The sequence below is a fragment of the Mesoplodon densirostris genome, chromosome 18 (assembly GCF_025265405.1).
Source record: "Mesoplodon densirostris isolate mMesDen1 chromosome 18, mMesDen1 primary haplotype, whole genome shotgun sequence".
Taxonomy (NCBI): Eukaryota; Metazoa; Chordata; class Mammalia; order Artiodactyla; family Ziphiidae; genus Mesoplodon; species Mesoplodon densirostris.
The window spans coordinates 18,311,503-18,424,576 of record NC_082678.1 but is presented as its reverse complement, the minus strand read 5'-3'; the positions used below and the strand labels follow the sequence as shown (position 1 = coordinate 18,424,576).

The following is a 113,074-nucleotide window of genomic DNA, read 5'->3' as shown; positions in this document are numbered from 1 at the left end:
AGTGACACTGACCACATTTTACAGACCAGGAAGTAAGCCTGAGGTATGAGCGCTACCATGTGCTGGCACCATGCTGAGCCTTTAAAATGGTCACCTCCGAGTTCTCACAACCACCTGTGTGTACTGCGGGGGGAGGTGAGTATTTTTGTTTTAATGGCAGGGGGAACGAAGGTGCACAGAAGTGTCTGGAAGATGCCAGAGCCAGGAAGCAGATGCTCCATTTTTATCCTTCATCATGTGGCAGGCTGGCTCACACAGATACATCAGAATGACCCTCCTGGGACTAGCTGGAACACTTCAGGCCCACAGCCACCGTCCCACCTGGGGAGACCCTGAAGAACTCAGCCTTTCGGGTCCCAAAGAGAGAGAATGGGTCAAGGAGGCACCCAGCTACTTCCCTGCTGCTGGAGTCTGTGTGTCACAGCCCTGCTGCTGTCCCTGGGCCTGGTGAGCCTTTGCTCAGGGACCCTGGTCGCCAGGCAAGAGGCTCTCCACTGTCTGGATTTGGAGGGGGACCGACACTTGAGGGAACATTTCCCATTCGCTTTTTAAACTCTCGTCAGTGGGGCTTGGAGGACGGCAGGGATTTGCTTCTGATGCCAGGGTTAAGGCCTGGCAGAAGGGCAGCTGGGGAGGCCCAGTCCACCAAGGCCAGATGATTCCTCGTGGCTACTGCTCCCTCCCTGTCCCTTTACTCCTGGCTCAATTCCCCCACCTCTGCCCCTGTCCCAAAACACACACGTTTCCCTCCATTTCAAACTGCAGACTTCCCAGCACATCCCTGTGCTAACTCTATGGAAAAATGGGTGAAGAATTTTGAGACTTTTCTGAACTTATTTACAAAACAGAAACAGACTCACAGACAAACTTATGGTTACCAAAGGGGAAATGTGGGGCGGGGAGGGATAAATTAGGAGTTTGGGATTAACAAATACACTACTGTACATAAAGTAGATAATCAACAAGGACCTCCTGTAGAGCACAGGGAACTCTACTCAATAATCTGTAATAAGCTACATGGGAAAAGAATTTGAAAAAGAATGGATATATGTATATGTATAAAGGAGTCACTTTGCTGTACACCTGAAACTAACACAACATTGTAAATCAAATATACTCTAATATCAAATAAAATTTTAAAAATTAAAAAAAAAGCAAAACAACAATTTAAAAAAAAAATTGAGACTTTACTCTTCCTTCTACCTTACCTAGCAGCAACATCTGCCTCTTCCCCAGCCTGCTTATCTTCAGTCTCAAGGTGCCTTTTTCTGGAGGCCGCTTTCCACTTTCCAGAACCCGGAGAGTGGGTTTTGAGGATGTGGCTGTGCCGCTGGGGGGCGCGCGGCTCCCGCTAACCTAGAACCTGAACCCCAGACCTGGGCGGGTAGGAGGTGGGGGCTGGGGGGTGGCGAGTGGCCGGTCCCCTCCCAGGCCGGAGGCCAGGACGGGAAAAGTGGGCCGCGAGGGGGCGCCCGACGCCCACCGGTACCTTTCCACCGCGCCCCTCCCCCCTCACCTCCGAGAATGTCCGGGGGGTGCAAGGAAAGGAGGAGAGAGGTCTAAAGGCAGGTGGATGGATGGAAACAGAAAAGGCGGGAGCAAATGGGGCTCTGAAAAGGAGAGGAACGTGGAAAGCAAATAAATGAGGACAAAACTCGAGAGGACACGGACGAGGGAACCTGCGGGAAGAGGGGCACTAACAGGGTGGCTGGGGCCTACGTTCGGGGCCTTTCTGCGGGGCTCCCCTCCCCCCATTCCCCAAACGGGCCCCGGAAGGGACGGTCTGGGCCGGCGGGCAGCGGTGACGTCAGGCGCTGGCACCCGCCGCACTCCGGCCCCGAAACTCCTGGTAACCGAGGACGCCGGCGGACGGGTTGCGGTCCTCCGGGCGACCCGCGCACCCCCGCTGCTCCGGGCGCGCTCCCGCAGCCCCGCACACGCTGGTGGGCGGCCTGCGCGCCCCCGCACCCTGCAGCCCCGGGCGCGCTCGCGTCCCCGCAGCCCCGCGCGCGGAAGGCCCCCGATCTCTGGGTGTCGCGTGCCCGGAACGTGACTCAGCGCTTTTTCTGCGCCTAGAGCGCCCTGACCCGTCTGGCCTTGGGCTTGGGGGAGTGGAGACCCCAGCCTCAGGGATGGACCCACCCGCATCCTCCCTCTGCCTGCTGGCAGGGGCCTGCCTGGAAGCGCCCTCACATAGGCCTCCCTGCTAGGCAGGTGAATCTTTGTGGGGAGGGGGCAGGTTCAATTGTTTTTTTCATTAACTGCAGGGGCTACTGTAGGCATGGGGAGAAAGAGAGGGGAGCCTGTCTTAAGGGGTCCACAGCCTGCGCAGGGTGCACTGGACCCCTTCTGCTGGCTTTTTAAAATTAATTTATTTTCTCCAGTTTTATTGAGAAATAATTAACATACGTCACTCTATAAGGTGTTGGGACGTCCCTGGTGGTCCAGTGGTTAAGACTAGGCACTTCCAATGCAGGGGGTGTGGTTCGATCCCTGGTGGTGGAGCTAAGATCCCACATGCTCTCCGGTGCAGCCAAAAAACCCCCCCAAAACAAAGGGTGTACAGCAAGCTGGTTTGATTTACACATACAGTTGATCCTTGAACAACAGGGGTTTGAACTCGGGGGGTCCACTTATACCTGGATTTTTTTCAATGAGTACATACTACGGTAGTACACAATAGTACTGTGGATAGGGAAGGCCAACTGTAAAGTTCTGTGTGAATTTTCCACTGCCCTAGGGTCAGTTCCTCTAACCCCTGCTGCTCAAGGGTCAACTGTATTGTGAAATGATTACCACAGTGGGTTTAGTTGTCATCCATCATCTCAAATAGAATCAAAAGAAAAGAAAAAAAAATTCTCCTTGCAATGAGAACTCAGGATCTACTCTGTTGACAACTTTCCTGTCTATCACATAGCAGTGTTAACTAGAGTCATCATGTTGTACATTACATCCCTAATTTTTTTTTAAAACTTATTTGGCTGTGCTGGGTCTTAGTTGTGGGATCCTGAGTTGCAGCACGTGAACTCTTAGTTGTAGCACATGGCATCTAGTTCCTTGACCAGGGATCAAACCCGGGCCCCCTGCATTGGGAGTGTGGAGTCTTAGCCACTGGACCACCAGGGAAGTCCCCATCCCTAGTTCTTATTTATCTGATAACTGGACGTTTGTACCCTTTTAATCACCTTCCTCCGATTCCCCCTCCCCCCATCCCTGCTTGTTGTAACCACAAATATGATCTCTTTTTCTTTGAGTTTGGTAGTTTTTCTAAATTCCACATCTAAGTGAAATCATGCAGTATCTGTCTTTCTTACTGGCTAAGTTTGCGGGTAAGATAGTTCTCTAGGAAATATCTGGGAATTTGGGGTGCACTGCTGGCCTGTGGAATTCAGGCCACAGGAGGGACAAAGGTCTCCAGGCCTGGCCTGGGGGAAACAGTGTTCCCAGACCCCTGGGCAAATCAGGGAGACTTTGGAGGGCACAACTGTGTGGATTGGATTTTGAAGGATGGGAAGAGGGACCCCAGGAAGAGGGCCCAGCCTTATGGCAGCTGGGAAGTAGGCAGGGTGTCCAGAGAGGAGAGTGGCTGAGTGGCCTCTGGGACCAAGCATCGGCTAGGGTTAGACTGTATTTGGTGAGGTGCCTCAGCAGGGTGGCCTGGGGCTGGGACCTAAGTGAGCAGGCTATGGTCATGACCTATATGATAACTAGAGTGGACACAGGGAGATGGCAGTGAGAGAAAATGGCGTTGCTCAGGTAGTGGAGCCCGGGGTGGGGGGGGACTCTAGATCTGCTGGCTGGGAGGGAGGGACCACAGGAAAGTCCTGCCAGGAGCAGGCTGAGTGCCAGTTCTTCCCCCAAAGGTGCTGAGGACAGATGGATCCTGCCTTTGCCATGGGAAACCAGGAGGCCTCCTTCCCTGACTTGATAGCTGCCCTGAGGCAGGGGATTGAGTGAGATGACCCTGCCTGGGAAGGGGGACCTCCCCTGTGCAATCTTTTTTTTTTTTTTTTTTTTTTTTTTGCCTGTGCATGGCTTGGGGGATCTTAGTTCCCAGACCAGGGATCAAACCTGTGCAGAGTCCTAACCACTGGACCACCAGGGAAGTCCCTGGGTGCACTCTTGGGACCCACTTGCTCTATGCGTTTGGTCTTCTGTTGTGTGCATGCCCTCCACACCCAGTGGAAGTGTCTTCCCATCTGTCTGAGATTTGTTGAATGAGTGAATGAGCACAGAGACCAGTGACGGGCACATGCAGTTCTCAGTGTACACCACCGGCAGGGCACCACACACAATCACATCTTCAGCAAGGGCTTTTTAATAAGGCCAAGGAAGAGGGGTGAGCTGGGAAGTAAGGCCTGGGGTCCCTGAGGGCAGGGAAGACAGGCCGAGCTGCCTTTCCTCTGGCTCTCCACTGTTTGCCCAGCTCAGAGTGCTGGCTTCTGGATCTAAGTCACTGTGAGAATTGGGGCGTGCACTCCCACCCCCTCCATCTGTTCCGCCATGCTCTGTTGAGCACACACCATGTGCCACTCCCAACTCCTGGCAGGTGCCATGGAGAACCAGGCACTGCCTCTGACTTCCTGGAGCTCCCAGTCCAGCAGGAGAGGCCCATGCTGCCAACATGGTGAAACAAAGGGCGCTGGAGGATGGCAGTGGGTGGAGAGGTGGCAGATGTCCAGATGGGTCCCCCAGCAAGTAGTGCCCAGGAGAAGCCAACCTCATCTGTGCTGACATCCTCAGAGCTGGGTCCTCTCTCTGTGCCTTAGTTTCCTCTTCTGCAGGTGATACCAGAAGGCTCCTAATCCTTCCTGCAGATTAAGGTCTAGGCCTCTATGACTGAGGACCATTCCAGCTGCCCCCTCGCTCCCGCAGAGGGAGCAAACAGACCAACGTTGCCCCTTCATCCCCCGGAGTCTGGGCTTGAAGATCCTGGGGTCTGCCAGAGGCCCAGCCAGCTGATGTGGTGGGCTCCTGGAGCTCAGGGCTCAGCCCAAGACCTTCCCCAACAAACCTGAATTCCAGACAGCAGCCAGGAGCCCCGAGTTGGGCAGTCTGTGCTGGCAGCAGGGGAAGGGCATGAGCACCGGGCAGGAGGAGGACAGAACCCCCAGAACTTGTCCTCTGACCTTGAGTCATGCAACAGACTGCTGGGGTGAAGAAGGAAAAGGGGTTGTGATGGAGGTCATGCCCCAAACTGAGTTCTAGATCCACCAAATAAAAGGGTTCAGGGTCAAGAGCGGACCGTGGTGGGTGGGCTTTCCAGAACTCTGGCCAGCTGGAGGCAGAGCCATTGGCTGGGGACACTGCTCCAGCCTGCCCCACCCTTCCGTGAGGATGTGGCCCCGCTGGTGCTGTCCTCAGTTCGGGTACCAGTCTGGGGACCCCAGTATGTGTAACCAACTGCCTTCTCAAGCAGAAGTGCGAAAAGGGTTGGTGTGAGTTCTACCAGGATGTTAGGGTCCTTCCACCTAGAGGACCACAGCTGGGGACTCATGATGGGACCCTGAAACTAGGTCCTGAAAAGTTACGCAGGTGAAGTGGGAGGGTGTTCGCGCAGGGAAGAGGGCAGGGGTAGGAGACAGAGGGAGGAAATAGTGATTCTGGGCGATACATCAGTGTGACTGATCACGGAGGGAGGGGTAGGTGGGAAGATGAGTGGCGAGCAAGGGCGGATCGTGATGGTGTTTAGAGTCTTCTGTAGGCGAGGGAAGTCATTGTAGGGTTCTCCACAGATGAGTGACGTGGCCGGAAGTGTACTTGAGAAGAGTCTCACTAACCCTCCCCTGCACTGAGCCAGCTAGCTGGGTGTCCACCTGCATGCCCTTTCCCACCTCCTCTCCTTCTGCCTGTAACTCCTGTCCTCTCTGCATCTTGCTGGATACCCCCTGCTGACCCTTTTACGAATCAACTCAGCATAGTCCAGTGAATCATGGCAGCTGGGCCGCACATGTTTATGTCTTCTCTTCCCAAGCACCCTTCAAATGAAAAGGATTTTTAAAAAAAGCCCTACTACAAAAAAACCCTGAGACTTCTCTGGCGGTCCAACGGTTAAGACTCCGCACTTCCAGGGGGAAGGGTAAGCTGTGACAAAGTGAAAGAGCGGCATGGACATATATACACTACCAAACGTAAGGTAGATGGCTAGTGGGAAGCAGCCGCATAGCACAGGGAGATCAGCTCGGTTCTTTGTGACCGCCTGGAGGGATGGGATAGGGAGGGTGGGAGGGAGACGCAAAAGGGAGGGGATATGGGAACATATGTATATGTATAACTGATTAAATTTGTAAAAAAAAAAAAAAAAAAAAAAAAGACTCCGCACTTCCACTGCAGGGGGCCCAAGTTCAATCACTGGTCGGGGAACTAAAATCCCGCTTGCCGTGTGGTACAGCAAAAAAATACAAAACAAAACCAAAAAAAAAAAAAAAAAACCCTACAAAATACCTTGTACAAGAATGTTCATAGCAGCTTCATTTACAATAGCCCCAAACTGGAAGCAGCCCAGGTATCCATCTAGTGGAGAATGGATAAACAAATTGCTATAGTCATCTGATGGAATACTACTCAGCCACGAAAAGGAACAAACTACTGATGCATGTGACAACGTAGTTAAATTTCAAAAATAATATGTTCAGTGAAAGAAGCCCAACACAGAATAAAAGTGTATGATGCCATTTATATGAAATTCTAGAATAGGAAAAACTGACCTATGGCAGTAGAAATCGAATTGTTGCTTGGGGAGTGGAGGGGCCAGGAGGGGCTGACTGGGCTCTGCTCACACAGTGTGGTTCCTTTTCCAAGCTGAGTCTCCTAGAGCCATCCTTCATTACCCAGAAGCCCCTCAGCCACCCCTCAACGGTGCCACATGTGCCTCCAACTCTCTGTACCCCCAGCCGAACTCCCCCCCTTCCCTTCTCTTTCATGCTGCATTCCCCACTCAGGGGACGATGGCACCGCCGGCCACCAGTCCCCAGTCATCTCTTGTTGTGGCCTCCAAGCCCTGAGAAAACCCCTCTGCCTGATCGTGGGAGTGAAATTGGAGAGTTGTCCTGGCAAGACCACGCCGCCACCCAGCTCAGTGGGCTGGGAAGTCTCTCTAAGAACAGGTCTCACCCATCTTTGTGTCCACGCAGACTCAGGTCCACAGGCGAAAGGAAACATTGACCAAGCAACCAGGTGAGGACTGACCAGGATTTCCAGCACCTGGGACCCTGGCCTTCCTCCTCGCAGCTGGGAATCCCCCTGAGTCCTGCCAGCTGGAGGCAGACATGCCGGCGGGGCTGGCCCATTGCAGAGTTTCAAGGGCCAAGGCTGGCCTCCCCTTGTTCCCGTTCCTCCTCTTCGTGTCCCCGGCTCCTGAGTGCCCTCCCATGTCCCTCCAGATCTCTCCTCCCTCCTTACTCCCATTGCGCTGCCCTCTAGCTGGAGCCGGAACCAGAGGTCCCCACAATCCTCTTGTGCATCCCGGCACAGCCCCCGCCCCTGCTACTCCTCATCCCACCCCCGCCCTGCCACCTTCTTCTTCCCTCTGCAAGCAAGAGGCACTGCAGAGTGACTGCTGCCCTGGGCTGGGGCAGAGCTCACCCTTCCTGCCTCCTCTGAGACCCTTTGCCTCCTGCTCCCACCAGAAGGGTCCGTCCTTGCTCTCCCAGCATCCCGTCTCCCCAGCATCTGCAATTCACCCTCTCCCCGGGCTAGCCCCTTCCTTCCTTCAAGCACACGCAGGTCACCCCATCTTAAAAAAGGTTTCCTTAGGGCTCCCCTGGTGGCGCAGTGGTTGAGGGTCTGCCTGCCGATGCAGGGGACACGGGTTCGTGCCCCGGTCCGGGAGGATCCCACATGCCGCGGAGCGAGCGGCTGGGCCCGTGAGCCATAGCCACTGAGCCTGCGCGTCCGGAGCCTGTGCTCCGCAAAGGGAGAGGCCACAGCAGTGAGAGGCCCACAAAAAAAAAAAAAGCTTCCCTTGGTCCTGTCTTCATCACTGCCCGCCCTCTCCTCCCTTTCACCCTGATCTGAGCTCGGAGTTTGCTGCCTGCTCTCCGACTCTGGGTTCTACCCCTGTCGTGCTAATGAAATGCCCTGTGGGAGGCCACAGGCCTTCCCTGGGCGAATGCTGGCTTCCTTCCTTCCGGAGCCCACTCTGGCCTGTTGACTCTCACTGCAGGCTCCGTGGGGCGGGGCCAGCCAGGAACAGGTGCGTCCGTGTAGGTGTGTGTAGGGGGCGAGGAGGGGGGGAGGGGTGGGGGAGGGGGCTCCCTCCTGCCCTAATGGTGGCCCTTCTCCAGGTTCCTTACTCTCTGCTGTCCTCTCTGGTCTCCCTTCTGGAAGAGTCTGTGCACCTGGGCTGCAGCCTTTACATTCACCAGGTCCCTTGGGACTGTGTCTTAGTCCTGGCTCTATCTCCTTCCGGTTTTGAGCATCATGTTTGTTCGCCAACAGATTCCACCATCTCCACTGCATAACCTGGGGTGACCTCCACAGGACAGGACTAACTCCATTGTCATCTCCCCCCTCCCCCAAATGGCTCCACTTCATTTACTAATTCATATGGTTATTCATTCCCTGTGAATTCAGCACATGTCTGTCACTCTCCACACCTTCACACGGTCCTCCATTTCTCCAGGTGGGATTCATTTTCATTTTGTAGCCACATCTTTGATTGTCACTTATACCTGTCTCTTCCCAAGTCCCTTTGGAGGTCACCACGGGTCATCTTCGTAGAGGAGTCTGGGAGGCGACTTGTCCTTCAGATAAAAGCTTCCTGGACCCAAGGGTGGCAGGGCCTTTGAGCTGAGCATTTGGGTGGGGGACCAGGGTGGGGTTTGCCTTCTCTTTGTGACCCACTTCTCCCTGCATGGAGGTCGTTGGGCCTAGTTGCTGTTTCTCTTCCACTTTGCCTGGGAGACCCTTAATCCCCCTCATAATAGAACCCACACATGAAATAGAGCCAGGGAATGTGGCTGGGGGTTGAGCCCCAGCCCCCTGTGAGGTCCGCCCACCACACCTGGACACCCCACCCTTCTCTCCAAAACTGGCCTTGAACTGTGGGCCCAAGCCCACCCGGCCCTGTGGCACAGTGTCAGCTCTGGGCCCAGCCTCCTGGGCCATCTCCATCAGGCCAGGCTTCATCTTTAGCCAAACAGCAGGCACCAGGGGCTCTCGGGCCCCTCACAGAGCTCCCAGCCCCAGCTTGGACCCTGAGTAGCTGGGCTCCACAGCTGTCGAGCTCAGTGACCCCAGGGCCTGTCCTGGTGTACAGTGGGGTGAGCCCAGCAGGGACAGCTGAGCTGGGCACAGCTGTGACCTGGTGACCTTGTTGTCGGGTGCAAACATGTCAAAGGCCATTTGCTGACCCTGTGGACTTGGGTGGGGTAATAAAAGATATGCGTGTGAAGGGGTTGAATGCTGGTTTCACAGCACCAACCCTGCATCTCGGGCCTCTGTGGTCCTTATCCCCAGGGCCTAGGCTCCAGGGGAGCTGGGGACCACAAAGGAGCAGGTGAGAATGAGAAAGGCCAGGCCTCTCCCGCTGCCCTCCATCCCTTCCCTCTTGTCCCGGATCCCCCCTCCCTCCGCCCTCCCCTGGCTCACACCAGCCACACGCCCCACTCAAGCTTCAGCTGGCACTCAGGGCCCTACTCCCTCTTTTATTACCTCACACAAGCCCACAGAGTCAGCAAGCATGGCCTCTTAATTGTTTCCAGGACAGGGCAGTGTGGGGTTTCCTCAGAGGCCCCCCTGGCTGAATGCTCTGCACCCCTGGGGGCATCAGGAAGCACCCGGGGCCCAGTGACCGAGAACTCCTTAGTGTTTACTGTCTGCGGTCACATTTTTCCAAGGCGACTTGGCTGTTTTTCCACCTTTTGACGATCTGCTCAGCAGCTCATTCATTCATTCAATACTTAAAACGCCGGGCCCTGTGCTGGATGTAACAAATGTAGGAATGCGGCAGGTTATCTGCCCACAGGGGTCTGAAGACTCATGGGCTTCTGAGGCTGAAACTCTCAGAGGCGGGGTCTGCATGCCACCCTGCCCCTCCCACCTCCCCCCCCCCACAGTTCACTTTAAGCAAGTTGGAGGGAACTGGGATGCCGCTAGGGTTGGGGATAGGGCTTGGTACGCAGAGTGAGGCAGGAGCGGGGTGCAGGGTGGTCTGGGCAAGGGGGCAGAGCCACTGACAGAAGCGGGGTGGCTGGGTGAAGGGCGGAGACCAGTTGGCAGCCTCTCAGCCTCAGCTTAATTCCCTGGGCGAATAGCAGCCCTGGGAGGGCTGCCGGCAATCCACTGCGGCTTCAAAGGATCTTGGGGGCCGTGGGTAGGGTGGGATGTGTGCAAGCAGCCTGCGCTCCCCAGTTCCTGGAGCTCTTGCTTTCCTGGGAGCTCACCGAGCTGCTTCCTTCAAGGAGGAAGGGGTCTGGGGCTCGGACCCAGGCTGCTGTCCTGCTCTCAGATCAGCATCTGGGTGACAGGGCTCTGCTGGGAGCTGGAGTCGGGGGGCAGCAGCGAGACCTGCGGCCCTGTCTCCCGCCTTGGTTAATGTCTACCCCTCCTCCCCTCCCCTGTCTCTCAGCCTGGCTGGCTTCTGGGGGACCCTACCCTTCAGCTGCTCCCTCCCGGCTCCTGCACTCACAGGGAAAGCTCAGGCCCAGCATGCCAGTCACGGTGGCTCTGACCTGTCCCACCTGGGAGCCTCAGAGTGGGCTGGACACACGTGCCCCAGGAGGAAGGTGACCCCCCAGGGCTTCCATGCACCTCCTTGGCTCACACTGGCCAGCGCAGGCCCACCCTGGGTGGCCTCACAAAGCGCCCTCCCCTGTCCGAGTGCCTCCCCTCCCTTGTCACCTGTGTTTTCCTCTTCATCACACAAGAATGTCAGCAGGACCTTGGGCCCCTCTCCCACCCCATTGTTAATGCAGCCCCTCTCCACAGCCCCACCCCTGACAGGCCCAGGCCTGCCCCGCAGGGCCAGCCCACTCCCCCCTGCCGGGAGTCCAAATACACCTGTTTACCTTTGGGCCTCAGCCCAGGATGGAAGCTCGCCTGACTCCTGACCATCTCCTCCCACATGCCCTCACAGGCCTTCTTTCCTGCCCTCCAGCTCACCTGATTCCTTCTGCAAGTCTGGATCCCCAGTATGTTGAGGGGGGCAGAGGCGGGGAGAAGAGTGTTTCCTGCCCTCAGCTCAGCTCAGCTCTTCAGGAGGCCTGGCGCATTTGCTTCAGGCCAGCATGGAATCCCATCCCGGGGGGCCTTCCAGTCACTGGAGCTGGGGGTGGCCTGTCCCGTGGGCAGGCGGGGAGGGTCCCCAAAGACTGAGTTCCTGAACTTTCCCCCTCATCCCTTTCCTGGCTGGGGATACATGGGGGAGGGAGGATAGGGAAGAGGTGGAAAGTGAGGAGACAGAAAGCTGGCTTCTTGCTTTGGGAAGGGACTGTACCACACCTGAGGGTGAAGTGGCTGAAGGGCTTCTCACCTCAAAAGTGGAGATCAAAGGAAATGCGAAACCTGCCCAGAGAGCTTGAGTCATGGGCTCAAAGCCACACAGTGCAAAAGAGAAGGGACAACTCAGTGCAACATGGGGTCCTGGATTGGGATGCTGGAATGGAGAGGAGCATTACTGGGGTGACCTGCAAGAAGTGAAGGGGGTCTGCGGTTAGATGGGATTACCAGGTCAGTGTTAATTTCCTGATTGTGATGGTGGTACTGGGATTATGGAGGCATGTCCTTGTTCTAAGGAAACACACACTAAAGTATCTAGTGCTAATGGGGCAGCCTGTCTGCAACTTACTGTTAATGGCGCAAAATATATATCGACTGGGATTACATTGAATCTCTAAATAAATACGGAGTCACTGAACGTCTTTTTGAAAAAGCCACCCAGCCAAGGGCCGGGGCAGGGATGAATAGGAGGGACAGGATCCACTCACGCTTCCCGCCCCCTCCACCGCCAACCCCCAAACGCTGCCTGCTGAAAGAGTGTGTGAAGCCCTATGTTCCGGCCGCTTCAGAGCTCCCTCTTAGCTTTGGCTGCTCGTTGGCAGCATCCACGGACCCTTAAAAGTGCCAGTGTTTGGGTCCCAGCCCCAGAGACGCTAGTCCCAAGCATAGGGATTTTCAGGAGCTCCTGGTGATTCTTCCTGGCAGCCAGAAGCTTCTTCAGCCTTTCCTTACCTGGCAGGCAGTTCTGCCAGCCCCTGACCTTGCCCTTCTTCCCCCAGCATGGGCCCAGGCAGAGGGTGAGGAGGGGGGACAGTGACCGGCCCCACCTGTCAATCCAGGGTGTACCCCTTTTGGCGGGGGCTGGAGGCTGAGCCTGGGGACCAGTGGAGAGGCTGGAGCCCCCATGTTCCCCTAGTGCTGGGGAGCGTGGGGAGGAAGGCCGGAGGGTGGTGGGGAGAGGGAGGGAGTCGTTGCTTAGGGGGTGAAGGGAGTCTCAGAGGGAGGCTGGGGCAGCCTCCTCAGCAAGCGGTGGGAAGGGGATGGGCTGCCTCCTGAGCTCGGTAAGGCCCCAACCCGGCTGGCCCTGCAGTGTGTGCACCCTTCTGAAATATTTGGAATAATTAGCAAGTGAAAGCAGCAAGTTGGCGGGGGAATGCCAGGTTGGCCTGGAGCCAGCCTCGAGTGCAAGGAAAGAAAGGGGCTTCAGGAGAAAGGGGCCCGTGGAGGCTGGGCAGGATTGTGTAGGACAGTGCCCATTTGTGTGTGTGTGTGTGTGTGTGTGTGTGTGCGCGCGCGCGCGCGTGAGTGCTGGGGGAAGGGGCTGTGCACCACAAGGGCGTGCTGGCGGGGCCAGGTGCGGGCTCGGGGGAGAGATGGGTTCCAGGCAAAGCTGGGGTGAGGGGGTTGAAAGGTGCCTGCTGAGTGTCACATATTTGCTGTGCCTCAGTTTCCCCATCAGAACTCTGGTACGTTGATTCCTCACAGGCTGGAGCTGTAGGGTCTAGGCACCCTGTCTTCCGTCTGCCCTGATGGCCTCCCTCAGCCCCAACCTGCATTGGAGGGAAGGCGCTGGGAGGGGTGAATGAACCCCAGGCTGGCAAGTGGGGCCCCAGGGGCTGGGGCCCTCGGACCTCACACCCTGTCTCTTCAGGAAGGGACCAAGGGAGGGAGGAGCTGGAGACAGGCCCAGGCGAGGACCGCAGGCGAGTCTGGGCAGGCCCTCAAGGTGGGCAAGGTGGGGAACGTGAGCCGAGCCCTGGGCAAGCTCGGCCTTTGTGAGTGAGTCCCCAGGGCCAGGGAGGGGGCTGTGCCTCCTTTGCCGCCTGCTCCTGGGGGCTGTGGGTACGGTCTCCCCATTGCACATATAGAGGTGCCAAGGCCCTGGCTGCAGGGGACCCCCGAGGGCTGCCTCTCAGCCCCTTTCTCTCTGGGGACCCAGAGATCATGAGGAGTGCATCAGGGGACACTCTGCAGGCCTTTGGTGCCCCCCATCTTCCTCCCAGCCATTTCCCCTTGGGCCTTGGCCTCCCCAAAACTGGCCCATGCTTTTCCCCAGAGAAAGTTGCAAGCAGGTCCATTTTGAGATTTTTTAAAACTTTATTTTTAAAAATGTTTTTATTGTAAATAACTTTCTATGAAAAAGGTTAAATTGCCCGATGCGTTAGGAGAGTGGATGTGGGATGCAGCCCAGGGGGTTTATGGTGGAGCAAGACACTCCCCCACAGGAGTGCAAGCAAGGGCACGGGGCCATCCCCCCTTCCTGGTCCCAGTGGTTCTAGCAAGCACTGCGTCCCTCCCAGTTAAGCCTCAGCTATAGCTACACTCACTACATTCGTCTGTCTGTCCCCTTTCCCTCTGCAGCTTGGCTGCCCCAGCCCCTAACCCCCAGATCCCCAACTCCCCGCTGCTCTCAGCCTCAAGTTGGGCTCAAAGATTAGGGACACATACCCTCTGCCCCACCTCTAGGGATGAAGCCAGAAGATCCCAGAGGCCTTAGAAAATCTCCTGGCTCCACCCGGCACCCCGGCCTCGTTTCTGTCTCCTCTCTCTTCCCCCCTCCGCCTAGCTCCTCCTCACAGACTGCCGGGAGAGGCCTCTAGGGTGTTAATTTGCAGTCACCTAATCAGCATTTGTTGTACCTGGGAACTTTCTCTGGATAGAGACCTGGGGAGGAGAGCAGGAGAGAGAGAAGCTTCGAAGCTAAGATGTTCTGGGGTGGGCCCTGTACTGATGTTTCCAGCTTGGCCAGGGCCCCTCCAAGCCGCAGCTCTCATAGTGCAGGGCCCTTAGCGTGTCTCTGGGGCAGGGAAGAAGTGGATCAATGAAACACTGTGTGTATGGGGGGCTGGGGAGCGGAGGCAGCAATTTTGGTCCTGGGCCCCAATTCTCAGCTTGCTGGACTAGAATCTGAGGATGGCCTGGGCTGGGGGCCGTGTGGCCTCGTGGAGTGACCTGGCCCAGCCCCTGCCTGGGCGGTAGGGTGTCCATGGGCCTGCACTGGCGGGGAGGGGGGCAGTCTGGGTCCAGACTTCGGCGCTGTCTGGAGGTGGGGCAGGGCCTGGCTTCTTACATGAAGGCGCCCAGGCTGGCCCAGTCATGCAGGTCAGAGGCCAGTGTGGCATCCCCGGCCTCAAAGAGGGGCTCGGGGGGCAGGGAGCTACGGGTGCTCTCATCCCAGGGGTGCTGCAGGAAGGATGTGGCCAGGAGGGTCTCGTCGAAGTCCAGGCTGTCAGTAGCCTGATCCACTGGAGGCCCCCAGGTAACAGGGCAGTCGATGTGGTGGCCGTGGATGGTGAGGTCCACGTCCCCGTGCGAGGCGGGGCTCAGCGGCGGGCTCAGCTCCAAGGTCTCCAGCGTGCTCAGCTCCCCGCCCAGCGTGCCAGCGTCGAAGATGGCCTCCCAGTCAAAGTTGCCCTTGAGGGGTTCCAGCTCACCCTGCTCCTCCTGGGTCAGCAGCAGGGGGCTGGAGGGCCGTGGGACCTTGGCCACCTGCTTGGGCAGCGGCTGTTTACGCTTACGCCCCAGCCTGCCCTCGCCTGCACCCCAGCCCGCCTCCCCAGTGGCCTCCTCGAACTCCCGCAGCAGCTGCTGGGCCTCGGTGTTCACGGTCAGTGGCCCGGCCCATGGGGCGGCGCTGGGCTCCGGCGCGGCCTGGCGGGCAAAGGCCGGGTGGATGTGGACTGGGGGCAGCCGCCGCTTCTTGAAGGCCCCACTCAGCAGCCGCTCGGCGTACTGGGGGTCGATGCGCCAGAAGCCCCCCTTGCCTGGCTCATCCTTCTCCCGAGGCACCTTGATGAAGCACTTGTTCAGGGACAGGTTGTGGCGGATGGAGTTCTGGACACAGGGAGATAGGAGAGAAGGAAGACAGCTGGGTGAGTGGGTGGCGTCAGTGATGGGGGGTTCCTAGCGCCACTGCCAGTCCCACCACCACCTTCTCTCCAATGGGGGCAGGGGAGACAGAGGCGCTGCTCCGACCGGGAGGCTCTGGGACACCAGCCACGGGGCACCAGGAGCTGGGAGTGCTGTCGGGGGCTTTTGTTCCCTGTTGCCAGGATATCTGCCTGCTCAGTCATCCGAGCCCTGAGCCACAGGGTGGCTCTCAGTGCCACCCTGTCCAGCCCTCCCTCCCTTACCCCGCTGCTTGCGGCCTCTGGCCAAAGGCCTTGGCTCCCCCAGGGCCTGGACGGCCATCTCCCTCTGCCTGGGCCTGGCTGGCCTTCTCTGTTTGTGAAATGAGTGAGTGAGTGTGAGGGTGTGTGTGTGTGGGGGGGATGAAGTGTGGGAGGATCTGATGACTTGCCTTGTTTGTAGAGCCGGCTGCTGGCCTGGGCCCTCACCCACCATGTCCCCCTCCTCCCACCCCAGGCTCTGAGGCCTCAGTTGATTATTACCCAGACAAGAGCATAGCGCTCATTCCTGGGGCCTCTCAGGCTTGGGGTAGGGTGGGGGGTGGTGGAGGGTCTCTGCTTTCTCACCAAGGTTACAAATGGTACCTGCCCCAGGGTCAGGGCCCAAGCAAACGTGGAATAGCTGTGATCACAGGAACTCTGATCCTGTGACCTGTGCCACAGGGAAGGATCTGTGCATCCTCAGGGTCTCTGTCCCCAAGTAGCCCCCGATCCTGATGGTCGAAGATGCTCAGGACAGTGTGTGCCCAGCCTGAATCACCATCCTGCCTTGTTCATGCCTGGGTGCACAGTCCAAACCACGCTGGGGCACAGGGGTCTGGGGCCTGGTTGGTGGGGCCGGCAGGTGAGTAGTGCCCCCTGGCAAGACTGGGATGTTTACATGGTGGTCTGGGCCCCTTGGCTGCTCTGTGCCAGGTTCCGGAGACTTGGAACATGAAGCCAGTGTGGGAGGAAAGAGCCCCTGTGGAAAGCACCTGGCTGAGGTAATTGTCCCCCCAGGGAGGTTGATGAGAAGAGGGGGAGGAGTGTAGGCAGGAAACTAGGGAGGGCTTGGGGTAGGGGCTGGCACAGCAGCTTTCGGAAGGCCCCGTAGCCCTTCCACTGGGACACAGATGGCCTTCACACCCCGCAGCACGCCCCCTCCCCTCCCAGAGCCCCTCCAGCCAACTGAAAGCAGGCGGGATGCAGAGCCTGGCAGGAACGATGCTCTGCTTCCAGTCAGGCCCTGACAAACTGACCTTGAGGAGGGTAGTGTCGAAGAATTCTAGGACTTGGGACAAAAATGTGTCCCTCAGTCCATCAACCTACCCTGGGGGGCTGTGTCCACGCATAGTTCAGCCCTGGTCTTTGGGCTGAGCCTGCCGGATGAGTGACAAGTTCTTTCCACTTGAACCTCTATGTCGGCACCCCTACAGCCCTCTGAACATCCTCCCTCCTCCGTCTCTGAAGTCAAAGGGGCAGCAGTCCAAGCACTGGGCTCCCTTGAGGTCCTTCCTGGACGGCCTTCCTCTCTCGGGGCCCTGGCCGTACCGCGCCTACTTGGCCTGCGGATCTGGGATGTGAGTCCAGTCCGCGCGGGCATGGGGAGGGAGGGAGGGCCTCCCCTACCTGCCAGGTGGGATCAGCGTGGCGGAAGTAGCAGAAGTTGTCCGTGATCCACTTGTAGATGGCCGACAGGGTGATCTTGGTGGCCTTGCTGGCCTGCATGGCCATGCAGATGAGTGTGGCATACGAGTAGGGCGGCTTCACGTGCGGGTTGGTGGCGTAGTCCACGTCGTCGGGAGGCGGGGCCTGCAGCCCCGAGGGGGCGCTCCGCGACGTGCACGAGGACGTGGGCTTGCCGGGCGTGTGCGGCTGCTCCAGGCAGGCGGGGTCCGCCGCCAGGGGAGACCCCGGCTCGGCCGAGCCTGACAGCTCGTGGTAGCCGTGGGGGTCGGTGTCCCCCGAAGGCAGGGCGGGGGCCTTGGCGTTGAGAATGGAGAATTCCTGCAGCCACTGCAGGCTGGTCAGGCTGTCATCCAGGGCGTTAGACTCCTCCAGGCCGCCTTCCGGTCCGGCCTCCTCCGCTGCCCCTGCTCCCGAGACGCGTAGCCAGCTCTCCGCCATATCTGCGGGGACTCTCCGAGGGGGCGGTCAACATCCACGAGCCGAGCCGAGGGTGGCCGCCGAGCTCTCCGGCCCGCTGACTCCCGCGGCTTCAGTTACGCAGCCTCCCGGGAGCGTGCTTCCATCCCGCGATCCGGGGGTAGCCTCCTCCGAACTGAATGTGGTGCCTGCGGGGACCATAGCGGGAACTGAGCCCTCTTTCCCCACCCCCGAGGGGAGAGTGTGTGCGAGGGGGGAGGCTCTTACTAAAATCGTTCCTGCAGCTGGGGAGGATCTTTTACTGCCGAGGTCTGGGAAACAGAAGCTGTGCCCGGGGGTCCGACCCACACGGGGTTCGCCTCGCTCTTTTCCTCTTTGATCTTTTAGAGGAGACTTAATTAGCCAAACGAGGGAATAGTGTAGGGGCATGCGAGGCCACCCCTTTCTCCCTCAAAGCGGGAAATTAACCCCCCTCTCTCCCTCCACAACAAATGGAAATGGGGCGAGAGAGTCCAGGAGGGCAGTACGACGGGTCGGGGGGCGGGGGAGGTCGTCTGATCTTTGAAAAAGGATATTAGGATGGGGATTAAGGGGAAGGAAGGAAACAAAACAGAGAGTTATAAGGGGGCGGGAAGTGAGTGTCCCCCAAACGCCTCTAATGTCAGCCCCCGGGCCCACCACTTCCGTCGGGGACGGATGGGAGAGCGAGCTGGTACCGACGCCCTCCCTTCCCACGGCCTGCAGCCCTCCCCGTCCCTTACCTGGCTCAGAGCGCAGCCCGGGCAAAAGGAAGGTTCTCGAAGAAATTCCTCCCACCGCCCACCCTCACCGTGTCTCTCTGCTCCCAGCTCGACGGCCCAGCCAGCAATCCTCGTCGCCACTCACGCCCGACGGCGCCTCTCTGAAAGCCAACGGCCCGGGGACCGGCACTAAGTAGCCGCTCGGAAGGCGTCTCCTGCTGCCATGGCGACGCCCCGCCCATATAAACAGCTTCCGCTTCTGCCATTGGCCAGGGCGTCTCCAAAGAGACCGCGGGCTCTTACCACTCTCTCACGCGGTAACTCTCTTCAAAGTCCCTCCTGCCGTCCTCTCCCGCGCGACCCAGCCCCCTACCCGCCACCGCGTCCCAGCTCCGCGCATTCCCGCCCGAGGGCCCCGCGCAGGGCTCGGAGAGGCGCGCGGCTCGGCGCTCGCGCAGAGGCCCCGGGGCCCTCGGCGAGCAGTTCGCCGCGGGAACCGTACTCCACCCCACCCCCTTCCCATCTGGGCTGCTCAGAGGTGTCGACGGCTCCTGGGACGCAGCCCATGGCGCGGGGGCCAGGGCTGGGTGCATGCTTGGGGGTTTCCTTTCCTCTCCTCTGGGCTGCGAGTGGCATTTCCTCACGTTTCTGCGGCCTGTCCCTGTCTCCCGACCGAGTGTCGTCTTGGTGCCCGCAAGCAGGTCTGACTCTCCGATGCCACCTGCCGCTCAGGTCCGCAGAAACCGCAGCCCCGGTCGCAGACACCCCAAGGTGGCTAGGGTAATCCAGGGTTTCCCGGTAAGCGCTCCCTCCCCGCCCCGTCCTCAGCAAGATTCCCAGAAGCTGACATTCCAGAGGCTTCTTCGGAAGTGCTCTCCCTCCTTTCCAGATAGCCGAGGAAACAGAGCCGGTGGGTGAAACCCAGGAAAGCCGTGGACTTGCCAAATTCTTTTATTGGGGTCATTTGCCCCATTAATTTCACCAACCTTTAAGTGACGGACTAACGGTGGACTGTGGTCCTTCCTCCTCCCTTCCCCCAGCCTCCCTCCAGTCACCAGCTTTCCTGCTCTTCAATTATTGAGGAGCTGCAGTTGGAAGTTCTCCAGTTGAAGGGGGTGGGGGTGGGGGAGTGGAGGTGGGGGGGTGGAGGTGAGGGCTCCTTATCAGGCCTCTGCGCAGGAGCTGTGCCCGGGGGATGGTACACCAGCTCCCACCCAGAAACATGTCTTTCCCTCTACCCCTTGCCCTCTCTCACTCCTCCATGTCCAGCTTGTCTTGAGTAAAAGTATTAAAAGCGTGCTGGAGAAAGTCGGACAGAAACTTTCACAAATAAGCCAACTGCGCAGTTAACAGCTCTCCTTCCCTTGTGAAGTTTTATTCATTTTTAAGAATCATGCAGCAATCCATAAATATTGCATCCTTGACGTCCCCACTGTAGTGTGCCCATGAGTGTACTCCAGGGAGGGGTACACAGATGGCACAACAGTACACACATACTTACACACACTAGGTGTGCAGATCCTAAAGCAAAGTGAGCAAGCAGCATGCCAAGGTCAGGTGAACAGGACACAAACTCTCCCCAGGTGAGATGGCTTAACGTGTGTGGATCCGTGCCCAGGAGACGCCCCAGCGTGGGCATGACCTCTGGTGGGATGGGACTGGGGAGGAGAAGGAAAAAGGGCTCTGTGAGAAGGCTGGGATCACCACACCACCCGGAAGTGAGCTCATAGGTGAGCTCCGACCTGAGTGTGGCAGGAAGGAGCCCCAGGCCTCCGGTTAGTCTGTGTCCTTGTGTGAGAAACCAGGCCCCGTCATATTCTCTCTGGGTCAACTGCTAACAACATGACCAGCTCCAGATGATGACTGGGGCGGCTGCCCTGTTCCCCGACCAGGCTCTGTGCCCTGTTCCCTGATCCCAGCCCTTTTGGATGAGATATTTCTGCTCGCCAAAGAGCTAAATGAGGGCAAAGAGGTGAGGGGATGGGGGAGAGAGCAGGAACTGTCTGAAAAACAGGATTGAAGGGCCACTTCTCACCGGGTATGTCTTGGTTATGGAACCAAGGCCTTGAGGAATCTCTCTGAGCCTCTTCCTGGGAGAAGACAGACCCTCTAGAAAGGGTGAAGACAATGGCTTCCTCTTAGGGTACCTGGCCACTGTGGCGACTGTTTACCTGCATCTCCTTCATCTCAGGTAACACCACACTGTGAATACTACCTGCCGGGAGAGGAGGTGGATCTGTATGCCACCACCCCAGGCTAAGGGAGCGCCCCCTTCCCTAGTGCTTCTGGGGCTCAGACTTCAAGGAAATCATGAAGTGTGGTTATTGCTCGAATCTTCAATATGAAAGGGGCTGTAAGAATGTTTCGGGGAAAGAAAGGACATTAAATGGGGCCTGAAACAGCAGAGCCCACTGCAGCATTTCAGAGCGGGTGGACACGGGAACTCAAGGCAGAAGCTGAGATTCAGGCTTGGCTCATGTAGTGTCTGTCAGGACCACAGGCCTCCCCCTGCCCACCCCCAGGGCAGGATGTGAATCACAACCACCAGGCAGTGAGGGTCACCACGCACCTGGCGGCGCAAAGAAGCCACACAGGAGGTGCAAAAGATCCCCCGGCACTGGGCTCTCTTTGAGGCCTTGGGAAGGACCCTGAAAAGCTCTTCTAGGACAACAATTCCAACCACTAATTCAGGCCATCATGGTGGGCATAGCCTAGGGCTCTGTCACATCTCAGCCTCACAAACTGTTGGATCCCACTTTGCTTCTCAATCTCATGCTCCACTAAACAACCACCTCTTCCAAAAGCCAGCAGACAATGCATCTATCAGAGAGCTATGAGGAATCCATTGATAACACTAGTGTTGAGAGACGAACAGCCAACAGCTTACGATCTTGCTGTTTCAGGCTGTTATTTATATGCCCTACACTGGACTGAGGTGGGGTGGACATGTGATTTGAACAATATCTCTAAATCTCTGATGAGCCTATGGAAGGCAGGACCTCCCCCTCCCCCCATCAGGCTCAGCTGATCTGGAGGACAGGGGAGGAAAACCGGTGGGGTGGGGAGCCTCCCAGACCACCACTGACCCCAGCTCAGCCCTTCCCCCAACCTCCTTTGGGGTTCCTGGGCACCAAATGAGAACCACCGGTCCACCCCTCTCTCAGCCTATTTCTTCAACTATTTAAGAAAAGTGGGGTGGAGACGGGCAGCAGGGATAAGAATGCCACCTGACAGGGCGGTAGTGATGAAACGTGATAATATACGACAGTCCCTAACAAGTGCCTGGTACATAGAGGGGGTCAAAAATGCCTTTGCAGTGTCATCTTAGGATGGAGCCCCAGGCCTTCCTGAGTGCACCTGATCATAAAGAACTCCCCGGTAGGTCATCATTTAACTGAGGGGTTCTCAGATTCAAGGCCTCCTTCCTAAGCAGACACACGAGGCATAGCCTCTGCTACCAGAAGCAAGAACTGTTTTCCCAACCAACCTTCTGGTGGTTGCCACTGCTTCTTGTCCTTGAGAGAGGAGCTCCTAATGCATTTTGAGGGATACCCCACTTACAGTGCAATATGGCTTTCCCTTCTCACAGGAGTCATCCCCCAACGCCACCCCAAACTGCAGGTTTCAGATTGGTTATGATGTCCCAGAGACTAGAAAATGCCAGATGGGTGTTTGTAATGAAGTCACCCAAACTCTTGAGTCTTCTTGGTCTACCTCCTAAGGAGAAAAAAAAAAGATGCACAAGAAATAACCAATCTGTAGACCACAGCTCCACCTGAAGATCAAGATACAGTGGAAACATTCTAGAGACTCTCTGCAAAGGGTCTCATGAGCTGCAGTTCGAGTGGCTTTAGCCCACAAGGAGAAAAGAGGTTTCCAGTCCCTTCTGAGAGGGGAAGGATCACGGTTGCGGAAGAAGATGAGTCTGGGAGAAGGGTCAGGTGCCCTCAGCATCCAGCTTTCACCTGGGTCTAAAAAGTCTCCGTGTGTCTTGCTGAGGATGCCCAGGAGGTCAGTGGTGCCATGAGGCCAGGATGGGTTGTGAGAACGGGAGGAGAGCCCTGGTACAGGGGCTGAGGCTCTCAGATGGCCAAAGGACCCCACACGCAGAGCCTGTTCTCGGGGTCCTCCAGGCTGCCAGAAGATAAGCGTCGGCGCTGCGTGTTCCGACGACCGACCACGTTGTCATCAGCCTGCCAGGCACCTGAGAAGAGGAAAGGAAGGTTACCGGACCTTTGGTTTGGTCCAGATGTTGTATCTGGCAGGACAGTCCGGGCGTTTGGCACGAAAACTGGCAAGATGCGCATTACCTGGAACTCCCACAGGGTGCAAACCACAGCACGTGAAACTTGGGAGCAGTGGCGCCCACTGGGTGAGGGACAGTCATGGCCACTGTGGCCCACTGATGGAGGGACATGCAGGATGGTCCTTGTTTTGTGAGCTCGCCCTAGGATCCACTTTTGTATCTTTATTTGGTCTTGAAGTTTGCCTAAGTGTTACAGCGGACCAGGAAAAGAAACTGAGCCTGGCTGAGACTTTCACGAGAGCAGGAGGAGGTGAAGGGGAGGGAGAAGAGTGTGTTAATTTGGGCTCAGAGTTAGTGTTTGCTGTGGGGGCCAGGGTGGGGCAGGAAGGGACTGGCTGCCCAGCAGGGTGCCAGGGACCAAATGGCATGGCAGAGAACAGAGTGACGGCTGTTCCTCTCTTTCTGCACCCGAACAGCCCACCGAGATTTGCTATCAGCTGGTGCCACCAACCCCAGGAGACATTAGCTCCAGAGCTCTGGGGTCCCCCGGGTACCATCCACGAAACTCATCATCTTCCCCCCTTGTACTGCAGTTCCTGCACGAGAAGCACCCGCTGCCCATGCTGGAAACCCACTCTTGGTGCTTCTCTCTCCTTCGTGCTCTGTATCCAATCCATCATGACCTCCTGCTTGTTCAAGCTCTAGTAAGGTCTAAATCTGTAGTCAGAAAACCGGGGTACAGCCCCAGCTTGTAACATACTGACTGTGTGACCTTGGGCAGGTCACTGTACTTGGAGCCCTGGTTTCCCCATCCATCAGATGGGAGACGAGTACTTACCCCCCAGGGATTCTGTGAGACTAAGCGAGGCGACATGGGAGAGTGGTGAGCAGGGCGCCTGACTCACAGAATGTGCGCGACAACCAGCCGCCCCCCAGGCCTTGTTCAGGCTACACTCATCTCCCCCAAGTCGTCCTCCCAGCCCACAGACTGGCTCCATCTGATTCATTCCCCCCAGTGCAGCGAGATGCCCCTTTTGAAGGGAGAGGATGAAGCCCTAACCCCCTGAGGTTGGGGAAAGCCTTCCATCCTCTGGCCGAGGACTGCTGAGCTGCCTCTTCCAGCACCTGCCCCCAGAAGGCCCCCCCTGAAGCCAGATGGGGTCCAGCGTGCTCCGAAGTGCTCCCCCACTGGCCCGTACCACCACCCCATTTCTCATGCTGTGTGGAAATTGCTGGATCCTCCAGCACACGGTGATCTCCTCCAGGGCAGAGCCGAGAGCCATGCCCATCAGAGGGCTCAGTTCGTGGACGGAGCCGGCTGACCCTGGAGGGTGGGCATGAGGCTCACTGCGTCACATTTGAGGGAGGCCACTCACAAATGTCTGGGGTCAGCTTCAGGTTAGGCCAGCCCAAGACACGAAACCCTTTAATGGCAGAAACACTAGGATTAAGTGGGTATAAACTGTGTATACCCATAAATGTCCTGGTGTGCTAATCCACCCTAAGGCTCTAATAATAGTCTTGTGGAGGTGGACCCCAGGGGAAGGGGAGTGAGTGGGACAGGAAACGTTTAGGTATCTCTCACAGCCAGACAGAATGTGGGGATCTATACTCCCTGGGGGTACCGGAGTCCTGCACATGGGTCCACAGTGCTTTTCCCCTCTAAGGGTGACAGGATGAAGAGCAGGCAAGATTGCCCTTTTAAGTTAGGAACCCCCAGATGAAATAAGTTGTTCCTTCATTTTATATAATTTGGTAGATCTCATACTTATTCCTCTGTGTTTATGGGGCAGGACTCCGGAACTGCGGCTGTTTGGTAGGAAAGACCAAATGCAAATGGTAAACAGGAGAGAAGAGACACACACACACACACACAAAGTCAAATCAAAACACTGCCGCAGCCTCGCTGCCACCACCACTGGCTGCCAGGCTGCCTGGCTCTGAATTCATGAGTCCTTGCTACAAACACCACCGGTCCAGATTCTGAGCCAGGGCTGAAAACTGGCTCCTTCTGAAACAGCCTCAAGACTCAGACCTGAAGTCTCTGTTCTCCCCGGCTTCTTGGTACAGTCGGTGGTGCTCTTTCCTCTAAAAAGGCTTCTGCCAGACCCTCGGCGAAACCCTGCTGCTCCGTGCATCCTGGATGCAGAAGGTAAGCCTGGAAGGCGCAGGAAGACTTCCTGAGCGAGTGCTACCATTCTGTCCAGCCCTCAGCCAGAAAAGGGAGCCTGGAGATTCAAAATCCTTCACGGGAGGTAGAGAAAGGTAGTTCCCACTTAATTCCATCCTCAGGCTCAGAAACGGGGGAGTGAAGAGACCTCTAGAGGCAGATTTGGGGAGCACATCTAGGGGGATTCCACACACCTCTTTCCTGCCTCTACCCAGCCACTAATTAAATTTAAGGTCTGTAACAGTTCCACCATCTTGTAGAGTTTCTCTCCAGGAAAAGAGAAAGTTAATTCAGATTTTTCCTTAGTATCTGCGAAGCATAACCCTTCCTAGTGGCGTCTTAGTCTTGGGTTATTTCAGGTCTCCATAAGTACTTTTCTTTGTTTTGTTTTTGGCTGCGCAGTGGCTTGGAGGACCTTAGTTCTCCGACCAGGGATTGAACCAGGCCACTGCAGTGAAAGTGCTGAGTCCTAACCACTGGACTGCCAGGGAATTCCCTCCATAAGTACTTTTAGATTTCATCGGTATGCCCACTCCTGTCCAATGCTGTCATTTAAAAACATCTGTATCGCGCTTCCCTGGTGGTGCAGTGGTTGAGAGTCTGCCTGCCGATGCAGGGGACACAGGTTCGTGCCCCGGTCCGGGAAGATCCCACATACCGCGGAGCGGCTGGGCCCGTGAGCCATGGCCGCTGAGCCTGCGCGTCCGGAGCCTGTGCTCCGCAACGGAAGAGGCCACAACAGTGAGAGGCCCGCGTACCACAAAAAACAGAACAAAACAAAAACATTTGTATTTCCACTAATAAACTCAAATTATCTGTGCTTTTTCCCATCACACTCCCCAGAGCCTTTTCACAGAATTGTCACTGGTCCCCTGACCACTATCCTGCCGCCTGTGTGATACTCCATCAGATTCCTTGGAGCCCTGTCTACCTAGCACGGCCTCGCGATTCTAATCGGCTCACCACCTACAATGGTCAACTCAGATTTCCTCCCTTTGAGAACCTTGCAGAACAATCTCAGAACATACCATTGCCCCCACCTTGGTCTTGGGGCCAAAGAAGACCCAGAGGCTTCTTAGGGGAAGAGGTGCTGGAATGACACGGGTGCTTTCTCAGCATCACTCCCACAAGGGTGATGAGAGCAGCGAGGATGGGGACCTGAGCCATCCTTGCCGCCAGCTGGGGCTCCTGGCAGAGCACCTGTGGGCCTGGGGAGGGTGGACCATGGGATGCTCCCCGGGCTCCCTCCTTGTGGGCGCTCCGTGAGGGGAGTGGCATCCGTGTGGGGAGGGAAACAGCGTGGAGAGGGAGACCAAGTGCCTGAGAAGCTGTCCGGACGGCCAAGCCAGCCTGAGGCACCTCAGTCATAGGATGGAACTTTGAACTTACAGCTGAGCGTGGTGAGGTCTGTTGATTCCACGGGAACTACCACAGTGGATGCTCCTGTCATTAACCTGACATTAACCCGACAGATGCTTCCAGAGAGTTCCCCAGCTCTTTACTACCAGTGTGACGCTAACAGCAGAACCCGAGAAACATTTTTCCGAGAGCAGATGCACTTTCCTTCTCCCGTAAGAGCCCTTGAGACCTCGGGGTGAGGCTACGATGCGACCCTCAACTCCCTCTCCCGGCAGCCGCCACTGTCATTCGGTTTCATGTCTGGCCTGAACGGTGAAGCCAGTTTAATCTGAGAATGGCTGGCTCCCGAGATCACTGTAAAGAAGCCCAGGCATTGTTTTCCTTCCAGGTCTCGCTCCCCTGCTGCAATCCCAGAGTGGAATAAACATCCACCAGCAGGTTGGCCCGAAGGAGTTAGGGAGAGGAGCAAGCACAAGGCCTGGGGTCAGTTTCCAACAGCATGGGTGGCTGAAACAATTCCCAGGAGCTCTCTCTGCCAAACTCGGGGGTTGGTGGGCGGCCACTGCGGGGAGGCAGGAGCCTAGATTCCTCTCTTGAAGCCCAGTGAGCGGCTGGCCGGCACCGCTGCCCCAGACTCAGGGCGGAGTGAGGGCAGAGATGGCATCTTCCTCAACTAGTGACCAAAACAAATCCTGCCTGTAACCTTTGCCACAGAAGCATCCCTGCTTTTGTGGAACAGGGATTAACCTATTCTCACAAATATTTTTTTTCCCGGAAAATTTCAGCATATTAAATACAGGCTCTTGCCAGTTAGGAATGGAAGCCTCAGCGAGGGCCCCTCAGATGTGCGCGCGCCCAGCAAGCTTGGGGTTGGGTGTGGGTGAACATGAACTTTCACATGAAGTCTGGATAACCTAAATGAGTTTCAAAATAAACAAACTGGACAGACAGACGTACATTTGGCAAAAAGACATGAGAAACAAATGGACAGACAGAAGCCAGGTAAAGAGTGGGAAGGCAGGAAGTGAAGTGTACCCTGGACCTCAGCCGCTCTGGCCCAGGCCTGGCTGGGTCAACGTTAACTTGGAAGGGACCGGAGAGCCCCTGGGAAGGCCGTGGGAGGCGTCTCTGGGGATTACGGCTTCCTCCACCACAAGCCTGCATGGGGCCAGAGGGGTGAGGACCTGGGTCTTTTGCAAGCTGATGGAGAGTGGCAACCACAGGAGTTTGTGTCCCTCCAACACCTGTAGCCACGTCGCCAAGAGAGTAAAGCACTGGACCCACAACGGGACGTGGTTGTCCTGAAGCTTAAACATGTCCAGGGCATGTTTAAGAGATTACAAACCACGCAACATGAAGGCAGTCTCTGCCGTGAACCCAGGAGGGGCAATTTCGACCTAGTCCACCGGGCGAGACGTGGCTTTAGAGCCATGGTTGGTGAAGCCCTTGGTGAGCAAGGAGCAGAGGGACATCAGTGCCCAGAGTGTGACTGACAGGTGGGCTCCTCCTGAGAACTCATCCCGGATTCAGTTTAGTGTCATGAGAAGGAATAAGGGGCACGTTGATGGCCCTGATTGAATTTATAGAGTTAGGGCTCCAGGGAGAAGAGTCACCCTCGACCCCTGATCGTTCCTTTGGGATCCAAATCTAGGGAGCACAAGGCAACTGGTGGTAGCCCAGGGCTCACTGGGTCACAGAGCTAGTCTATAAAATGCAGGCTTTGAAATTCCTCTCTGATCCTAACTAACCACTCTCCTCTGAGGGGCTACAGGTTCCCTTTTCAAGGGCTCAGGCTCTCTTTCCAAGACCTTATCACAGAGGCGGTGTCTGCCTTAAACTGCCTGTTGATGGAAACAAGACCAGGCCCCCTGCCATGGGATCTGCAAGATCATGATGGAGGGGGCATGGTCAGGCCAAATTGGAAGGCTTTGGAGGTATTTTTGTGCCTTTCTCCATGCCCAAATAGATTCGCTTAGAGCAGAGTCGCTCTTTGCCCAAGGACTCTCCCGAGACCGCCTCACTTCCTTTCAGCAACTGGCTCCCAGCACCTTAGCAAAGCCCATGCCTTCTTGCAGGAACTGCAGGGCAGGAGATGGGTGTCCCAGGGTGAGAGCAGGGGTGCGAGCAGGGGAGCGTCTCCCACCAAGTTCATGTTCAGCAGACTGCCACTCACCGGGTAAGCAGACCTCAGAGCACAGCTTATTGTCCAGTGCTTTCACGCTGGCGATGTCAAAGTCATTGTTATTGTCACACTCCATACCTAGAAATGCGAATGTCCTCTGGCCTGTAACGGAGTTAAGGCAGTTAGAGAGGGCCTGGCTGTGTTTTTCTCTGCTTCGCTGTCCTTAAAATAAAAATCTTAAGGATGGAGACAAAAAACATCAAATCATATGTTAAAAAAAAGACAATAATTAAGTGGGTAGAGTGGACAATAAAGCAAACTGTGTGGGTACGTTTGTGTTCTCGCTCTGTTCTGCTCTGTTTCCTTAACTGGCCCCTTTCCAGCCTTCGTTCCTGGGAAATCAGACCCTGGGGAGGTCTGTGGGATTCAGACACGCAGACCCGGGCCCAGAGCAGAGCTAAGCCAGGCTGGAAGAGCTAGGAGAGCCGCGGGGGAAGTGACCCCAGGCTCCAGCCTGTGTCTGTCGGTGCACGTGGGGTGTGTTTATGACCACAAGGCTCTGCGAAATGACTAATACATAAAAAGGCAATTAAAGCTCTTTGGTTCCGTAATTTTGCACCTCAAATCAAAGAATCGCTTCGTTCGCAAAATTATGATTTATTTTCTTTGAGACTTAATTTGCTATTCTGAGTATGTTTTAAGAGGCTGACCAGAAACCTACAGTCATGTAAGATGGGAAGGGGACAGTTTTAGATGTTATTTTTTCAAGCCCCCCACCCGGTTTTTTTTCCTTGGTGAAAGGGAGAGGAAGAAACATACATCTACTGCGTACGGCATGTCAGGTGGAAACCACATATGGAATGTCAGGCGGAAACCACGTACTGCCCTGTGCCTTTTAGAAGCAAATATTCTACCGGGGACGACAATCACAATGGAGAACTCGGAGCCTTGCACTCTGAAGACATCAACCGAGGGGAGGTAGCGCCCAACCCCGGCTTGGTTGGCGCGCGCGTGCGGCAGAGGCACAGCCTGGGCGACCACCCCTCCTCCAGCACTACTTGGCCAGGAGAGAGTGGTCAAGTGCACATGCGCACCCCCTGCACACCACACCGCCCCCCAAGCAACTGCCATGGCCAAAGCAGAAGCGACTAGCGTGACATCTGCATCCAGGCTGGGATCCAGGTTTGCTCTGGAGGTTGCCCTTCTGTGGAGGCACCTCAGAAGAGCAGAGGGAAGAGACACCAGTTCCTGGGACGCCTGGTCCTACACTCCCAGGTGGGATTCCCAGCTCGCCTCCCCCGCCAACCCGCTTCCTTGCTCTATATGTAGGTCGTTCCTTCGCTTCTCGGCTTACTAGAAACAAAATTCTTCCGACTGAAGATATAATTGACCTTATTTACAAAACAGAAATAGAGTCACAGATGTAGAAAACAAACTTATGGTTATGGCGGGGGGGAAGGGAGGGGAGGGATAAATTGGGAGATTGGGATTGACATATACACACTACTATATATAAAATAGATAACTAATAAGGACCTGCTGTAGAGCACAGGGGACTCTACTCAGTACCCTGTAATGGCCTATATGGGAAAAGAATCTAAAAAAAGAGTGGATATACGTATATGTATAATTGATTCACGTTGCTGTACAGCAGAAACTAACACAACATTGTAAACCAACTCTTCCAATTAAAAAAAATATCTACTTGAGGCCTGAATGATGGTAAAGAGACTCGTTCCAATAGCCTACAAACACTAGTCTACGCTGAGCTGCTAACGTCTTTTCACCTCACCTTTGCTGTGCCGCCAGGGCTGTGATCCTTCTGCTACTGTAACATCAGCCGTTTTCTTCACTAAAGCAGGAAAACCTACTGCCTAACAGTCGGTTCCCCCAAGGGGAGGAAGCTGTTCTCCTGCTGCAGCTGAACTTTGGGGCTGCTAGAGCAGTTCTGTGAGACTCAGCTGAGAAGCTGAAGCAGGAAGGAAGGTGATGGCAGTTGCCCAAGAAGCTTCAGGATCTACTCAACGTAGATGGAGAACTACATGTATCTTCTGCAGCCTTGGCTCAGAGGCCCAGAAAGAGCCGGGAAGGCTGCTGAGGTCCTCAGATACCCTGCTTGCTTTGATATTCCATCAAGAAGACAACCTTTCCCCAAAGCCACACCCTTGAGCAGTGCCACCAAGTCACACCAGTGCCCCTTTCTGTACCCTTTAGAGAATACCCGGGAAAGAAATATAATAAAAGGGAGCAAAAGACCAGGTCTTTTACCATCTTCTTGTGTGGGTGATCCATCCTCTTCTTCTAGAACATCATTTCCCTAGGACAGAAGGAAGGCACTGTGAGTCCATAAAGCAGTGAAATGAGTCTACTGATTGTCAGAAGACAGAACTAATCACCCTCATGGTATCCATACATTTCCTGTCCGTGTGAGATGGCTGGGAGGCCCAGCAGAGGCAGATTTTGCTTGGCGAGGCAGGATCGGCCCGTAGGGACCAGGTCTGAGCACGTTACAGAGGGACCAGGTCTGAGGCACCTTACAGAGGGACCCTGGGACTGTCAGGAATAGCCTTGGTAATAGTTTAGCTCACACTGTTTCTCTCAGGTGGAAATAAAAGTTGTCAAATGAAAAAGCAAACCATGAGATCATAAAACTTTCAGGAACCCTTTAGGATCCCCAACCCCATCCAGATACTCCTTTGAGAACATCTGGCTCAAGAGAAAGTTGTAGAGTCCCCACTGGGAGCTGGGCATTCCATATACTTCGGCCACAGCTCCGTCAGAGCACTTCTCACGCTGCGTCATAACTCTGATTCCTCCATCAGACGGAGCTCCGGGATGGGTGGGATGGGTGGATTGGGGGCGTGGGCAGGCAAAAGCCATGTCACTCGGTCTTTGTGTCCCCCAGTGCCAGGAAGATGTGAGATGCCTGTGCCAGGTAAATACTAAGTGAATTGGAGGACAAACACCCTCTCAAGGGTCTGGCCTGGAAGACTTCCCTCTGGAACTCACCCCACGCCTATTACGCTGAGACCAGCGCCCTCTGCTAATCGGACAGTCCCTCTGCCTGCACCCTGCCTCTAACAGATCCAAGTGCACCACCTTGGAAGGCTTCTTCCAGAACAGCCCCCATCCTATTTGCATCCTCTGCCAGCGCCGGCAGTCCCTCTGACCGGGGAGGGGCACCAGCGTCCACCGTGCTCTTACCTCTGCATCCTGCTCTTCGGCGGCGGCGGCGAGGCCTGCAAAGTTGCAGTCTGGAGACGCCGCTGGCGTCACCTGCAAAGGAGCAACAAAAGTCAAGGTGCAGATGCCACTGGCTCTCCTACCCAGCTCGCCTGGCAGCAAACCCAAACCAAGTCCTCAGGACAGAAGTGGTGCCACACGGAAGATCACATCTGAGGGAGTCTTTGATTCAACGACACGGTACCCTGTTTTCCAGGGCTCCCCTCCCGAGCACTGGGGGGCTTTGCCGATCTCCCTGGCAGGCCCTGGACTGAGCTCCTTGGGACTCGAGTACAGAGCAGAGCAGAGCAGCGAGGGCGATCCCATGCTCCTCTCTTACCTCTGCTTCTTCTGAGGGGGTCCTGCTGGCGGCCCGGGGGCAGGGGAGAGCCTCCCCGTCCTCTTCCGTGCCAGGGGCGATGTAGGAGCCGGACATGGAGGAGACGGTGTCGGTGCTGATCTGGGAGGACACCATGGACATGACCGACTGGGCCAGACTGCTGCTGGCAGGGTCTTTGGAGACAGGAGTTGGAGGAAGGACACAGAGGTCAGGCCCGGCTGCTGTGAGTGCACTGGGAGCAGAACTCTCTCGCTGCACCCGGGCAGTGAGGACACCAGCGGCCTGGCCTTGCCCTCACCAAATAGGGTTTAGATGGAAGGTTTTCCAAGGTTTGGCTCCTTTATGTTTTAGAACTCCAAACTCAACCTCAGGGATGAGGGATTTGCTTTTCCCGGTCATAATGTTAAAGAAAACCTTACGACAGCAGGACTGGGAGTGAGATACCTGCTTCTTCCCCAGCTCAGCCGCTAGACCGCCCTCTCATTGCAAGGGAGCGAGTCTCACTTCCTCTCAAGCCGGGACCTATTTTGTCTGCCGCTTAGGTATTAATGTGCTGCTCCCCAGTCCATCCGGGAGGAAATATTAGAAGCACTATGGACTTGGCTGAGGGGGAAGGACCTGCAGTTGTTCCCGCCCACCATCATGTACCTTCTGGGGAGGAAATTGTGGAGGAGAGAGGCGTCCCCGTGCAGGACGACTGGTCAATAGCTCCTGACGATGACAAGGTCAGGTTCTCACTTTCTGGGGTGATGCCACATTCCTGGGGGGAAAGAAGTAAGCGCCAGTTAAACATGTTAGAGGGGAGGGGTCAGGGCAGGGGGCCCGGGCAACGAGGAGGAAAGGGGATCTGGGAAGGGCGGCAGGAGGCGACACGCAGAGGGAGGGCTGGTCTCTCCTCTCATCACTTCTATGCAGCCCTGACCCGGAGTGGCTGTCTCCCGGGGGGAGGTGCAAGCACATCCTGCCCGAGGCCCAGCAGCTGCTGGAGCCACACAAAGACGGCAGCTCAGGTGACACAGGTCACCCAGCAGCTATGACACGGGAACACCCCAGGTTTCCCCAGGATTAGCTCTCCTTCTTTTTTTTTTTTTTTTTTTTTTTTTTTTGTGGTACGCGGACAAACAGCTCTTCTTCTGAAGGGAGAGAACACAAAAACAGCGGAGGCCCCGGTACCTGCTGGGCTTCTCCTCTGGGATGGAGGGTTAGTTCCAGCTCGATGGATCTAATACAAACACCACCTGTCCCCCAGCCCACGCCCGGCACCCCCATCAGTTACCTGGGCTCGCAACCTCGGTGCACCCCAGGGCAGATGCTAAGGCCTACTGATTCTCTCTCTACAGCCTGTGTTCTCTCTTCCAGGTCTTCTTTTCTTAAAACCTTGGTTCATGGGCTTCCCTGGTGGCGCAGTGGTTAAGAATCCACCTACCAGTGCAGGGGATACGGGTTCGAGCCCTGGTCTGGGAAGATCCCACATGCCACGGAGCAACTAGGCCCGTGAGCCACAACTACTGAGCCCGCGTGCCACAACTACTGAGCCCGCGTGCCACAACTACTGAAGCCCGCGTGCCCAGAGCCCGTGCTCCACAACAAGAGAAGCCGCCGCAATGAGAAGCCCATGCGCCACAATGAAGAGTAGCTCCCACTCGCCACAACTAGAGAAAGCCCGCGCGCAGCAACGGAGACCCAGCACAGCCAAAAAAATAAATTAATTAAAAAAAAAAAAAAAAAAAAAAAAGCCTTGGTTCAGGCAACCCTCCTGCCTGGCTTGGTCTGTCTCCTGCCCAATCCAGTCTGCACACCGCCACCACGTGGGCCCTCGTGAAGCCACGTTCCCACTGTACCGCTGGCCTGCTCAGGGCCCCCACTTCTGCTCCGTGCTTCACGTGTACTGTCCCTGCCACCAGGAATGTTTCTCTCACCTGTCTCTTCATGTCTAAGAAATTTTGATATTCAGCTCAAACGCTGCTCCGCCATCACTGCTTCTGGTTCCCTTCACTTGACGTGATCCTCCACAGCACGTCAGTGTCTCTGTTTTGGGAGCCCTTCCTTTCTCTGGTTAAAATTCATTCATTCATTCAACAAACGCTTACTAACACCTATGTGCCAGATGTGGTCTTGTTATTCATGTATGTGTCCTGTCTCCTACTGGACCATGAGCTCCTCAGGACAGGAACCGCTTTTCACCTTCCTATGCTCTGCTGCACCTAGCCCACCGCCTTACCAGGGGTGGGCTCGACAGCCTGCTGACCTCTGTTACATAAAGTCTGTGAGGGCGCACAGGGTAGAGGATCCCATCTTCCACTCAGCCGCCCGGCTTTTCCACCAGCTGCGCCTGCGTCCAGAGCCTGCCCTCCTCTGACATCTGCTCAGTTCGTCTCACCTCCTCTGTCCATGGACCACCTTTTTTTTTTGCCTGCAACTGCGTGGCATGTGGGATCTTAGTTCCCCAACCAGGGATCGAACCCATAGCCCTTTCAGTGGAAGCACGGAGTCCTAACCACTGGACAGCCAGGGGAGTCCCCTTGTCCACGGACCACTTTTTAAAGCGAGCCTCCCCACCCTTACGTGACACACGGATCCCCGGTAACACCTGACACGATTGTTTTGTACTGACTGTCTTTGTGTACACCCCCACCCTAACCACGAAGACTGTAAGCGCCAGGAGGGCAGGACTTTTGTGTCTCCCCACTGCTGCTGTCCTCAGCATAAAGGATCATGCCTGGTCAGTAACACAGGCCCCGTACACTGAGAAAAGACTGAGTCTGGTGACACCTTTGCTGCCGTCTCAGAGAGTGCTCAAAAGGCATTTGATGAATGAATGAGACCAGACGGGCCGGGAGAGGCCAGCAGGCAGGAAGGAGAGCACCTGGAGTCCAAAACCAAACAAGGAAGGACAATGCACATTACCTCTCTCAGATGTTGGGTTGACAGTCTCTGAGACAGGGGCGTCTCAGATTCGCTGCATGAATGCTCATCTTCCTCTTCGTGCAGCACAGAAGAATTCTGGGAGATGGACCTGCATAAGCCCGGAGGGAGAAGCAGCTGCAGCCAATGCCCCTTAAAGAACAGAACTCGCCTGCACTCCCATTAACCAGACGTCACAGGGAGAAGAGGGCCCTGAGGGGAACCGGAGGGAACCTAAATCTTAGGAAGGAGTGGGGACGTGAGAAAGGGCACCAGAGGGTCTGAGACCTCCTCTGGGCGTCGGAAAATCGGAGTTTTACCTTTAGCTCTTTCAAACAATTGTGTCTGAACTGGGGGAAAACCACTGACATTTTGAGGGTTTCAATATTTTCATCTGTAAAATTACCCTCCTCTCCTCTGCCGTGGAAACTTATTATGACTTGCTCCTAGTTGGATGTAAACGCCTAAGAAACACAGATCACAAGGTTCCTTTGGTCCTCAGACTAAGTGATGCTCCCAGGGGCCTGAGTGACCCTAACGATGTCATCGTCCCTATACCCCATACTCTCCTCCCACAACAGAATACGTGAGAGGTTCGTCCGTCTGGATCCTCCTAAGTACCCATGTACCATCTTATTTTCCTCTCCCAAGGGATAGGTGCTAGCCCAGGTCTTCAGTGCAATGAGCAGCTCTGGGAACAGCCCAGAGGGTCTACACTGCCCTGGGACTTGGGACTCGAGCCAGCACCGAGGAGGTGAAAGATGGATTGAGAGCATCTCATCAAGGACCCCAGGGCCAACGCTATTGCATGCTGGCTACTCACTTGGAGAGACTGTTTCTGAGCTTGAGTCCTGGGCTGCTGCAGTCGGACAGGCGGTCAAGGGGGGAGAGCGTCCGGACAGGAGGCAGGTGGCCGTCACTGCCGTAGGAAGGCAGCATTCCCGACAGGTGTCTGTCTCCAAGCACGTGGAGTGGGGGGACTGCCGGGGATGGGGTAAGGGGCCCATTGAGGGCCTCCAGAAGAGACACCACTTCATAACCCGGTGGAATGTTCTCTGAGGACTAGGGGAATCAGAGACAGGTTGGGAAATTAATTAAATACTCTTCGTTTTACGGTATGAGCATGTTTCTTCCTCTGCGTTGGCAAAACGCTTTCTTTTACATCTAGTCTGGGGCTCTGGCAAAGGAAAGCTGTATTAGAAGCAGAAGAAAGATAAAATATCAGAGAACCGCATGTTCCTTGACTCTGCTTACCGATGAACTTCTTCTTAATACTGTTGATTTTTTCCGATTATAGTAGAAATATATGTTCATTACAGGAAATTTGGAAAATACATAAAAGTGGAAAGAAGGAAAAAAGTCATCAACCATCAAATCACCCAAAGTGATAACTTTTGTTAGCATTCTAGTGTTATTTTCTTCCAATGTTTTTTCCTCTGTACTGTTTACACAGTTGTGATCAATGTGTTAATGATAATTTTATACCCCGCTTACCTCACAGAACATAAATATTTTCCTTCACATGCATCCCTTTTCATAGATACCATACATTTCCCTACTCTTCCATTGGTGCTGGCTATTTAGTTGTGCCCATTTCCTACTGTAAACAACACTTTGATGAACATCTGTTCATCTATTGGGCATAAATCTCTTTTTTTCAGATCATTTTCTGGGTATTAAATTCTAAGACCTTAGATTACCAAGTACAAATGTTTTTAAGGCTCTTAATATATACAGCTGTTTTGTTTTGTTTATTTTCAGTGATCTTTCTAGTTACACCCTTACAAGCAGTACAGACTACCTGTTTTAATTGCTTCTCGGCCAGCATGGGGTATCTTTAAAAAAGGAAGTTTTTAAATGTGAAAGGTGAAAAATGGTCTCTCATCTTAATTTGCATGTTGTTGATTTTTAACGTGGTTGACTTTTTAAAAAATGACTGTTGACCAGCTATGTTTCCTCTTCTGAGAAATTTTTTATATCCTTTGCCCCATTTATCTACTATTTCATTCAAGTGAGTTATGGTAAAGATACTAGCCTTTCCTCTGATGCAAATGTTGTGAGTACGTTTTTTTTCTTTAGATGATTTGCTGTTTGGTTTTAACTTTGGTCATCTTTTACACATCTAAAGTTTAAAAATTTTTATGCGATAAAATCTACAGTTTGGGGGGCTTCCCTGGTGGCGCAGTGGTTGAGAGTCCGCCTGCTGATGCAGGGGACACGGGTTCGTGCCCCAGTCCGGGAGGATCCCACATGCCGCGGAGTGGCTGGGCCCATGAGCCATGGCCGCTGAGCCTGTGCGTCCGGAGCCTGTGCTCTGCAATGGAAGAGGCCACAACAGTGAGAGGCCCGCGTACCCACCCCCCCAAAAAAAAAAAAAAAAAAATCTACATGTTCGGGACTTCCTTGGCGTCCAGTGGTTAAGACTCCGCACTTCCACTGCAGGGGGTGAGGATTTGATTTCTGGTCGGGGAACTGAGATCCCACATGCCGCGCGGCGTGGCCAAAAAAAAAAAAAAAAAATCTACAGGTTCTTTTTTTGGTAGCATTCCATTGTTTTCAAGCTTAGAAAGCCCTCTCCCATCCATAGTCAACTAAAGAATCATCTATAATTTATTCTAGGTTTTTAATGTTTGGCTTGCTCTGTTTTTAGTGCAGTTAACTAGTTACCCCACCTGGAATTTGTTATCTGGTAAGGAGTGAAGTGCTAAACTGATTGTTCCTCCCTAAAGCACTACTTCATCATTCCAATACCATTTACTGAATAATTGATAATTAATCTCTTCCACTAGCGTGTTAACCTAAAGACAAGACCTTCTGATCTATAACTACAAAGCGTGGAGGCTTGACACCATCACTTACACCACGAGACAGAGGTGAATTATTTCATCTATGTGGCTACCAGTCCCTGAAGCCACAAAATAAGACAAAGAAAAACAGTTACCTTCTCGGAGGATTCAGATAAAAATGGTAAATTGTATCTAAATCCCAAACAATCATCCCCTTGTTTCTGCTTGGGGGCGTTCCAGAGCCGGACCCCATCCCCACCCCCATCCACCCGGACACTGGAGTGAAACAGCAAGCTGACAGCTCTAGGGATGGTAAATGTTAACTGGACGCTGAGTCCCCAAGGTGGAAAGGGGAGGTTTTAATGATCAGAACCTCATTTTCCACTGTACTATTGGCTGCTGTTTAACACAACATGATCTCGGCCACTTTACTCAGAACTTCAGAATGCCAAGGTTTAATTACTTGCCACAAAGTCACGTGAAGAAGGACAAAAGGTGAAAAAAGCCCAACTTACTGAATGCTCTTCTGAGTCGGATGTCTGGGATGAGAGGATGGGGTTAAAGCTGGATGGGGACAGAGGGCCCAGTTTCTTCCTCATGGCTCTGATCTGAAGCAGTGCCCGGAAGGCTGTGAAGAAGAAAACAGGCCATCAGGACACGGTGATGCAGGAGTCAAGATGGACAAGGGCCCGCACAGAAGCCACGACCCTTTCTCCCCCGAGGGCTGACCTCGGGGACCCAGCAGGGCCTCCGGGGCTTACGCAGTCGGCAGATGGGGCAGTTGTTGGCCTGGTAGCGCAGGGTGTCGGCGCAGGTGTTACACAGGCAGAGGTGACGACATGGCAGAATCAAGGTGTCCCGCACGTCTGAGAGACACACCACACACTCGGCACTGTTATCACTCACTTCATCCTCAGCCACCTGGCCGGGGGACAGAAATTTAGCCAGTGTCACAAAGACCGTCATGTCACATACTTTCTTTAGAAGGCGGCCTGCCTGCAGAGCTGAGACAACGCACTTGGTAAACTACATTGAACTTGGTAGTTTACCAAGTGCATTGGCACACTGAGTTTCACTTCTTCTGGCAACTGCTTGTCTCAAGCTCATCCTCTGAGGTTGAGATCCGGCCCTGTCTGAAAGTCGGAGCTGAAGGGGCCCAGGAGGCCACCCAGGGAAGTGGGGAGCAATGAACTGAGTGAGCAGAGCCCTGCCAAAGAACCAATCCAAACCAGCCTATGTTCTCATTTCCAAAGTTATATAAGTATAATCATCTGAAACGAGGAAGAAGAAATACCCTTCTAGGACCAAATGGATTCCAGAGTCTGGCATGCTAAGTTCCTAGATCCTGGCTGGATCAGAGAGGTTCTCACTTTGCCTCCTGGGAAGAGTGCATTCAGAACTGTGGATGGAACTTGCCTTAGACTCTTGCGTGTTGTACTTGTTTTCAATTCCATAGATCTCCTGAAGGAGGTAGCTGACCCCATCCACCTGAAGAGCAAATGGAAAAGTTCAAGGGCAGGCTGGTTCTACCGAGAGATGAGTGGGAATTCACCCCCCACCCCCCAACCTCCTTCGGTAACCAAGGACTACTGATTCACAATGAAAAAAATCAAAGGCCTAGGAGAGTAAAGGAGGCTCTTATTTACTTATGTGTTCTCTTTGGGAGGGGAACAAAAATCAAATGCTTAATTCACCCGCCCTTATCCCCAACAGGGAATGTGCGCAAATACAACAGTAACACTTGTACTGCAGGTCGCTATAACGGACAGTCAAGGAAGGCAGAAACTAGGAAAAGGATGGAAGACCATGTGTCAGAAGCATTGGCTATGTAATAAAAGCTAAGTTTAGACATTATAAACGGGAAGCAATGGGAATGGGGAAGAAAGAGAAGAAATGGGCAAGGAAAAGAGGGGAAGGGAAAATGCAGAAGCAAAGACAGAGCAGGACCTTGAAGGAGGGGCTGATTGCACCCCCTCCCTGGCCACGGAGCCACCCCGTCTCCAACACGCGGCAAAATATGACCTCTCTTGGCCCTGCTCCTTAAAACCTCAACTTTGGGAACTGCCTGGCGGTCCAGTGGTTAGGACTCAGCGTTCTCACCACCAGGGGGCCTGGGTTCAATACCTGGTCGGGGAACTAAGATCCCGCAAGCCCCAAGGCAGAGCCAAGAAACCCCCCAAAAAACCAAAAAACATTAGAACCTCAACTTCAATGCCCAGTTGGACTCCCACTAGCTTGGGCCATGTTGGTGCCAAAGCTGGCCCCTCCCTTGTTTCTTCATGCCTGCCCACTCCTCTCCCCTGCCCCCCACCCTGTCCCAGTGATCCCCGTCCATAAGGCCCACCCTGTCACCAATTTCGCATCCCACTCTCCAGTCTGACAAAGGCTGTTGCTGATGCCAATCTAGCAACAGAAGAAGAGGTAAACCATTTCCCTTGAGCTACCCTAGCCTTTCCATCCCATCCAGGAGTCCTGGGGAACCAGGCCTTCCCAAGAGGCAACTCACTGAGGCCAGGCCTTTCCAGGCCGTATCCTGGGCTCAGAATCTGTTATCTCCTCTGCCTCTCTTAAAACTTGCTTTAACACAGTGATATGGAAAGGACATTATCAACCAATTTATACTAAAGTATTACTGACTACTATTGACCTCATTAAGGGTGGACAGCACTTGATACCTGAAAGAATGAATGATGTAGAATTTAAGATATCTGTCACCCATCTGCGGGGGGGGCCTTTCTTTGCATCTCAACCCGAGGCCTACCCTGCCCCCCACCCGACTGCTCCACACCCTCCATGTGATGACACACCTTCCCTTGGCAATGCCACTGACACCTCTCCCTTCCTTGTCTTCCATGACTCTCCTCCTGCCTCTGCAAGAGTGGAAGGAAAGTGTTGGCACACAGTGGGGCTTAGGACTTCCAGCACACATATGCATAACTTGCCTGATCATTCTGGAGGGGGGCAGATAGCCAGCAAACTTGGAATGTGAGAAAAGGAATGTTGGGATAAATTAAGCCAAGAGCTCCAATTGGCCTTGAACTGGACCCCAATACTTTTATCCTTTAGCTGGAAATGTTTCTCACCCTGGCATTTTAAATAACAACATTCTCCCTAAACCTAAAGTCAGGAGATAAATCTTGCCCTTTCATTTTCTAAAGTCCTCTGCTCAGATAATGGCTGCCTCACCACCAGCAATTCTGGAACAACAGAGATACCAAAAATCAGTATTCCTTTCAGGCCACCCAAGTAGTTTCCAACACAGAAAAGCATTCCCTGTTTGCTTTTCTTCTTTGATTTAAAAAAAAGGGGGGGGTGGTGAAAGGGAAAGAAGAGTGCTTTAGCAAAGGAGTGGAGAGAGAGAAGGGGGTACACCACCAGTCCCTGGCCCTCCAATACTTACTACTTGTTTCTGCTTGAGGGGCTTGACACAGAAAGTCCCATCTGTGTGCTGGAGCGAAAATACACAGTTACGAAGGAGGGCAATGAGGATCAGCTGTTCTTTTGTTACTTCTCTCAATTACACACCTCCTGGAGCGCCCCCCCCAGCCCCCCACACCCTGCCAGTGTGGAATGACAGACTCCTAATACGGGAAGGGTCTTCAAGCACATAATCTAGCCCTTCTGCTTTAAGAAGAGGAAATGATGGACTTCCCTGGTGGTCCAGCGGTTAAGAATCGGTCAGGGAACTAAGATCCCACATGCTGTGGGGCAACTAAGCCTGAGCGCCGCAACTACTGAGCCCATGCACTACAACTAGAGAGAAGCCCTGGCAGCACAACGAAGATCCTGAGTGCCATAAATAAGACCTGACGCAGCCAATAAATAAATAAATAAATATTTAAAAAAAAGAAGAAGAGGAAACGGGGCCTAAGGAGTTGAAGGTCATGCAGCAAGTTGGTGGCGTAGCCCCCGGTGTGGTGCTTCCCCCAGCTCCCTGCGCAGCCTCCGAGTCGGACCCACTCTGCCGAGCCCAGGCAGCCAGCGAACAGGGCTCCACGTGTCCTCACAGGAAAGACAGAGTAACATGTACTAAAGTGAGGCCCTATAACATTACCCACTGACCTTTTCAAAAGTGCCCAGCAGGACGTGGCAATGGCCAAAATACTCTGAAACAAATAAAGGCACAAGGATGAAGAAAAAAGCCAACAACACACCTCGATTCCACTCACCTTCCCTGGGTCCCAGTCTGGCAAAATGAACCCTCTGGCTGTCATGGGAAGGGGCAGGTTACGTCACCCAACAGGACTCTCCCCCGAGGAGCGTGGGAGCAAGAATGCGTGAGGATGTGGGAACTGCCTGATACCCACGGGGGAGGTGTGTTGTTCTGAGGCCGCAGGCGCTGCCAGGCCTGCACGCTACATACGGGCACGTGTGCAGCCAAAGAAGACAGGAAGCACCCGTACCATCTCCTTCATCCACCACAGCATGGACCACTAACGGGTAAACCTCTCTGTCCAGGTCAAAGCCAAGCTGAAAGAAAAGGAAAAAAAAAAAAAAAAGGGACTTAACACATTTAAAGGGCACAGTAATCCGTCAGAAAGGGAGGTCTCGTCAGGAAGCCTGAACCTCATCTCTGCTCTTCATCCATCAACCTGGTTAACTACCTAAGTCTGTGGAATTGAAGGCCACCAGTCTCTTTGTAAAAAATCTCATAGATGTAAAGGCTTCTAACCTGCAGGTCTTGCCTTTGGGCACAGCTTTCTCAAAATATCCTGGGTTAATGGGCTAGTTTGGGACAGAAAAATTAGATGTATCCTTCCCAGGGCATGAAGACGTTACAAGGCTGAAGGGGAGCATGGCCTTCGAGTACTCGGGCCTATCCTTTGCTGCTGGCCAGGGTCCTGAGTAGCTCCCACGCCCTGGGGGTCTGTGGGCAGAACCTGCCCTGCACTTCCTCCCAGCGGCCAGTCCCCTCCGCCAGCCGGCAGCTCACCTCCTCTTCAGCCCACTCGGAGGGGTCCACGGTGTGGGAGGGCAGGCAGAACTGCTGGCACACCCCACGCTTGTAGTGCACCGTCTCTGACTGCAGGCTGTTGTCTTTGGGGATGTAGCTGTTGGTCAAAGTGGGAAGCAAAGCAAAAGTTACCATCTGACAGTTTCCTCTGTCTCATGCCTGTTCTCAACAGGTTCTCAGTATAGACTGGAAGAGAAAAGAGAAGAAAAGATCTTCTTTATAATCTCTTTCCTTTGCCCTTGCTTGGTAATGCTATTAAAGTTATCTATTCAGGGCTTCCCTGGTGGCGCAGTGGTTGAGAGTCCGCCCGCCGATGCAGGGGACACGGGTTCGTGCCCCGGTCCGGGAAGATCCCACATGCCGTGGAGCGGCTGGGCCCGTGAGGCATGGTCGCTGAGCCTGCGCGTCCGGAGCCTGTGCTCCGCAATGGGAGAGGCCACAACAGTGAGAGGCCCGCGTAACGCTAAAAAAAAAAAAAAAAAAAAATATATATATATATATATTAAGCTACCTTTCTGTGGATATGTGGGCTGAATAGATAACATTTTTTTCTTTTTTTTTGCGGTACGTGGGCCTCTCACTGTTGTGGTCTCTCCCATTGTGGAGCACAGGCTCCGGACGTGCAGGCTCAGCGGCCATGGCTCACGGGCCCAGCCGCTCCATGGCATGTGGGATCTTCCCGGACCGGGGCACGAACCCGTGTCTCCTGCATCGGCGGGCGGACTCTCAACCACTGCGCCACCAGGGAAGTCCAGCTTAATAGATTTTTAACAGCATCATGATGACCTGAATGACTATGCTGCTATCTGTCACTGTACCAAGATGACATAGTTTGAAGGGGAAAGGTGAAAAAGTAAGGCTGTGTAGAAGAAAATCCAAATTCAGGAACCAGCTCTCACCTGGGTGTAGAAAAAGAATGTTTTCCTCCACAGGTGAGCACGTCAGGCACAGACCCTGTCTAGGAAGGACGTGGCTCCCCTGGTCCTTTGTTCTTACCTGGCAATCCCATTCTGGAACTCTTCGGTGGCCTGATAATAGATGGTGATGGCCACCCGAGCATCCGTGTCAAAGGTGAACTCCACGCTGTAGTGGACTTTCGCTCTGCCAGCCTCTTCCCCCGGGGTCTTCACTTCCTCGGCACATCTAGAAAACCACAAAGACTCAGCATTTGGGGGTAGCAAATTAATATTTTAAAAGTAATCTTTTTTTGTGTGGGATCTTAGTTCCCTGACCAGGGATGGAACCATGTCCCCTGCAGTGGAAGTGCAGAGTCCTAACCACTGGACTGCCAGGGAATTCCCTTTTTTTTTGTTGTTAACATTTATTTATTTGGTTGCACCAGGTCTTAGTTGTGGCTCGAGGGCTCCTTAGTTGTGGCAAGCATGTGGGATCTAGTTCCCTGACCAGGGATTGAACCCATGCCCCCTGCATTGGGAGCGAGGAGTCTTATCCACTGCGCCATCAGGGAAGTCCCTTGTTTTCTTCTTTTAATTGAATATACTGTGGGCTTCCCTCTGTGATCATGCACTTTCCATCCTCATTTTGAACGATGGCAGAACACTTTGTTACCACTATCAGGGGGCATTTAGGCGATTTCTGATATTTCATGGTGCCACAGTTAACATCCTTGTGCATTTGCCAGGTTTTAAAAAAAGTTTTTAATTTTAATCAAAGTTACTAATCACATAGTTTAAATAGTTTCCACAAGCCTTGTGACAAAAAACCAGCAGGTCTCTTTCTGTCCCTTTTCCTCTTCTTTAGAGGAAACCGTCTTTACCTCTGTAGCTGACCATTTTGGCATTTATCTGCATGTTAATTTTTCAGTTTTAGGCATTATCTATTGACTTCCTACTATGGAAATGAGACTTTCTCTTTCCTCACTCCGCTCCATATAGGGACACCCCTTCCACCATGTGATACACCATGATTTTGTTAGCTCAGTAATCTTCGTCTATACGACTGAGTCCATCAACATTATTCACAGCTCAGCCACAGAGTAATCTCTAATTATTTTTCCTTTCCTGCATAAGTTTTTCTTAGAGCTTGTGCTCATTTTGCTTTTTTTCCAGTTGCTTAGTCTTTTATGCACTAGTCACTAATTCAAATTCAAACTCTTTGGCTGTCTACATCTCGATGTTCAGACGTAACAGGTATTCTGTGCACCTTGCCTTTTTGAGGACGCTTATGCAGCCTTCTGACCTGCTCCATCCGGTCCCTGATCCCTCCGTACCTGCACATGGCTGCCACCCTGAAATCTCCCTGCCCCACCTCCCTGTGTGTCCCTTTTGCCTCTCTCCCGGAGAATCGCATGCTTCCTGCACCTCCTGGCTTCCTCTTTCTTGAGTTACGCTTTCATTTTGCTGGAGAACAACTTCCAGTAGCTTCCTGAAAAGGGGTGTGTTGGAGGGATAAACTTTTTGAGAGATTTTATTATACAATCACACTTCATTGAAAGTCTGGCTGAGGGAATTCCCTGGTGGTCCAGTGGTTAGGGCTCCGTGCTTTCACTGCTGAGGATGCGGGTTCAATCCCTGGTTGGGGAACTAAGATCCTGCAAGCCATGAGGCCAAAAAAAAAAAAAAGTCTGGCTGAGTAAAGAATTCTGGATTATAAATACTTTTTTTTTTTTGCGGTACACAGGCCTCTCACTGTTGTGGCCTCTCCCACTGCGGAGCACAGGCTCCGGATGCGCAGGCTCAGTGGCCATGGCTCATGGGCCCAGACGCTCCGCGGCATGTAGGATCTTCCTGGACCGGGGCACGAACCCGCGTCCCCTGCATCAGCAGGCGGACTCTCAACCACTGCGCCACCAGGGAAGCCCTATAAATACTTTTAAAAAGTCATTTCAGAGCATTGCTGCATTATCTTTTAGCTCCCAGGGTCGCTTTCATCATCGATTGGGCTGGGCACTCGGTGGACCTTTGTAGAAACTCTTTAAATTATGTACGTCATTGGTGGTTCCTTCCTTCTATATTCTCCATTCTCTCTTTCTAGAACCATTAGTTGGCTGTTGGACATTCTAAACGGACCTTATATTCTTCGTATCTTTCCTCTTCTGTTTTCCATATCTTTGCCTTTATGCTCCACTTCCTAGAACATTTCAACTTTTCTTCCGATATTCTATTGATTTTTTCATTTCTATGTTTTTAAGCTCTGAGAGCCTTATTTGCTAAAAGATTTGTGTCACTGTGTCCGTGAAATAAGAAGGTAGTATCTTCTCTATGTCTCTGAGGCTACAAATCAAGGTTTCCTCTTCCTGCATAGTTTTTATTTCCACTTTTTTCCCGTTGGCTTGTTTTACAATTGTCTTTCATATGATAGGCGTTCCTTATACATCTGAGAACCTTTGGTTTTCTGCTTATACTAAGACATTTAAACCCCCTAATTGTGGTCCATGGGGACTTACCTGGCGGTCCAGCGGTTAGGACTCCACGCTTCCACTACAGGGTGCATGGATTCGATCCCTGGTCAAGGAACTAAGATCCCTCATGGCACGTGGCCAAAAAAAAAAATAAAATCCTGATTGGAACTGAGTGCATGGTGGGGCTTGGGGATGCTAGGCTTCCCTGGGGACTCACCTGGGTCTGGCGAGGGACCTCCAAAACCAGTCTCTTTGGTCTTCCCACCTGGGGGAGTCTGATTGTCCAAAGAACAGTTTTCCTCTCTTCTAACAATGGCCTGGCTGCTGGCATTCTGGGCTTAGAGTTGGGGTTGGGGGGCAGGTTGGAGGGCTCAGAATCCAACGTTTCTGAATTCACTTAACCCCCTGATTTCAGTACTGAGTCCAGCCCTTAGCTGTGCCTCGGTCCCCCAAGTCCAGAGATTCTTTGTTTGAACTTTTCCAGTGAGCATCGTCTGCTAGCCTTTTGCCAGGGTGTGGGAGGGCAGTTCTGGCTGTGTAGTCTAAAGGAGGGGGGATCTGAATATCTCTCAAGCAGACTTTCCACTAACCCCCCTCCTTTTAGCCCCCCCACCCCCAAGATGTCCAGAGGTACCTGGAACTGCCAATTCCTGAGCCTTCTGGGGGAAACCACAGTACAAACTAGTGATTCTCAGCTTTTCCTTCTGTTTGCTCAGGATCCTGATTTCTCAGGTTTAGTAAGTTATTTAACATTCACCACCTTTTTCTAGCCTCTAAAATTTTTTTTAATTAATTAATTAATTAATTTTTGGCTGCATTGGGTCTTCGTTGCTGCGTGTGGGCTCTCTAGTTGCGGTGAGAGGGGGTTACTCTTCGTCGCAGTGTGTGGGCTTCTCATTGCGGTGGCTTCTCTTGTTGCGGAGCATGGGCTCTAGGCACGCGGACTTCAGTAGCTGTGGCTCGAAGGCTCTAGAGCGCAGGCTCAGTAGTTGCAGGGCACGGGCTTAGCTGTTCCGTGGCATGTGGGATCCTCTCGGACCAGGGCTCGAATCCGTGTCTCCTGCATTGGCAGGCGGATTCTTAACCATTGCGCAACCAGGGAATCCCCAGCTTCTAAAATTTTGTTGCCGTTGCTCCTTTCCCACTCTCCCAATTTTTGTGGATTTGTGCTGTTTAAAAATACTCATTATTGTTTAGTGGGGTTTGGAGCGGAAGCAAAGGTACATGTTCAATCCTCCATCTTTACCTGGAAATCTGAGAATCAGAATTTACTTTAGTCCCATCTCAGAAAAAACAAAATCAAAACTCACCCTTCATCTTAACATTTATTGGGGTTTTTTTGTGGTACGCGGGCCTCTCACTGTTGCGGCCTCTCCCGTTGCAGAGCACAGGCTCCGGACGTGCAGGCTCAGCGGCCATGGCTCACGGGCCCAGACGCTCCACGGCATGTGGGATCTTCCCAGACTGGGGTACGAACCCGTGTCCCCTCCACTGGCAGGCGGACTCTCAACCACTGCACCACCAGGGAAGCCCTTAACATTTATTGATCACCAGGTGCTTTCCCTTTCATTATCCCCTTTAATTTTGACAACAGCCATGAAAGGTAAGGTTGGTTCACTATTTTACAGGTGAGAACCAGAAGCTCAGAGCAGTTGCCTCATTTTATTCTAGAGCTGCAGCCAGGCTGCCACGTCCGAGGCCAGGACCTCAAGGGGGCTCAGACCCTTGAATCCATCTCCATCAAATACGCGAGCAGACCATATGTGATGAGAGAAACAAGTGGCCGGAGCAGCTGACAGCTGGCAGGCTCCCGAGGCCTCAGTAGCCCCCATCTATCCTGCTGCGGCAGGAACTCCCCGGTGGAGGGGGGACGCCCGGTTGCAGATTCTTCTGTAGCAAAAGAGTTTCCCCTTGGCTGCGCCGTCCCCAGGGTTGACCCCGGGGGTGCGAGTGGCTGGGGAGGCAGTTGAAAACCTCAGGGACAAATAAAATATTAAAAAACTGAGACAAAACAGATTAGTGGCTGCTTAGGCCGGGAAGAGGGGTTTCGGGGGGAAATGGGGGATGATTAATAATGAGTATCGGGTAATAATAAGTATCGGGTTTCTTTTTGAGGTGATGAAAATGTTCTAAAATTAGATAGTAGTGATGGTTGCACAACTCTGTGAATAACTAAAAATCACTGAATTGGGGGACCTCCCTGGTGGTGCAGCGTATAAGAGTCCGCGATCCCAATGCAGGGGACCCGGGTTTGATCCCCGCTCAGGGAAGTAGATTCCACATGCATGCCGCAACTAAGACTTCACATGCCGCAATTAAGAGTTTGCATGCCACAACTAAGGAGCCTGCCTGCCGCAACTAAGACCCGGTGCAGCCAAATAAAAAAATAAATACTAAAAAAAAAATCACTGAATTGTACTCTTTAAATGAATGAACTGCATGGTATATGAACTATATCTCAATGAAGTGGTTATATTTTATTCCTAAAAATTTATTTTTTAAGATTTTTTTTTGATGTGGACCATTTTTAAAGTCTTTATTGAATTTGTTACCATATTGCTTCTGTTTTATGTTTTGGTTTTTTGGCCTCGAGGCATGTGGGATCTTAGCTCCCCGAGCAGAGATCGAACCCACACCCCCTGCATTGGAAGGTGAAGTCTCAACCACTGGACCACCAGGGAAGTCCCCGAAGTGGTTATATTTTAAAAAGATGATCAGAGAGAAATAAACTCCCTGATCTATACAAGCATAAAATGGTCTCCGAGTCATCTTCCTTTGTCAATTGAGAAAAATGTGGGACCTCTGGTTTGCCCTAACCAAATCTGTCTCCCCAGGGAACCAGTGAGTCTTAGTAGACAGACTTGCTATCTGGAGAGCAGCATCTGTTTAAAAGTCACATTATCTCTGGGACTTCCCTGGTGGTCCAGGGTTAGAACTCTGTGCTTCCACTGCAGGGGGCCCGGGTTCAATCCCCAGTCAGGGAACTAAGATCTCACAAGCCTCGCCATGCAGCCAAAAAAAAAAAAAAAGAAAAAAAAAAAATCGTGCTATCTCAGGGACAGCACAAAGAAGGCAGATGTTGATGATAATTAGTACTGACATTGGTGATTAAACAACAAACCCAGTGCACCAGAGGAAGGGCACATGAGATTAAGAATAAATTAAAAAGGAGGGCCTCCCTGGTGGCACAGTGGTTGGGAGTCCGCCTGCCGATGCAGGGGATACGGGTTCGTGCCCCGGTCTGGAAGGATCCCATATGCCGCGGAGCGGCTGGGCCCGTGAGCCATGGCCGCTGGGCCTGCGCATCCGGAGCCTGTGCTCCGCAACGGGAGAGGCCACAACAGTGAGAGGCCCACATACCGCAAAAAGAAAAAAAAAAAAAAGAATAAATCAAAAAGGAAATATAGGCAATAAAATAAGGATTTCCTGCACCAAGTTCAAACATCCCATCTTCACACCGGCTTGTCGAGGTATCTGCAGAATTCACTTTCTCCTCCAACTGTTCTTTTTCTGGAAGGTTCACCATACCGGGGTAATCATGACAGCTTCCAGGAGAGTGAAAGTTCTTCCCAAACACTGACTATCAGAGAAAGTTCTGAACAATCTAGGTGCGGAGACCCCTCATGCAAGCAGCCCACGGCCCAGAGGCCTAGAGGCTGGGCTCCGGGTCTGGCAGAAACTGTTCTGTGGGTCCCCTGGGGAGTTGGCTGCCCCTTCACGAAGAAGGGCCCCTGGAACCTGGCCCCCGCCGGCTGGGAACTTGAACTTACTTGACAAGTCTTAGTGTATCCTTTCGGATGTTGATCAGGCTTCTCAGAGTCTTCACTGGTTCTTGGGGAGGAGGGGCAGCGTAAGGAAACTGTGTCGGAAACAAAGTGGGAGAAGACTGTGTTTAGAAAGACGGATAACCATAGTAAGTGGACCTGCTCGAGGTCACAGCTAGTGGGAGAGCTGGGATCCGACTTTGTGTCCAAAGCGCTACATTTATCTGCTTTTCCCATTAGATGAAGCTTACGTGAGTCAGCATTCAAAATGCGGACACCTAATAAAAACTCCCACTGAAGTTCCAAATACCAAGGGACACACGGTGGCCGAGTTAATCACAAAAGGCTTTTCCACCTGACCTTACACAACGGGGAGCCGGACCTGCAAGGATTTTCCTTCAGTGAAGCCACATGGTGTCTGAAGAATTTAGGAACTGCAAACACAAGAGAACCCCATCATGTGTACAGAGTGGAGGCCTGCAAACAGTGAAGAACAAATTTCCTCCACAGCTGATCATATAAAGCAGAGTTTTTTTAAAAAAAAAAAGTGAGCCAAAGAGCTCTTTTGGGGTCGTCAAAGGTTTGTGGTTGTCCATCATTTACCTTATGCTTTCACTCTCTTTCCCTGTTTAAACATGTGGGTTTGGAGTTGTGAGTTGATAACAATGAGGAGATAAGAAAGGGGACACAGTAAAACATTTCATTGGGAACTGCTTTGAGAAGATTAAGAGTGATTTAAAATGTTCCCGCTATTCTTATAATGTCATTCAGGCAGTAAACATTTTTTACATGTGATTCCCAGAAGACCCACTAGTATTTGGAGCTTTGCAAAACCGTGGTCCTCCTAGCTCTGAAGAGTCTACCCTCTCATGCTGGTCTCAGAAAACAGGACGTCCACATGAAACTCTGTGTCTTCACAGATTTTTGCTGTTTTACCTGGGAAACATAATTGAACCTATGGTACGTCTGATTTTGTGTATTCAGTGTGATCCCTGATACTTCATGTGTATGAATGTGACCCTTAAGAAAATACATTTAATCCAAACTGTCAGCTGTGCATTCAGATGATTGCTTTGTGGGTATTGTGTAGCAACATTTTATTTTTTCATTGATACCTTAAACATATTCTTTTTTTTTTTTTTTTTGGCCATGTGGAGCATCTTGCAGGATCTTAGTTCCCCGACCAGGGATCGAACCCAGGCCCTCTGCAGTGGAAGTGTGGAGTCCTAACCACTGGACTGCCAGGGAATTCTCACCTTAAACATATATTCTTTTAAAATATATGATAGGTGGTTTTTCTGATTACAAAGCAATACACGTTCAAGCAGAAAACTTGAAAAACACAAAAAAGTACAAAATCAGCCATAATTTCACCACTCAGTGATACCAAAGTTAACATTTGCAGAATGTGTCTTTTTGGATAGGCATCCATCCACCCACCCACCTCCTCCCTCCCTCCCCCGCCTCTATTTCTCTGCACTGTTTCAAACTGTACCTTCTATTTTATTGTCTCTCTTTCACTTAGAAAGATGTGGCAAATGTTTTAAAGCCTATAATTTGACAGTATAACTACACACATTAGAGACAGGGGCCTACTTTAATCAATTCCACATTATTCAGTGTTTTCAGTTGGTTTTACTTTTTTTTTTTCCTGATATAAATGTGGTGAATGCTTTGTCCCTACATTTCTGCGTGCCTCTTTGATTATTTCCTTAAGACATTCCTAGAAGTGGAATTACTGGATCAAAGAGTAAGCATATTTTTAAGACTTTTAAAACTATTTTGCCAAATTGTTCTCCGGAAAGCTGATTCCAACTTTGCTCTCCTGCTTGCAGCGTATCAGGAGGCTTTTATACAGGAAAGCTGAAATCCTAGTTCAGATCCCATCTGTGGCCCATTTCTCCACACACACCCCCACCCCCTTTGCTGGGCTGTCACACTAAAGGAATTTTAAACAATTTTTAAATAAGCTTAAGTAAAAAGTAATTAGGCAGGAAAACCCAACACAAATGCTTGTCTATTCTAAAGCCAAAATAAATGACTTTGGGATTAAAATTTTTTTCTGGAGTAGTGAAGTTAATCATATTCATTTGCACGGGTACTTGGGAGTTATCCTTAACTCCTACCTGAGTCCAAAAAAAAATAGAGGTTTTCCCTTCACTCTTTGCCCTTTCCCCTCTATATCCTCCCCTCCCCCGCAAAAAGAAAAAAGAAAAACAAAAGGAAGGTGGGGGGAGTTAGTGTTCTTCACCTTCCATTTAGAATATTACATTTGATGATAACTGGAATGGTACACAAGTTATTCACTGCTCAGGGAAAGGCATCGTGGGATCAATTGTTTACATATATAAACTATCCTTATAGCATAATAAATCCACACTTACATTTTTAGCTCTTTACCCTCTGACCCGCCAAAAGAAAACGATGAAAATCCGTTTAGGAGAAACTAATCCTGTTTGTAGGCTCTTACCTACCAAAGCTTCAGCCTTAGTGGCCGTTCATGTACCCAACCAGAGTCTACCGGCAACACTCAGTGCTGGGTGTAAAGAGAGACTTAAAGTGGAAAAGATAAGGTCCTGCTCTTTCAGGAAGCAGCATTATAAAGAAGATGATACAGTTACACAAATAACTGTAACACTAAACAGAAATGCCACAGAAAGGGCAACGATACAGGAAGTGATCGCTTCTGGCTGAGGTAATCCGGAAGGCTTCATGGAGGAGGTGGTATTTGATCTGGGATCTTGAAGGATAAACGTAATTTGTAAATTCAGAGATGACAGGGAAGACAGAGGAAACAGCAGGAACAGAGGCAAACTAAAGAAAATACTCTGCTCTTAGAGTCGCCTCCCCTACCTCTCTAGGCCAGGTTAGCCCACCGTGACTCTAAGCTTCTTTGTGATCTTTGCTTTTAAAACGATCATTTATTGAGCACTTACTAGGTGCCAGGCACTATGCTAAGCTCTTTACATACATTATCTTAGTTATCCTTGGAACAATCCTGTGAGGGAGAGATGGTTGTTCCCTTTTTGCAGATAAGGACGTTGACATAGCAACAGGTTCAGTAACACCTTCCAAAGTTCCACAAGTTTTAAGGAGAAGAGTTGGAGTTTGAACACATTCTACCTCCATCTTTCTCTAAGATGCTCCTGGATACAGCTGCTTAACCTAGAGATGACGAAGGGATTGAAGTACCAGTTATTAAAAGATCTGAAAACACTAACCTATGTCTTTGTTCATTCTTTTTTCTTAGCAAGGCACTGATGAACTTTTTTGTTTGCCTACAGTACCTCTTTAACACACGCACCATTACTGTATTATATTTAGAGCAAAAAAAAGTATCTTTTCAATTCAAGACCAGAGATTTCACTCCTATGCTAACAGATACGTGTGACATGAAAGCAAAGTAACATCTTCTTGGGACCGAAGGAGATGAAGGTCAGGATGGACTCAGGTCCAAGCACTGCCCTGAAGGAGCCGCTCACCGGTCATTCACTGTGCTCAGAAGAGCATCAATAACCGTTTCTCAGTTCACATCCACAGTTTCCACTTGCTTTCTTATGACCTTGGAACCGTAATTTTCTCAGCCCCAGTTGTACCTCATTAGGGAGTGAGTGATGAAAAGAAAGATCAGACAGAATTTATTTTTCTCAGATGCAAGCGCCCTGGCACAACTAGGTCAGTAAACGGGAAGAAGTGGCCTTTTCTGTCTTGCACACAACATGCCACCAGGCGCACAGATGGAGGAGGACCCACAGGCCTTCTGCAAGCCGTATCCTCACTTCTTGCCTCAAGCTCAGTATGGGCTTAGGAGACGTCTTCCCGTTTCTCAGACAACATCCTGGAGTAAATAAACTCTCACCACCTTATGAAGGACCTTAAAAACAGCTTCCAGGATTCTCTTTCACTTTTCATAATGAAGACAGGCTTATAAAGACTAGTGTGCAAAGAATGAAATCAGGTCTGCTCAGGGACTTGTGGCCCAAACCTGCCGGGTCAGTAATGTGTTGACAGAGAATTAAGGCTCAGGTCCCTCTACTCTATTCATCTAAGCAGAAATGCTGCCAGAAGAAAGCCCTCTTAATGGGGTAAAATTTGGGTAACTGTTGCAATGACAGCTTGCCAATGCCCATCCATGAAAAAAGAGAACATAGGGAAATGTTTACTGAGTACTTACTATGGGCCGGGCATCATGCTGGGTTCTTTAGATTTTTTTTTCATTTTACTTTATTTAATTTATAAAATATACATAACATGAAATGTATCACCTTAACCATTTTTAAGCACACAGTCCAGTGGCAGCAAATGCATTCACATGTCCTGTGCTATCATCACTCCCATGGAGTTCTGGTTTAGATACATTCTTACTTAATATTCTAAACACTAATAGACATGTGAGCCATGCCCACCAGACTGTAAGCTCTTGGAGGAGTGTCTGAAGAGAAATATGTTGGTTGACTGGATAAATGAAGAATATCAGTATTAACACCCCCATTTTGCAGATAAAGAAACTGAGACTCAAAAGATTCATGTAATTATTCAAGGTCTCAGGGCTAATGAGTAGCAGAACCAGGATTTGAATCCAAAAGCCACACTGTTTGTCCTGCAGCTGCCTTGGCTACAGCAGGGCAAGGTTACATGTTCTGATCCCAGGAGTGTTCCAGGTACCTGAGTTGAGTGTGGAGAGAGTCTGAACGTTAAAAGATCACTGCAAAAGGTACCGAATCCTGTTCAGGTTCTAGAGGCTGGTCGAAACTCTCTGGATTACACCCTTATGCTTAGGCAGCAGTACATACAAAAGCATACCTAATGCCACACTCCTTTTAAATTTTAACAGGAGTATCTAAGGTCTTCTCAGAGGAAAGCTTTCTTGGAGCACTGCATGACAAATTCCTTTTGTCTGTAAGAGCTAACAGCACCTGTAGAAGACACAAAGGTATATTCAGGGTGTGACGTCAGAGAACACTGCCAGCAGAAGCAGGGGAGATGTTCATCACTGTTTACCTTCTGCCCAAGATGCTCCAATATGTGTTACTGATAGATATTCCTAAAGCACGGTGGTTTCTCCTCTAAATTATTTTCAAAGAACAAAGACATCTACCAATTCATTCAACACGTTCACTAAGCCCTGAGCGCTATGCTAACTTGGATTCGGGGATGGACCAGGCACGCCTCTCTTAGTTCCACCTGTAAGGGGCCCACAACAGAGCTTGCATCTGGCGCCCTGCACTCAGGTACCAGCAGCGCACTCCCCCCACCGCCGCCCCGCCCCCGCCCAGGACCGGCCTGCTTGTGTCCGCGCCAAAATAAGCCTAAATCTCAGAATAATTTAAATCCCAAACACCTCAAGCCCAGGATGGGAGTATAGTACCCACTCGGCCAGAGGAACTCTTTCAATGGGCCCCAGGGGGTTGGCGATCAAGGCTCATATGAATACAGAGCAAGCGCCTCTTTTACCGTTTATCCTGGTGCTCATCAGGTTCCTTGCTCGTTTTCCTTACACCAGCAAAGCGCCACTTGGCGGCCAAATGTGGAACTGCCGGTTTAGATAGACCGGATATGGGTATGGGTGTGTGTGTGTGTGTGTGTGTGTGTCGGGGGTACACATACGTATATATTCATATACACACATATATATGTATGTATATATCAACTATGTATCCTAGATTTTCTAACCATTCTAATTTCAAGATTTTGTTAAACTACCCCCATATCTGCACTCACATTTTTGCTGTAGAAAATATGGTCCCAGTGCATACGAGATTAAAGGATCTTACTTCAATTGTAAAGTATTGGGTAATTCCCAGTAGTCTGTAAAAGGGACTATAATCCATTCATAAAAATAAATAATTAATTTCAACAAAAAGTTTTTTTAAGGTACATAATTTGCTAACATTTGCTATTAAATTCAGGCCTGATCATATACACACATCGCATCCTGGATTTGGCCACTGGGAACTCCCTCAGTTGGCTCCTGTGTCCTTTTGACTTGCCCCATCACTTTTTTGAGCACTTCCTCCTTACTTTCTGGCACCACAAGATATTCCAAGTTCATGCTGTGTTTTTCTGTCCCCTCCCTGGAACTGATCATGTCTCCAAGGATCCCTGGTTCCGTTTTAGAGACGTCTACCTCAGACCATCATGTATTCACTAATCTTTTACCAATGAACACTTGTTCGCTTCCAGTTTTCAATATTACAAACAATGATGCAATAAACATTCCCTGAAAGGAAACTTAATAGGAAAAAGGAGGGGGGGGGTGATGTAAAAGAAAAACAAATGAATATGACCTAATGCAGTCTTTACTTAAGAAGAAAAAAGCCCCAAATGCCAAAAATCTGCCTCTGAAGAGAAAGGAAATTATTTTTAGGCAATTTATGACTAAAAGAGAAAAGTACTCATTTTACACATAGACATGTAATATTTGTGTCAGAGAAATAAATAATAGTTAATATGGAAATCAACATCTGGGATCATATGAATAGCTCATTTACAGCACTCATTTACATAAGCTCTTGCTTTTACAGATTTTAGGGGTTTTATATTTAAAATTCAGTTCCTTTTTTATTTGATGCCTGGTTATTTTCTCAGCTTTCTCTACTTCCCCTCTTCTCAGCTATGTAGTGTGTCCAAGACTTACCAGTGGATATATTTAGACTTGTGATACTTTATAACATTTTCTTAGATCCACATCAGGGAGAACAGTTTACTCTGGTTGAATGATGTGAAATGAATACAAATTTGCCTATTTAACCAGCTGTAGCCCTGGGACAGACTGTATTGTGCCTGCTGTCCACCAAAACATCAATGAGCTATATTTACAGCAGTAAAACCCCTTTTCACTAATTTTCCATCCAATCCTCGTGGGGAGTCAATCACCCATGTAGAAAGACTGGTGACCACAAAGCTGACAAGATGTGAAAAGACTTTTTTTCACTCAAATCAAAGACGTGAGGGAGATACCACGGGGGCGTCACATGATGACCTTAACTCAAAGATGCTCTGTGTCCAGGTTTGGTTACCAAAGGAATCCATCCAAGATGGCAGTCTATTTATAGTCTGTTAACTCCTCCGCTGGGTCCCCTGGCAGGGTGCACATGGGACCAATGTCCTGGCTATATGACATCACCTCTAAGGTTGATCTTTCCAAAATGTTTAAACCCTACTACGAGTGTGCCCACTTAACCAGTTCTCTTTGATAACAAGAGCATGAAAGATCCACTGCAGAGAAAAGCACCCATCACAAAATCGCCCTGGTCTCTATTAACAACCATCACAGACCCATTTTCTCCCTCTACTTATGGTTTGGGTCTTTACTCATATTGTTCAGGAGTACTCAGACCGGGCAACAGGTTGCGTACACTCTGACATCAAATGCACCTCTAGGGCTGTGTGCGCTGCTTTGATGACAAGTGAAACCTACTCAACTTTCGGTTCCCCTGATTGAAAGCCCCTCCCATCGGGATAAAACACTACCCAATCATCCTGTGCTTCTACAATAAAAGTATCTTTCTGAAGATGAGCTGCTTTTAGATACAGAGGGCTCTGCCTAACACCAGCTAATTTTAAGGAGAGTTAAAAGGGAAAAAAGTGCTTTTAGTAAAGCAGACACTGTCATCTTTTCCCTCCAGCAAGTTGGTAAATAATGACTAAGGGTCAGAGAGACGACTCCTTTCAGACCAGCACCCCATTCTAGACGCCTGACTTCCAGATTTCATCTGGTCAGGAGACTGGTAACCCAGCTCACAAATAAGAATCCAGTTTTAAGTAAGAGATTTTGAGATGCTTAATACTGTAGGTAAAGAATATGCCTAAAGCACCAGTATCAGCCAAAACAGGTATTTTAAAATACACAACAATAAAGCAGAGGGGCTTCCCTGGTGGCGCTGTGGTTGAGAGTCCGCCTGCCGATGCAGGGGACATAGGTTCGTGCCCCGGTCTGGGAGGATCCCACATGCGGCTGGGCCCGTGAGCCATGGCCGTTGAGCCTGCGCGTCCGGAGCCTGTGCTCCGCAGCGGGAGAGGCCGCGGCAGTGAGAGGCCCGCGTACCAAAAAAAAAAAAAAAAAGAAAAAAGATTAGCCCCAACTCGCCGCAGCTGGAGAGGGCCCGTGCGCAGCAGCGGAGAACCAACACAGCCAAAAATAAATAAATAAATAAATAAGTTTATTTAAAAAAAAAAAAAAAAAGCAGAAACTAACACACCATTGTGAAGCAATTATACTCCAATAAACATGTTAAAAAATTAAAAAATAATTAAAAAAATAAAATACACAACATATATATTTTTTCCAAAGAAGCATATGAATGTTCTAATGCCACCAAGTATTAGCTTTCCAGTCATTTTATTTAACAGAGGTGTTTTTAGTAGGCCAGTTATTAAGAAGAGCAAGTGGACCGAAGTCTTCCCCAGTCTATATTTTAAAAACTAAAAACTGTAAGCTGGTCTTCAAGTTGAAAAACTCCAAGCTGCCCACCTGTGCCCCTCCTGAAATATACTGACCCTAAAACTGTCTCTGTAAGAGCCAAGATCAATTACAAGAGTTTCAAGTCTCCATCTCTCATATTTCTGGAAGGAAATATGCTCTGAGGGACTTCCTTGGTGGTCCAGCGGTAAAGAATCCATATTACAATGCAGGGGACGGGGGTTCGATCCCTGGTCAGGGAACTAAGATCCCACATGCCACGGGGCAACTAAGCCCTTGCGTCAGAACTACTGAGCTCACGCGCCTCAACTAGAGCCCACGTGCCGGAAACTACAGAGCCCACGCGCTCTGGAACCCGTGCACCACAACTAGTGAAGGGAAAAACCCGCACGCCACAACTAGAGAGAAGCCCACGCACCAGAATGAAGAGCCCGCACACCTCAACGAAGATCCCGTGTGCCGCAGCTGAGACCCAATGCAGCCAAAAATAAATAAAACAAATAAATAATAAATAAATCTTTTAAAAAAATGCTCTGAAGTCTGCTATGTTAGGAATCTCAGCTTCAGAAAAAGAATAGTATGAAATACAGAAACAGTTAAGTTTATAAGCCAATCAAATACAGAATTCTAAGCCCAGGTAAGGTCAGTTTCTTTGGCTAAGCTACCTATTTGCAGATACAGCCCTAGGCCCAGGAAGAAGGCCATTAGTAATTCAAAAACCCTAATGAGATTTTATTTTGGTTAGCTCATCATGAGATATGGAAACCTCATATAATTGGAACAAAATAGCGTAAAATAAAAACCTATATGTTATACAGCAGAAACTAACACACCATTGTTTTGTTTTTTTTTTTTTTTTTTTTTTGCGGTATGCGGGCCTCTCACTGTTGTGGCCTCTCCCTTTGTGGAGCACAGGCTCTGGACGCGCAGGCTCAGCGGCCATGGATCACGGGCCCAGCTGCTCCACGGCATGTGGGATCTTCCCAGACCGGGGCACGAACCCGTGTCCCCTGCATCGGCAGGCGGACTCTCAACCACTGCACCACCAGGGAAGCCCTAACACACCATTGTAAAGCAATTATACTCCAATAAAGATGTAAAAAAAAAAAAAAGACCCAACACAGTCAAAAAATAAATATATAAAAAGAAAATAAAAATTAAAAAATTACTGCTGTTTATAAACCAAAAAAAAAAACCTATAGCATATGTATGATAGTTTTAATTTCTAAATTGTTAATATTAAGCTCTGTAGGGACTTCCCTGGTGGTCCAGTGGTTAAGAATCCGCCTTCCAATGCAGGGGACGGGGGTTAGATCCCTGGTCAGGGAATTAGGATTCCACATGCTGCGGGGCAACTAAGCCAGCACACCACAACTCCAGAGCCAACGCGCCACAACTAGAGAGAAGCCCACACGCCTCAATTAAAGATCCTGCGTGCCACAACTAAGACCCAACGCAGCCAAAAATAAATAAATAAATATTTAATTAAAAAAAAAAGATCTGGGCTTCCCTGGTGGTGCAGTGGTTGGGAGTCCGCCTGCCGATGCAGGGGACACGCGTTCGTGCCCCGGTGTGGGAAGATCCCACATGCCGTGGAGCGGCTGGGCCCGTGGGCCATGGCCGCTGAGCCTGCGCGTCTGGAGCCTGTGCTCCGCAACGGGAGAGGCCACAACAGTGAGAGGCCCGTGTACCACAAAAAAAAAAAAAAAAAAAAAAAAAAAAATCTGTAATTTGCAGCTAATTTAACAGGGTACCAATCTGTTTCACTTTGCCCTGCTAAGCTTCCAAAAGTCTTGAGAGCTCTGATTATTCTTCACTCACTCCTTAATAGCAGTGCGTAGGACTGGTTAAGAATCCGCCTGCCTGTATGGGGGACACAGGTTTGAGCCCTGGTCCGGGAAGATCCCACATGTCAGGGAGCAGCTAAGCCTGTGCGCCACAACTACTGAGCCTGCACTCTAGAGCCCGTGAGCCACAACTACTGAGCCCGCACGCCACAACTGCTGAAGCCTGCGTGCCTAGAGCCTGTGCTCTGAAACAAGAGAAGCCACCGCAATGAGAAGCCCGCGCACCGCAATGAAGAGTAGGCCCCGCTCGCCACAACTAGAGGAAGCCCACGTGCAGCAACAAAGACCCAACGCAGCCAAAAATAAATTTAAAAAATAGCAGTGGGTAGCCAAGGTTATATAAACCAACTGAACTAACTTCTTAGGCTCACATATTAAATATATATTAAATATATTAAAGTCTAAGCTCACTTAAAGTCTGTCTGTAATGAAATCTAGAGCTAGAAGTATAACTCTGATGTTCTAGATGGTGAATCTCAGAGACAAAATACAAATATTTACAATATATCATGCACAGAGTCCAATCCCAAGGTTGATTCACGTCACTGGCTTCTCTCTCATCCTGTGTTCCATCCTCATCCCTTCCTTGACCTCCTACCTGACATCTCTGTGTCCCTCCACCAGTCACCTATCACCTCTCAGTCCATCCTCATAAATCTTCACTCCTTTAACCACATCCTTCAACACCTCCAATTTTCCTATTCTCAGCAAACACTTCTCTATGGCTCTTCCTCTTTTTACTGATTTCCTGCGTGCTATTAAGACCCTGGGCTTCTGATCATCTTTCCAGGCTTGTCAGAAATGATTCCAGTTCATCAGGAAAAAAACAGGTGTCCTAGCCTTAACCATAAGCTTTCTGAGACTAAAAAGAGCCAAGTTCCAAGTTTAAACGTAGTGCAAAACAAAGACGGCACAACAGATAATAAGTTCCCAAGGAGCAATACATGGTCATATCTCCTAACTCAGTTAGTCTGGCTCCTGGGTTTATAATTCTCAGCCTGGCCAATTCAAAGATTCTTTAAGCACTACTTAATAATCCACCAAGAAAGCACAGCCCCAGGATTAAGTGGGAAGTCAAAAGTTCAGCAAGAGGATTTAGTGACTGGCTTCTAAACAAATAAATTACGGAAAAGGAAAGATTCGTAGTGGGTAAACCTGACAGACACCACCTTCACTAAGTGATCAAGGTTGCCATCACTGGGAGTATGTCATGAACTGTTATGTGCCTCTGATATGATGTAATAAGGGCACTTAACCTCTGTGGTATTCTTTCCGCAAATCCATAACCCTAGTCTAATCACAAGAAAACATCAGAAAACCCAAATTGATGGGAGTTCTACAAAATATCTAACTGGTACATCTCAAAACTGTCACGGTCATGAAAAACAAGGAAAAACTGAGAAACTTAAAGATTGGAAGAAATGAAGGAGACATGACAACCAAAGGTAACCGGGACGAAAAAAACATTAGTGGAAACACCAGTGTAGTCCTAATAAAATCTGTAGTTTTGAAAAATAGTAATGTACCTATGCTAATTTTTAGTTTGGATAAATGCTCCATGGTTGTGTAAGACGTTAACATCAGAGATAGCTGGGTGGAGGGAATATGGGAATTCCCTACTACCTTTGCAATTCTTCTGTTAAGTATTAAAAAAAAAAAAAAAAAAAAAAGTTCAGCAAGAGAAGTGCTGAGAGGAAATGGAGAGCAAAGGATCCCAAAGTGGAAGGTGTAGGTCTTGGCCCTTGTATTAGTGGTTGCGCAATTGTACACAAATTGCTGTACCCTACTAAGTCTCTATTTCCTCACCAGTAAAATGTGCTTGATAATAGCTACCTTATAATTTGTGAGATTAAAGGTTGTATTAGGGACTTCCCTGGTGGCACGGTGGTTAAGAATCTGCCTGCACGGGGACACGGGTTCAAGCCCTGGTCCGGGAAGATCCCACATGCCGCGGAGCAACTAAGCCCGCAAGCCACAACCACTGAGCCCTCCCGCCACAACTACTGAAGCCCGCGTGCCTAGAGCCCATGCTCCGCAACAAAGAGAAGCCACTGCAGTGAGAAGCCCACACACCGCAATGAAGAGTAGCCCCCTCTCGCCACAACTAGAGAAAGCCCGCACTGCAACGAAGACCCAATACAGCCAATAAATAAAAAAAAATAAAAATAAAGGTTGTATTAGTCCAGTCAGGAAAACAAACCACACCAGGTATTTTAACAGAGAATTTAATCGAACTGGTTAAACAGGCACCGGAGAACCAAAACACAAAAAGGAGACACTGAGCTGACACAGAGTCACCTCAGGAAGCGGCTACAACCCCTGGGGCTGAGGGAATCAAGGGGAGAGGTGGGGGCTATTCAGTCTAGAGGCCCCCTGGGGGTGGGACTCTGGTCTCTGGGTACCACCCTTTCTCTTCCTCCAGCCCTGCAGACCCTCTGGCGTCCTCCATGGGTAGAGCCTGGAAGTGGAGAAACCTGGCCGAAGAGTCCCTGCCCCAGAATTACTCAGCCCAGGTTAGAGGGTGGTTTGGGGCTGGGAGACAACAGCTGAACTGTTAACTGTGAAACAACTTTGTAGACTGTAAATGTTACCCACTAGTACTTATTATTTTCATTATTTCTATTAAGTGCCTGAGATAACTCTCCCTCTTTTTTTTTTTTTTTTTTTTGCCACGCCACGCATCTTGCGGGGATCTTAGTTCCCCGACCAGGGGGTCGAACCCGTGCCCCCTGCAGTGGAAGCACGGAGTCTTAACCACTGGACCCCCAGGGAAGTCCTCTCCCCTTCTTTCTTTTAAAAATATTTAACAGTATGGATTAACAGAGGATATGCACCTTTGGTGTTAAAAGCATTTAAATTTTTAATAAATGGAAAATATGGGACTACATTCTATTCTATAATTATAGCAACCTTTACCGCAAAGCTCGCTTTGTCAGAGCTGTTTTCTAAAGGTAAAGCATATGTCTGATTCATTTCTGTAATAGTCAGGGCTACTATTTTAGTTGAGTGAAATAAGTGTGTTGCTCAGGGATGCTATTTACATGTAACCAGGCTATTTGACCCAGAAGTCTTTGACTTTTATAGACTTTTGTAAAAACACTTTCATTACAATTTAAGGCCATTATGCATCTCTTTAAAAGCTGAAAAAAGTTAACCAAATTTTTCTTTGAAATGCAACACCAATACATATAGTTTCCCGTAAGCTGGGGCGGACCCTGACAACAGGAAACAGAGGTGAGAGTGTGCACACTTAGTTTCAGTAGGTTTCAAAGAAATGTCGAGGAACTTCCTACAACACAGATGCTTTAGTTTCACTGTTGAAAACCGCAGCAGTTCTTTGTGCCCTGGTTTGTTAAGAAACACAGCCTTAAACAACAAACCAAAAGTTCAAGCGTTTAGTGGCACTTTCCAAGTCAGCAAAACTTATGTCACAAAGCAAAGTTCCTTTCTCAGAGCTTCTGGAAGCTCTGTCTACACTTCATTTATCACTTCCCTCTTTGTGTGTATATAGTGTCTGAGCTTCCTGCGAGATTATAAACTTGAGGGCAAAGTCTAGGTTAGAGATATCTTTGTATCACCCAGAGTGATTAGACCAGCACACATAAAAGATAAAAATAGGTATGTGTAGAATGAATATATGAATAAGGTCTTCAGAAGTGCACAGCATGTGCCCATGGTGACCATCTGGATTGTGGATATTTGCCCTAAATGGCAGGTTGGCACAATTAATACTCACAAAATAACTAAAAAACAGATCGCCATGTGTTTTTTGTTTTTTATTTTATTACCTTTTTATTGAAGTGTAGTTGATTTACAATGCTGTGTCAATCTCTGTACAGCAAGGTGACTCCATTTTACGCAAATAGACAATCGTTTTTTAATATTCTTTTCCATTATAGTTTTGCCCTGCTGCTGGGGTACTAGGATTGACCCCTCTGGCTGAGGGCTGCTGATGCAGAAGCAATGCTGACCCTCCCCTGACCCCCCCCCCTACTGCCACGTGCACACACGGCGTCTGGGGCACACGTCCACCGCCTATTGTTGGTACATGGCTATAAGCAGGGGCTCCCTGGGCCACATGGACACCAGGCCACAGAGAGCACTGGCATGTCTGTGAGCCACTCCTTCTTTCCAAGACATTCCTTTTTTTTTTTTTTTAAGTCAGGTTTATCGAGGTGTATTTTACATCCAGTAAAATCCACCCATTTTAGTGTACAGTTCTATGAATTTTGACAAATGCATACAGCTCTGTAACCACCATTGTAATCAAGGTACAGCACACTCCCATCCCCCCACAATGTTCCTTCATTCCCTTCTGCAGCAAACCCCTCCCTGCACCCCCAGTGCCTAGCAACCATTCATTGGTTTCCCATCCCCACAGTTTTGTCCTTTCCAGAATGACAAGACACATTCTTTCCATGCTTAAATAAAATAGCCAAAGGCCTCAGTGAACTCTGCACAGATCACCATATGTTCAGCTGCCCTGTGAGCCTCTCGTGTATATCTGGAGGGGAGAACCCAGGGGCTGATGGGTGCGAAGGGCAGCACCATTCACTGTGGCGTGGATGACGTCACAAGCTCTACAGAGAGCAGGATGCGTCTTCGTGAGCTGGGAAGCAGCTCTTCTACATCCAAAGACAAAGACCTCTTATTTTAAACTGCCTCTCTATGAAATATCCGGGTTCCTTCTTCCATGGTCATATGGTACAAGACACAACCAGATTTCCTTCTGGTTTGGTTGAGCTTTTGGTATTAAAAGAAAACATAAATTACTGTAGCTAAAATAGAATATAGATTAATAAGAAAATGCTGTTAAGCTAAAAAGCTTGAGTTCCAGTAGAATGTTCTTCCAGCCTATCAGATTTGGCTTGACCGCACAGTGAGTTATTTTGTGCCTAGCAAAATACTGAACTTTTACTGAATTCTTTAAGAATCACTCAAGAGCTTCCTACACAACTTCAGGCTAACATGAAGCAGAGTACAAAGAACGTATAAATGCAAAAAAAAGGGACAATGACGAGCTCCCTGGCAAATCGAGACTGAGGGAAATTGCAAATTACCTTCTAGCACAATACAAGGTCACATTACAGCTTTTTTTTTTAATTTAAAATTTTTACATAGAAAATCCTTGCCCTGTAATTTCAAAGCCCCAATTATATTGCTTACTCATTCCCTTTCTACTCTATGTAATAAATTATTTTATATTATATCTTATATTTCATATTAGATATATAAGGGGTTAGCTATAAAATTTTGAGATGTATGGGGCTTCCCTGGTGGCGCAGTGGTTAAGAATCGCCTGCCAATGCAGGGGACGCAGGTTCGAGCCCTGGCCCGGGAAGATCCCACATGCCGTGGAGCAACTAAGCCCGTGCGCCACAACCTGAGCCTGTGCTCTAGAGCTCGAGCGCCACAACTACTGAGCCCGCATGCCACAACTACTGAAGCCCGTGTGCCTAGAGCCCTTGCTCTGCAACAAGAGAAGCCACCGCAATGAGAAGCCCACGCACTGCAACGAAGAGTAGCTCCCACTCGCTGCAACTAGAGAAAGCCCGCACGCAGCAATAAAGACCCAATGCAGCCAAAAACAAAAATAAAAAATAAATAAATTTATAAAAAATTTTGAGACGTAGTTTGAAGAAATGATAGGGAATTTAAAGTCAAACAGTGCTTCCCAGCTCCCATCAGCACAGATTTGAAAATTTGAAGAAATGAAGGCAAAAGTTTAGGATAGGCCTCCCAGTGCCCACAACAGAGTCAATACTTGTACTGACTTCTGTTCCCTTCTGAATTCCCACTGAAATGACAGCAAAGGGATTGAAAAAGAAGAAAAAAAGTGTAAAACCACAAGAACAGAGAGAATGGGAGAGGAAATAAACAATTGGAAGCTGTATCACACACAGACAAGTGGAAACTGATTTAGGAGAACAGAAAAGGCTGAAATTCGAAATGGCAGAAACATATTTATGCCCAGAATCCCAGAAAGGCTTAGGAATTGGAGGCAACAGGTCGTCCTAAAAGCGGGGCACACTGAGGTTTGAAAGAGGAGACTGGGAAGGTCTGAATGAAGAGCATTTCGACTCTGAGATCTTTTCCCAGATGCCACGTGGCCAGGAGGCCACCTGTCCCCTCTCTAAGAGAAGACGTTTACCAGTCAGAGGATTTGACAGTCCCAGGGACACGGGGCACAGACAAGGGCAAGGGAGCTCTTTGAAAACACAGGGCTAAGTCAAGGTCTCCACACGGAGGCTTGCTGAGACCACACAGCCCCTTCCCCGCTCATCTCCTGGAACCTGGCCGTCAGACTTTCAACCCCTTCCCCTCTGTCCCCCACCCCCAGGCTGGACATGAGTGGATTCTTCACTGGAGAAACTAGTTACCGTCACTTGATTTATGACAAAGGCGATCCTGCAGTGCCGTGAGAAAGGATGGATGGTCTTTTCCACGGTCGGTGCTGGGTCAATTTAAACAAAAGAAAAAGGAGGAAAAGAACCTTGGCCCCTACTTCACAGCACACCCCAAAATCAATTCCAGATGGATGACAAGCCTAAGTGTGAAAGGTTAAACAAAGCTATTAGAGGAAAACCAGAGCATCTTCATGATTTTGGTATTTGAAAGATTTCTTAAATAGGATACCAAAAGTGCTACCATATAAGCAAAAAACAGATAAATTGGACTATATTAACATTTAGAACTTCTGTTCAACTAAAGATACTGGGAAGAGAGTGAAAAGGCATAAGCTTCAAAGTTGCTAAGAGACTAGATCTTAAATGTTCTCACCACAAAAAAGAAATAATAATTACGGGCCCTGATGCTGGTGTTAGCTAACACATTGGTGGTAATCATATTGCAATATATAAATCTATCAAATCAACACATTGTACACCTCACACTAACACAATGTTCTATGTCAATTATATCTCAATAAAAATAAATTAATTATTATTTATTTTTTATTTTTGGCTACGCTGTGTGGCTTGTGGGATCTCAGCTCCCCAACCAGGGATTGAACCCGGGCCACGGCAGTGAAAGCACTGAGTCCTAACCACTGGTCCGCCAGGGAACTCCATAAATAAATTATTTTTAAAAAGAGAGAGTAAAAAGGAGTTGTGAAGATGGTAACTGAGGCTAGAGTGATGTACTTTGAAGACAGAGGAAGGGACCATGAGTCAAGGAACGCAGGGAACCTCTAGGATAGGAAAATTAAAGGAAATGGATTCTCTTCTAAAGCCTCCAGAAGGTCCTGCCAACACCTTAATTTTAGACCTCTAGAACTATAAGAAAATAAATTCATGTTCTTTTAAGCTACTAAGTTTATAACAATTTGTTAGAGCAGCATTTGAAAACTAATAAATTACGGTTGTTAAATAGAACTTCTCACACTTTTACCTCTGGCCAAGATTTACCAAAAGTTTGTTTTAAGCAAAAACAAGCAAACCGACATACTGAACACAAAAATTAAAACAAAATAAAAAGAGAGAGTGAAAAGCAAGCAGAGACTAGGAGAAGATATTTGCAATATATTTATCTGAGAAAGGGCTCATGTTTTTCTTATTATTTCCTTACTAAGAAAGAAAAAGCAGCTCAGCTAAGAGAAGAGATTTGAAGTGACCCTTCGCAAAGGAGGGATCCAAACGGCCAGTAAATATATGTCAAGGTGCTCAACCTCATGGGTCATCAGGAAAATGGAAGTTAATTCTGCACTCCCACCAGAATGGCTATGATGAAAAAGATGGAAAATACTAGGTGCTGGGGACTCCAAACACTCCTGACAGGAGTAAAATTGGTATAGTTGCTTTGGAAAACCATTTGGCAGTATCTTCTCCAGTATACTGTGTGCCCAGCAATGCCAGCTGCGGGCGTACTCCTACGAATATGCGTACACATGCTGAACAAAATACACAGAATACTGCGTTCGCTCGGGTAGTGAGTACGTTCGTTGTTCAATAAAGTCCTTCGTGAAATGAAAACTGTCTCAGTTTCACTTAAAACCGAACGAGCTTTTTGGCCAGCCCAATGGAATATTCACAACAGCACAGTGAGGGGTACAAAAGGCCAGCTCCCTGTCCTCGAGATGGGGGGATTCTCTGGTGCAAGCTGTACTCCAGAGCTTTCCCAAAGGGTCAGGCTGGAGCAAGTCTGTACCAAGACCACACTGCTGCTTAGTTTTGCTCCCCTGCCCCATCTGGCTTCCGTTATGCCCCTTCTCCAAAGAGCACTTCTTCAATAAAGAGTTTTCACAAAAGTCTCTAGCACAGGTTTGCTTCCAGAGTCTGTCTTAGACCAGGTGGCATCAGAAGTTGCCTACGGAAGTGGACTCAGCAGGTGGAATTCTGAGGGTGGGTCGCTTACCAGCCAGATGGCAACATGGACCCATCAGTGGGGTGACGGCCCCTGGGGTGCTGTAGTAGTGCGACCTGTGGCTGGGGACGCGCTGACTGGTTTAACGTCTCTGGTACAGGAGGTGCAGAAGAAATGGTCACGAGAAGGACTGTGGAACTGGGTGGCTGTTGTTAAGAGCCGTCTGCCCAGTGAAAACAGAAAAAGACAGTCTCGGATACAACAACCAGCAACTTGAAGCCGAGTATGACAGTCAGCCAGCCTAAAGACACTTACCTCCCTCAGGCTCAGGACCTGATGTTTAGGGGTGGCAGCTCTAAGAAGGCTGAACTCAGCCCAGGCAAGTCTCCTACGTCAAAGTCAGGGCCCTGATGGAAAGGGTGAACTCTAAGGCCTGAGGTGGGATGTCTGTATCTATTTACTTGAGAACTGTGAACCCCAGATTCTCTGGGCCCTCAAAGTGGCCAACTCCCTCTCCTTGGAAAATAGAGGAATCCCCCTTGCTTGAAGACCACGGCAGCAGTCTCAAACAAGACAAGCCTCTTACAGGACACCGCTTGCCCTACAATGGACTGCCCCCATCTTCCTCCTGGCTGCATCACTCACTCGGGGCCAGCTGGGCCGGCTAAGAGAGGAGGGGGTATTATTGCAAACATCCCAGGGGACCGGGCTGACATACGCGTTGGCAGGAGCTGGAAGGATGTGTGGGTCCTGAGGGTGCTGGTCATGGGTGTGGCCTATAAAGCAGAATGAGGAGGAGCTGCTGATACGAGGACATCCTCTCATGACTCAAAATTAACATGCTGGCGAAGGCCTGGGTCTCACAGGTGCTGGGGGAGGGGGCCTCTTAGGAGCTTGGACGAGCAATGGCCCACACTAAGCGATTCCAGAACTGGCACAGAAATCTTTGGAAGCAAAGATCAAAAGGTTTAGAGGAGCCGGCACGCTAGAATGAGTCTGCCACATAAAGCAGGGAAACCCATGAGCTGGCCGTATCCTTTGGGAGGGCCCAGGAGATACAGTCTGAGTACCAAAGCCTAGACTCTGCCTCTTAGGTTGGTCACCAACACGGATTCTGCCTCACGGATCAGGGCCCTCTTCTTTATTCTGACTGCAACCTGAGATCACACCTCATCAGATCTCACCCGGACAACGGGCTCTGCTTTATGTTCCCACAGTAAAAATAATCATCTCTTAATTGATTTTCTACATTGTCGTCGGAGTGATCTTTCAAAATGTATATTAAATGACTCCCAGTTTATACCACGTGAATGGTTCCCCATGCCTATAGGATAAACGTCCAAAGTTTGCAGGAAGGCACACAAGGCCCCTTGGTCTAGGCCGGGATCCACAGCCTTATCTCTTGCTGTGTCTCCCCTGCACCCTCTGGACCCTACACTTTAATTTTATTGAATCATCTGTAGTGCAGAGCTGTCACCTTGGTTAGATGCTTCTGTGCCTTTGCTCTTCGGCCCCTCCTCCAACTCGTGTGTATGTCCTGGTTATAAAGTAAGTTCCTTCAGGCAGGGGTTTCATTTTATCTTTGTATCTCTAGTGTTGAACATGAGCCTGGAGGATGATAGGGGTTCAGTCAAATGAACCCCTATGAAGGAATGACTGAATGAGTCAATCAATCAACGATTTGTGTAATGGGGGGGGATCAACGTGGGCATGGCCTCATGATTATCGAAGAAAACTATCTTCTCAACTAGGACAGTAACCAAATTATGATAAGAACGGAGAAGAAACTGTTTCCTTCTCCTTCTCTCCTTTCTTCTCCCAGTGCATAATTTTATAATCCAAATTGATTTTGAAATTCTTATATCGGGAAGGTAACCCACTAGGTCAACAGCTACTAAACACTGTTCTTATTCCTCATCATCTCCAGCAAAGTTTCTTCTCCAGAGAATTTTTTTTGCTTACTCTCATAATTTCAGGCTACATTACAACCCCTTTCTGTAGCTCTAATCCATAAAACTATACCCTGAAGCCTACACACCAGACAGACAGAACAATGATCCCTGTCTTATATCCCTAAGCAATGCAGTAGATCTAATATGCAGCGTCCTATTAGTTAAGAAAGGAGCAATTAAAAAAAAAAAAGAAATCTGGGACTTCCCTGGTGGCGCAGTGGTTAAGACTCCATGCTCCCAATGTAGGGGGCCCAGGTTCGATCCCTGGTCCAGGAACTAGATCCCACATGCATGCCACAGCTAAGAGTTCGCATGTCACAACTGGGACCCAACACAGCCGAAGAAATAAATAAAATAAATAAATATTAAAACAAACAAAAAAAGAATACAGTGAGCATTAAAAAAAAAAAAGAAATCTAGGCAGCAGTTTCAAACTATCCTCCCAAAGGTACTTATCAACTACAAAGGGAAAGATGGTAACTCTACCATGGAGAAACCCATGGTGAATTATATCTCAATAAAGCTGTTATTTAACAAAGTAATGCAGATGTGACCAGGGTCAGGTATAGGGTGGACTTCTAAGGTGCTGGCGATATTCCATTTCTTGATCTGGGTGGCGAGTCCAAGGGTATTTGTTTGCAGTTTCTTTACCTGTAGATATGTGCTTTCTATACTTCCATATAAATATTTCACAATTCACAAGACAAAAGTGAAAAGAAAAAAAACAACAATAGAAAGTAAATTAAAAGCAGTTGGGTTTTGTTTCCAGAAAAGATAATTTAAAAAAAAAGGGGGCTTCCCTGGTGGCGCAGTGGTTGAGAGTCCGCCTGCCGATGCAGGGGATGCGGGTTCGTGCCCCAGTCCGGGAGGATCCCACATGCGGAGCGGCTGGGCCCGTGAGCCATGGCCGCTGAGCCTGCGCGTCCGGAGCCTGTGCTCCGCAACGGGAGAGGCCAAGACAGTGAGAGGCCTGCGTACCGCAAAAAAAAAAAAAAAAAGGAACATATGGCAGGAGCAGTCCTATCAGCTGATTTGACTTCTTTGGGGGCACACCCTCTCATCACTGGGGCCTCAGCATGAAGTGTAGCTGCCCTGGATAGTGTGACTCGCTGGTCTCTGTCATACCAATGGGACCCCTGTCCATCCCATGATCCATCTACTACAGAAACCCATCTCCATAAAACAGAATTCTCAGGGTGGAAAACTAAGACAGAAGCCACTAAAAATCCTTTTCTTAGTGCCAAGTAGCAAACGCTTGGACCCAACCAACTAGCTTCCAAAGTTGTCTTTTTTATGTTATTACTTACTATCCAAAGGTGGAGCTAACGTTACACATACTGTTAAGTCTCATATTTTATGCTTTCATTTACCTAAAAAATAATCTATCCTACTCTGCATGTAAAAGTAACTAGCTTTCTCATGTTTCTCATGTTATCTCTGGAGTCAAGAGACGGTTGAAACTAACTCTTGAATAAAATCTACAATTTGGTTATATTCTCTCGGTATTTGGGAAAATGACTAGGACGTTATCTGTACACTGCAAAATAGTCTTTGTTTATGTATTTGATATTTATTCACTAAGTGTCAGGAAGCAACTTTCCCTAGAAGAAGGTATTTGAAATGATTTCTTCATCTTTATTAAGAACTAAAAGGTAACATAAATAGAAGGATTTTTTTTGGGGGGAAGGATATAAAAACAAGTTAAATTTCAAAATAGAAGACCTACAATAACTTCATTAAAATAAGTTCCTAAAACGGAATGGTCATTTCTTCCCTAGGCCAATACTGGTGTGCACGTGTGCCTTAAAAACTGAATGTAACACTCATGTTCATAGCAGCATTATTCATAACAGCCAAGAAGTGGAAGCAACCCAAGTATCCACTGACAGACAAATGGAAAAACAAAATGTGCTCTATCCATACAATGGAATATTATTCAGCCTTCAAAAGGAAGGAAATTCTGACACAGGCTACAACATGGATGAACTCTGAAGTCATTATGCTCAGTGAAATAAACCAGTCACAAAAAGACAAATACTGTAAGAACCCACTTAGATGAGGTACTGGAGTAGTCAAATTCCTAGAGACAGAAAGTAGAATGGTGGTTGCCAGGGGCTAGGGGGAGAGGAAAAGGAGGAGTTAGTATTTAATGGGGACAGAGTTTCAGTTTTGCAAGATGAAAAGAGTTCTGGAGACTGCGTGTAAAACAATGTCAATGTACTGAACTATATACTTAAAATGGTTAAGATGATACCATTTATGCTATGTGTATTTTTGTCACAATTTTTTAAAAAACTGAAAGTAAAAGATCAAGATCACTTATTGAACTGAGCAGCGTGGTCACCTCTGGGGAGAGCCCAGAAGTAGGAAGACATGTATTATAAAAATGCTGTTTTTAAAAAATCCTTACGTAAAGCTGTCTGTAAAGCCTTAAAGCATTTAAAAAGTATGAATATTCGGGCTTCCCTGGTGGCGCAGTGGTTAAGAATCTGCCTGCCAATGCAGGGGACACGGGTTCGAGCCCTGGTCCAGGGAGATCCCACATGCGGCAGAGCAACTAAGCCCGTGCACCACAACTACTGAGCCTGTACTCTGGACCTCGTGTGCCACAACTATTGAAGCTCGTGTGCCTAGAGCATGTGCTCCTCAACAAGAGAAGCCACCGCAAGGAGAAGCACGTGCATCGCAATGAAGAATAGCCCCTGCTCGTCTCAACTAGGGAAAGCCTGCGCACAGCAATGAAGACCCAACGCAGCCAAAAATAAATAAATTAAATAAATAAAAAAAATTTTAAGTATGAATATTTATTCCCTAGTTTAGCTCTTTTATAATCTGGGTTTTCTTTTACTCTCAGGTTGTTAAAAGTAGGCCACATCCACACCTAATCTGACGTTTCTAAAGCTGAACCATCACAGCCTGACACCCCAAGGCTGACACTCCATCCCTCTCCATGCTTATTCTGATGTTTTTCTCACTTTCCACAAGCCTGTAACCACTCAGCAGACCACACCCTTCTTGCAGTTCATTAAAAAAAAAAATTAAAACCATTATTCTATGAATTTCCTTAATTTTCCTACCTCTATATATTCTCCTCTATATATTTTATTTCCTTCCTGTGCTCAGCAGTAATCCCTTCTCTATTTTTAGAAAAAACTTAAATGCTTTTAATTAAAAAGTGAAAACATGTTCACTGGGGAAAATTCAAACAACATAGAAGAATATGAAGGGAAGTACCTCCCCTCACCGATGCACCCCCAAGAGTTACCCCATCACAGGTTAAAATGTATTGTGCTCATGTAGTTTTATGCACCTGTAAATATCAACATAAATGTATGCATATATTTTTTTTTTTTTCTTTTTGTGGTATGCGGGCCTCTCACTGTCGTGGCCTCTCCCGTTGCGGAGCACAGGCTCCGGATGCGCAGGCCCAGCGGCCATGGCTCACGGGCCCAGCCGCTCCGCGGCATATGGGATCCTCCCAGATCGGGGCACGAACCCATATCCCCTGCATCGGCAGGCGGACTCTCAACCACTGCGCCACCAGGGAGGCCCTGCATATATTTTTATACACTGTTATTTTTATCAGAAATGAAACCAGGGACTTCCCTGGTGGCGCGGTGGTTAAGATTTCGAGCTCCTAATGCAAGGGGCCTGGGTTCGATCCCTGGTCAGGGAATTATCTCCCACATGCATGCCGCAACTAAGAGTTCACATGCCACAACTAAGGAGCCAGTGAGCCGTAACTAAGGAGCCTGCCGGCAGAAACTAAGACCCAGTGCAACCAAATAAATAAATAAATATTAAAAAAAAATAATAAAGAAATGAAACCAGACTCTACATTATATATAGGAACTTGCTTTTTTTTTTTGGTAAACGATGTGGTCATAGATATATTTGCACCTCAGTGGATACAGCTCTACTTTATTTTTGGCTGAATACCAGTTCATAGTATAGATACACTATAATTTATTTAACAATTCCTGCCTGATGTGTGGAAAACCCACACATATCTAGTGTCAAAAGTGAATCAGGAGGGACTTTCCTGGTGGCCCAGTGGTTAAGAATCTGCCTGCCAATGCAGGGGACATGAGTTTGAAACCTGGTCTGGGAAGATCCCACATGCCGTGGAGCAACTAAGCCCATGTGCCACAACTACTGAGCCTGTGCTCTAGAGCCCGTAAGCCGCAACTACCGAGCCCATGTGCCACAACTACTGAAGCCCACGTGCCTAGAGCCCGTGCTCTGCAACAAGAGAAGCCACCGCAGTGAGAAGCCTGCGCACTGCAACGAAGAGTAGCCCCTGCTCACCACAACTAGAGAAAGCCGCATGCAGCAACAAAGACCCAATGCAGCCCAAAGTAAATAAATATATTAATTAATTAATTAAAAGTGAATTGGGAAAAAAAAAAGTGAATCAGGGGACTTCCCTGGTGGCACAGTGGTTAAAAACCGCCTGCCAGGGCTTCCCTGGTGGCGCAGTGGTTGGGAGTCCACCTGCCAATGCAGGGGACACGGGTTCCTGCCCCGGTCTGGGAAGATCTCACATGCCGCGGAGCGGCTGGGCCCGTGAGCCATGGCCGCTGAGCCTGCGCGTCCAGAGCCTGTGCTCCGCGACGGGAGAGGCCACAACAGTGAGAGGCCCACATACCGCAAAAAATAAATAAATAAAAATAAATAAATAAAATAAAAATAAAAAACTGCCTGCCAATGTAGGGGACACGGGTTTGAGCCCTGGTCTGGGAAGATCCCACATGCCATGGAGCAACTAAGCCAGTGCACCACAACTACTGAGCCCGCGTGCCACAATTACTGAAGCCTGCGCACCTAGAGCCCATGCTCCACAACAAGAGAAGCCACCGCAAGAAGTCTGTGCACCACAATGAAGAGTATCCCCTGCTCGCCACAACTAGAGAAAGCCGGCGCATAGCTAACGAAGACCCAATGCAGCCAAAAATAAAATAAATAAAAATTAATTAATTAATTAATTAATTTTTAAAAAGTGAATCAGCATTGTAGTAGAATACTGAGAGCAGAGGAAACACACCCGAGTATGTTTTTCCTTTACATGGACACTCAGAGAAGTGAAATAGCTGGGCCACAGCTGAAAATTTACTAAATATTGCCAAACTGAATGCCCAAAACAAAAACAGTTGTAGTACAATTATAAAGGAAGGAAGAAGGAAAGAAGATAGCAGACAAAAGGCAAAAAACCCAATCTAATACACACACACACACACACTCACTCGGAAAAGAGGCCCACTCCTTCCATGGACTTTACATTGTGCTATGGACTCATGTCCCCCTCCCCGATTCATAGCTTGAAGCCCAACTTCCAATGTGACTATATTTGGAGATGGGGCTTTTGAGAGGTAATTAGGGTTAGATAAGGTCATAAGGGTGGGCCCCTCCAGATGGGATTAGTGGCTTTATAAGAACAGAAATAGAGATATCAGTCTCTCTCTCTTTTTTTTCTTTTTGGCCACACCAGTGAGGCTTGCAGGATCTCAGTTCCCCAACCAGGGACTGAATCCGGGCCACAGTAGTGAAAGCCAGGAATCCTAACCACCAGGCAACCAGGGAACTCCCAGTCTCTTTCTGCCACGTGAGGACACAGTAAGAAGGCAGTCATTGCAAGCCAGGAAGAGGGCCTTCACCAGCAACCCAGTCTGCCGGCACCTTGATCTTGGAGTTCTCAGCCTCCAGAACTGTGAGAAGTGAGTATGTGTTGTTTAAGCCACCCAGCCTGTGGTATTTTGTTACGGCAGCCTGGGCAGATGAATACAGGCTCCAAGGCAGTAGATACTGGGGTACTTGTGACCAACCGCTCTGGTTACACTGGGGCCTGGGCACAAACCAACCTGCAGACAAAACCCGTGCAGAGGATCCCATTTAAGAGGTAGCTGCCCCCAGGGGCTGCTCCTCCGTGTCCTCTGCCCTAACTTCTCTGCTTCCCTCAACTCACACTGCCCACAACTTTTGAATCTGCACCATCCTTATTTTTTAATGCCACTATCCTAGTTCAGGTAGTTTTCATTCTTAACTAAAACTACGACCTCTTAACTGGTCTCCGTAATCTCCTCCCTTTCTGATTCACTCTACACTGTGAGTTGATTTAAAGAGCTAACTTTCTAAAATGGAAATCAAATCACAATAGTTGTCATTATTTGAATTCTGAAAATATTCCAGCAAGATGGATAGTTTTTTTAACTTTCTTTTTTTTTTAATTTTTAATTTTTTGGCTGCTACACGTGTGGCTTGTGGGATCTTAGTTCCCTGACAAGGGATTGAACCCAGGCCTGCAGCAGTGAGAGCATGGAGTCCTAACCACTAGACCACCGGGGAATTCCCAAGATGGGTTTTTTTTTTTTTTTTTTTTTTTTTGCGGTACGCGGGCCTCTCACTGCTGTGGCCTCTCCCGATGCGGAGCACAGGCTCCGGACGCGCAGGCTCAGTGGCCATGGCTCACGGGCCTAGCTGCTCCACGGCATGTGGGATCTTCCCGGACCAGGGCATGAACCCGTGTCCCCTGCATCCGCAGGCGGACTCTCAACCACTGCGCCACCAGGGAAGCCCCAAGATGGGTATTTTTATAGATGGGGAAACAGAGGCTCAGTGATGGCCAATACCTTAACCTACACCACAAAGCTAGTCAATGGCAAAGCCACTCATGACTATGACCTTCTCTACTGCCATAGAAAACTATAAGCTTCTCAGTACAATATTCACAGCCCTTCCGAACACAGGCCCAGTTTGTCTTTCCAACCTCATCTCCCACCAACATCCCTCACGATCCAGTCCTTACAGACTACTTGCCATTCTGGAAGCCCGATGTGCACTTCTGCATCTTTGTGCTTTCTCGCAGTGCTTGTGAATTCTGCCTTAATGACCTTCCCAGTCTCCACCCGGGAAGTCCTGCTCATCCCTCCAGGTTCCAGGACTCCTCTCTCAGAGCCAGTTCCCTGGGCGGAGGGCATCCCCACTCCCCTGCGCTTTCAGATTACTCTGGCCCTGTCTCTCTCGGAGAACTTACCACGATCCATCACAGTCAGGGGCAATCTGCCCACCCCACTCTGTCAGAGCTCCTCGGGGCAGGAGTCAAGTCCTTCTCACCTTTGCATTCCCAGTTGTGAGCACAATATATGACTCACGGGTATTTACTGAATGAATAAACAGCACCATGGTTAACACAAAGCTCTATATGTGTAAAATCTTGCTTCATAAATGGATATATAGCCAAGTTCCTTTAACTAACTTGCTCTCCCTGCCCATATGTGAATAAAAGCGTTCAGTTTATGGCAACTGGATTCAAGCACAACTTGGGGGTACATCTCTATGAGAGGAAGAAGGAAAGCCCACCTGTGTGCGCCTTTGTTCTTAACACCAGCTGTGCAGCCTGGCTGTAGGGAGAGTGAGGAAGAAGCGACAAAACACACAAGAGGATGTGGAGTATTAGGGGCCCAACGAAAACTCAGCTGCTTCCTCTCAGATGACAGGAGGGATCTGAACTCCGGGAGAGTCAAGAGAACACTTGATATCTGACAATCCTAAGGTCACTAAGCCTCCAAATAATTTAGAGTTTTAGCAGTAATTTACCTCAACAAAATAAGATCTAATGCAATAAAGGACCAAAAAAGTCAGCACCAGCTCTTCTGCCACCTAAGAAGGGGAGGAATGGCCTTTACTCAACTGTGATGTACAAACACAACCATCTTATCTCCTCTATATAGGGACCAGGGCAGAAAGGCCTTCAGAAGCCCTGTTCACTACTTAAGACAGTTGCTTAAAAAACAGTGGGTATTCTCTCCACCCAGAACTATCAGTAACTGCAGAAATAACCAACCTGAAAGCCTAGGGAGTGCAGCTAACCTTGCTCCATACTTCTTGGCATCCAGCAGTTGAAATGCATTTTTCAAGCATGACATTCCTATAAAGTCAGAACTGCCTCCACTTTACAAGTGGGTAATTTGAGAGCCTGAGTGATGGACTTGCCAAGGTTGCAAAGAGTTTAAGGTACGTAAAACTTCCAATCTTGATTCCAACCTCTCTTCAACCATCCTTCTATATATACATCCTTCTATATATATCTGGTTCTTTAAATCTGACCTGAAGACTTGATAATACATTTGACTTTGATGGATTATCCTAAGTGGGAGATCAGCTCCAGTAAAAACTACAGGCTGAGCGATAACTGAATGGTACTCATCTTAGTCTGATCATTCAGAAATGACAGGAAAAACAAGACCCAGAAGCCAGGAAGTCTATGGCATTTATAATTTAATCTAATAATTTATTTCAACATATTTTGTCCCCATCTCTCTGGAAAGAGGTGCTGTTCCTGCCTGGAGCTGCTGGATGGCTTTATAAGGCTGTTCTCTTTCCTCTGCAACCTGACGCCCATTTACCGACACCGAGATACGTTACTAGAGAGTAGAGGTCAGCTCTGCAGAACTCAAGCGACCAGTCAACCTTCAATTGATGGGCCTTCCCCTAAACAAGCTGACGTGCGGTAACGGCGGACTCCCCAGGTCAGGTCGGCAGGTGGAATTACACACCAGATATGGACTCTGTCAAGGGACACTCAGGAGAACATGTCATGGCCATGCTGACTACTTTCGGATGGTTGTCTCTCCATATCTCACAAACCTCACTTGATGATCTACTTAGACAGACTCACAGACAGGACATGCGCAGGGGTCCTGAGTGCACCTGACCTTACCAGCAGGAAAGGGCAGAGGACCCCAGGCTCTGGAGCTGGACTGCTGGGATCAAAGCCCAATTTAGTCACTTCCAGGCTTTGCGATCTTTGTTTCAATTCTTTGTGTCTCTTTGTTCTTCATCTGTCAAATCAGGACCCTACTCGTTAGGGTGAGAACACAACGAGAGAACATGTATGGAGAGCTTAGAACAACCGGGCCTGGCAAACAGTAAGTGTTCAATAAATGTTAGCTATTATTATTATTAACTAAGAAAAGGGGAAAGCAAAGGGAAATGTGCTACATTTCTTCTGTTTTCTCTGCTTCTACCTCCCTCTTTGAAGTGACCCTGATTTGCTTTCTTAACATGAAATCATGATGCCTTTTGAAAACATTTGCTCTGTGCAACATGAAGCACAGTTAATGATTACTTCATAAAAACAACAACAAAACGGCCAGTGTTGATGCTCCTCTGGGAGACAGACTGCAAGTGAAGGTCAAGTCTGCTCTCCTGTGCTCCTGGAAGAGCTCAGCCATTCACAGGCTCACAGAGAAGTGTAAACAAGGCAGTTAAACTTTGCGAAGGTTTGTTAGCTGGCATAAACCTCAAAATGAACCTAAATGAGTGTTCCCTTGTTTTAAAATCATCTTTGGGACATCTCTGGTGGCACAGTGGTTAAGAATCCGCCTGCCAATGCAGGGGACACGGGTTTGAGCCCTGGTCCGGGAAGATCCCACATGCCGCAGAGCAGCTAAGCCCGTGCACCACAACTACTGAGCCTGCGCTCTAGAGCCCACAAGCCACAACTACTGAAGCCCACGTGCCTAGAGACCATGCTCTGCAACAAGAGAAGCCACCACAATGAGAAGCCCACGCACCACAATGAAGAGCAGCCCCCACTCACCACGACTAGAGAAAGCCACGCACAGCAACAAAGACCCAAAGCAGCCAAAAATAAATAAATAAAATAATCTTTATGGCCTGAAAAGGTAAAAAAAAAAAAAAAACAACTACACTTTTTTAAAGTACATAAACTATTCTGACACCAGAGGAAAGAAAAAAGGGAGGAAGAAATGGACGCAAACAGCAAGTCCATGTGAGAAGAAAGGGCATTTTCCAGGCATAAGCTGACTCTCGGTGAATGAGGAAGAGTACTTATCTGGCTCAATCAGAAAAAAAAGATCTTTCCACTCTAATGGCTAAGGTAGTAGCAGCAAAATCAGAGAACAGACATTTGATAAGTGTGAGCTGTCATAAGTGAATCTGAAGCAGAAAGGACTTGGTATTTTCTAAAGTACTATTGGACTCAGAATTAGAAGGCGTTGAAGGGGAGGATTGTCACCCCAGATAGAAAGGAAGAAAACAATGAAAACCACCACCACCAACAACAACTTTTTAAATTAAAGCTCCAGATGGAAGAGTCACCAGATTAACCTTCCTAAAAAACAAACAAACAAACAAACAGATAATTTCTCCAGGGCACTTATCTGCCTAAAAACTTTCAGTATTCCCCAGAGCCTACAGGAGAGAGTGGAAAACGTCTGGAGGTAATGGAGTCCCCACCTACCTTTCCAATCTTGTTTCGCCATCAGGAAAGGTCCACTCCCGCCAGACTGGCTTCCTCATTTGTTCCAGGGGAGGAACAAACCATGCTCATTTCAGCTTTGTATCCCCAGCGCCTATCACAGTACCTGGTCCACGGTAGTTTCTCAGTAAATGGTAGCTGATTCAACAGAAACGTGAATGCTTTCAGGCCTGGGCTCTGCACCTCACTCCCGGGAAGCCCCTTTGCCACCCGCCTCGTGAACACCCAGCCATCCTCCAAGGCCTTGTTCTCCACACCAGCACCGAAGCATCTGCCCTTGCCACTCCCCTCCCCCACTCCCTATTCCTACAGAATCCCATCCCTTCGGGCCTTGCGTGCTACTGAAACATTTCCTGTTCCTATGTTTTGTCTGCCCCACTAAACTAGGAGTTTCTGGAGAAAGGCAGGATATTTTGAAGCATGAGAAGCAGTGGAAAGGTTATGGATCTCTGGCTAGGCACATCTAGTTATGTGACTTTGGGAAAACTTTCTGTAAAGCACTTCGAACAGGGCCCAGAACATAGTATGCACTTCATATAAGGCTATTACCGCTGTTCACCTCTCGGAAACTCAGTTTTCTCGCAACCTCACTTCTCTCGCTTACAAAATGGGATTGATAATAAATCCTCTGTCAGGTGGGTCTTTGTGAAGATTAGGAATAATGCCTGAGAAGTCTCTAGGGCCTTCCTTAGCACACAGCAGCCACTCAATTGCCATATGGAAGCTATTATTACAAAGCCTCAGGCTGGGTGCAGAGAAAATGCTCCATAAACATTTATGGAATGAGTTGAATGAATGGAGAGAGAGACAGTCTGATAGCAGATCAGATATCAAGGGGAACTTTTTGAGTCATTCATTCAACAGATCTTTATTAAGGGCTTATCATAATGTCCCAGGTTTTGTCCTGGGTGCTGGGATGCAGCAGTAGGACAGCCCTTGCCCTGTGAAATGTACCTTCTGATGGGGAAGGCAGATAATAAACAGGAGGAGACAGAAATAAACGCTTATATGGTATGAAGTGCCATGAAGAGGAACGAAAAGCAAGGTGAGGGCAAGCTAGGGGCTGGGCAAGGGCAGTCTGCAGAGGTGGCATTTAGGCAGAGCTTCAGATCCCTAGGAGAGCTGGGTTTTGTGAGCTGTCCTCGCCCTCAGGCAGACTCTGTACTTTTCCACAGGGTGGCCTCTACTGCCAGGAGACCCTGATCCATCAAAGAGGCTGCGGTCTGGCTCCCAGGGCCCCTCTCAACTCAGACCAAGCTACAAACACTGCTGAGCCAGCAATTACAAACTTATTTTGACAAGACCATTTGACTTGGGCCACTTAGCCCCGCGTGGATGTAAATGGATTACAATCATACCGCAACTGGTCTGTTCCCCAGAAAGTTCAGATCGCTGTTCTCTCCAAACAGGTAGCCTTCGGGATGAGTTGAATCAAACTTCTCTCCTCCCATAATGAAGTGGCTGGCAAAATAGCTTCCTAGAGGGCGAGAGACAGAAAAATCAAACAGAAACCAGTCAAACTAAGCCAAGCGAAAAAGCTGATGCAGAAAAAAAAAATGGTTAACCCTTCAACAAACAATTAGAGCAATTTCTAACCGTAGGAAAATTTTCTTCTCTTGATTGGGGATAATGGCACAAAATAAGCAAAATCATAGCAGTAAGAACCCAAGATACCAAATATAAAATAGATCACCGTATTCCTTGTGACATTCTTAATTGAATCTTTACCATGATCTGCCTATGATACCATGAAGCAAAAGACCAGAAGGCCCCACAATGCACCTAAACATATAATGTATGAACATATCTATGTTTTATATATATATATATATATATATATATATATATATATATATATATATGTTAATGAACATATATATGTGTTTTGTTCCTGATTTTTTTCCTTACACTGGAAGCGGTTATTCTTTGTTCTCCACCTATTCAGGAATCTTAACTGCAGGTATCAGCGTGCATACACACATTCGTTTCTTTGCCTAGATTTTTCATAAGCCAGCTCATACCTATACACAGAAGTCTCAGCACCTACCTACCTACGTGTATACCTCCATAACCCTCCACAATGAAGGCTCTTTGTTTTTCATATTTGTTTCAAAATGATTGTTTAATAGGAAAATACAAATTTAAATAATACTGCCCCAGGCTTTACCTACCAACTACCACATAGATTATGTAGTTTAATTGGACAGGTTTAGTGCTATGAAAGATACAGACACATACACAAACCCTAGTCTCAAATTCATTAGCAGTGCTAATGGCCAAGGTTACAGGGACATCAGTCACACAGGCTCTCTTTGCCCCACCTTGACCAGCCAGGAGGCAGGGATATTTTCAACTCTACACTAACCAGATGCAATCAACAGTCAGGGTCAGAATCCCCATCTGCGTTATCCAGATAGAAGGAAGAACCGTGCCAGGACGTGATGGCACTAAGTCACCAAGGGAGGCTTGGGTAACACTGCACATTCCATCTGGGAACACTTTCCAAATCTGATGATTAAACGAATGCTTCTCATAGAATGGATAAACAACAAGGGCCTACTGCATAGCAAAGGGGACTATATTCAATATCCTGTGATAAACCATAGTGGAAAAGAATTGAAAAAAGAATGTATGTATATGTATAACTGAGTCACTTTGCTGTACAGCAGAAATGAACACTTTGTAAATCAACTATACTTCAATTAAAAAAATGCTTTTTTTAAAAAAAATAGATCTTTATTGGAGTATAATTGCTTCACAATGCTGTTAGTTTCTGTTGCACAACAACGCGAATCAGCCATACGCATACATGTCCCCATATCCCCTCCCTCTTGAGCCTCCCTCCCACCCTCCCTATCCCACCCCTCTAGGTCATCACAAGGCACCGAGCCGATCTCCCTGTGCTCTGCTGCTGCTTCCCACCAGCCAACTATTTTACATTCAGTAGTGTATATATGTCAGTGCTACTCTCACCCCAAGTCCTCAAGTCCATTCTCTATGCCTACCTCTTTATTCCTGCCCTGCAACTAGGTTCATCAGTACCATTTTTTTTTAGATTCCATATATATGCGTTAGCATACAGTATTTTTTTTCTCTTTCTGACTTACTTCACTCTGTATGACATACTCTAGGTCCATCCACCTCACTACAAATAACTCAATTTCATTTCTTTTTATGGCTGAGTAATATTCCATTGTATATATGTGCCACATCTTCTTTATCCATTCATCTTTTGATGGACATTTAGTTTGGTTCCATGTCCTGGCTATTGTAAATAGTGCTGCAATGAACACTGTGGTACATGTCTCTTTTTGAATTACGGTTTTCTCTGGGTATATGCCCAGTAGTGGGGTTGATGGGTCATATGGTAGTTCTACTTTTAGTTTTATAAGGAACCTCCATACTGTTCTCCATAGTGGCTGTACCAATTTACATTCCTACCAACAGTGCAGGAGGATTCCCTTTTCACCACACCCCTTCCAGCAAAAAAAATGCTTCTTAAGCCACATTTTTATAATCTAATTCTCCCACAAAGGCAAGCTGTTCAAAGTGAACGACTCCTACCATAACATACTTTATCGATGCTCTCATATACCCCAGTTCTTAGATTAATACAAAGAACTTATGAATCGGCAAAAGTCTTCTTTATGTGTTATACGGCTCAGGTAAATGTTTCAATGTTTTAGGTATACAGCAAACTCTAAAAAAAAAAAAAAAAAATTCAGCAATTTCAGCCTGTGAAGAAGCCACAGCAAGGAAGACAGAGAAGAAAGTTCTAACAGAAAAATGGAACCAAATGTTCATTTTTTGGATTTTCTACACATGGAGCTGCTTTAGTCTAGAAACATTTATTAAACAAAATCACTCGCCACAAAGTGAGGCAATTCTTTAATTAAATAACAAGCAGGAAAACATTATTTGAGAGTAACAGCAGCCAAAACCAAAGCAATCACTGAGGAACCCTTGAAAGTTACCCATCAAAACGAAAACACACACGGCAGCCATCTGCAGTGATACAACAGTGCGATTCATCCTTTAGGAAAGCTTAATTATCAATTATTTATGTCTAGCACTTATTAGCCCTATTTTCCACGTGCATAATTTATAGAGAGGGGAGGTGCCTAGTTGCCATAAGCAGATGCAGCCATCTCAAAGAATTTGTCATTTACTGTTGAACCTTAGTAAAGTATATTTTTTATACACTAGACATTATACATTTATTATACATTAGGTGAAATTAGAAAAGGGAAAGATGTTCACATTGATGGATGGATGGCTTACCCAAATCATGAATAAAGAACCGGGAGAAGCAGGTTTGGTGTCTGGAGTGGTACAGGTTGAGCTCAATGTGGGACACGCTGAGTTACCAGTACCTGGGAGCAGTCAGGTGGGGGATGTGGGGACAATGAAATCCACGGAGATTTGATCCTAGCAAGAGAAGAGCACTAATGGCTTCAGGGTTAAAGTGTTAAAGATGACAGTGTTCTATTGGAAATGCCATTCTGGGGGGAGCTGTGACATTAAAAGGAATCATCCAGAAAGCAGTGCAGAGCTAACTGTAGCATTAGAAATCAAGAGCACACATATACAAAGACCTAACCTTAAGGTCAATAATCCGCAAATGAAAAGGGGAGTTTTCATTTCAGGAGAGGCGTCAATGCCACGTTCCTGGGAAAAGCTGATCTTCCTTGGTGCACTTAAAATAGAAATGCCTCATCAGGTAAAAGGAAAATTAAACTTAAGACAACTGAAATTTTGTTTTTTCCTCTCTTTGAAATGCACCTCGCTAATAACCCCAGTTAGACTAGAGGGAGAGCAAACTTGCTATCTGCAGCCTAGCTAAAGCATCCTGCCTGTGTGCCCAGGCTGCCCAGAGGTGTGGATCAGGGCACAGTGACCTAGAGCGGCCACATCAGCAGATGGGAACACCAAACACACTAACAATCCTTGAAAAAAAATGCCTTCTGGACAATTTGCACACATTTTTGCTTCTTAGTGTGAACTGCGCTCTAAAATCAGAAACGGCAGGGGAAAAAGAACTGCACTAAAACACTTCTTGGCCTGTTTGCTAACGGGAAAAAACATATGACTAGTAGATAACCTGCAAGCTTTCCATTATTAGTTGGCTATAATTTCTTAACCAAATTATATTTAAAACATAAGGTATGAGGGGAGGGGAAAAGGGGAATTCGTGTTTAATGGGTACAGAGTTTGTTTTGCAAGAAGAAAAAGTTCTAGAGATTTTAACACTAATGAACTGTACACTTGAAAATGGTTAAGATGGTAAGTTTAATGTTATGTATTTTTAACCACAATAAAAATAAATATCAAGAAAAAAAACAACAACCATAAGGTGTGGCCCAGAATGACCAGTGCTAATACAATATTTTTTCAGTATTTTTTAAAAAGTATTAAAGAAAAAAAGGTATCCAGACAAACAAAAATCAAATTACTTACAAGGGAAGAAAATTACACTAGTACTGTTCTTCCAGATCAGCACTGAACAAAAATACGCTAACACGGGACTTCCCTGGAGGTCCAGTAGTTAAGACTCCATGCTTCCACTGTAGGGGGAATGGGTTCAATCCCTGGTCCCAGAACTAAGATCCCATATGCCGCGTGGCGTGGCCAAAAAAATATATATGTATACCATGAGCCATAAATGCAAGCCACATATGTAATTTTAAATTATCTAATAGCCACATTTTTAAAAAGTAAAAATAAGCAAAATTAATTTGAATATATTTTATTTATCCCAATGTTGGATATTCCAATATCCCAATATATCCAAAATATTATTTCAATAGGTAATCAATATAAAAACTTTTAAGGAGCTATTCACATTCTTTTTTCAACTATCCATGAAGAAAAATACAACTATTTGTTACTCAGCAAGAGAACAAAGAGAAAAATCTTAGAATTCACTAACTTAAATAATTTACCCAGTGAATTAAGATATTAGGGCATATTCCTAACATCACAATGAAATTCAGTGTTGCTCAGTGAATTCCAGAATTTATGTCTGTCCCAGTGAGATATTCTGATATTTGCCACCAAACCACTATGTATTATCACATCACGCAATAAAGGGCAGTTAAACATCCTTCCCGTCTTTCTACAACTCTGTATTTAAAGGGTACCCTAAATGTTAACAAACAGAAACTCTAATTTTATTCTAATTTAAAATAACTTTTCTTTCCAAATCTATGATATTACTGAAATATGTTGGTCTACAGAAAAAGGGTTAGGGGAAAAAACTCAACTGTTTAGGCCTCTAGGGAATAGCAATTTATTTATTGTCATGGCATGATTCCAAATAAAAGATTTTAAGGTTTTTGAAACTTTATATTTTATAAAACTAACAAAATTCAAAGACGCCGAGTAAGCAATAAAATTGTGATAATTTGTATAGAGTAAAAGATGAAGCAAAATATATTTTGGATTTGAGTCACTATCTCATGCTAATTGGGAGGTTTTTTTGTTTTGTTTTGTCGTACGCGGGCCTCTCACTGTTGTGGCCTCTCCCGTTGCGGAGCACAGGCTCCGGACGCGCAGGCTCAGCGGCCATGGCTCACAGGCCCAGCCGCTCCGCGGCATGTGGGATCTTCCTGGACCGGGGCACGAACCCGTGTCCCCTGCATCGGCAGGCAGACTCTCAACCACTGCGCCACCAGGGAAGCCCTAATTGGGAGTTGTTATTGCAAGATCTCTAATCAATCTTCCCTTCTTTTGGTATTTTTTTAAAAATTGAGGTCACAGTAAAATAAATTAGATATCCTGCCTATAAGTGAAAAATACTAATCTTCACCTATTTACTTTTGGACCAATGGAGTTATATCCTTGATTATTGTAGAAAATGGAATTGTACTTAAAAATAACTTCATATAAAATTAAAATATGGGGAAAAATTTAAAAATAAATAAAAAGAAAAGGAAATAAAAAGAAAAAATTAAAATACGGAAAAACTGGCTATGGAAATCCTATTACGTTTTCATATATTTGAAAAATCTTCATTTACATGGCATTTCAATAACATATTTTAAGCTTAAGGTCACAAAAATAAAAGGAAAGTAACAAAATTGTATTTAAGCACCTCTAACTGTTCAAGTCAATTCTAATGCTACAGTGCTGCTTTTGTTATTCATGTTTTTTACCTATTTAAAAAAATTATACGGACTTCCCTGGTGGCGCAATGGTTAAGAATCCACCTGCCAATGCAGGGGACACGTGTTCGAGCTCTAGTCCGGGAAGATCCTGCATGCCACGGAGCAACTAAGCCCGTGCGCCACAACTACTGAGCCCACGTGCCACAACGACTGAAGCCTACGTGCCTAGAGCCCGTGCTCCGCAACAAGAGAAGCCACCACAATGAGAAGTTCACGCACCGCAACGAAGAGTAGCTCCCACTTGCTGCAACTAGAGAAAGCCCACGCCCAGCAGCGAAGACCCAACACAGTGAAAAATAAATTAAATAAACAAAATTTAAAAATTATATAAGTAATACATGTCTTTGGCAAAAAAAAAAATACAAAGAAGTACATAATTTAAAAAGTGATAATCTGGGCTCCCCTGGTGGCGCAGTGGTTGAGAGTCTGCCTGCCAATGCAGGGGACACGGGTTCATGCCCCGGTGTGGGAAGATCCCACGTGCCGCAGAGCAGCTGGGCCCGTGAGCCATGGCCGCTGAGCCTGTGCGTCCGGAGCCTGTGCTCCGCAACGGGAGAGGCCACAACAGTGAGAGGCCCGCGTACCACGAGAAAAACAAAACAAAACAAAAAGTGATAATCCAACATTATGAAAGGTAACTCCGTTATTAACAATCAGTTTGCAGCCTTCCAGATTTTCCTATACATATATAAACACATTCAGGTTTTCTGTTTTGCTTTATTTTGATATTTAACCTAATTGGGATATTACTTGTATTGATCTGCATGTTGCTTTTTTTCCTAATGTACTGTAGGCATCTTTCCATGTCTGTACTTACGGATTGACCTCATTGCCTCATTGGTTTTTCTTTGGCCCGCTGTGAGCAGCTTGCGGGATCTTAGTTCCCCAACCAGGGGCTGAACCCGGGCCTCAGCAGTGAAAGCACCAGAGTTCTAACCACTGGAACGCCAGGGAATTCCCGACCTCATTGTTCTTAATGACTACATAATAACCACCTCTTATTGAGGGCTTACTCTATACCAGTGCTGTACTAACAAGTATTATATAGGTTATCCCTCAAAACCCTACAAAGTGGGTGTTACTAATTTTTTTTTTAAATTTTACCAAAGAGGAATTGAATACACAGACAGTTTAAGTACTTTGTCCAAGGTCACACAGCTAGTAAGAGGCAGTGTCAGGCCCCAAATCCAGCTATTTTTATTCCAGAGCCTGTGTGTATTCTTAACCATTACACTATAATCCCAATGAGTGCCCAGATTGAATTAACTGTTTCCCTACTGATAAACACTCCCTATTCTTTCTAGTTTATGTTGCTTGCCTGCTTTTTTTTTTTCTTTCTTTCTATTTGTTTTTACATCTGGAATTTGTCCTCACGGACTGTATGGGATAAGAATTTTTTTTTCCAAATAGGAAATTTTACTAACACCATTTACTGACTATTCCATATCCCCCATTAATTTGAAATGCTACTTTTTTTTTTTTTTTTTTTTTTTTGCGGTACGCGGGCCTCTCACTGCTGTGGCCTCTCCCGCTGCGGAGCACAGGCTCTGGACGCGCAGGCTCAGCGGCCATGGCTCACGGGCCCAGCCGCTCCGCGGCATGTGGGATCTTCCCGGACCAGGGCACGAACCCGTGTCCCCTGCATCGGCAGGTGGACTCTCAACCACTGCGCCACCAGGGAAGCCTAAATCTTTTTTTTTTTTTCCCTCAAATCTTTACAACAGTTTCCACCACTGCACTGAAACTCTTCTCTGGAATACCAACCAGGCCAACTGTCTTTTCCCACAATTCATTCACCTTACGAATGCTCAGAAGACTTCAACACTAATTTCTGAGTCTTCCTCTTCTTGCCCCACTTTTCCACCCAGCCCCAAACATGAATATGTCTCAAGAGCCCCATCCTCTGCTTTTCTTTCATTCTTCCTCTCTCTCTCTTCCTCACAGAATCAAAGAAAAGGCTTTGACTTAAGACAGAGCTGGATTTGATCCTGATGCCACCGTCTACCAGCTGTGTGACCTAGGACAAATCATTTAACTTTTTTGAGCATTGGCTTTATTTAGTTATTTATTATTTTGGTTGTGCCGAGTCTTAGTTGTCGGCACACGGGATCTTCTCTGCGGCATGCATGTGGGATCTAGTTCCCCAACCAGGGATCGAACCCAGGCCCCTGCATGGATTCTTACCCACTGGACCACCAGAGAAGTCCCGCATTGGCTTCTTTATTTGTAAAATGGAGATAATATTACCTCTTTCCAAGGATTGCTTTTGGGATCTAATAAGATAACATTTATGCAGCTGGCTAGGCCCAGTGGGCAATTAATACACCTTGGCCCTCCTTTGCCATCCTCAACTCCCAAACCTTTGTCTCTGATCTTTCTTTGGAGTTTCAGTCCAAATCTTTAACTACCTGCCGTATCTTTTTACCTGGGTATCCCTTCTTTGCCTCAAACTCAGTGAATAACCTTTTCTTCTGGAAGGAGGTGGAATGAAAGGCATTTTATCTTAAGAGTTGGCACCAGAACTCCTCTTAGGGGAGGCTTGATCTTTTTTTGGAATATACATTCATGAGCTACTTAGAATGGAGAATGGCACACCAAAAGTATGCGTGCTTTTGTTGCTTGTTAATTGCACTCAAACTACTTTGTAATTTGTTTTATTTATTTATTCATTTATTTATTTACTTGGCTGCACCAGGTCTTAGTTGTGGCATGTGGGATCTTTGTTGTGGCATGCAGGATTTTAGTTGCGGTGTGCAGGATCTAGTTCCCTGACCAGGGATTGAACCCGGGCCCCCTGCGTTGGGAGCACAGAGTCTTAGCCACTGGACCACCAGGGAAGTCCCAGTAAGTTGTTTTTATTCTCAGGGGAAATAATAAAGAGAAGAGTCCAAAAAAGGAGAGGTAAGAGGAAAAGAGACATTAAGACAGAGGAAGGCCAGAATTGGTGAGCTGAAGGGCCAGTAAAACTCCCTAGTTGACATACAATTAGGGAGTTTGTATTTCTCCAATGTAAGCCCAAACTTCATCATCCGCCTACAAATCTTTACTAGAATCCACACTTTGAATACTTTATGTGAATGGAATTTTTTGGAGAAACTGAATAATGGACCGATGTTACATTTGTTATGAGGCCAAGACAGCAAGCTGGAGCTCAGGGACCAACATGGTCATAACATGTCACCTGGGAATTCACAGAAATCTCTGAGGGGGCATCAGAAGTCTGTACTCTGATTTGGGGGAATAGGTGGGTTTCTGTCTAATCTACCTAGATTATTTATTTATTTAGTTAGGCCATGCAGTGCTGCATGCGGGATCTTAGCTCTCTAACCAGGGATCAAACCCACGCCCCCTGCAGTGGAAGCGTGGAGTCTTAACCACTGGACCGCCAGGGAAGTCCCGAATCTACCTAGATTTTGAGGAGCGGTAAAGCCCTGGCCGACGTTTGGGAATCATTCAAAAGCAGTTTCTGCTCCATATTCCCAATTTCTGTCAACGGGGCCTCACTTCTCTGGCTCCCAAGCTAAAAACAGTATAGGCATCAAAGCTACAAAAACACTGAACATGTGCTTTGTGCAAAGCACCCCGTCAAGACCTCAGCCCTTTCCAAGTTTGATTACAGTGAGTTACCAGGTAACTTTCCTAGCAAGTCTCTATGCTTCCAGTGTTTTCTCCCCACAACCTATCCCTCTAAGAGATAAATCTTCCTTAAAACACCATTTGCTTCCTCTCATGGCTCCTACCTGTTATTCTGTAATCTATCAATACCATCGGCGACCTTTACCCACTACTAATACTATTCTCCACATTGGACTATTGGAGAGTTCTACCCGCCTTCAAAGTCCTTCAAGGCCATTAGCTCTCAAGAGCCCCACCCTTAATGATGAAGCTCTTCTCTTTATTTTATTCAATTGGCATAAACCACTCTATACTGTTATTTTTATTTTTTATTTTTTTATTTTTTGCAGTACGTGGGCCTCTTACTATTGTGGCCTCTCCCGTTGCAGAGCACAGGCTCTGGACGCACAGGCTCAGCGGCCATGGCTCACAGGCCCAGCCACTCTGCAGCATGTGGGATCTTCCCGGACCGGAGCACGAACCCGCGTCCCCTGCATCGGCAGGCAGACTCTCAACCACTGTGCCACCATGGAAGCCCTGTACTGTTATTTTTAAAAACAGCTTTATTGAGGTATAATATACACAGCATAAAATTCATCCATCCTAAAATCAACTATCACCACAATCCAGTTGAAAACACCACCCCGAAATGCTCCCTCATGCCAATTTACAACTAATTCCCACTCCCATCCCCAGCCTTAGGTAAACACTGCTCTGCTTTCTATCTCTACATATTTGCCTTTTCTAGCCATTTCATATAAATGGACTCATACAATAATACATCGTCTTGTATCTGGCTTCTTTCACTTACCACAATGTTTTTGAGGTTAATCTGCATTGTGTAGCATATATCAATAGTTCATTCCTTTAAATTGCTGAATAGTATTGCAATGTATGAATATACCTCATTTTGTTAATCCATTCACCAGTGGATGGACATTTGGATTATTTCCAGTTTTTTGGCTATTATGAGCAATGCTGTTATGAACATTTGCATACATATCTTTGTGTGTATCTATGTCATTTCTTTTGGATAGATTCATAGGGGTGCAATTGCTAGATCATAAGGTAAATTTATGTTTAACTTTTTCTATTTATTTATTTATTTTTGGCTGTGTTGGGTCTTCGTTGCTGCGTGCAGGCTTTCTCTAGTTGCAGCGAGCGGGGGCTACTCTTTGTTGTGGTGCATGAACTTCTCATTGCAGTGGCTTCTCTTGTTGTGGAGCCTGGGCTCTAGGCGTGAGGGCTCAGTAGTCGTGGCACACAGGTTCAGTAGTTGTGGCTCGCGGGTTCTAGAGCGCAGGCTCAGTAGTTGTGGTGCACGGGCTTAGTTGCTCCGCGGCATGTGGGATCTTTCCAGACCAGGGCTTTAACCCATGTCCCCAGAATTGGCAGATGGATTCTTAACCACTGTGCCACCAGGGAAGTCCCTAACTTTTTAAGACACTCCCAAACTCTTTTCCAAACTGGCTGTTACCATTTTACATTCCCATTTACAATGCACAAGGATTCCAATTTCTCTGCATTCTCACCAACACTTGATATTCTTTTTTTTTTTTTTTAATAAAGGTGTCACATTTTATTTATTATCTTTGGCTGTGTTGGGTCTTCGTTTCTGTGTGAGGGCTTTCTCTAGTTGTGGCGAGTGGGGTCCACTCTTCATCGCAGTGTGCAGGCCTCTCAGTGTTGTGGCCTCTCCTGTTGCGGAGCACAGGCTCCAGATGCACAGGCTCAGTAGTTGTGGCTCACGGGTCCAGTTGCTCCGTGGCATGTGGGATCTTCCCAGACCAGGGCTCGAACCCGCATCCCCTGCATTAGCAGGCAGACTCTCAACCACTGTGCCACCAGGGAAGCCCCAGATATTCTTTTTTATTGTTGCTCTCCTAGTGGTTTTGAAATGCTATCTCATTGTGGTTTTAATTGTGTTTCCCTAATAACTACTGATGCTGAGCATCTTTCCATGTATTTATTGGCCATTCCTATAGCTCCTTTGGTGAAATGTCTATTCAACTCTTTTGTCCATTTGTAAATTGGGTTGTCTTCTTAATACTGAGCTGTAAAAAGTTCTCGATATATTCTGGAAGTAAATCCTTTATGTATTTTGCAAATATTTTCATTCAGAAGGTGGCTTGTCCTTTCATTTCCTTAATGTTGTGTTTTGAAGTAGAAACATTTTTAATTTGGAAGAAATCCAATTTATCAGTTTTTTCTCTTACGGATTTTGCTTTTGGCACTGTATCAAAGAACTCTGCCCAATATGAAACAAATAAATAGTTTCTCCTATGTCTTCTTTTAGGGGTTTTATAGTTTTAGCTCTTGAATTTAGGTCTACTTTTAAAACAGCTTTGGGACTTCCCTGGTGGTCTAGTGGTTAAGATTCCACTCTCCCAATGCAGGGGGCCCGGGTTCAATCCCCGGTCAGGGAACTAGATCCCGCATGCCACAACTAAAAGATCCTGCATGCCACAACAAAAATCTCACATGCCACAACTAAGACCCAGAGCAGCCAAATAAATAAATAAATATTTTTAAAAGTAACCATAAAAAAGTTTTATTGAGCTATAATTCACATACCATATAATTCACCTATTTAAAGTGTACCATTCAATGGTTTTTTAGTATATTCACAGAGTTATGCAACTATTCACTACTATCTAATTTTAGAACATTTTCATTATCCCAGAAAGAAACCCATTAGCAATCACTTCTCATTTCCCCCTCCCCCGGCCACTGGCAGCCACTAATCTACTTTCTGTCTATGGATTTGCCTCTTCTGGACATGTCATATACATGGAATTATACAATATATGGCCTTTTGCCTCTGGCTTCTTTCACTTAACATCAGTGTTTTTCAAGTTTCATCCAAGCTGTAGCAAATATCAATACTTCATTCCTTTTTGTTGCCAAGTAACACTCCATTGCATGGATTTACCACATTTTCTCAGTTGTTCCATTCACCAGTTGATGAACATTTGGGTTGTTTCCACCTTTTAGCTATTATGACCAGTGCTGCTATGAACATTCATGTACATGTTTTGGTGTGGATTTTTTTTTCTTGGGCATATATATATTATGTGTGTGTGTGTAACATACGACTGTAATTGCTGAGTTATAAAGTAATGAACATTTGAGGCACTGTCAAACTGTTTCCCATAGAGCTTTCTGCAGCGGTGAGGGCTCCAACTCTGACATTGCCTGTGCTCCTTGACCAATGACAATACCATGGAACTGGAGCCAAGACTGAGGCTGATGTAAATCTGAAGGCCTACCCTCTTGCAGATGACCACCTCACCAAGAAGCTATTGGACCTCGTTCAGCAATCAGGTAACTACAAGCAGCTTCGAAAAGGAGCCAGTGAGGCCGCCAAAACCCTCAACAGAGGCATCTCTGAGTTCATTGTGATGGCTGCAGACGCCGAGCCCCTGGAGATCATCCTGCACCTCCCACTGCTATGTGAGGACAAGAACGTGCCCTGTGTGTTTGTGTGCTCCAAGCAGGCCCTGGGGCGAGCCGGTGGGGTCTCCAGGCCTGTCATCACCTGTTCTGTCACCATCAAAGAACGCTCACAACTGAAGCAGCAGACCCAATCCACCCAGCAGTCCATTGAAAGGCTCTTAGTCTAAACAGGTGGCCTCTGTCAAAGTCCCTGCTGACTCCTACCCCAGGGGTTATGTATCATATTGTCTGTTAGCATCTAGTATTTCCAGCTACCTTCTATGGTTATAAAAGATTGTAGCGCTAAATCTGGAAAAAAACCAAACTCTTTTCCATAGCAACTGTACCCTTTTACATTCCCACCAGCGGGGGACCAGGATTCCAACTTCTCCACATCCTCACCAACACTTACTATTTGTTTTTTAAATTATCACTATCCTAATGGTTGTGAAGTATTATCTAACTGTAGTTTTGATTTGCATTTCCCTAATAGCCAATGATGTTAAGCATCTTTTCATTGTTGACATGCTTACTGTCCATTTGTATATCTCTGTTGGACAAATGTCTACTCAAGATCTTTACTCCTTTTTTAATCGGGTTGTCTTTTTGTTTTTTGAATTGTACAAGTTCTTTATATATTCTAGATATAAATCCCTTACCATACATAAGATTTGCAAATATTTTCTCCCATTCTGTGGGTAGTATTTTCATTCTGTGATCCATTGTGAGTTAATTTTTGGTCATGTGAAGAAAGGATCTAAGTTCATTTTTTTGCTTGTCAACATCCAATTGTGCTAGCACCATTTGTTGAAAAACCTTTCCTTTCCCTGTTGAATTGTCTTGGTACTTCTGTCAAAATCAACTGAGCATAAATATAAGGATTTATTTCTGGCTTTCAATTCTGCTCCATTGATCTACATACTGTTTTTTAAAAAAATTTTTTTTTGATATGGACCATTTTTAAAGTCTTTGTTGAATTTGTTACAATATTGCTTCTCTTTTATGTTTTGGTTTTTTGGCAGCAAGCCAGTGGGATCTTAGCTCCCAGACCAGGAATCCAGCCCGCACGCCCTGCGTTGGAAGGTGAAGTCTTAACCACTGGACCACCAAGGAAGTCCCTGATCTATATGCTTCTTGTTGTACCAATACCACACTGTGGCTTGATAGTAATTTTTGAAATTGGGTAGTGAAAATCCTCCAAGTTTGTTCTTCCTTTTCAAAATTGTTTTGGATATTCTAGGTCCTTTGAATGTCCACATACATTTTAGAATTGGCTGGCCAATTTCTTCAAAAAAGTCTGTTGGGATTTTACCAGAGAATGTACTCAATTTTCAGATCAATTTGGAGAGCACTGGCATCTCAACAATATTGAGTTTTCCATTCCATGAACATGAAACGTCTATTTATTTAGATCTCTTTAAACTTTTTTAGTTAAAGCATCAATCTCAGCAACATTTTAGAATTTTCATTGCACAAATCATATACTTATTATGTGAAATTTATTCCTGAGAACTGCATTCTTTTTGATGCTACTGGGAATGGCAATAGTTTCCTTAATTTTATTTTCAGATTATTGCTTGTATATAAAAGCACAGTTGGGGGCTTCCCTGGTGGCGCAGTGGTTGAAGGTCCGCCTGCCGATGCAGGGGACACGGGTTCGTGCCCCGGTCTGGGAAGATCCCACATGCCGCAGAGCGGCTGGGCCTGTGAGCCATAGACGCTGGGCCTCCGCATCGGGAGCCTGTGCTCCGCAACGGGAGAGGCCACAGCAGTGAGAGGCCCTCGTACCGCAAAAAAAAAAAAAAAAAAAAAAACGGAGAAAGAAAAAGCACAGTTGATTTTTGTGTGTTGATCTGATCTTGTATCTGCAATGTTCCTCACTCAGTTTTTAGTTCTAGTAGGTTTTTTTTGTGGAATCTTTGGTATTTTCTATACATAGGATCATGTCATCTATGAATAAAGACAGTTTCACTTTTTTCTTTACAATCTGGTTGCCTTAAATTTTTTAAAAAATGTGTTTGTTTGTTTTGCCTTATTGTACTAGCTAGAATCTCCAGTTAATACTGAATGGCAAAAGCAGACATCCTTGTCTTCTTCTTGATCTTAGCAGGAAAGCATCTGTATCTCACCTTTAAGTATAGTGGTAGTTATGAGCTTTTCGTAGATGCCCTGTATCAGATTGAGGAAGTACCCTTCTATTACAAGTTTGCTGAGTGTTTTTCATCTTGAAAAGGTGTTGGATTTGTTAAATGTTTTGTCTGCATCTATTGAGATGATCATGTAGTTTTTATTCTTTATTCTACCAATATGGTGTATTAACACTGATTGATTTTTCAGATATTAAACCAACCTTGCATTCCTGAGATAGATCCCTGGTCATGGTATATTCTGTATTCTTATTTATCTCTGTATGCATGAATTCTACCTTTGATACTAGATGATAAGCACTGAAATTTTGGAAGGAGTGTAATTTTTATTTATTTATTTATTTATTTTTGGCTGCATCAGGTCTTAGTTGTGGCACACGAGATCTTTCATGTGGCATGTGGGCTCTTTGTTGTGCCTCTCAGGCTTACTTGCCCCGTGGCATGTGGGATCCTAGCTCCCCGACCAGGGATCGAACCCGTGTTCCCTGCATTGGAAGGCGGATTCTTTTAATTTTTATTTATTTATTTATGGCTGTGTTGGGTCTTCGTTTCTGTGCGAGGGCTTTCTCCAGTTGTGGCAAGTGGGGGCCACTCCTCATCGCGGTGCGCAGGCCTCTCACTATCGCGGCCTCCCTTGTTGCGGAGCACAGGCTCCAGACGCACAGGCTCAGAAACTGTGGCTCACGGGGCCAGCTGCTCCCTGGCATGTGGGATCTTCCCAGACCAGGGCTCGAACCCATGTGTCCTGCATTGGCAGGCGGATTCTTAACCACTGGACCACCAGGGAAGCCCAGGAAGGAGCGTAATTTTTTTTTTTTTTTTTTTTTGCGGTACGCGGGCCTCTCATTGTTGTGGCTTCTCCCATTGTGGAGCACAGGCTCTGGACGTGCAGGCTCAGCGGCCATGGCCCAGCCGCTCCGCGGCACGTGGGATCTTCCCAGACCGGGGCATGAACCCGCGTCCCCTGCATCGGCAGGTGGACTCTCAACCACTGCGCCACCAGGGAAGCCCAGGAGTGTAATTTTTAAATAATGATTTTTAAAGACTGCAATTTTTAGACTTTTAAAAATATGTTTTCCCAGCACAAGCACTCCTTCAGAAACTAAAAACTTGAGCTCAGCACCTATTTAGCAAGAATAACTTGTTAAAATAAGAAGCTACTGAGGGGGGACTTCCCTAGTGGCACAGTGGTTAAGAATCTGCCTGTCAATGCAGGGGACACGGGTTCGAGCCCTGGTCCGGGAAGATCCCACATGCTGCGGAGCAACTAAGCCTGTGCACCACAACTACTGAGCCTGCGCTCTAGAGCCCGTGAGCCACAACTACTGAGCTCTCGTGCCACACCTACTGAAGCCCGCACGCCTAGAGCCCATACTCCACAATAAGAGAAGCCACCACAATGAGCAGCCCGCGCACCACAACGAAGAGTAGCCCCCCGCTCGCCGCAACTAGAGAAAGCCTGCGCACAGCAACGAAGACCCAACGCAGCCAATAAATAAATAAATAAATTTATAAAAATAAAAATATAAGAAGCCACTGGGAATTCCCTGGCAGTTCAGTGGCTGGGACTCTGTGCTTTCACTGCTGAGAGTGTGGGTTCAAACCCTGGTTGGGGAACTAAGATCCCATAAGGCTGTGGGGTATGGCCAAAAAAAAAAAAAGAAGCCGCTATGACTGTTAATTTTTTTTTTTTTTTTTTTTTGCGGTATGCGGGCCTCTCACTGTTGTGGCCTCTCCCATTGCGGAGCACAGGCTCCGGACGCGCAGGCTCAGCGGCCATGGCTCACGGGCCCAGCCGCTCCGCGGCATATGGGATCCTCCCAGACCGGGGCACGAACCCGTATCCCCTGCATCGGCAGGCGGACTCTCAACCACTGCGCCACCAGGGAGGCCCATGACTGTTAATTTTTATGTCACCTTGGCTAGGCTATGGTGGTCAGTTGTTCGTCCAGACACTAATCTAGGTGTTGCTGTGAGGATATTTTGTAGATGTGATTAACATTTATAATTAGTTGACTTTAAGTAAAATAGATTACCCTTGATAATGTGGGTGGGCTTCATCCAATCAGTTGAAGGCTTTAAGAGCAGAAACTGAGGTTTCCTGGAGAAAAAGGAATTCTGCTTTAAGACTAACATAGAAATCCTGCCTGAGTTTCTCATCCAGCAGACTGTCCTACAGATTTCGGACTGAAGAATACAACATCAACTCCTGTCTGAGTTTCCAGCTTGCTGGCCTGCCCTACAAGCTTTAGACTTGCCAGCCCCCACAATAATGGAGGCCAATTATATGTATATATCTCCCATTGGTTCTCTTTCTCTGGAGAGCCCTGGATGATACAGCCATCAAATAGCTTATATTGTTAATCCTCCCTTCTGTGACCCACATCATGAATTACAAAGTTGATTCTGAGGGCTTCTATCCTGCTGATTGCCATAGGCATCAAAATCACAGGATCAGAATCTATACACTGGTGCACAGCATGATGCATGATATATACATAGCAGGTGCCCAAGAATGTGCACTGATGGTAATAAACAGAAAGAGAAAAGAGATGCTAAAGAACAAAAGAGCACAACCAACATCATATAAGTAAATGAAAGTCCCCAAATCATAAGACAAAATCAAGAAGTGAAAGAAATCAGTCTGCTCTTAATGAAGTAAAGTACAAATAAAGCAAAAATACTGGAGGTTTCGAAAGTGGAAGCATTACCACGTTTTAAGTGTTCAAAAATAATACTGGGGCATCCCTGGTGGCTTAGTGGTTGAGAATCCGCCTGCCAATGCAGGAGACACGGGTTTGATCCCTGGTCCGGGAAGGTCCCACATGCCGCAGAGCAATAAAGCCCATGCGCCACAACTACTGATCCTGTGCTCTAGAGCCCGTGAGTCACAACTACTGAGCCCGCGTGCCACAACTACTGAAGCCCACGTGCCTAGAGCCGGTGCTCCGCAACAAGAGAAGCCACCACAATGAGAAGCCCACGCACTGCAACGAAGAGTAGACCCCGCTTGCCGCAACTAGAGAAAGCCCTCGTGCAGCAGCGAAGACCCAACGCAGCCAAAAATAAATAAATTAAATAAATTTATTTAAAATAATAATAATAATACTAGCGTTTGAACTCCTGATCCGGATGATTCCATCATTAAATGGAAGAACCTTTACATTTTTTATGGTATTAAATGTATTTACTATGAATTTCAGAAACCTACTTAATTTTAGTTAACGTACCAATCAAAATGTTCCAGAACCAAATAATTTTTTATTCTGCAGTAAGTTTCATCTTTGAAAGTCCCTGGTTTTGAAACATATTTAATTGATGCTCCTAAAAGCTAAGAGAAACTTTTATAACTATTTGATAAGCAAAGACTTAGTACCCACGCTTTAGAAATGTGGTCTGCCCTAGGACAGGCCCACTTGACAAGCATACGTGTACTCCAATATAACAAAAATTTGGAAAATGATGATGTTAGCTGCTCAGGACTCTGATTACCATTCTGAATTTTTATAATAGGTTTCCCACTTAACACCTGAGCAAAATGAATTACTCCTATTTTCCAATTTGCTCAAATATGTAAGAGAAAAATGAACTAGATTTATCAGGTACTGAATTAAAATGGATTAAATTGTCTTTATAGTATACCTATTTCTTCCTGCACAGAGAAGACAGAAATAATGACTCTTATCAACATGGGGACCCCTTTCAAAAGTCGGGCCTACACGCATAAAAACAACCATCTCAGCAAAGCCCTAACTTTGCTGAACCAACGATAGTGGGCTTTGAAAGAGGCAAAGATCTCAGAGAAGGATTTAAAAGCACATATGGTTTCTAAGTCAAAAATTACAAAGGCACGACCAAATGCAGAACAGTGCTATAAATAGCTTTCTATGATAATGTAGAAATACTCTACAGAAACAAACTCCCATCATACCTTCTGCTATTTAAATGATTAATATTTATGTATTTATTAACAAAGCTAAAAATCACCTAAGAACATATGTATAACATTAATCATTGCTGCATTGTTTGCAATAGTAAAAGACTGAAAAAAAAAAGCCACTCCCAAATGTTCACCGGTAGACTATGTTAAAAACTGATAGCATGTGCACACAAAGGAATGTTATACAGTTGTTTTTTTTAAAAAAAGAACAACAACAACAAAAAAAAACCCCTCTCTAATATGGAGATAATATAGAAAGATCTCCAATATGTTTGAAAGTAAACAAAACAAATACAAAACAAGGTGCAGAGCAGTCTAAGTAGCATGCTATGCTTGTATTTACACAAGAAACTCTGGAAGAATTCCAGAAAGTGGTTACGTATGTATGAGAGGTGTATAGGGAGGACCTGGGTGGATGAACAGCTACAGTGAGAGCTAGACTTTCACTGTAGGCCTTTTCATTCTTTTAAACTTTGAACCATGTGACTATATTACTTATTCAAAAAAATAAATAATTCTAAATAATTTTAGGCTATTTTATTTTCACTTATCTCTGTTAAAGAAAAAAAAAGCTGTAAACCCAAGTTCCAACATGAAATCAGCTGTTCTCAATACTTTAAAAATGTTTCTAGTTCAATGTGCATACAAAACTAAGGGGTTCCTTTAAAAACACAAAAAAGAGGGACTTCCCTGGTGGCACAGTGGTTAAGAATCCGCCTGCCAATTCAGGGGACAAGGGTTCAAGCCCTGGTCCGGGAAGTTCCCACATGCTGTGGAGCAACTAAGCCTGTGAGCCACAACTATTGAGCCTGCGTGCCACAAATACTGAAGCCCACCTGCCTAGAGCCCATGCTCCACAACAAGAGGAGCCACCGCAATTAGAAGCCCGTACACCGCGATGAAGAGTAGCCCCACTTGCCGCAACTAGAGAAAGCCCATGCGCAGCAACGAAGACCCAACGCAGCCAAAAAAAAAAAAGAAAGAAAGAAAAAGCAATTTCTTCTGGGCACTGTGACCATCATTACAGGGACAGATGACCATGCGCTTGCTGAAACAACTACTCCAAGGCCATCGAGTAACAGAGACTTTCCAGTGAGCCAGAGGGCGGTCTCAGCTCAGCCAGTTTAGTCACCTGGAGAAAACTGACTCTGCTATTTGCTTTGTTCTACTTTCCGTACTCAAGATAAGGAGACCTCAAAATCAACCCAGTCTGATTCTTCAACAGGGAGACAGGCCTCTGAGTTTTGTCTCAATTCTGATGCAGAATAGCCTCCAATCCACAAACTATCAAGGACAAGTTCAAAATTCAATTCCTTGAAAAAGGCAGAGGCTTTCGTAAGAAGAGCACTAACTTGCTGGGTAACCCTGGCCTTGCCAATTCATTTCTCTGGGCCTCCATTTTCTTACCGGTGAAATGAATGAGTCTGGGGCCAAATTCTCTGCAAGGTTCCTTTGGGTCTAAAATACTATAATCCAGGGACTTCCTTGGTGGTCCAGTGGCTAAGACTCTACACTCCCAGTGCAGGGGGCCTGGGTTCGATCCCTGGTCAGGGAACTAGATCCCACATGCCCCAACTAAGAGTTTGCATGCCGCAACTAAAGATCCCACACGCGGCAACAAAGATCCCACACAGGGCAAATAAGAGCTGGCACAGCCAAATTGATTAATTAATTAATTAATTTTAAAAAATAAAATAAAATACTATAATCCAATAAAGAGTCAGGTAAATCTAAAGATCAGATGAAGGATAGGAGATGCCTCTAGACTACAGCATATTTTCACACGTACACAAAGATTTGCTGACTGGGACATGAATGTTCTGATTCCTATTTTCTGTGTTTTATCTTCAACATACATAATTTGGTCCACTTGCTACAAAGATTTCTCGCATGCAAAAGCTCTGACTAGGGCTTCCCTGGTGGCGCAGTGGTTGGGAATCCGCCTGCCGATGCAGCGGACGCTGGTTCGTGCCCCGGTCCGGGAAGATCCCACATGCCGGGGAGCAGCTGGGCCCGTGAGCCATGGCTGCTGGGCCTGCGCGTCCAGAGCCTTTGCTCCTCAATGGGAGAGGCCGCGACAGTGAGAGGCCCGCGTATCACAAAAAAAAAAAAAAAAAGCTCTGACTAAAAATGAGTTACCAGAGACCTCCCTGGTGGCACAGTGGTTAAGAATCCACCTGCAGGGGACACAGGTTTGAGCCCTTGTCTGGGAAGATCCCACATGCCGCGCAGCAACTAAGCCCATGCACCACAACTACTGAGCCTGCGCTCTAGAGACCGTGAGCCATAACTACTGAGCCCGTGGGCCACAACTACTGAAGCCTGTGTGCCTAGAGCCCATGCTCCACAACAAGAGAAGCCACTGCAATGAGAAGCCCGCGCACCGCAACAGAGTAGCCCCCGCTTGCCTCAACTAGAGAAAGCCCACGCGCAGCAACAAAGACCCAACACAGCCAGAAATAAATAAATAAATAAATAAATAAATAAATAAATTAATTTATTTATTTTTAAAAAAGAGTTACCATTAGGTAAAACTTTTAAAAGACTGATAGAGTGGAGAGGATGATTTAAGACTGTAGGTATGGAGAGTGTTGGTTAAGAAAATCTTTAGTTTGGTCCATTATCCTTTGATTATCATCATCCAAGATTCATACTTGTATTAATATCCTTTGAGGACTAGCCCTCCAGTGATTTACCTTTGCTTATTCCCATAAGTGAAGGAGGGGTGAATACTCTTCTGAGGCAACAAATTCTACTGCAAACTCCAAGCCAGCAAAACCTGCTCCATATTCTGAGCAATAAAAGCTAAGTGATTTCAGAAAAGAAAAATCCACAATACTTGTGCATATTTTTGTCTACTAAAAAGCAAAATGCGTGCTTCCTTTAGCACTGGTTTCATATGGTCATAATCAGCTAGAGCTTTATTAAAACACTAATGATGCACGGCTTTATCTTAGACTGTTCTAAAGCAGCTCTTAAGCATATTCATCTCTGCAAGGATTCACTCTTTGGCACAAATCAGTGAGCAACACAGCTCTGGCAGACACTCTGCAGGGTGCAGGTTCATTGCCTGGTCCCTACTTTGGGCTGGCACAAACTGGACAGACTGCTGAGAAACCAGCTCATCTCATTACTATGTCTTTATTCTCCTGCTGCAATTCTGACATCTCTCCAAGATCACGAAAATCCTCATCAGGTCCTAAGCCAAAGAGAAGATGATAGCCATGGGTCCCCAGAAGTCTTGAGAAAAGCAAGGAAAAATAAAGAGCAGAGAGTTAGGTCATGCGCCAGCAGTTCAGAATTGGCTGGTGCTCACTCAATCCACTAGTCATCCTCTTTGTGCTGTCAAAATTCTCCTCCACTTCCAATAATTATGCTACAAACCAGAGGCTGGAGACATTTATCTTTTTAATGATTCTGAAAACAAACATAATACTTCTCTACATTTTAAATACCTGTGCCCTGTCCCAGAGCTATCCTCATTCCAAAAACCAGGCTTGCCACTACTTTGGCAAAGCGGCAACCCGAGTGACTCTGCTACTAGATTCCCGAACATTTCTGTTAAACACCTTCTTTCTTCTGACAGCCTCTTAAAAAGCACCAGTACAGACAACGCATTTTCGGCCTCCATCCTCCAGCAGGCGACGGGAGCTTTCCCCTGAGAAACCTAATTCAAACCTGTGTCTGTCCCTCCCTCTCCGGAGGCCACCAGGGCCAGCACCTGGCACAGGCGCCTGCTTCGGATGCCAAGCCCGCCTGACCTAACCCTCAGCTCCCGAGGGGAACAGGCCACCGGGCGGGAAGGAAGGGACGCAGCGCTGCGGCCAGCGGGGACCCGGCCTGCGCCGCGGACACCCCGCCCCTCGGGAGCCGCAGTGCCCCGAGCGCACGTCTCTGTCACAGAACCGACTGCGTGGGGGCCACTCCCGTCCCCCGGCGGAAGGGCTGCCCACTCCGGCGACCCGGCCAAGGGCCCTAAAGCACCCCCTCTAGACCTCCTCCAACACCTCCCACCCTCCGAGATCGCTCTGCAGCGATGTCGGCCTCTGCGTCCCCGGGATCCCCGGAGCCCTCGCGCGGGAGCACCGCGACCTCCTCCCGGCCCCGGGTCGTGCTCACCGGACTTGGGCGGGTAGCGGTACACGGAGTTGGACGGGATGTCCACCTCCTCCACGCCCGCGTGCTGCCGGCTGGTCAGGGCCCCCATGGCGGCTGCGCCCGCGCCGCCCTCGGCGCCTCACCGCGGCCGCTCGCCCCGCGCCCGATGCGGGGGTCGGCTGCCCGCCGCGGACGGCTCCACCTCGGTGCTGCGGCTCTGGCGGCGGGGAGCCCCCGGCGCGCCGCGCACCATCCTCCGCCGGGCCCCGCGGCGGCGCCTGTGCCGAGGGGGGCTGCGGGCTGGGCCGGGGGCGCCGCCGCCGCCTCAGGCCTGGTGATGTCAGCGGCGGCTCGCGCGCGGGGACCGCGGCGGCCAAGGCCAATGGCGGGGCGGGGCGGGAGCGGCCGCGCCGCGCCGCGCCAGCCAATGGGCAGCGGGACGCGGCGGAGCGGCGGCCGGGCGCGCGGGGCCGACCCGGGGCTCGCGGCCCTCCGCGGGCTGAAGGGGCCGAGGACGTGTCGCCCCGTGGAGCCTGCTGACCCCGTCAGGTGACCGCGCGGGAGCCGCCTCCTCGCCGCGCGCCAGGCCGAGGCCGGGAGTTCGGTCACCATTGTCTCCCAACATCCGAAAGGCGCACGCGGCTTCCCGGCCCGGGGGAAGCCTTCTCCAGCCCCACCCCTCAGCATCTGCCAAAGCCAGTGGTCAGAAACCCCAAAGAGGGGCGCCCCCAGTCCCCCAGCCGGGGCAGTTCGGGTGGGTTCCCGCCCCCAGAGCCTCAGCCCCAAAGGGGCTCCCAGGGGGCGGGGAGATTGGTGAGTGCTGGGGACCCGCTAGGACGAGGTCGCCATCCCTGTCACTTAGCTCCTTTCAAAGCGCAGAAAGCTATACATGTTCTGTTTATGGGTCCCTTGGGCAGCTCATGTAGTCCTGAAGTTAGGGGACCATCAAGCCAAAGTAAGATCAAGACATTCAACCCCGGACTGCACCTTTCAGAAACTTTGGAAAGGCCTGCGAGCGAGGAGAGTCAATGCAGTGGGACGCGAGTGGGCCAGGCAGAGCAGGGGCTCCTCTGGATGAGAGCACACACCCAACAACAGTGGGATGCTTGGACCGGCAGAAGACGTCACTCCAGAGCTTAATTACAGACATTTGTGTTTTAAACCTTTTATTTTGTGTGTGTGTGTGTGTGTGTGTGTGTGTCTGGTGTGTTTTTCTGAGAGGGTGGACTGATCAGCAAGAACTTCAACTGCTAGAACATGATTTCAAGAGCGTCTCTACACACAGTACAGTTTGGGGCCTCGAGTTCCCTTGATTAGGTTTGCAAAGCCATACCATAGAGTCTCTTTCCTGATCGTCTTTTGTAGTTTTCATCGCCCTCTCTTCAGCTTCAGACCTGGTGACAAAGATACTGACGCCCAATTGCCTTGGTTTTCTCCAAGGTCCCCAGGACGGCAGGAACACATCCCTGTCATTTTTTTCAATTGATGCCGAGGAGGGCCTGAGCGACAGGGCAAGTCCCTGGCCCAGCCGAGCGGATGGGCAGCCTCTCCCAGTACCAGGTCTCCCTAGAGGAGTTCAGAGCCTTCCCCCCACCCGAGCCCTCGACCCTCATCACTAGAAGGCTTTTGGACATACCTTTGGAAGGGACCTCCTGGATACTCCTTTCTCCACACATAGGCCCACGTTGTAACTACTGGGTAAAGGGAAAATACAAGTCATCTATAACCGCCTCAAAGCAGAAGACCTTCAGCACATCCCAGAGTAAAATGTCTTATAATCTTAGACTCTGTTCAGAAGCCTTTGTCCTTACTGCCCTCAGCATTTGGTAAAGGGGGCACCATCCCCTTAATGGGTTTACCCACGTCTTCAGGTTTCTTTGTCCCAGCCAGAGCCAGGCAGGATGCGGCTCAATCAGGCAGCTGCATCCCGTTGCTTGCAAGGATCTGTTCTTGTCCCATCTCAGCCTGCTCTGAGCTTGGGAAATGGGTTCGTTCCCCATCTTGGATAACAATCCCCAAGCGTATCAGTTGGTTCCTCCTCCCACAAATGAGTCATGAATCCAGTGCTCGGAATAGTAAAACACAAGGCCTAGAGCAGTAACATTAGTGGGCATTTATTAAACACTCTCCATGTGCCAGGCCCTATTTTAAACACTATTACACATAGTAAAGCATCCATCCCTTACAGCGACCCTATGAAGTACGTGCTATTAACATCCCACTTCACAGTTGGAGAAACTGAGGCAGAGAAAGAGCACTGGACTTTGAGTTGGACAAATGAAGACCCTAAGCAGTTGTGTAACTTTGGACTAAGCCCTTCATAGCAAGCCTCAGTTTCCTTGTCTGTGAAATAGCCCAATCCTCACTGGCTGTTGCAAAGAAGTCATTAGTGAATCAAGACTCAGTCTAAAAAAAAAAGAAGCGATAATGATAATGGGCTGCCTAGGGTCATGAGACAGAAGAGAAAAGGAGGGAAAATTCTAGCTCAAAGAGACTTTCTGTGAATTGAATTAGAGTCCCACCGTCTACAATCTACAACGGAATCACATAATGTTACAGTTTTGGAAAAGAAAACCTCTACCGGTGCTCAGGGTGCAAGCGAGATAAGCAAACCCTTGGAAGAGCCGCCACTGCATTCCTCCCAGGTCCTTCCTTGGTGCCTCTTGACTCCCTTGCCAGAGATCTGGGCCAAGGAGAGGCCCTGAGGGAGAAGATGGCACAGACAAGAGGAAAAATCCAGAAATGACTCCCATCAAGAGAGCCATAAAAATACTTTTAACTTGAACAAATGGTCTGGGGAGGGGTGGCGCAGAGTGCATAGGGAAATTACATGCAAATACCATGCATCCTTTGGGTAAATAGCCTCAAGGCATCCTACCCATTTCCAAGCTGTGGATGCAGCCCTCGGGAGAATCCCAGCAGAGAGCCCGGTGTTTAAAGGTCTCAGGGGTTTCCTGTAAGCATCCGAGGAAGGCAGGGAGGTAAAAGCTACGTATTTTATCAGGTCTTCGCCCTTCTTCTCAACCTTGGGTCCAAGGGAGAAAGGAGAAGGCTGTGGGGAGGGGAACAGAGGGATGAGTAATTTCTAGGTCAGCTAGTCCCCTTGAGCTTTTAATTTTGTTCATTTTGGCTGTCCTGGTTTCAGCTCAGATGTGCATTTTCCACCTTTGTAACACATCCACTCATTTCGAAGATTTGTACAGATTCCTGTAGCAGGAGGGAGAGAGAGCCTGTAGGTGAAGAGCTGATGGACGCTGCCCTGTATGTAGCACAGCACTCCTAAGGCAGGGAATACCTTGGGGACCTGAAGGAGATAAGACAGGCCCCTTCTTGGCTGTTTGCTTGGCCCTTCTGCCTGGGCTAGGGGGACAGGAAGGTTAGAGCCCTGGCTGTTCTGAGTATCCAAAAGATGGGCCCAGTCACAACACACAGCCCCTGATCTCTCTTCTCAGTCCTTGGCCCGTGGCTTAAGTGGATTAAAGCTAAAAGCACAAGCAGAGAATTTCACATCCTGCTTCAGATCAGTGTGCTAGGCTGACGCTGACAGAGGGGGCTGATCCTAAGTGTTTTGAGACCCAGCAAACGGTTCCTCTGACAACCTAAGGCTCTCTGTTGAGGAAAATAACCTTGCCCATTAGGCAATCAGCAATCGGCCTTTCACATTTTGCTTCTTGCCAAGTGTGAATTCTTCATTGTTAATTTCCTGCTCAGCTGTGTGCCTCTAACAAAGGAGAACTGTTCAGACTACAGTTGGGTTTGTAGCTTCTTAATCTACTTTTCAACTTAAGATTGAAATGAAAGACAATGTTTACACTGGTGTGGCTTGGGCAGGGAGAGTGAGGTGCCTGGGGTGGGACCTTGAAGTTGGCACTCACTGTTAGTGTCATGCAGGTGCCTCACCCTGGCTCCAGCCCTGCTGCTCAGGCATCTGGCATTTGAAGAAATGAAAGACCTGGGACATTAATCCCATTCAAGGACTCCTTTAAAGAAATTAGGAGAGTTCGTTCTATTTTGCTTTACTTTAGTCCCAGATTGTTTCTATCAAACACTAGAGCCCGTGAGCTCGTTTCTGTACATTCGCTTCTGCCTTCACTTCCCTGCCCTTCTTCTGGTTTTGAGCTCAGCCCCATCTGGGGCTGCACATGCTGTGTGATAAAATCAGTGTGAAAGAAGGCGCCACAACCATTTCAGCCCAGTTTGGATCTGATGCCCCCTCTGCTCTTCCTGGGGAAACACTCAGGCAGGCAAAAAGCCCAGCATCTGTCTCCTGCTACCCAGAGAAACCAGAATGTGGAAGAGGCAGCGTGGTGACAGCCTCCACACCTCTATGCTCAACTGCGGTTACTTAGAAAATCAAAGGGAGAAACTGAGAACAAATTCTCTTCCTTCTCCCAGGGTTTCTTGACAACACGAGTCCTGGCTGGAGCATCAGATATGAAAGCAGTCGGAAGACCGTCTAGTCCAGGCCCCCTCACCTGACTGATGAGGCAGCTACAGCCTGGGGAGGGGAAGGGACTTGCTCAAGGTCAGGCCAGTGGCAGCCTGGCTCAGAACCCAGGGATCCCAGGCTTCGTGCACTGGGCCTCACTGTGGGAAACCCGTATTGCTGGTTTGGTTTCTTTTTTTGCAAGGTAGATTGACTTCTAGAGCTGGTATAAGAGGACAAATCATCTCAAGGAATAAGTTCAGAAATCCAACACAAATACATGTTCACCTGTTGTGATACCAGTGCCCACACACGATAAACCACACTGCCATGGAAGTTATCCAATCCTGTTCTCAAGCTGGCATAAGGAAGCCAGGGAACTTCTCTCAGCTGGAGTCTCCCTACACACTCCCTCTACTCCCCTGAAATCGGAGCTGAGGTCAGATCAGTCATCCGTCTCCTCCCAAGCACGGGAACCAAAGGGCAGATGAGGAAAGGGAGTGAGACCCACCACCGAGGGTTAGATCAGATTCTTAGCAAGCGGGTTAAAAGTGTCACATACACACTCACGGTGCATCCCTGCTAAAGTCTGAGGATTGGCCAATTCCGTGACTTCGTTTACAAAGACACATTTATTCCTGAGCTAATTGCTTGTTCATTTAGGTGACACCTACTATCTTCATCAGGGACACTTCAAAGATCGTGTGTTGAGCCTGTCAGAGTAATAAACGGAGATACCACTTACTGTTGTGGTTCTGCTGGAAGCCTCAGATCTCTTTTATGGACCATGAGGTGTATATTTATTATATTGCTTCGTCGTGTACTGTTACCTTTTATAGTCCAAGATGCTATCTGTGTATGAAAAGAGGCCTAGCAATTCCATTAGCTTCCTCTCTGGTTTTCCTGCATCTTGGCCCTCTTTCCTCTCATACATTCTAAAAATCACTCTTTGCTTAACTTTCCTAATACACGCCTGTCATCATGTTACTGCCCATATACCTTTAGTGGCTGCCTATTACCCTACACAAGACAGATATTTTATCCCCGAGCCCTTTTCTCCCTCTGTGTCCCCATAAACCCCGCTCATACCCTGAAAACAGCTGTCATTCCGGCTCATGTGTTGGCTCATAAAAAACCTGGCTTGTGCCACACCTGTGTGCTGAGGTCAATCCCACTTAGCTGAAATCTGACCTTTTCCATGAAGCCGCCTCTGAGAACCGTGGCCCACAGTTGGCTCTTCTTTTCTCAGAAGTCTTATTGTGTGAATAATTTTCTGTATACATCACTTGATATGTACTTATATGCAGGATGTCCCCAGCTTCCAAAGGCAAAAGGCATATCAGTCTCTGGAGCCAATCAGAACAAGGTCCAAAGCCCAGTTCTTATATTACTGTCTGTGCATCTTGGGAAATTTCCTCATTCTCTCTGAGCCTCAGTTTCCTCCTCTATAAATGAACATGAGAACAGCAAAGAGCTGTCTGAACGTTCAGTTGGACAAGCTATGTAAAGCCCTAACACAGTTCCTGGCACACAGGAGGGGCTCAATAAATGCTAACGCTTTTTTTATTAAAAAAATCGTTAGTACCTATAAGAGAAAAGAATCTGAAAAAGAATAGATATATATAACGGAATCACTGTGCTGTACACCTGGAACTAACACAACATTGTAAATCAACTAAACTTCAATAATAAAAATATTGTTATGAAGCAACTGGATTCCAGAAGATAATTGTTTTTTCTTTATTTTTGGCTGCATTGGGTCTTTGTTGCTGCACGTGGGCTTTCTCAAGTTGTGGCAAACGGGGGCTACTCTTTGTTGCAGCACGCGGGCTTCTCATTGTGGTGGCTTCTCTTGTTGCGGAACACGGGCCCTAAGCGTGAGGGCTTCAGTAGCTGTGGCACATGGGCTCAGTAGTTGTGGCTTGCGGGCTCTAGAGTGCAGGCTCAGTAGTTGTGGCACACGGGCTTTGTTGCTCCGTGGCATGTGGGATCTTCCCGGACCAGGGCTCGAACCCGTGTCCCCTGCATTGGCAGGCGGATTCCTAATCACTGAGCCACCAGGGAAGCCCCCAAAAGATAACATTTTAAAGTCAGGGGTCCAGGATTTCTGAGCCTGGATGTGCATTCAAGACCCTGCCTTTGGGAATTCCCTGGCAGTCCAGTGGTTAAGACTCCACACTTCCGCTGTGGGGGGCCCAGTTTCAATCCCTAGACAGGGAATTAAGATCCCACAAACCGCACGGCCAAAACATAAAAAAACCCCGTGCCTTCATGGTGCAGATGATAGAACTACAATAGAGGGAGGCAGAACCCAGGGCTTGGATCCCCTGAGACACCCCCTTTCTGTGCCATTGGAACCCAAACTGCCAGGAACACATCTCCCCCATCACGCCTGTGGGCTCCCGAATGGCCAGATAAAAAGCCAGCCTGCACCCCTCCCTTCTTCCCAACGCACGGCAGCCCCAGTGTCTGCACTGGAAGCGCATGTCACCCTCAAAGGCCCTCTAGATAGGCCATCTGTGGACTGGGCTGTGTATCTGTGAGCCACCATTGTTAACTTTTCATTTATATGTCATCTGCTAACTACAGAGAAAGCCCATTGGGTTGGGGCCTGCTCTCCAGAGCTGATTGTTCGGAATTTTGCCAGCCCAGTTGTTAAACGGCCAGTAGCTTGAAACGGGTCATAATGGGACTATTTAAACCACAGGAAACATCAAGTGCTGCCAATCAGGGCTTCCCCCACTCCCCAGAGCCAGTTTGCCAGCACACCCCTGGCCTTAGGTTTCTTCAAATCCCCCAGAAGGACTGGCCACATCGTTTCCCATATGGGTAAGAGTCATTAGATAAATGACTAGTTAAATAGTTACAAAGAATAATCGATTTTGAACAATGACTCCATCCAAGCACCTTTGAACGCATTAGCTCATTTAATCTTCAAAACAGCCCTTAGGGGTAAGTAGGATTATTGTTCCCATTTCCCAGATGAGGAAACTGAAGCTCACTCCACCAGGTGCAGGGAGAAGGAATCTGCCTGAGCCTAAAGCCCCAGGTCTTGTCCACAGATGGCCTGTCCTACCAGCCTCCGTGGGGAAAACCCGTCCCTGTGCCAGGCCTGCTGGTCACTGAGCCGGCAGAGTAGTTCTCTCTGTAGCGGCACCAGTGAAAAAGGGCAACGCATGGGGACTTCTCTCCAGCTCACCTTCACTTTGTCTCTCTAACTTTAATCTGCCTTCTTTATCCCACTTCCTTCTACCTCATCTCCGCATCTGAATTAGGACCATTTTTCAACAAGGCCTTTGACTCCCGTCTCCTCTTCTCTATGGAAGTCTTTCTTGGCCTTAAACTTCTCTCCTACAGACACTTTGGAGAACCCTGTGCTTTGTAACTGCCTTCAGGTCTGGACAGACATCCTGTGTCCTTGCACAATCCCATCTGATGACTGGGCTCTGTACACACCCCAGGCAGTAGAACAGCTCTGGTCTGGCAGCTCCCCAAGGGCAGGTCACAGGATTTTCTCAGGGTCCAAGGCGTGATGGGCATGGATTTTGTGGGTGACAAGGCGCGTTCTGGTGGTTTCCCAATTCTGTTGTGTACAACCCAGTGCTCTCGTTCTCAGTAGAGACTTCCTTCCTCTTTATGTGGAGCACTGCCCTGTGTTTATTAACAGCACCCTGCTTGCTCCAAAGAGTGGTGTGGGCTCTTGGGATCACGAAATAGCGCACATCCATCATTTGACCCGAGGTGCCCTGTGTTCCTGACAGGAGGGCACCTGTCACTGCCAAACTTGCAAAAAAAAAAAAAAAATGACCAGGGATTTTATTTTAAACAAATGCTTCTCCTCCAGAACTTGCCTTCCCTTTTTTTCCCCGCAATGTACCCTGGCTTCCTGTGTTTCTGAAAATTTCCAAAACCTCAAGCAGCATCTCACTGGAAACTACAGACCTCTCCAATATTTCTCTCCGTTCTGCTAAGTCCTGGTCCATTTATATTCCCTCTATGACTCTGGGATTTAGAGATAAGCAAGTGAAAATAGCCTCATCTTCACT

General features: G+C 48.4%; 3 protein-coding genes across 3 annotated transcripts; 1 reads left to right on the top strand and 2 right to left on the bottom strand.

The window, feature by feature from the left end:
• Positions 1 to 14,469: 14,469 nt before the first annotated feature.
• On the bottom strand, positions 14,470 to 17,453 carry FOXJ1 (forkhead box J1). Its single transcript, XM_060080656.1, has 2 exons — positions 16,956 to 17,453; positions 14,470 to 15,273 (listed from the first exon to the last, which is right to left on the bottom strand). The coding sequence occupies exons 1-2, from the start codon at positions 17,451 to 17,453 to the stop codon at positions 14,506 to 14,508; spliced, it is 1,266 nt and encodes a 421-aa protein (XP_059936639.1). The 3' UTR covers positions 14,470 to 14,505.
• Positions 17,454 to 19,518: 2,065 nt separating this feature from the next.
• RNF157 (ring finger protein 157) lies at positions 19,519 to 104,977 on the bottom strand. Its single transcript, XM_060081540.1, has 19 exons — positions 104,624 to 104,977; positions 81,560 to 81,678; positions 49,407 to 49,495; positions 43,272 to 43,418; positions 42,255 to 42,372; positions 41,725 to 41,791; positions 41,384 to 41,427; positions 40,722 to 40,769; positions 38,738 to 38,809; positions 38,083 to 38,242; positions 37,837 to 37,949; positions 35,359 to 35,597; positions 34,539 to 34,647; positions 32,280 to 32,391; positions 31,632 to 31,804; positions 31,274 to 31,345; positions 30,338 to 30,386; positions 28,121 to 28,231; positions 19,519 to 22,376 (listed from the first exon to the last, which is right to left on the bottom strand). The coding sequence occupies exons 1-19, from the start codon at positions 104,709 to 104,711 to the stop codon at positions 22,255 to 22,257; spliced, it is 2,052 nt and encodes a 683-aa protein (XP_059937523.1). The 5' UTR covers positions 104,712 to 104,977; the 3' UTR covers positions 19,519 to 22,254.
• On the top strand, positions 87,995 to 94,605 carry LOC132478427 (NHP2-like protein 1). Its single transcript, XM_060081598.1, has 2 exons — positions 87,995 to 88,001; positions 94,217 to 94,605. The coding sequence occupies exons 1-2, from the start codon at positions 87,995 to 87,997 to the stop codon at positions 94,603 to 94,605; spliced, it is 396 nt and encodes a 131-aa protein (XP_059937581.1).
• Positions 104,978 to 113,074: the final 8,097 nt, after the last annotated feature.

Coding starts and splice junctions, on each gene's coding strand:
- RNF157 (XM_060081540.1), bottom strand. CDS start 104,711: ATGGGGGCCCTGACCAGCCGGCAGCACGCGGGCGTGGAGGAGGTGGAC. Junction 43,419..49,406: donor GATACACTAAGACTTGTCAA/GTAAGTTCAAGT, acceptor GTGGTTTTCTAG/ATGTGCCGAGGAAGTGAAGA. Junction 31,805..32,279: donor CACAATTTCCTCCCCAGAAG/GTACATGATGGT, acceptor CTGTCTCCAAAG/ACCCTGCCAGCAGCAGTCTG.
- FOXJ1 (XM_060080656.1), bottom strand. CDS start 17,453: ATGGCGGAGAGCTGGCTACGCGTCTCGGGAGCAGGGGCAGCGGAGGAG. Junction 15,274..16,955: donor ACGCTGATCCCACCTGGCAG/GTAGGGGAGGCC, acceptor CCCTGTGTCCAG/AACTCCATCCGCCACAACCT.